Source organism: Rissa tridactyla, chromosome 6 (genome assembly GCF_028500815.1).
Source record: "Rissa tridactyla isolate bRisTri1 chromosome 6, bRisTri1.patW.cur.20221130, whole genome shotgun sequence".
NCBI classification, from domain to species: Eukaryota; Metazoa; Chordata; class Aves; order Charadriiformes; family Laridae; genus Rissa; species Rissa tridactyla.
Window position 1 is genome coordinate 14679577 of NC_071471.1, and position 140400 is coordinate 14819976.

The 140400-nt window shown below is 49.6% G+C and overlaps 7 protein-coding genes across 7 annotated transcripts; all 7 read right to left on the reverse strand.

Moving 5' to 3' along the window:
- Positions 1 to 3642: 3642 nt before the first annotated feature.
- LOC128911072 (sentrin-specific protease 2-like) lies at positions 3643 to 23389 on the reverse strand. Its single transcript, XM_054205324.1, has 8 exons — positions 23381 to 23389; positions 15217 to 15234; positions 7076 to 7207; positions 6454 to 6657; positions 6252 to 6334; positions 5063 to 5147; positions 4269 to 4364; positions 3643 to 3705 (listed from the first exon to the last, which is right to left on the reverse strand). The coding sequence occupies exons 1-8, from the start codon at positions 23387 to 23389 to the stop codon at positions 3643 to 3645; spliced, it is 690 nt and encodes a 229-aa protein (XP_054061299.1).
- Positions 23390 to 25595: 2206 nt separating this feature from the next.
- On the reverse strand, positions 25596 to 28905 carry LOC128911222 (sentrin-specific protease 2-like). Its single transcript, XM_054205687.1, has 6 exons — positions 28777 to 28905; positions 28162 to 28365; positions 27963 to 28042; positions 27481 to 27565; positions 26682 to 26777; positions 25596 to 26240 (listed from the first exon to the last, which is right to left on the reverse strand). The coding sequence occupies exons 1-6, from the start codon at positions 28903 to 28905 to the stop codon at positions 26178 to 26180; spliced, it is 657 nt and encodes a 218-aa protein (XP_054061662.1). The 3' UTR covers positions 25596 to 26177.
- Positions 28906 to 42936: 14031 nt separating this feature from the next.
- Positions 42937 to 63643, reverse strand: LOC128911073 (sentrin-specific protease 2-like). The gene is made up of 8 exons (XM_054205325.1): positions 63632 to 63643; positions 55171 to 55188; positions 46254 to 46385; positions 45632 to 45835; positions 45433 to 45512; positions 44242 to 44326; positions 43441 to 43536; positions 42937 to 42999 (listed from the first exon to the last, which is right to left on the reverse strand). The coding sequence occupies exons 1-8, from the start codon at positions 63641 to 63643 to the stop codon at positions 42937 to 42939; spliced, it is 690 nt and encodes a 229-aa protein (XP_054061300.1).
- A 2719-nt stretch (positions 63644 to 66362) lies between these two features.
- On the reverse strand, positions 66363 to 79033 carry LOC128911074 (sentrin-specific protease 2-like). Its single transcript, XM_054205326.1, has 8 exons — positions 78992 to 79033; positions 77788 to 77805; positions 69795 to 69926; positions 69173 to 69376; positions 68974 to 69053; positions 67783 to 67867; positions 66989 to 67084; positions 66363 to 66425 (listed from the first exon to the last, which is right to left on the reverse strand). The coding sequence occupies exons 1-8, from the start codon at positions 79031 to 79033 to the stop codon at positions 66363 to 66365; spliced, it is 720 nt and encodes a 239-aa protein (XP_054061301.1).
- A 9946-nt stretch (positions 79034 to 88979) lies between these two features.
- On the reverse strand, positions 88980 to 105136 carry LOC128911075 (sentrin-specific protease 2-like). The gene is made up of 8 exons (XM_054205328.1): positions 105107 to 105136; positions 98517 to 98534; positions 92414 to 92545; positions 91792 to 91995; positions 91590 to 91672; positions 90400 to 90484; positions 89606 to 89701; positions 88980 to 89042 (listed from the first exon to the last, which is right to left on the reverse strand). The coding sequence occupies exons 1-8, from the start codon at positions 105134 to 105136 to the stop codon at positions 88980 to 88982; spliced, it is 711 nt and encodes a 236-aa protein (XP_054061303.1).
- Positions 105137 to 116604: 11468 nt separating this feature from the next.
- LOC128911221 (sentrin-specific protease 2-like) lies at positions 116605 to 119343 on the reverse strand. The gene is made up of 6 exons (XM_054205686.1): positions 119215 to 119343; positions 118600 to 118803; positions 118401 to 118480; positions 117923 to 118007; positions 117124 to 117219; positions 116605 to 116683 (listed from the first exon to the last, which is right to left on the reverse strand). Exons 1-6 carry the CDS (start codon positions 119341 to 119343, stop codon positions 116621 to 116623), a joined length of 657 nt encoding a protein of 218 aa, XP_054061661.1. The 3' UTR covers positions 116605 to 116620.
- Positions 119344 to 132632: 13289 nt separating this feature from the next.
- On the reverse strand, positions 132633 to 135375 carry LOC128911225 (sentrin-specific protease 2-like). The gene is made up of 6 exons (XM_054205690.1): positions 135247 to 135375; positions 134632 to 134835; positions 134433 to 134512; positions 133951 to 134035; positions 133152 to 133247; positions 132633 to 132711 (listed from the first exon to the last, which is right to left on the reverse strand). The coding sequence occupies exons 1-6, from the start codon at positions 135373 to 135375 to the stop codon at positions 132649 to 132651; spliced, it is 657 nt and encodes a 218-aa protein (XP_054061665.1). The 3' UTR covers positions 132633 to 132648.
- Between the last annotated feature and the right edge of the window lie 5025 nt (positions 135376 to 140400).

The window sequence follows — 140400 nt, forward strand, 5'->3', positions numbered from 1 at the left end:
AAAGGGAAGAACAGGGAAGCAGGAAGAATGGGAAAGTACAGACTAGGAAGTAGGTGGGATAGCAATTGCTGTCCTATCACACCCTGCACAGTTACCTTTCCAAAAGACTTTGCTCGAAAGGTCTTCGTGTTTCCACTCCTTCTGATTGGAAATACAGCGCAGGTTATCCTGCCAAACTTTTACTAAAGGTCGGCTGCCGTCTTAAACTGCTTTTCAGTGGACTCGCACAACAGCAATTCAATCAACCTTTTATAAAAAAAACTAACCCACAGAAATCCACCTTGAGCAAGTCAGAACTAAGAGTTCCTCCCCAACAACACAGCAGTTGTAAGAACGACGTGAAGACACCAACGGAGAGGGAAGACCGGGGGCGGCACGAGCCTATTCTCTAATCCCTGTCTTTCAGCATTCATTCCCATGCAGCATTTTTAACCTCCCGCAGACCAAGTTCTCCTAACCTCAGCTCCATGGAAGGACAAACACTTGCACTATTAAAGCTTCTTACAGGGAATCTGAAAGAGAAAAGGCCCTACCCAAAGCAAGACACTCCAATTTCCTGCTCAGAATTGTTACCTTCTCTTCAAAATGGATTTTTTGCCACCTCCAGTGAAGGCTAAAACTTCAAACTACTCATCACCTCCACAACTCCTGCTGAGGCTGCGAGAAGTTCAAAAAGTACAGGCTGATGAGGGAAAAAAGCACCCAAACCACAGCGCTGACCCCGGCACTGCACTTCTCTCTAAAAACTAAACACCTCGAAGGAAAACAAGACTCATTTCCCAAAGGAAAAACACCCCGAGCCCGACGCCGCCGCCGGGGCCACGGCGGGCCCTTCCCGCGGCGGCTCCTCCCCTCGGGCCGCGGCGCCGCCCGGAGAGGGGCGGCGGAGGGAGGGATGGAGGGGAGTGCGGGCTGTCCCGGCCGGGCAGCGCACTCAGGCTCCGTGTATTACCCGCTCGCCGTAGTTCTGCTCCCCGCTGTCGCTCATCGTCCCGCCGCTCCCCGCCACCGGCACCGCCGACCCGACCCGACCCGACCCGACCGTCCCCGGCGCCAGCGCCCTCCGCAGAGGAAGTGACGCCGCCCCGCCGGCGCGCGGGCCCCCGCGCCAGGCCCCGCCTCCCCCGCCGCCGGCCCTGAGGGGAGGCCCCGCCCCGCGGCGGCCCTGGCGGGAGGCCGTGGCGGCTGGCGGCGGGCGCCGGGGGTGGCCCCCTCCTGCCCGGGCTCGGGAGCTGCTGGGGGCCGGGGGGGCGGAACCCGACGAGCGGCCCCTTCAGAGACAGCTCCGGTGCCCGGTGGAGCTGGTCCTGCCCGCCCGAGCGGGGCCAAGGCCAGGATCCTGTCTTTCATGGAAGCAGAGAAGGGTTTGGCTTGGAAGGGACCTTCAAGCCCACCCAGTGCCACCCCCTGCCCTGGGCAGGGACACCTCCCACCAGCCCAGGCTGCTCCCAGCCCCGTCCAACCTGGCCTTGAACCCCTCCAGGGATGGGGCAGCCACAGCTTCTCTGGGCAGCCTGGGCCAGCGTCCCACCACCCTCACAGCCAAGAATTGCTTCCTCACATCTCATCTAAATCTCCCCTCTTCCAGTGAAAAACCGTTCCCCCTCATCCCATGGCTCGTCCCCTCCAAAAGGCCATTTCCTAAGGAGAAGCGAGGCCCAGCTCCCACCCAACTGCTCGTGCAGAGCACAGTGTTAACAGGCTGTTGCTCCCCAGGGGCTGCTCTCAGAGAACCTCCTTGGGGCACAAGGACACGAGCCCCGGCTGAAGGGCCAGAGCCCAGGAGGTGACCCTGTAGACAGAGGGGACGGTGGCTGCTACGCCTACCATTTCCCACCACCTCAGACGCAGAGGCTTTCAGCAGCCACCAGCGCTGCCAAGCGACCAGCAGCAGGGATCCCCTGACGGAGGACGGGGGACAAAATCCTGCTTTTGTACTCAGCAGAGCACAGGGTCAGCCTCAAAACTGCAGCCCCCAGACAGCGAGAACCCAAGGGAAGGGGAAAGGACACTTCAAGCATTCAGCTACTGCGTCCTAGCGGTAATAAACAGCTAAAATCTTCCACGTCCTCTGGGATCCCAGGAAGATGAAGTATCTCATGGAGGGACAAACCACGACACATTGCCTTTGAAATAGTTCTTCCTTTGGAGAACCTCCTCTGATTTGGGGACAGATTAAGCTCATCACTTTGAAAGCAGAGAGCGATGTGGCTGCTGACCCGCACCACAGCCAAACCACCGCGTCAGCCGGCCCAGGAGAGCAGACCTTCAGGCGAGGAGCAGCCCGGGAAGGCTGATCCCACCCACGGCGACAGAGGGCATGGCCCCAAAATCACCAGCTTTCCCCCCGAAGACGAGGAGAGGAGAGACCGCATCACCGGGCAGGAATCACCTCACATGATGGTAACTGCCATTACAGAAACAACACCACACGGTCATTTGTACAAACGTTCCAACACGGGGCTTCCAAACCACCTCTTGGGCAATTTTTCCCCTGCGATGGTCAAGGAAAGACCTGAAATCCCACTCCAGCTCCGGAGTGTAAGCTAGAGGGGGGAAAAAATGAAAGAAAGGGGGAAACACCATGTTTAAACTGATCTAGCTGGGTCTGAGCGTAACAGAGCGAGGATCGACACAAGCTCTTCATTGGGCAGACGCCTGGAGGCATCGCCTGCGGCAGAGCAGCAATAATCTCCTACTTGGCTGTTACTGGGATTCTCGCTGCTGAACAACGTCCTGGTTGTCCCTTCAGCATTTTGGGACAATCGCTTGGAGGTTCTGGTGCTCTGATACCCAGCCTGGCCAGAGTCGTCTTCCTCCATAGACTGTCAGTGAGCTAAAACCCACATTGATATGTCAACCTTATTTTCAATGACAAAAAAAAAAAAAATCACTCTCATTACCAGATCAAGTTTCATTCCAGTAAGGCTCTTTAAATAATTTAAATATTTATTTTAATAAAAATAAATAAATACTTCTCTTTTCACATTACAGAACTCCCTGGAGACAGAAATAAAACAAACCAACCCCAACCACAGGGGTTTCTCTCGCAAATCAAAAGATGGTAAATGCTTTCTTCTGATGGTCATCACAAATCCACTTGTAGGCATCAAGTAGATGGTAGATTATTCCAGAAACAGAAGAAAACTCTCTTTGAGGAAACAGTAGTTCAGCACCTTGTTGTTGGGAAGAGAAGTTCAGCTCACACAACTGTTGCCACCACCAGATGAGTCCCATTTGTCCATAACGTGACCACGTGTGCTGTGAGAGAAGTTCCACTCGTGCAATGTCACCACCACCAGAGGAGTCCCATTCGTCCAGAACGCGGCCACGTGCGCTGCGAGGTGTGAGCAGCCCTCTCTGCGATGGAAGTTCACAGCATTTGTTGTTAACCATTTCCTTGCCCAGGTGACGCCAACCTTTCCAGCTTGTGCTTAAGGTGTGTTAGCTAATTTCAAGGAGAGTTACTGTCTCCAAAATAGGGGCAGGCGGGGGGGAAATAACAATCTTAACCACTACTACTTAACCTAAAGAGAAAAACTTGTGTGCCTGCTGCTATTTCAAATGAGGTAGTAGAAAAGTAACTAAAAGAAGAGGTAGTCACCCAAAGGTGATGACAGTGTTACTCTGGTAGCGCATGCCTCACAGCAGCTCTTGATGGAGTATTTCCCAGACCATCCTCTCGCGGAAATAAGGCATGTGGATCTGAAAAGAAAAGAAAAATCCATTAAATACACATCATGGCAGAAAGAGACACAAAATACGCAGAAACGCCCAGTTACTTCCTTAATATACACTTCCTTTTAAGAACTGCCAACGCTTGCCCTTCCGGTACAACCTGGCTTTCACCCACACAGCTCCTAAGAGGGTGACATGCCACCAAAACCAGATCTCCTTGACCACACAACAGCTCACAAGCACTTTCACAGAAGAGCACTGCCTTGGAAAAGAACCAGTGTCTTCACTGGTCAAAGGCTGAGACCCATTTCTCCCAAAGATCCCAAGGCCAGATCTCACAAACCCCCTGGCTCCAGTACCTCGCCCAAGAGGAATCTCACTGGGAGCAGATACCGGACGCCAGGATGGAGAACACAGCTCTGCCCTGCTGAGGCCACTTGGAAGTTCCAGCCCAGCCACTATCTCCCAAGAACGGAGAGAGGTACAAAACCTCAGCCGCTGCACCAGATGCAATTAACAGCCGCTGCGTAACTTCCCTGGCTCTTGTCTCTGTGCGAAAGGGGCTGGAGCTGTTTAGAACCTTCACTCACCTGTGTAAAGGTCAGCGGTTTCTCTCTCGAGATGTAATCTGCGTATTTGCAGGTGAAAACGCCACAGTCGCTTCCATTCGATTGCTGAGGGATTTCCTAACGAATGCAAAGAAGATGGAGAATTTGCCTCTATCTTCAAGGAAAAGCAACTTGGAAGCAGCACCCATTACCAAAAATACCCTAACCAGACACTCCTGAACTTGCACCATCCCCAGTAACCGCTCCCCAACACAAGGAACAGACCCCAGGAACTGCACATCATCCCTCCCCTCGGCTTCCTACGCTCGGATGTTACAAGCCAAATTCCTGGCAGGCTGATAAGGGACAGCAGGCTTCCTCCCTGCAAGGTGTCTGGAGCTTTCTACAGTGTCTTTCTGAAGTGACATCCCTTAAATCGAGGCTTTCGGTGCTGCTTTTCACTATTGCTGAGAAACATCAGCCCAACCCTTTGCTTTGTCACGTACCAGGATCTGGGCTGCAAACAAGCAGCCCACGTTCTCTGACAACTGCTAAAGAGACTTGAAATTTGACTTGTGAAATGGGGGCAAAGCCAAATTCACCTTCACGTGGCAGAGGAATTAAAAAAAACCCAACAAAGTATTCGGCCAGCAAGGAGAGGCACTGCTCAAAGATTTCATCCCAGCATGGTTTCCTGGTCCACTTGCAGCCCCATGTGGTACCAGAAGAAGATGCTTATGGCTGTTCTCTGAAGTCCTGGCCTGATGAGAAAGCGTTAAGAGCTTTGTGACAAGGAGTTCTAGTTCACATTTCAAGTGCAAGCAGTGCTCACTCACATGTGGCTCCATGCTGTGAACAGTCCACTCCGAAACATTCAGCTTCACGTGTCTTTTTTCACGGCTCTCCTCTTGCAGGTATTTGCTGTTGAAAACAAAAGAAAAACCACTCTTCATCGCTGTAATTTAGGCCGAGAAAAAAAGAGCTGCTGAAAGATCACAGGAAGATGAATGGCAGGAGAGTAAACATGTCAGAGGATCCTCACAGCAGCTGATTTCAGGCATTTGGAGGAAAAATCCAAATCTTAAATTTACAAACGCTGCGAGAGGCTGTGAGCTAACCATCAGGAATGAGACCGACAATTCCGACAATTCCAAATAAGGTCATTGCTTAGCAGAGGTCAAAAAACCCCAAATCCCATGTTATCAGAGGAAGAACAGAAAAACCAAGCAAGGAACCCTAATGTCGTCAGCCCACCACGTGCCTGAATCCCACAGACTGCGTGCGCCTCCGGAAGGACAAATACAAAAGCTTTTGGGCCAGCACCTCTGGCTGAGGAAGTTTCCAGGCCACCAGTTGCTGGAAAAAAGGACTGGATGCAGACCTGTTCTTATAGCCTTTCCCAGGCACCTGCTCTTAACTGTTCAGGACAGCACCGGACTAAACCAACGCTTGGTTTGTCTCTGCGGGGCCGCTCTCCTTGCTCTTGGGCTACAAAGCTGCTGGATTAAGGGGTTTTACTACCTCTGCATCAGTGGCAGAGACTTCTAAGGACGCCTGCTTGCACAACCGAAAACCTGTCCCCGTTACGTTGGAGAGGTGTGCGTGCCAGCTGACACAGCTGCAAAAGCTGGCTACACGGTATCTGTCTTGAACGAGAATGTCAGAATTACAAAGAGCACCCAGCGGTATCCTCAAACACTTCTGCCCTCAAATTCTTCCCTTTCGTCAATAGCCCCATTTTATTGATCACTAACAAGGTTGGTGCCCGTGTGCCACGGGGCTACCATGTCTTTGTCTGTGCTCTAGGGGGAAGGTGGCAGAACCCAGGCACCCAAGACGCTGGGTGGAGGGGACGACGTGACACTAGGGAAGGAGTCACTGTCAGACAACTCGCAGCAAGCGAATCCAAGATTTCTGGTTTGTTATCTACAAGACATGTGGAAACTTGCCGTCGTGTCACAGGGGCAAAACCCAAAACGTTCTCCTCATTCACAACACAAAAGCACTGACTGAGCAGTTACTTACAGCAAAGTCTCACAAATCTTGTCCCCTCCTTCTTGTCCTCGGGAGTCAAAGTATTTGACGGTCTTCTTTCTGGTGTCTATGACCTGTTATTCAAAGGTGACTGTTAGACAAAGCACCACCTTGTGCTGCACAAACCTCCATGACTTTTCTTGCTAGCTTTTTCTCCCCAGCCAGTTCTAAATAACAAGCCCGTTTGACTCACCGCTAGTGCCCAGTGCAAGCTCAAGTTAATGGGCACGAAGATGATGTCCTTGTGGAAGACATCCACGCGTCTGGTCAATCTTCTTACTGTCCTGTAGCCCCCAGAAGCTAGTTTTTCATAAAACAAGGAACTAAAAGCGTGGACTGATGGATATCCTGCCTTCTTACTTCTCTCCATCACAAGACCCATGTAGAAATTAATGACCTGTACCACAAAGAGTAAACTGGAGATGTAAAATCAGACGCTAGCTTACCAAATGAAAAATACAGCCACATCTCTTTTCTGGCCACCCTGAAGTACGCAGCTGAGAGAACTCCAGCCTCAGCTGTCAGCTTTTGTTGAGAGAACCTCGCACATGGTTACAGTTGTTTATCAAACTGCACTTTGGTAAAAACACCTGCCACCCACTCCAAGAACCTGGACTAACTCCTGGAAGCACATAACACAACAAGTAAAGGAACTGCCAGGAACACTGGACCCTCAAGTACCTAAAATAAGAACTGCACAGAGATTTCTAGCCTCTGCAGTGCAGGTCATCAAATAACTTTGAAAAGTACACGGTGAAGGGGTATTTTTAAAGAAATGCTCAATTAGAAGATCCCTGTGCTGCAGCTAGTTTTACCTCATCATTTAGCCAGCAACCGTTCCTTAGGGTGTGGATGTCCTCACGAGTCACCTTTAGGTTGAAGGCACTGCTCATGATCTCCTCTGGCTCACCTTTGCCTAATGCGGCAACGACCTCTCTCTCCATGGCCTGAAATGGACAATTAAATGGGGAAGGACTTGTGAAACAGAGCATCGAGCATGCCAACCTGTGGGCACCTTTCAGCTCAAACACGGCCTGGAAATGAAGCTCAGGTGACAGAGCAACTGCCTTTGCCGGCTTTCGGCTAGGTTAGCAGTTGCACTTTTTGGTTGGTTGGTTGGTTTCAGCATCCTGACTTGGAACTTCAGGGTCCAGGTTTGCCTCAATTTGTTTTCACCAAGGAAGCTGAGACAAAACGCAGGGACGAGCAAACACACAGCAAACGCCTTTCCCATGCGATGCTGCAGCCCTCGCAACGCTGAGGTTTAAGGCAACCGCAGCAGGCATTCTCCATGCCAAGGCAGCTACGTCAGGAGCCTGAAAGAATGGGAAGGTGGGGGAACTTCAAGGGAGCTGAAGTACCAGCAAAGGGGGAAACCGAGGCAGCTACACTGCAGTCAGGCAATCGGGAGTCCAGGCTGTGCATGCAACTGGTTGTCACTTGGACGTTTCCATCTAAGTCTGCTTAGGGAATGCAAAGCAACCACTGGGTCTGTTAGTATAAAATACTCTGAACTGCAAGAGCATCTTCTTCTCGGTTGAACGTGGGCTAGCAGGATAAGAACACCCCTGGTTTTCCTTGTACTGAGCATCACCCCGCAGACGTTGTAAACTCTGGACTTGCTAGCCCTTTCCAAGTCAATCCTCAAGAGGCAAAAAAGGGGGCGCTCGATCAGACTGCAACTCCCAAGAATAAGAGCAGCCAAAATTCAGACAAGCAGGGGAGGCTGTTGTTAAACGTGGACTCCTTTTTGTCCGAGTAACAGAAGCCCCACCAACCCTTAGGTTAGCACAACCGAAGGAGTGCGTGGAGCATCAAATGCTTAAATCCTTTCAATCCTTCAAACCAGCTTTAGTGCTGACCTTTGCACTGGGAAGTCACAGCTGCAGACACTCCCTAACAGCTTAAATGCAAGTTCTTCAGATTTCAAAAAGCCTGAAGAACCACCTGTAACAAATGGAGTTCCTTGCAGCTGTTTCACAGCCTTCTCTTTTGTCAAACAGCCTGTCAGCTACGGTACCTCTGTGAGTGGAGTAAAGTCTTTTCCTATTCTTCTCAGCCTTATGACTTTCTTTCCTTTCACGGCAAGGGCGGGTGACTTTTTGGCCTGGGCGGGTGCCAGAGGTACTTGGCATAACACACCTTCTGCGATCTGAGCTCCACGCTGTTCCTGTGAGACAAAAGGACGTTAAGCTACCAATCCAGCACAGATTTTTTTGCTAGGGGATAGCACAGAAAATCTTGCTCATGTCTAAAACTGGAAGGGCTTTTGTACACGCATCTAACCAGCCGACTCCAAAGTTACTTTTTGTCGAGGACTGCATTCCAACTGCGCACCCATGTAGTGCTGCACTCAAAACTAAACGGAGGCAAGAGAGGCAGGAAGTTAGTTTGGCTTGGAGTAGCGTTAAGAACCCCAGAAAAGCCTCCGCAGGTAGGTATCAGGTTGAGATGGAGATTAATAGCTCTGATTTCCAGGACTAAAATTTAATTTTGATCTCAATCCTGACCAGAGACGAAAGTCAAAGAGATGTACTTCCTATCTCACAAAACAAGACACCACTAAAGATACCACAGTCCAGCTCTGCAGGTCAACCAAGCCTGTGCAGTAAAGACTCTGAGGCTGTACCCAACACATCAAAGGGGAAGAAGAAAAATAGTATAGGGTAGTGCGCTCATCATAGTCCAGAAACAAAATGAACGGCAGCGGGAAACCCTTTGTGATCGTGCTACTCAACAAATCATGCTCCCGCTTCCCTTGGGAAAAACGACCTGGACGAATACAGATATTGTTGAGGAAGTAATGAAAGGGAGGAGCGCAAAAATTTCTGATCACAACCAGATACATTTTCCTAAAAAATGAAATCATGAATAACACAAGCTTACCCCTGCAACTGCAACAGCTTGTTTCACCGCTCCGTCCTCTTCCAGACATTCTTCTGCTGGTGGGGAGCCCCTGCGAGGAGCGGGAGAGAGAAAGAGAGAGAGCAGTGAGCTGTGGACCTGTACTGTCCCACGGAATTCTCAAGAATTCACCTTCTGGACAAGAAATGCTTTTTCAAGGCTGATGCTGACTACAGCCTCGGTTGCACACGTGTGACAACATCGTCTCCGCTTCCAGCACGATTCTTTTGGAGCAGCAAGACTGGCATAGAAGGAAGCGCTGGGAGCTTTGTACATTTTTTCCCATCTCCCTGTGCAAGATTCCTTTGATTGCTCTTAATCAGTTTCATTATTTGGAAAACAGGGAAGCAACCAGCACTTCCTCTGTCAAGTGCTCTGGGATCTACTGGGAATAAATGCTGCGTGCTAGGGCTTATACTGCAAGGTATAACATGAACAACCGCAACTCTACCTGCAGCCACATACAGTTAGCTTACGGGAACTAAGACCAGCACAGGGAACTAAAAATGGGACACCTACAGGATATTTACTTGCCTCCTATAGGCTAGTCAAGAGAGTGACTGTCCCCATTTGGAGCGGATTACCAGTAAAACCACGCAGACTCTTAAGAGCAAACAAATACACAGACAGAACGTTGTCTGTCTATACGTGCCTTCCTCAAAACCGATAATTTGCCTTGTCACCAAAGACCCCCTTGTTCAGGAGGGAGACCTACAGCAGACTCTCACAGTATTCTCCACTTTCAGTCCAGCAGGGGAAGAGCAGGTATTCACAAGCTTCATCAAATGACTTGACTGAGTAGTTAAATCCACAAAAAAAGGCAAGAAAATGTTCCTTTCACTTCAACCCGTCATACTCTATCCGTTCCTTTATTTCCTTCTCTCCCCTCACGCTCAGGTGAACCACTGACAATTTAAGCACACAACAGTGCCGCACGGCTAAAGAGAGCGCTAGTGTTTAAAGCGGGGAGAAGAACAGGGACGGAAAGAGACACGCGCACAGAGCCAAAAGAAACAAGAACCGTGATGAAAAGAGACTCTACCTGGTCACAACATCTCCCTGAGACAGCTCTGGGCAGCAAACACCTACCAATTTGATACCTGCACAGAAAAGCAGTAGTATTAAAAAAATAAGTCAACTTTCGATTGCCATCAGATGTACGTAGCTCTCCATTTCTGAGGAATAAATAAAAAAAATACATTTAAATGACGACTGTACGGTTAGGAAGTTTGAACTCTGGCAAGCAGTGTGAACTTTGAATATCATGTGGGAGTGTATAGGAAATGCCCTATTTTCATTTGAAGTCTACCTACAAACTGGAAGGGATTTGAATCATGGGGATACTCACCAGTCCTTAGCGTTGGATATGGATAAACATCTCCTCCTTTTGTTTCTTCCGGGTCAGTCATCACAGGTTCCTTGGAATAGGCTTCAACCCTTTGGTGCAGCAAAAACAACAGAGGAGAATCACTATTTTTATACCTAGGGCATTTCTTGTCAGTACATACCAATTCACTAGGACAGATCCAGTTCAGACGGACGCAACTGTCTATGTTAGAGTTGGAAGTCATGGGTAAAGCAACAGGTATACGTAACGTAAAATTAAGCTGTTTAATCCCTTGGCAGAAACATCCTGTCTCCTGCACTAGTTTCCGGACAAAATGCAAAGGGATTTCCATGGGGAGTTTACGTTCAGAAACTCGGCCACTTTCAACTCGGGCACACTGAAGATACACGAGTCCAATTTTCTGTCTCTTCAGAATTTCAAGAGAGATCAATCAATCGTGGTATTTGTTCCCTTTACCTTTTCACCAGTCAATCAGTGGCTTTTTTGGTTTGTCTTTAAAAAGAAAGAAACATTCTTTGCACATCCTACAAATAGCTGGATTAACCTGAGGAGGCCACCGAGGAGGACATTTTACTTCAGACCTGCTCTACCCTGACCTCAGAGACTACATGCTCATTAGCAGTCGGAGTGCATTAGGCACGTGCCCTGGGAACACGCTCTGGTTTAGCTTCACCTGAAAGGAATCTGCTTCACATGCTCCAGCTCTGCTCTGAGATATGAGCCCAACAGATCATTCAGGGACTATTCGTGCTTCATTGCAGGGAGCTGAAGCGGGGGGGTCGGTCTTTTAAAAATTACTTTGCCCCAACACTTGCCCTGGGACACTGCCCAGAACCCCCACAGTAGGACACAGTCATCCCCTCCGCTTCCATGTACAACACCTACAAAGTTACCACCAAGAAGTTAAAGGTAATTTTGCCTATAATTACTTGCGGAACCTTGTCGGCTCTGGATTAGGACGGCTTCCAGCATCTTCTTCCTTTACTGGTTCCAAAGGCTTTTGATGTTTCACCTTTTCTCCTCGCTGAACATCCTAGCAAAATGGAGGGAAAAACAAACAGCTTAGAACCACTGCATGTGAAGCAAACGTTTGTCATCCGGATATAGCGTGGACTGCACAGGCTGCTCCCAAAATACTGGCACGTTATTCACATTTACTTTAGCAGGAATTCCCACCTTCCTTTTGTGTTAGCCCTGCTCTAGGAGCTCGTGTCCCACCAGAACGCTCAAAATTCCTTCTGCAACTGTTTCCTCAATTGGGGGCCTCTGCTCTTCAGCTATCGTCTGCACCCCTTGCCTAATAATTCAGGCTAATAGGCATTCCTGCCAATAGACATCATGATTGGCTGCTATGAGTCCCCGGGCGTATCCTAATCATGCTCCACAGCTTGCCATGGCCTGCTTCTCCAGCACTTTGCCCTACATTCTTCTCCCATGTAAGCTCATCAGGAATTTTCCAATGGTTCCTTCAGGTATTGGAAGGAAAGGACAGGGAAAGACCTCTCAGATAGCCCTGTAAGGAAGGAGTAGCAGCAACTCAGTGGGTTTTTTCCCTCCGCCATCCTTTTAGACTTGCTACCTAAAGAGCAGAGTTGAGCTAGGTTAAGGACAACATAGTGAAACAACTCTGCAACAAATACATACTTAGTGACAAGGCAGTACAGCTCCACTGACAAGGGAAACTGGCTGCAGGGTCCTCCCCCACTACACCAGGTCCATGAAAATGGTTTAAAATTCAATCCTTTGGCAACAAACCACTGCTCTGTTCCAAGACTTGATGCACGTAAAGGCAAATGAAATGCTATATGCTGATTTCCCAGAAGCATCCCTTCAACTTCTTTCACTACACCCACTGTGCTGTTACAAACTGCTCCTTCAGCCTTTACACGCCGTTTTGCTATCAGTGCTAAGTTCTTTCCATTCAAAAGACACATTTCGCACTCAGGTTACCTCTTCAGCAGTACAGAAAAGCCTCCCCATTTTGCTGGCTTCCAAAGTGCTGCGTTCTGGCGCAGCGCGCTCCTTAATGGGTGGCCTCGGTGTCAAGACGCTGCCTGAGGCAGGTTTGATGTCCTGCTTGCCCCTCTGGCTTGTGCTAAAAACATCAAGGGCAAAAGAAATAGTATCAAGAGAAGGTTCAAATATGCAGCTCCCGATGCTAGCTTCACCAACAGCTGTTGTGTTAAAGCACGTACGCTGATGATGATGGAGACAGACGCGAGATGTTTACAACCTTTAGATGAAGACCTGCTGTCTTCAACTAGCTCATGGGAAAGTACAGAGAAGTCAAAGCGAAAATCAGAACAACTGCCTTGAAGATACACTGCTGTTTGTCACCTCAGCCTCTTCTCAAGTTCTACACTTCCTCTTACCACAGACCTTTAATCTTTATCTAATCTCCTGTGGCTATGAAGTATCTGGATTTAAAGAAAAAGCTTAAAATCAGTCGGGGGAGAAAAAACCAAAAAAGCAGCTGGAGACCTCCCTTAGTACAGCAGCCTGAGGGAGTTCCAGGCTACCTTGGAGGAATATTGCTCTGTGGACACAAATACAAATGTTAGGCAATACGGAGGAAGTTCAACAACAAAAGAGAAAGGCAATAAACCTTTCGGAGAAGAACTCCAAGAAAACGGAAGGATTTTTACCTCAGACGCGGAATTGTCTTGTCACAAAGGGACAGTGAGCGTAAGGCATCGATAACTACAAAAAGAAATTGAAGGGTTTTATGAGTTTACAGTCAAGAGCTTCACAAAAGAAAGCTTGTCATTTTCTCTCCTACATCATAATATTATTTGTGTTATGTCACTTGAGGAGAGTTTCAGAGTTTCATACTGGCAACTACAGAAAGTTGTGCACACAAGGGATTGCCAGCCAAAACCCGAAATAAAAAAGGGTTATCAGGACCTGCTACCCATAATCAGCTTTTCAAACTACTGACTTCTGGCAAGCCAACAGTGGACATATCAGAACTGAAGGACTGCATCCAAGGCAGCTCGTCTACTGAGATGACAAGATCAACGCCTGGCTCCACTCCAGAGGCAATGCAAGGATGCAGGCAGGAATCAGAGCTCACACTCAAGTATTCCCAGATGCTGCCTAGTATTGTGCCTGCAATAAGCCCTACAGAACTCTAGGGGTCCAGCTGTACGGTGCGCAAGGGCGGGTGAAAAAGAAACGAGTTCATAACTCCATGTCAGCCTTACCAATCCGTAGCGTTCCTCCTTCTTCCATACACCATCTTGCCCTTTTAGCTGGAGGCTCAGAAAAGATGGACTGCAAACAAAAAAAAGGAAAACAACGAGAGTAAAATGTGAATTCCATGTGAATGCCAGCAAACATAAACTTCCTGAAATTTAGTCAACTCTGTTCTGACTTGGGGACCATGATTTGCCCGCTCAGACTGCGGAAGAATGCCAATCTTTGCAGGATCTCTGATGACTACACTTTAGGCTTTTAATACAGGCTCTCATATCTGCAGTGATTAAAACAATATAAACTTGTCACGCAGTTATCACTAGTCCAAAGTGTGGTAGTTTAGCCCTTCAGAAACATATTTTGAACAAATAAGAGAGAATAACTCTCTCACGAACTAATAGTCAGAGCATGACAGATTCTTATTCCTCTTATCCTATAGGGCAATAAGAAAAATAGCACTAGTACTTGAACCAAACTGGGAAGTCAAGCAGCTCATGACTCATTTTGACAGAGTCCAAGTCCTACAGGCATCCTCCCCCGGAATGGTGGATTATGAACCTATGAGAAGGAGGTTTATCCAGAGGAAGTACGCAGTTTTTCTTGCAAAGTAGTGTATTTTGATTCCTTAACTACAAGCTTGAGAGAGAGAGTAACAACAGTTTACAAACACAGGACAACCATAAACTGGGATGATGGGAAAGTATCTGGAAGGCAACAAACGCTTTGCTCCTTCCTCGGCTGCAAGTGCCAGAGCAGAGGACGCAGAGCTGAGGAAGGCGAACCCAGCACACAAGAGCTGCCTGCTAGAAATGGAAAAGAACCACCTACTGCTGCACAGGCTCAGAGCAGGCCCAACTTCAGGACGCTTCAGGGAGAGCCGCTTGCTCTTTCATCTTCCACAGATTCACCCTATTTTCCCAACCCTTGCTAACCTCTTCCCCAGACTCTCTGCTCACAGCATCGTCCCTGACTGACGCTCTCGGGCGTTTAGTTGCCTTGCGTTGCAACTTCACCACAGAGGAAACTTCTTCAGGTTTGTCTCCAGGCTCAGAGTTGTCAAAATCTAAAAAAGCAAAGACAGGCCATATAAGAACATGATAGGAAAGGAGATTAGGATTTCTATTGGCACCAAAGCCACAGCTAAAGTAGTGTAACCCATTCCATGTTACGCGCCCTTCTGCCAACAGCACTTGGTGGCAATTTTTGTATTAGTTGCCTCACTGAGCAGCCCCTCAGAGCCACAGCTCAAAGACTAACCCACCCGTGAGTCTGCCAGCCAGATCTGCAAAAAAACCCTGCTTTGGGGAACATTCCCTGTTTCCGGAGAAGCAGCACAGGGTGCAATTCATCCTCCTCCCCCCTCCACACATGCATGCAGTTTATTACGTGTACGTGTTTACCACAAAAGTAATAAACTAAAGTAGAGAAAGTAGGAAAGTCAAAAGAAGTACAAAAGCCAGAGTTTTCTAAGGCAGATGAAACCTAAGAAAAATCAGGCCTATTAAAGACTTCTGTAACGTCCAATACCTGTTCTTCTCTTTTTGGCTGGAGGCTCATCGGGATCCTCCACAGGTGTAGAAATCCTGAGGAAAGAAAACACAGAAGAGTGGTTTGAAACTTCCTGAAGCTTCTACCAGGCTGACTTCCCTTCACAGGACCCAAACTTCCAAAGTTACTTTTCATAGCCCAAAGGTTTCCTCCTCCGAGCACCCCTGCGATCATCTCAGGCACACACACCCAACCTGAGCACACCGCTGAGCATCCCCCATCAACCCCCCACAACCTCTCCCAGGCAACGGACCGCTCACACACAGCTCATTATCCCACTACACCCTATTAGGCCTCTTTTCCTCATTCTCTTAATGCTTCCTAATGTTTTACATCTGTTCCTATCACCAAAAACTTGCAGAAGTTACGATGCCAAGTTTTCCTCTTTCCTCAAGGAAAGCCACATACCAGCCACTACTAAGCCTTCCAAGTTCCTCAGTCACTACACGGAGTTGCAAAGAAAAGACTAAGTAGGACAGGAAACAAAAGGTGGGAAAGCAACTCATGCAGACACCCACTGCAATAACTTACTGCTAAAGCAGTGCTCGGGAACTCGTTCTTCAAAGGATTCTTAGCTGCACCCTTTCTTATTAAGCGTATGTCCAAATATTCTATCACTTGATAACAACGATAAAATCCAGTACACATTTTTACTTTGGGAATGGAGCACAAAGGTTGCTCCTAGTTGGTTTTTTCCTCTATTTGCCCCACAAAATGCCATGACAGACGCATTCATGTCCTTCTCCACGCTCTACAGGAGACAGCACCTATTTACCCCCAGCATTTGACTTGCCTCCTTAGCAAGGACAGGAAAGAAAGAAGGTATTAGGAAAACTCAACAACTCTGTAGGCTCCCACAGAAGCTCAGGCCCTCCTCTTTTCAAAACCTCCTGCCCACCGGTGTTGAGGACACTTGATTAAGATTTATAATTTGAATTTGTAAAAAATTCAAGTTTTCACTGGGTAACCCCCCATCCCAAAAAATCGCAGACTGCGCTTCAGCAGTGCAGTACGAGAGTAGCTAACGCTTATCTCCTTTGCCCACCACCTTCACCACTCACGCCCGTAATTGTTCATCCTTCTCTCACGGAAAAGCCTCAAGGGGCCGAGCCCAGCCCAGGAGCGTGGCGGGGACCCCGGGGCAGGACACCACACTGCGCCCCAGCCCGCAGAGCGGCTAACGGCTCAAGCCCCTCAGGCCGACGCCATGGGGCCGAGGCTCCTGTTACCCCCAAGCAGGCCCCGGGGGGTCCCACAAGGCCCCGCTTACCCAGCCCTGGCCTCACGGCCCAAGCGACGCTTTGTGCCTCTCCGCTGGGGAGCTGCAGGCGCTGCGTGCGGTTCCGCCATGGCTCCGCTGCAACTAGGGACGCGGACGCTGCGTTCGACCATTGTGACGAACCGTGATGTAGCGGCGGCCAAGGGCCCGCTGCAGGGAGCCCGGCTAAAGCGGCCGCTGTGGGGCTGGCGAGTGCTGAGCTGGCTCCTGGTGGCCTTGGCTGGCGCTCGGGGGCCATCCTCTGCCCTGCCCCGCTGTTAAGGGGTGGGGGGTTTAATAGGGTTCTTCCTAGTGGTTTATCAGGTGTTGCCTCTGGGGTGGAAATGTGCCCGTGCTGCTGCAGCCACGTCCTGGAGAGCCTTTTCCACATGAGGAATGAAAATGAATGGTTAAGTCCAAGAGGAGCAAAGGGGGCAGATGAAAGGGCTCAGGGCAGGAATGGCCCTTTGGGACAGCCCTTGTCACAGGAGGTCCCCCTAGCTTTTGACGCCTGCAGGGAGTCTTAAGTGGTGGTGGGCTGTGGTTTAATGACAACGACCTTCCTCATTACTTTAGGAACTTAATTGCCGCTCCACTTTATGCTTCAGGGCTCTGGCCCAGGAAGATGCCTGAGCGCTGGAGGCAGAAGTGGCCATGGCAGAGGCGTTGCAGGCAGGCTGCAGGCAGGGTGGGCGGTGGAAGCAGCCCGGCAGAGGGCAGGGCAGCCCCCCCCAGGGCCTGCGACTTGGAGATGCCTCTTCAGTCGGCTTCTGCCTCCCTCTCCTCTCCCCATCCCGCAGGTGTTAGCTGAATCCTGCAGCCGAGAGCTGGAGGGGGCGCAGGGCATTTGAGTTCCTGGGTGGGGAAAGATGCGAGGTTTTTCTCGGTTTCTCTCTGTGAAGCCAAAACTCACCTGCAACACTCCCGTTTCTGTCCACGGTGGAGAAAAGTGTGAAAGCAGCTTCACAGAACTGGATGCTGAAGCAGCATATTTCAAATTAGTGGCATAACAGTGGCCAGATTAGTGGCCATCACCACCTCTTTGTGGACCCAGAAGGACTAGGGGTGCCGGGCAGGGGTCCCTCAGCTTCCCGCCACCATTGCCATGGCAGGGGCTTGCATGGAGGTGGCACATCAGCTCAGCGAAGCCCCGCTGCAGCGTCTGCTCCACATCTGGTCTGGGCTGGGAGGATGGCTTTGGGGGAGGCGTGCGGAGACCCTGCTCTGTCCTCCCGGTGTCACCAGAGAGGTGCCCAGCACTCCTGGAGATGGGCTCTGCTCCCTCCCCTGCCGCGTGGTGCATATATATCCATATATACACACACCGGCACAAGTGACATTACATGTGCAGGCTTCACACTTCCAAACAAATCCTCATTTTCCACCGACCGAAACTGCAATTCTGTGTCACACGCTCAGACACTGTTCTCAAATAATACCCCCTCTACTCTGTTATTTACTTGCAATCTTCTTTGGTAATGACAGACCCTCATTAGCATTGGAGACTTTTTTTTAATCGGTATAAAACTTAACTTCAGTGCCATTGCCTAAACGCTTGGTTTGACCACACCAGAAGGTTTTCTTTCTTTCAAGAGATTAAAGAACATTTCAAGTTCAGCAGCAGCAGAATTCTATTTTTTCCTAAAACCAAACAGTTCTAAATTTTGTGTCAATTCTGATCAAGAACGCTCAGCCATGACACCGCAGTACCGGATTTTTTTCAAAAATCACCTGGTTTGTCTTTGTAGCATCTCTTAAACCTGAATATTCAGCCTAATGGGCATTCCAGATTAAGCATTCCGAAATTCATTTGCTAAACCAACATGGGATCGTGCTTAAACCACTTCCAAACAACTTCAAGTTGAACTATTTACAATTGCCTCCCATCCAACACTGTGGGGACGGGGTGGGACACAACTCGCAGGATGAAGCAGATTTTCAGTGAATTCCAGGAGCAAGAGAATCAAGGCCATATTCTTCTCCGTCAAAATATTGGAGGAGGTGTCCTAAACTATGGCCACCTCACATATTAACCCTGCAAAGGGCAGTGCAAATCCTGAGAACTAATTTAGGTTACAAACAACAAATTTAACCTCAACGCGTTATTCCCTTCCAAAGAAAACAATCCACAGACATGAGTTCTGAGTTAATGTATTAATAGCGCTGTAAGCAGCCTTCAACTCTTTGTAAAAGAGTTAGACAACGCCAGATTAAAGAAGGGCCAAACCCCAAACTAAGGCTGTTCTTCCTTTGGGGAAAAAGACTTCTGTTCATAAAACTTCACCCTCTTGGCGGGATCAGGCAAGACAGAAGGAACCTTGTCGAAATACGGGTGGTCTGATACCGAGAAGGACACCAGAAATGCACAACCGGAGGGAAGCAGCAGGGAGGATCTTGCCCACAGACATACCCCGTACCCCTTTCTAGTGTTTAGAAGTTAATAAGCTTTGAAGAAATCAGTAGAGAAATTCCATGAGCATAAGCAAATGACTGAAGTCTTCATCCCTTTGCTATATTTTTAGAACAATCTTTGCTCTGTCACGTTAAGATGGATGTGGAAGCGGGACACCTGTGATCTGAGAAGAAAGAGACGTGTATCTAAACCAGAAAATTAAACAGCTGGCTTAGATCCATTCCGCTCTTTTGGACTTTACAACGTTGTCCAGTTTTTAAACACCCACGTTTTTGTTTCCAGATCATCATTCTTTGAAACCTCCCTCTTCAATCTCCCCCATTTTACAGGATTATGCCACTTCTTTAGTACTTCCAGCCTCCAAGGAACTCCTGGCACCTCACCTGCTCCAGATATTCCTGAGACTGGTAATAACCCCTACAATGGCAAAGCTCTCACCCCCCACCAAGTCCCAGGAAATCCTCCCTGGCTAAAATGTCAAACACCAGGAGCCTGCATCCCTCCAAAAGCAGTTTACGCCCCAGCATCCTGACACATATTGAGGCTTCGTACAAGCCACTCCCACAGCTCACCCAAATTCCACAGTCTCTACTAGCTCATTCTGTTGTTCTTCAGGCATTTTCTCTTCCTAATCCTTGCTCTCTTGCCAAACCAGGCTCCTGGAATGAATGCGGAAGAAAAAAGAAGAAAAGCCAAACTTCTTTATCCTCCCTCTATTCAAACTCTGCTGGTAAGCAGATCAGGACTGGTGTTAGTATTAAATAACCATTTTGTTCTGACCTTGAATTTGTGACATGTGCATTTTAAAAATCTCCAGCTCCCTTGATGGTTACCAACAGTTCTTCCCCTTCCTTGGGCATTGCTGGCATCGAGGTGGAAGCCCTGAAGTCCAGGCTTGTGTGTTTCCAAATCATTCTCTCCATCCTTGAAGCATATTGAAAACAACGGGTAATGCTGTAGGGATGACATTTCGGAGCACGTTCATCAAGGTGCGTTACAGTCACCTGCTCCACAGGCAGGGAATGCCAGGGCAGCAGCATTATTTGGGGGGCAGCAGACAGAAAAGGGTTCCGTGGACAGAAGCAGCCGTAAGGTATGGAAGTGAGGACCGCGTGTTCTTTGCGCTTCCGAGATCCAGGTTTTCCTCACGGGGACCCAAGTTACAGGTTTCACTTCCTTAGTGGAAGATACCGGCAAATAAAGGGATTGAAGTATTTTTTAAATCCTAAATTCCTATACAATTATGTAGTTCCACTTGTTTTCTTAAGGAAAGCTGCAGCCCCACATTACACATCATCAAATCTACGATAACATTTACGCAAGGTGTAATTGCGCTCACTTCACACTCCTTCCACCCTCCTGCTACTCAATTTAGCAACCGATCCAACAGAGAAGGAACAGCTTTTGGCTCTCTCCCCCTGAAGCACACCAGCACCAGACCAGATCACTGCTGGGGGGGCTGGGAATCCACTGGGAGGGAAAGCAGAGCAGCCCCTTCCCATGACAGTTCCCACACTCCACCAAAAAGAAAAAAAAAAGCCAAAAAAAGACAAGAATGTGTTTTGAAAAATGAGACTATCAGACAAGAAGCACGGACGCCCAGCTTCCTCCCACCACCTCTGCCGCTTGCACTGGCCCTGGGGCTCACTCCGTGCCACCAAGCCGGCAGGAGACTAGTCCAGCAGCAAAAAGCAAAGGATTTTCTGACAGCTTCGGGTACCGACCAGCCCAACAAAAAGTCAGATCAAGGGCAGCTGATGAAGGAGGAACACAAAGAACGACCTGTCCTTTTGGTGGCATCAAGCTATCAGATTGTTTCGAACCTTCTCAAACTGCTTCCTTAGTTCTTATCCACAACTTCCAATTTTTTTTAAGTCCCATTACTTGCGAAAGCACCTGATATTTCTTCTCCATCCCCAATGCTGACATTAGGACTCGTGGCTCCACAATCCAGTCAAGCCTGCAAAGCAATGCAGCTGGAAACGCAATCGGGACAAAAAAAATAAATCAGCTGATTTAATTCCCAGATCCGACTGGCTGTCCAAACACTAGTATAAGGGAGAAAGCAGAACACATTTCCAGGAGCAAAATTCTTGTTGGCAGCATGGACTTGGAGCAGCTCAACAGACAGTCGGAAAGTCATATCCTAGATTCTTTATCCAAACGCTGCTGCTACTCTGCAGAGACTTGAGTGCTTCCCGCTTCAAAAAGTAGAAAAGCCATTGACTCGGTAAAATAGAAGCCTTAAGTAAGCCAAAAATGTCATAAATAACACCAGCAAGAGCATTAGAAAAGCCGCTCCCTGATCTAGTCTGAAATAGCAGGTTGTAGCTCTGTGCTTTTCTCTCTTAATTTTACAAACACATACGTTGCATACACCTTACCTAGTTATGACCCACAAAAGTTCAGCCATCACTCATTTGAAGCCTTGGGGAAGACTGCCCACACATGATTTTATTATTTTTTGTTTGAAATCAAAGTATAGGAAAGGGAAGAGTAGGGAAGCAGGAAGAACAGAAGAGCAGAGAGTAGGGAAGCAGGTGGGATAGCAATTGCTGTCCTGTCGTACCCTGCACAATTGTGTTTCAAAAAGACTTTGCTCGAAAGGTCTTCATGTTCCCACTCCTTCTGATTGGAAATACAGCGCAGGTTATCCTGGCAAACCTTTACTAAATTTCGGCTGCCGTCTTGAACTGGTTTTCAGTTGACTTGCACAACAGCAACTACATCAACTTGTTATAAAAAAACTAACACAGAGAATCACAGAATCATAGAATCGCTGAGGTTGGAAGGGACCTTTAAGATCATCAAGTCCAACCATTAACCTACCCTGACAAAAAAACCGCTTCTAAGCCATGTCCCTAAGTACCACATCTACCCTTTTTTTAAACACCTCCAGGGATGGTGAATCCACCACCTCCCTGGGCAGCCTATTCCAACGTTTAATAACCCTTTCAGTGAAAAAATGTTTCCTCATATCCAATGTAAACCTCCCCTGACATAACTTGCACCCGTTTCCTCTTGTCCTATCGCTTGTCACCAGGGAGAAGAGGTCAGCCCCCATCTCTCTACAACCTCCTTTCAGGTAGTTGTAGAGGGCAGTAAGGTCTCCCCTCAGCCTCCTCTTCTCCAGGCTAAACAACCCCAGCTCCCTCAGTCGTTCCTCATAAGGTTTGTCCTCCAGACCCCTCACCAGCTTTGGAGCCCTTCTCTGGACACGCTCCGACACCTCAATGTCCTTCTTGGAGTGTGACGCCCAAAACTGAACGCAGTACTCGAGGTGGGGCCTCACCAGTGCCGAGTACAGGGGGACGATCCCTTCCCTAGTCCGGCTCACCACGCTATTCCTGATACAGGCTAGGAGGCTGTTGGCCTTCTTGGCCACCTGGGCACGCTGCTGGCTCATATTCAGCCGGCTGTCCACCAACATCCCCAGGTCCTTTTCTGCCGGGCAGCTTTCGAGCCACTCCGCCCCAATCTTGTAGCGCTGCATGGGGTGGTTGTGACCCAAGTGCAGGACCCAGCCCTTGGCCTTGTTGAACCTCATACCACTGACCTCAGCCCATCGGTCCAGCCTGTCCAGATCCCTCTGCAGAGCCAACCTTCCCTCAAGCAGATCAACACACCGCCCAGTTTAGTGTCATCTGCGAACTTACTGAGGGTGCATTCGATCCCCTCCTCCAGGTCATTGTAAAGATATTAAAGAGAACCGTCCCCAGCACCGAGCCCTGGGGGACGCCACTTGTGACCAGACACCAACTGGATTTAACTCCATCTACCACCACTCTCCGGGCATGGCCATCCAGCCAGTTTTTTACCCAGCGAAGGGTTACACCTGTCCAGGCCATGAGCAGCCAGTTTCTCCAGGAGAATGCTGTGGGAAACGGTGTCAAAAGCTGTGCAAAAATCCAGGTAGAGAACATCCACAGCCTTTCCCTCATCCACTAAGTGGGTCACCTTCACAAACCCATGCTGACCGGGCCTGGTCACCCTGTTCTCCTGCACGTGCCGTGTAATGGCACTGAGGAGGATCTGTTCCATGACCTTCCCAGGCACCGAGGTCAGACTGACTGGCCTGTAGTTCCCCGGATCCCCCTTCCGGCCCTTCTTGTGGATGGCTGTCACATTTGCCAACCTCCAGTCAGCTGGGACCTCCCCGGTTGTCCAGGACTGCTCATAAATGATGCAAAGTGGCCTGGCGAGCACTTCCGCCAGCTCCTTCAGTACCTTTGGGTGGATCCCATCCAGCCCCACCGATTTGTGCACCTCCAGGCGCTGAAGCAGGTCCCTCACCATTTCCCTTTGGATTACAGGGGCTTCATTCTGCTCCCCATCCCTGTCTTCTAGCTCAGGGGTCTGGGTACTCAGGGCACAACTGGTCCTACTGCTGAAGACTGGGGCAAAGACGGCAGTAAGTACCTCAGCCTTTTCCTCATCCTCGGTCACTGTGTTACCGGCCCCATCTACTAGAGGACAGGGATTGTCCTTAGGCCTCTTTTTATTGCTAATATATTTATAGAAACTTTTTTTGTTGTCCTTGACAACAGAAGCCAGGCTTAGTTCCAGCTGGGCTTTGGCCCTCCTGATTTTTTCCCTACATAGCTTCACTACCTCTTTGTAGTCCTCGAGTGGCCTGCCCTTCCTTCCAAAGGCCATAGATCCTCTTTTTTTCCCTAAGTTGCAACACTAGCTCCCTGTTCAGCCAGACCGGTCTTTTTCCCCGACGGCTTGTCTTCCGGCACATGGGGACAGCCTGCTCCTGCGCCTCTAAGACTTCCTTCTTGAAAACCATCCAGGCTTCCTGGGCTCCTTTGCCCTGGAGGACTGCCTCCCAGGGGACTTTGTCAACCAGTCACTAACGAACCAGTCACTCCACGGCCTTCCTGTGAGCAAGGACCACCTCACGGGGCAGCCGGCAGCGTCACAACTGTGCGAAGAAGCCCCATGAGGAGTGTGTGTCCCCCCTGCCCCGCCGAGGGCAGCAGGGCATTACTCACACCGCACACGCGCTCGCCCATCAGCACGAAAAAGAGCAAGCTCGTCATCTCCAAAAGGCCATTTCCTAAGGAGAAGCGAGGCCCAGCTCCCACACAACTGCTCACCCAGAGCACAGTGTTAACAGGCTGTTGCTCCCCAGGGGCTGCTCTCCGGGAACCGCCTCGGGGCACAAGGACACGAGCCCCGGCTGAAGGGCCAGAGCCATGGATCAGAGGGGACAGCGGCTGCTACGCGTACAATTTCCCCACCGCCTCATACACAGAGGCTTTCAGCAGCCACAAGCGCTGCCAAGCGACCAGCAGCAGGTGTCCCCCGACGGGGTTTACTCCACACAAGTCCTTGGCGGGTCGCGGAGAGGACAGAGAAGGCACCAGGTAAGGTGTTCACAGCAGCATCACCCTGCTCCTTCCATCACACCCCCGAGCCCCCTCTGCTTAACGGGGGGGGCCCAGGAGGACCTGGGCAGTGTCCTTACCCCACTCGCCCCTCTGCAGGGCTTGTTTGCTGGTTCATTGGGGTTTTTTCCCCAAAAAAACCCCAGATTCTGCTTTTGTACTCAGCAGAGCACAGGGTCAGCCTCAAAACTGCATCCCCCAGGCAGCGAGAACCCAAGGGAAGGGGAAAGGACACTTCAAGCATTCAGCTACTGCGTCCTAGCGGTAATAAACAGCTAAAATCTTCCACGTCCTCCGGGATTCCGGGAAGATGAAGTATCTCATGGAGGGACAAACCACGACACATTGCCTTTGTAATAGTTCTTCCTTTGGAGAACCTCCTCTGATTTGGGGACAGATTAAGCTCATCACTTTGAAAGCAGAGAGCGATGCGGCTGCTGACCCGCACCACAGCCAAACCACCGCGTCAGCCGGCCCAGGAGAGCAGACCTTCAGGCGAGGAGCAGCACCGGGAAGGCTGATCCCACCCACGGCGACAGAGGGCATGGCCCCAAAATCACCAGCTTTCCCCCCGAAGACAAGGAGAGGAGAGACCGCATCACCGGGCAGGAATCACCTCACATGATGGTAACTGCCATTACAGAAACAACACCACACGGTCATTTGTACAAGCGTTCCAACACGGGGCTTCCAAACCACCTCTTGGGCAATTTTTCCTCTACGATGGTCAAGGAAAGACCTGAAATCCCACTCCAGCTCCAGAGTGTAAGCTAGAAGGGGGAAAAAAATGAAAGAAAGGGGGAAACACCATGTTTAAACTGATCTAGCTGGGTCTGAGCGTAACAGAGCGAGGATCGACACAAGCTCTTCACTGGGCAGACGCCTGGAGGCAGCGCCTGCGGCAGAGCAGCAATAATCTCCTACTTGGCTGTTACTGGGATTCTCGCTGCTGAACAACGTCCTGGTTGTCCCTTCAGCATTTTGGGACAATCGCTTGGAGGTTCTGGTGCTCTCATACCCAGCCTGGCCAGAGTCTTCTTCCTCCATACACTGTCAGTGAGCTAAAACCCACATTGATATGTCAACTTTATTTTCAAAGACAAAAAAACCCTAAATCACTCTCATTACCAGATCAAGTTTCATTCCAGTAAGGCTCTTTAAATAATTTAAATATTTATTTTAATAAAAATAAATAAATACTTCTCTTTTCACATTATAAAACTCCCTGGAGAAAGAAAAAAACCAAACCAACCCCAACCACAGGGGTTTCTCTCGCAAATCAAAAGATGGTAAATGCTTTCTTCTGATGGTCATCACAAATCCGCTTGTAGGCATCAAGTAGATGGTAGATTATTCCAGAAACAGAAGAAAACTCTCTTTGAGGAAACAGTAGTTCAGCACCTTCTTGTTGGGATGAGAAGTTCAGCTCACACAACTGTTGCCACCACCAGATGAGTCCCATTTGTCCATAACGTGACCACGTGTGCTGTGAGAGAAGTTCAGCTCATGCAACTCTTGCCACCACCAGATGAGTCCCATTCGTCCATAAGGTGGCCACGTGCGCTGCGAGGTGTGAGCAGCCCTCTCTGCGATGGAAGTTCACAGCATTTGTTCTTAACCTCTCCCTTGGCCAGGTGACACCAACCTTTCCAGCTTGCACTTAAGGTGTGTTAGCTAATTTCAAAGAGAGTTACTGTCTCCAAAATAGGGGCAGGCGGGGGGCGGGGGAAATAATCTTAACCACTACTTCTTAACCTACAGAGAAAAACTCTTTCCTTAACCTACGGAGAAAAACATCTAACAACAATAACGTATGAGAAAAATAACTAGAAGAACGGTTCCTCCTGTCGTGCAGGTCTCACAGCAGCTCCTGATGGAGTATTTCCCAGACCATCCTCTCGCGGAAATAAGGCATGTGGATCTGAAAAGAAAAGAAAAATCCATGAAATGCACCTCATGGCAGAAAGAGACACAAAATAGGCATAAACACCCACTTAATTCTTTACTATGAAGCTCCTTTTAAGAACTGTCAACACTTGCCCTTCGGGTACAGCCTGTCTTTCACCCACACAGCTCCTAAGAGGGTGACATGCCACCAAAACCAGATCTCCTTGACCACACAACAGCTCACAAGCACTTTCACAGAAGAGCACTGCCTTGGAAAAGAACCAGTGTCTGCATTGGTCAAAGGCTGAGACCCATTTCTCCCAAAGATCCAAAGGCCAGATCCCACAAACCCCCTGGCTCCAGTATGTCCCCCAAGAGGAATCTCACGGGGAGCAGACACCTCAGCCGCTGCGTAACTTCCCTGGCTCTTGTCTCTGTGCGAAAGGGGCTGGAGCTGTTTAGAACCTTCACTCACCTGTGTAAAGGTCATCGGTCTGTCTCTGCAGATGTAATCTGCGTATTTGCAGGTGAAAACGCCGCAGTCGCTTCCATTCGATTGCTGAGGGATTTCCTAAGGAATGCAAAGAAGATGGAGAATTTGCCTCTATCTTCAAGGAAAAGCAACTTGGAAGCAGCACCCATTACCAAAAATACCCTAACCAGACACTCCTGAACTTGCACCATCCCCAGTAACCGCTCCCCAACACAAGGAACAGACCCCAGGAACTGCACATCATCCCTCCCCTCGGCTTCCTACGCTCGGATGTTACAAGCCAAATTCCTGGCAGGCTGATAAGGGACAGCAGGCTTCCTCCCTGCAAGGTGTCTGGAGCTTTCTACAGTGTCTTTCTAAAGTGACATCCCTTAAATCGAGGCTTTCGGTGCTGCTTTTCACTATTAACTTGTCGAGAAACATCAGCCCAAGCCCTTGCTTTGTCACGTGCCAGGATCTGGGCTGCAAACAAGCAGCCCACGTTCTCTGACAACTGCTAAAGAGACTTGAAATTTGACTTGTGAAATGGGGGCAAAGCCAAATTCACCTTCACGTGGCAGAGGAATTAAAAAAAACCCAACAAAGTATTCGGCCAGCAAGGAGAGGCACTGCTCAAAGATTTCATCCCAGCATGGTTTCCTGGTCCACTTGCAGCCCCATGTGGGACCAGAAGAAGATGCTTATGGCTGTTCTCTGAAGTCCTGGCCTTATGAGAAAGCGTTAAGAGCTTCGTGACAAGGAGTTCTAGTTCACATTTCAAGTGCAAGCAGTGCTCACTCACATGTGGCTCCATGCTGTGAACAGTCCACTCCGAAACATTCAGCTCCATGTTTCTTTTTTCACGGCTCTCCTCTTGCAGGTATTTGCTGTTTAAAACAAAAGAAGAAAAAAAAAAAATCACTCTTCATCGCTGTAATTCAGGCCGAGAAAAAAAGAGCTGCTGAAAGATCACAGGAAGATGAATGGCAGGAGGGTTTTATTGATCACTAACAAGGTTGGTGCCCATGTGCCACGGGGCTACCATGTCTTTGTCTGTGCTATAGGGGGAAGGTGGCAGAACCCAGGCATCCAAGACGCTGGGTGGAGGGGACGACGTGAGACTAGGGAAGGAGTCACTGTCAGACAACTCGCAGCAAGCAAATCCAAGATTTCTGGTTTGTTATCTACAAGACATGTGGAAACTTGCCGTTGTGTCACAGGGGAAAAACCCAAAAACCTTCTCCTAATTCACAACACAAAAGCACTGACTGAGCAGTTACTTACAGCAAAGTCTCACAAATCTTGTTCCCTCCTTGTCCCAGGGAGTCAAAGTATTTGACGGTCTTCTTTCTGGTGTCTATGACCTGTTATTCAAAGGTGACTGTTAGACAAAGCACCACCTTGTGCTGCACAAACCTCCATGACTTTTCTTGCTAGCTTTTTCTCCCCACCCAACTCTAAATAACAAGCCCGTTTGACTCACCGCTAGTGTCCAGTGCAAACGCAAGTTAATGGGCACTAAGATGATGTCCTTGTTGAAGAGATCCACACGCCTGGTCCATCTTCCTACGGCTTTGTAGCCCCCAGAAGTAAGTTTTTCATAAAAGAACGAACTGAAAGCATGGACTGATGGATACCCCTCCTTCTTACTTCTTTCCATCACAAGACCCATGTAGAAATTGATGACCTGTACCATAAAGAGTAAGCTTGAGATGTAAAACAAGACACTAGCTTACCAAATGAAAAGCACAGCAACAGCTCTTTTCTGGCCACCCTGAAGTACGCAGCTGAGAGAACTCCAGCCTCAGCTGCCAGCTTTTGTTGTGAGAATTTCCCACTTGGTTACATCTGCAGTTTGGTAAAAACACCTGCCACCCACTCCAAGAACCTGGACTAACTCCTGGAAGCTGCACAATACAAGTAAAGGAACTGCCAGAAGCACCGGACCCTTCAGTACCTAAAATAAGAACTGCACAGAGATTTCTAGGCTCTGCAGTGCAGGTCATCAAATAACTTTGCAAAGACTTCTGTACACGCTGAAGGGGTATTTTGAAATTAACGCTCCATTAGAAGATCCCTGTGCTGCAGCTACTTTTACCTCATCGTTTAGCCAGCAAAGCTTCCTTAGGGTGTGGACGTCCTGGCGCGTGACCCTTAGTTTGAAGGCACTGCTCAGGATCTCCTCTGGCTCACCTTTGCCTAATGCGGCAACGACCTCTCTCTCCATGGCCTGAAATGGACAATTAAATGGGGAAGGACTTGTGAAACAGAGCATCGAGCATGCCAACCTGTGGGCACCTTTCAGCTCAAACACGGCCTGGAGACGAAGCTCAGGTGACAGAGCAACTGCCTTTGCCGGCTTTCGGCTAGGTTAGCAGTTGCACTTTTTGGTTGGTTGGTTGGTTTCAGCATCCTGACTTGGAACTTCAGGGCCCAGGTTTGCCTCAATTTGTTTTCACCAAGGAAGCTGAGACAAAACGCAGGGACGAGCAAACACACAGCAAACGCCTTTCCCATGCGATGCTGCAGCCCTCGCAACGCTGAGGTTTAAGGCAACCGCAGCAGGCATTCTCCATGCCAAGGCAGCTACGTCAGGAGCCTGAAAGAATGGGAAGGTGGGGGAACTTCAAGGGAGCTGAAGTACCAGCAAAGGGGGAAACCGAGGCAGCTACACTGCAGTCAGGCAATCGGGAGTCCAGGCTCTGCATGCAGCTGGTTGTCATTTGGACGTTTCCGTCTAAGTCCGCTTAAGGAACACAAATAAACCACTGGGTCTGTTAGTATAAAATACTCTGAACTGCCAGAGCATCTTCTTCTCAGTTGAACGTGGGCTAGCAGGATAAGAAAACCCCTGGTTTTCCTTGTACTGAGCATCACCCCGCAGACGTTGTAAACTCTGGACTTGCTAGCCCTTTCCAAGTCAATCCTCAAGCGGCAAAAAAGGGGGCGCTCAATTAGACGGCAACTCCCAAGAATAAGAGCAGCCAACATTCAGACAAGCAGGGGAACGTCAACTCCCACTCCCTGTTGCATAGCGTAACTAAGTGAACTCCTGTGACCACTGCTACACGCAGTGCAACCATGCCCAGAGCGCATCCGCGGCTCGGTGACATCCCGAGGACGTACGCAAGATGCTCAGGTCCCCCACAAGCAAGGCAACACCACGGAGCAGTAAAAGCTTCTATTTCAAGTTCTATCTTCATGCTAGGACAGGTTGAGAGGCAGATCCCATATAACTGTAGGAATCAGGTCAGCACTGCTCTGGGAGACTGCTGTTAAACCTGGACTCATTTTTGTCCGAGTAACAGAAGCCCCAGAAACCCTTAGGTTAGAGCACAACTCAAGGAGTGTGTGGAGCAAGATGCTTAAATCCTTTAAATCCTTCAAACCAGCTTTAGTGCTGACCTGTGCACTGGGAAGTCACAGCTGCAGACACTCCCTAACAGCTTAAAATGCAAGTTCTTCAGATTTCAAAAAGCCTGAAGAACCACCTGTAACAAATGGAGTTCCTTGCAGCTGTTTCACAGCCTTCTCTTTTGTCAAAGAGCCTGCCAGCTACGGTACCTCTGTGAGTGGAGTAAAGCCTTCTGCTCTTTTCTGCAGCCTTGGCGGTTTCTTTTCTTCCACCTCACAGGCAGGTGACTTTTTGGCCTCACCAGGTGCCAGGGGTACCGCTTGTTTCGCTGGTCCATGCTGTTGCGGAGTAGCTTCTGCTGGTGGGGAGCCCCTGCGAGGAGCGGGAGAGAGAAAGAGAGAGAGCAGTGAGCTGTGGACCTGTACTGTCCCACGGAATTCTCAAGAATTCACTTCTGGACAAGAAATGCTTTTTCAAGGCTCCTGCTGACTACAGCCTCGGTTGCACACGTGTGACAACATCGTCTCCGCTTCCAGCACAATTCTTTCGGAGCAGCGAGACTGGCATAGAAGGAAGCGCTGGGAGCTTTGTAAATTCCTTCCCACCTCCCTGTGCAAGACTCCTTTGGTTTCTCTTGATCAGTTTCGTTATTTGGAAAACAGGGAAGCAACCAGCACTTCCTCTGTCAAGTGCTCTGGGATCTACTGGGGATAAATGCTGCGTGCTAGGGCTTATACTGCAAGGTATAACATGAACGTCTGCAACTCTACCTGCAGCCACATACAGTTAGCTTACGGGAACTAAGACCAGCACAGGGAACTAAAAATGGGACACCTACAGGATATTTACTTGCCTCCTATAGGCTAGTCAAGAGAGTGACTGTCCCCATTTGGAGAGGATTACCAGTAAAACCACGCAGACTCTGAAGAGCAAACACACAGACAGTAAAGTTGTCCGTACACATGTGCCTTCTTCAAAACCAAGAATTTGCCTTGTCACCAAAGACAAGGGCAGGGAGACCTTTTCCAGGAGGGAGACCTACAACAGACTCTCACAGTATTCTCCCCTTTCAGTCCAGCGTGGTAAGAGTAAGCATCACAAGCTTCGTCAAATGACTTCCCTTGGTAGTTAAATCCACAAAAAAAGGCAAGAAAATGTTCCTTTCACTTGAACCCATCCTACCCTCTCAGTTCCTTTCTTTCCTTCTCTCCCCCGAGCTCAGGTGAACCACGGACAATTCCAGCACACAACAGTGCCGCACGGCTAAAGAGAGCGCTAGGCTTTAAAGCGGGGAGAAGAACAGGCACGGAAAGAGACACGCGCACAGAGCCAAAAGAAACAAGAACCGTGATGAAAAGAGACTCTACCTGGTCACAACATCGCCCTGAGACAGCTCTGGGCAGCAAACACCTACCAATTTGATACCTGCACAGAAAAGCAGCAGTATTAGAAAATACGTCAACTTGCAATTTTACTTTTCAAGTAAAAACAAGCACAGAAGCCAGAGTTCTCTAAGGCAGACGAAACCTCAGGAAAACCAGGCACATTCAAGACTTCTGTACCGTGCAATACCTGTCCTCCTCTTTTTTGCCTCAGACTCGGCACGATCGTCCGCAGGCGCACAAGTGCTGAGGAAAGAACACACAGAACCGCGGCTTGAAACTTCCTTCAGCTTCTACCAGGCTGACTTCCCTTCACAGGGCCCAAACTTCCAAAGGTACTTTCCAGAGCCCAAAGGTTTCCCCCTCCGGCGAAAGGCCCTCGGGCGGCGCGGGGCGGCGGGCGGCGGCGAGGAGGGCGCCGAGGGCCCCCAGCAGCCATCGGGACACACACCCCGCGCCGGAAATGCGCCCGGCCCGCGCGCCCGGCGCCGCCTCCCTATTGGCTGCCGGGGAGCGGCCCCCGCCCCTGCGACACGGAGGGGAGGGACGGGCAGGCGGCGGGGCGCGCGCATGCGCGGCGCCGCCTGAGGGAGGCGGGAACGGCCGCCCAGCCCTCCGCCGCCTCCTCCCCGCTGGGGCCGGGCCTGTGCCGGCCCGCCCCCGGCCAGGCGGGGAGCTTTCCCTCCCAGAAAGCCCCGAGCCGAGCCCTGGACGGCCGTGGGGGGCGACAGGCCCGTCTCCCTTTAGGGAGAGGCCCCGCAGGGGCCCAACCGAGGCCGGAGGGACCTCGCGGGGGACCCACAGAGGCCCGGGGGGCCCGTCGGAGGCCGCAGGGGCGCCCTGGAGGACCCAGAGGCTGGAGAAGCCGTTCCGCGTCCCGCAGGACGGGGGCGGGCCACAGCGCCCGGCGACGCTGGCTCTTGCGCGCCCGCTACTGCCTCCTGTGCTCTGCGGCGGTGAGGGAATGGCATTGCCGGGCTTACCCAGCCCTGGCCTCACGGCCCAAGCGACGCTTTGTGCCGCTCCGCTGGGGAGCTGCAGGCGCTGCGTGCGGTTCCGCCATGGCTCCGCTGCAACTAGGGACGCGGACGCTGCGTTCGACCATTGTGACCAACTGTGATGTAGCGGCGGCCAAGGGCCCGCTGCAGGGAGCCCGGCTAAAGCGGCCGCTGTGGGGCTGGCGAGTGCTGAGCTGGCTCCTGGTGGCCTGGGCTGGCTCTCGGGGGCAATGCCTTGCCCTGCCCCGCTGTCCAGGGGGGTTTTTTAATACGGTGCTTCCTAATGGTTTACCAGCTGTTGCCTCTGGGGTGGAAATGTGCATGTGTTGCTGCAGCCGCGTCCTGGAGAGATTTTTCTCTCCTGGAGAGACACATGAGGCGTGAAAACAAGTTTTTAAGTCTAAGAGGAGCAAAGGGGGCAGATGAAAGGGCTCAGGGCAGGAATGGCCCTTTGGGACAGCCCTTGTCACAGGAGGTCCCACTAGCCTTTTATGCCTGCAGGGAGTCTTCAAGTGATGGTGGTGTCTGGTTTAATGACAACGACCTTCCTCATTGCTTCAGGAACTTAATTGCCGCTCCACTTTATGCTTCAGGGCTCTGGCCCAGGAAGATGCCTGAGCGCTGGAGGCAGAAGTGGCCATGGCAGAGGCGTTGCAGGCAGGCTGCAGGCAGGGTGGGCGGTGGAAGCAGCCCGGCAGAGGGCAGGGCAGCCCCCCCAGGGCCTGCGACTTGGAGATGCCTCTTCAGTCGGCTTCTGCCTCCCTCTCCTCTCCCCATCCATTTGTTTGAGGTCCTGAATAAGGAAAGTTGCCAGGTTTTTCTCGGTTTAGCTCTGTGAAGCCAAAACTCACCTGCAGCACTCCTGTTTCTGTCCACAGCAGAGAGAAAGCCAGAGCGGTGAACCCACTGGACAATATTCTAGGAAAGGGGGAAGGATGGTCTTTTGGGGAAGGGCTCTTCCCTGCTCCCAAGGCAGATGTGGCCCACGTGAGACTCGTACAGCTGCCCTGTGCCACAGGGTGATGCTGAGGCTTCTCTCCTGCCTTGGGACCCCCTACCCTGGGCACAGGTGTGGAGCCAGCCCTGGGGCTGCAGGATTCCTCTGCCAGGCATGTCCCCCCAGCCGCAGTTTCTTCCACCCTGCAGCATAACCCACCGCAGGACAATGCTCAGAAAAAGATGAGAAATCTTCTCTGGGAACTGTGGTGGTTATTCTAAAGCAGCTCCTCTGTGCTTCCTGGTAACACCACTTCCTTGTCCTCACCAGGACAGGGGTTTTAATGCTGTTAAATGATTTGAAAACACCTGCGTGAATGGCTTTGTGTGTGCCAGAAAAGTACCTGACAGTGGCGACAGGGTCAGTGTGACTGCGGTGCCCGTCCAAAGGTTTTGTCCCAGTCGGATTCCTTTGTGCGTGGTGTTTGGTGTGGAGCCTGTTGTGATCTCTAGACGTCAATAACCAAACACATCAAGAAGTTACCATTTCATTAAATTAAAGCCACCAGACTGAGAGTCTTTCTTTTTGGAGGGGAGTCTCTTGTTGCACCTTACATTAAATGTTTTGGGTATTTTTCTCCTCTCTGTCCTGTATACGGCAAAAAATTCCCCTTTTTCTAAAAGCAAATACAACAGCTGGATGTGCCAGAGGCTGCCTGTTGTAATTCCTGGCACGTCTTTACAGTGCAGTTTTGCATCAGTTACATTTCTCAGTGCCTGTAATTGATGCAGCTGATGGTCATGACTTAATTCCTTACTGTGCCTTTGAGCTTCTTGCTCAGTACATTGATGCGTAAGGACTCAAAATTAGGCTCTTTGGTGCACGAAAATCCCGAATCCCGTTACCAGACGTTTACATCCACATGGATTACTGGAGTCCCATCTCCGATCCGATAGCGAATGCGGATCATTCCAGAATCTGAGCTCATTAATTGTGCGTTACCCAGAGTCTGTGCCTTTAGAGCAGCTTCAGTGTGAAAGCAGCTTCACACACCTGGATGCCGAAGCAGCATATTTCAAATTCGTGGCATAACAAACTGAACAATTAACCTTAGGGCTGGAGGAATGCTTGGTCATTTTAGCTATACCCCTACTTTTAGGTATGGGAAGCGTAATCTACTTAATCTGGCATTTCAATCTCTTTATTTCGCATGTGTTCGGGATGATGCCGGGTGGCACAGCGCTATCCCAGACTCCAAACCAGCACTGCGACTCCCCGCAGCGCGCCTTTGCTGGGGCTTTGGCTGGCTAATCTCGGCGGTTCTTTGCCTTGGGTACCATCCCCCTGGATATGAGTCAGTTTGTCACCACAGCTGCCTTATGGCTCGTGTGTGTTTAGCCGGTCGGCACCTAAAGGCACCTCGCAGCTCGTCCCTGCTTCCCACCCCAAAACGGGCACTCCGGGAGGCAGACTCCGTCTCGTGGCCAAGCACGGGTCTGGGCGGTCTTACTCGGGGTGTAAAATGGCAGAACGTGAACTCGGCTCCTGCCTGAGCTGAGCAGGGCACATCTGAATTCCTGCCCGTCTTCTCCCCTGCCCACCAACCCCTCCCAGACGTTCCTCCTCCTCCACGGGCTGTCGCGGTGGTGTTTGTCACTCAGCTCAGAAGGGACACCGCCATCACCACCACTTTGTGGACCCAGAAGGACTAGGAGTGCCGGGCAGGGGTCCCTCAGCTTCCCGCCACCATTGCCATGGCAGGGGCTTGCATGGAGGTGGCACATCAGCTCAGCGAAGCCCCGCTGCAGCGTCTGCTCCACATCTGGTCTGGGCTGGGAGGATGGCTTTGGGGGAGGCGTGCGGAGACCCTGCTCTGTCCTCCCGGTGTCACCAGAGAGGTGCCCAGCACTCCTGGAGATGGGCTCTGCTCCCTCCCCTGCTGCGTGGTACCTGGCAGGGAAGGGCGAGCGCCTTCAGGGCGGCCACAGGGGCTTCCTGGGAAAGCCCCGCTTGTTTGGGAAGGGCTCAGCAGTCGGCTGCGGGTGGCAACTTCTTCCTGTAACTGCTCCAACGTAACTCCCTCTTCTGCTCTGAGAAACCCGCAACAATTTATTGTCGTTTAGACAGGTATTCTCTCACCCGATGGCCCCTCCCCACCCAGGAAGGGGAACTGGGAAAAAACAAGGAAAGCCGAGGACTGAAATTCAAACAGGTTTAATAGAATAAGACTAGACAATTAACATTGAGAACACTAAAGAACCAGTATTGATCCCGATACCAATAGAAAATGCACAAGGACTATTCCCAGCCCATCCCATCAGCAGAAGCCGTGCTCTCCCAGCAGGGACAGCCAGTGTGGGACCCTGCGAGCGCTGCGGCGTCGGGAGGAAGGGAAGGGCTCAGGGCCCCAGCACCGGGGCAAGGAGTGCTCAGGATGGCAGCCAGCAAGGGGGAGAGAACTCTGCAGCAAACTTTCTCGTTTATACTGAATGGTTATAAATACAGAGAGACATCTATATACACACCTGCACAAGCGTCATTACGTATGCAGGCTTCACACTTCCAAACAAATCATAATTTGAAATACGGGTGGTCTGACACTGAGAAGGACACAAGAAATGCACAACTGGACGGAAGCAGCAGGGAGAATCTTGCCCACAAACATACCCCGTACCCCTTTCTAGTGTTTAGAAGTTAATAAGCTTTGAAGAAATCAGTAGAGAAATCATTTTAGCTTAAGCAAATGACTGAAGTCTTCATCCCTTTGACGTATTTTTACAACAACCTTTGCTACATTACGTTAAGATGGATGTGGAAGCGGGACACCTGTGATCTGAGAGGAAACAGATGTGTATCTAAACCAGAAAATTAAACAGCTGCCTTAGATTCATTCAGCCCTTTTGGATTTTACAACATTTTCCAGTTTTTAAACATCCACATTTTTGTTTCTAGATCATCATTCGTTGAAACCTCTCTCTTCAATCTCCCCCATTTTACAGGATTATGCCACTTCTTCAGTACTTCCAGCCTCAAAGGAATTCCTGGCACCTCACCTGCTCCGCCTATCGCTAAGACTGGCAATAACCCCTACAATGGCAAAGCTCTTACCCACCCCCAAGCCCCAGGAAATCCTCCCGACCTAAAATGTCAAACACCAGGAGCCTGCATCACTCCAAAAGCAGTTTATGCCCCATTATCCTGACACATACTGAGGGTTCCTACAAGCCACTCCCCGCAGCTCACTGAAATCGCAGAGTTTCTACTACCTCCTTTGGTTGTTCTTCAGACATTTTCTCTGCCTAATTTTTGCTCTTTTGCCAAACTAGGCTCCTGTAAGGAATATGCAATAACAAAAGAAGAAAAAACAGACTTCTTTACCCTCCCTATATTCAAACTCTGCCGGTAAGCAGATCACGACTGGTGTTTGCTATTAAATAACCATTTTATTCTAACCTTCAATTTGTGACGACGTGTACATTCCCAAAATCACCAGATCCCTTGATTTTTACCCACAGTTCTTCCCCTTCATTGGCCACTACTGGAATTGAGGTGGAAGCCCTGAAGTCCAGGCTTGTGGACTGGAACACCTGGAAGGAACAGCTTTTGCCTTTCTCCCCCTGAAGCACACCAGCACCAGACCAGATCACTGCTGGGGGGGCTGCGAATCCACTGGGAGGGAAAGCAGAGCAGCCCCTTCCCATGACAGTTCCCACACTCCACCAAAAAGAAAAAAAAAGCCAAAAAAAGACAAGAATGTGTTTTGAAAAATGAGACTATCAGACAAGAAGCACGGAAGCCCAGCTTCCTCCCACCACCTCTGCCGCTTGCACTGGCCCTGGGGCTCACTCCGTGCCACCAAGCCGGCAGGAGACTAGTCCAGCAGCAAAAAGCAAAGGATTTTCTGACAGCTTCGGGTACCAACCAGCCCAACAAAAAGTCAGATCAAGGGCAGCTGATGAAGGAGGAACACAAAGAACGACCTGTCCTTTTGGTGGCATCAAGCTATCAGATTGTTTCTGACCTTCTCAAACTGCTTCCTTAGTTCTTCTTCCAGAACTCCCAATTTTTTTCCCTTCTTTTTTGTTTTCCCCTCCCTTTTTAAACTGTGACATAAACACAAAATCACCAGATCCCTTGATCGTTACCAACAGTTCTTCCCCTTCTTTGGCCATTACATACAAGGCCAAATACTGGGTCCTGCACTTGGGTCACAACCACCCCACGCAGCGCTACAGGATTGGGGCAGAGTGGCTCGAAAGCAGCCCGGCAGAAAAGGACTTGGGAGTGTTGGTGGACAGCCGGCTGAATATGAGCCAGCAGCGTGCCCAGGTGGCCAAGAAGGCCAACAGCATCCTAGCCTGTATGAGGAACAGTGTGGTGAGCCGGACTAGGGAAGGGATCGTCCCCCTGTACTCGGCACTGGTGAGGCCCCACCTCGAGTACTGCGTTCAGTTTTGGGCCCCTCACTCCAAGAGGGACATTGAGGTGTTGGAGCGTGTCCAGAGAAGGGCTCCAAAGCTGGTGAGGGGTCTGGAGGACAAACCTTATGAGGAACGACTGAGGGAGCTGGGGTTGTTTAGCCTGGAGAAGAGGAGGCTGAGGGGAGACCTTATCACCCTCTACAACTACCTGAAAGGAGGTTGTAGAGAGATGGGGGCTGACCTCTTCTCCCTGGTGACAAGCGATAGGACAAGAGGAAACGGATTCAAGTTATGTCAGGGGAGGTTTAGATTAGATATTAGGAAACATTTTTTCACTGAAAGGGTTATTAAACATTGGAATAGGCTGCCCAGGGAGGAGGTGGATTCACCATCCCTGGAGGTGTTTAGAAAAACGGTAGATGGGGCACTTAGGGACATGGTTTAGAAGTGGCTCTTTTCAGGGTAGGCTAAAGGTTGGACTCGATGATCTTAAAGGTCCCTTCCAACCTCAGCGATTCTATGATTCTATGATTCTGTTACTGGAATTGAGGTGGAAGCCCTGAAGTCCAGGCTTGTGGACTGGAACACCTGGAAGGAACAGCTTTTGCCTCTCTCCCCCTGAAGCACACCAGCACCAGACCACATCACTGCTGGGGGGGCTGCGAATCCACTGGGAGGGAAAGCAGAGCAGCCCCTTCCCATGACAGTTCCCACACTCCACCAAAAAGAAAAAAAAAAAAAGCCAAAAAAAGACAAGAATGTGTTTTGAAAAATGAGACTATCAGACAAGAAGCACGGAAGCCCAGCTTCCTCCCACCACCTCTGCCGCTTGCACTGGCCCTGGGGCTCACTCCGTGCCACCAAGCTGGCAGGAGACTAGTCCAGCAGCAAAAAGCAAAGGATTTTCTGACAGCTTCGGGTACCAACCAGCCCAACAAAAAGTCAGATCAAGGGCAGCTGATGAAGGAGGAACACAAAGAACGACCTGTCCTTTTGGTGGCATCAAGCTATCAGATTGTTTCGAACCTTCTCAAACTGCTTCCTTAGTTCTTCTTCCACAACTTACTAATAAAAATCAGCATTTTTAAAAATAGATGCCTTAAGTATCTTGTAAGTACATCTATACCTTGAGCATTTCTACTATTCAAGTTACTCTGATTAAAAAAAACAACCAAACAAACAAAAGACCCGACTACCATATTAAGCAATTGCTGACCAGGCACATACCAAGTAATCACCACCACCATTAACTAATTCACACAAGGAGACTCACTACTTTTCCCTTTCACTAGTCTTCTTCCCAGCCCTCCCATGCCTGAATCACATGCACTCCAGTGAGCACAATTTCAATGAAGGAAAACACAATAAAAGCGACTTGGAAAAACGTGGCAATTATTACAGCATACCGATGGTATCTCAAGTGTGTTCCAGTATTCGAAGTATTAGTAGCACCTAATAACTTAGAGCCTCTTCAGTTAAAAAGAGCTTCCGGAGTTTAATCCCACTATGGACTACAAACTCTGAAAGAGAATTTGAGCGGGGATTTTCTTTCCCTTCTTTTTTTCACACCCCTCTCCCTTTTTAAACTGTGACATAAACCAGTTTCAGTTTGCTTTGCTGCTGAAATAGCAAGTCCCATTACTTGCGAAAGCACCTGGTATTTCTTCTCCATCCCCAATGCTGACATTAGGACTTGTGGCTCCACAATCCAGTCAAGCCTGCAAAGCAAGGCAGCTGGAAACGCAATCGGGGAAAAAAAAATAAATCAGCTGATTTAATTCCCAGATCCGACTGGCTGTCCAAACACTAGTATAAGGGAGAAAGCAGAACACGTTTTCAGGAGCACAATTCTTGTTGGCAGCATGGACTTGGAACAGCTCAACAGACAGTCGGAAAGTCATATCCTAGATTCTTTATCCAAACGCTGCTGCTACTCTGCAGAGACTTGAGCGCTTCCTGCTTCAAAAAGTAGAAAAGCCATTGACTCGGTAAAATAGAAGCCTTAAGTAAGCCAAAAATGTCATAAATAACACCAGCAAGAGCATTAGAAAAGCCGCTCCCTCATCTAGTCTGAAATAGCAGGTTGCAGATCTGTGCTCTTCTCTCTTAATTTTACAAACGCCTACATTGCGTACAACTTGCCTATTTATGACTCACAAAAGTTCAGACATCACTCATTTTAAGCCTTGCTGAAGACTGTCTGCACGGGATTTTATTTTTGTAAATAAAAGTATAGAAAAGGGAAGAACAGGGAAGCAGGAAGAATGGGAAAGTACAGACTAGGAAGTAGGTGGGATAGCAATTGCTGTCCTATCACACCCTGCACAGTTACCTTTCCAAAAGACTTTGCTCGAAAGGTCTTCGTGTTTCCACTCCTTCTGATTGGAAATACAGCGCAGGTTATCCTGCCAAACTTTTACTAAAGGTCGGCTGCCGTCTTGAACTGCTTTTCAGTGGACTCGCACAACAGCAATTCAATCAACCTTTTATAAAAAAAACTAACCCACAGAAATCCACCTTGAGCAAGTCAGAACTAAGAGTTCCTCCTCAACAACACAGCAGTTGTAAGAACGACGTGAAGACACCAACGGAGAGGGAAGACCGGGGGCGGCACGAGCCTATTCTCTAATCCCTGTCTTTCAGCATTCATTCCCATGCAGCATTTTTAACCTCCCGCAGACCAAGTTCTCCTAACCTCAGCTCCATGGAAGGACAAACACTTGCACTATTAAAGCTTCTTACAGGGAATCTGAAAGAGAAAAGGCCCTACCCAAAGCAAGACACTCCAATTTCCTGCTCAGAATTGTTACCTTCTCTTCAAAATGGATTTTTTGCCACCTCCAGTGAAGGCTAAAACTTCAAACTACTCATCACCTCCACAACTCCTGCTGAGGCTGCGAGAAGTTCAAAAAGTACAGGCTGATGAGGGAAAAAAGCACCCAAACCACAGCGCTGACCCCGGCACTGCACTCCTCTCTAAAAACTAAAGACCTCGAAGGAAAACAAGACTCATTTCCCAAAGGAAAAACACCCCGACCCCGACGCCGGGGCCACGGCGGGCCCTTCCCGCGGCGGCTCCTCCCCTCGGGCCGCGGCGCCGCCCGGAGAGGGGCGGCGGAGGGAGGGATGGAGGGGAGTGCGGGCTGTCCCGGCCGGGCAGCGCACTCAGGCTCCGTGTATTACCCGCTCGCCGTAGTTCTGCTCCCCGCTGTCGCTCATCGTCCCGCCGCTCCCCGCCACCGGCACCGCCGACCCGACCCGACCCGACCCGACCCGACCCGACCCGACCCGACCGTCCCCGGCGCCAGCGCCCTCCGCAGAGGAAGTGACGCCGCCCCGCCGGCGCGCGGGCCCCCGCGCCAGGCCCCGCCTCCCCCGCCGCCGGCCCTGAGGGGAGGCCCCGCCCCGCGGCGGCCCTGGCGGGAGGCCGTGGCGGCTGGCGGCGGGCGCCGGGGGTGGCCCCCTCCTGCCCGGGCTCGGGAGCTGCTGGGGGCCGGGGGGGCGGAACCCGACGAGCGGCCCCTTCAGAGACAGCTCCGGTGCCCGGTGGAGCTGGTCCTGCCCGCCCGAGCGGGGCCAAGGCCAGGATCCTGTCTTTCATGGAAGCAGAGAAGGGTTTGGCTTGGAAGGGACCTTCAAGCCCACCCAGTGCCACCCCCTGCCCTGGGCAGGGACACCTCCCACCAGCCCAGGCTGCTCCCAGCCCCGTCCAACCTGGCCTTGAACCCCTCCAGGGATGGGGCAGCCACAGCTTCTCTGGGCAGCCTGGGCCAGCGTCCCACCACCCTCACAGCCAAGAATTGCTTCCTCACATCTCATCTAAATCTCCCCTCTTCCAGTGAAAAACCGTTCCCCCTCATCCCATGGCTCGTCCCCTCCAAAAGGCCATTTCCTAAGGAGAAGCGAGGCCCAGCTCAGGTACACTGGGTACACTGCAATCTCTATCTCTTCTGTGAAGGGGTCTACGGACCCGCCGTATCACGCAACACTAAACCAGCTATTCGGCAATTTTTCCTCTGCGATGGTCAAGGAAAGACCTGAAATCCCACTCCAGCTCCGGAGTGTAAGCTAGAGGGGGGGAAAAAATGAAAGAAAGGGGGAAACGCCATGTTTAAACTGATCTAGCTGGGTCTGAGCGTAACAGAGCGAGGATCGACACAAGCTCTTCACTGGGCAGACGCCTGGAGGCAGCGCCTGCGGCAGAGCAGCAATAATCTCCTACTTGGCTGTTACTGGGATTCTCGCTGCTGAACAACGTCCTGGTTGTCCCTTCAGCATTTTGGGACAATCGCTTGGAGGTTCTGGTGCTCTCATACCCAGCCTGGCCAGAGTCGTCTTCCTCCATAGACTGTGAGTGAGCTAAAACCCACATTGATATGTCCACCTTTTCTTCAATGACAAAAAAACCCTAAATCACTCTCATTACCAGATCAAGTTTCATTCCAGTAAGGCTCTTTAAAGAATTTAAATATTTATTTTAATAAAAATAAATAAATACTTCTCTTTTCACATTATAGAAGTCCCTGGAGACAGAAATAAAACAAACCGACCCCAACCACAGGGGTTTCTCTCGCAAATCAAAAGATGGTAAATGCTTTCTTCTGATGGTCATCACAAATCCACTTGTAGGCATCAAGTAGATGGTAGATTACTCCAGAAACAGAAGAAAACTCTCTTTGAGGAAACAGTAGTTCAGCACCTTGTTGTTGGGAAGAGAAGTTCAGCTCACACAACTGTTGCCACCACCAGATGAGTCCCATTTGTCCATAACGTGACCACGTGTGCTGTGAGAGAAGTTCCACTCGTGCAATGTCACCACCACCAGATGAGTCCCATTCGTCCAGAACGCGGCCACGTGCTTTGCGAGGTGTGAGCAGCCCTCTCTGCGATGGAAGTTCACAGCATTTGTTGTTAACCATTTCCTTGCCCAGGTGACGCCAACCTTTCCAGCTTGTGCTTACGGTGTGTTAGGTAATTTCAAGGGGAGTTACTGTCTCCAAAATAGGGGCAGGCGGGGGGGAAATAACAATCTTAACCACTACTACTTAACCTAAAGCGAAAAACTTGTGTGCCTGCTGCTATTTCAAATGAGGTAGTAGAAAAGTAACTAAAAGAAGAGGTAGTCACCCAAAGGTGATGACAGTGTTACTCTGGTAGCGCATGCCTCACAGCAGCTCTTGATGGAGTATTTCCCAGACCATCCTCTCGCGGAAATAAGGCATGTGGATCTGAAAAGAAAAGAAAAATCCATGAAATGCACCTCATGGCAGAAAGAGACACAAAATACGCATAAACACCCACTTAATTCTTTACTATGAAGCTCCTTTTAAGAACTGTCAACACTTGCCCTTCGGGTACAGCCTGGCTTTCACCCGCACAGCTCCTAAGAGGGTGACATGCCACCAAAACCAGATCTCCTTGACCACACAACAGCTCACAAGCACTTTCACAGAAGAGCACTGCCTTGGAAAAGAACCAGTGTCTTCACTGGTCAAAGGCTGAGACCCATTTCTCCCAAAGATCCAAAGGCCAGATCCCACAAACCCCCTGGCTCCAGTACCTCGCCCAAGAGGAATCTCACTGGGAGCAGACACCTCAGCCGCTGCGTAACTTCCCTGGCTCTTGTCTCTGTGCGAAAGGGGCTGGAGCTGTTTAGAACCTTCACTCACCTGTGTAAAGGTCAGCGGTTTGCCTCTGCAGATGTAATCTGCGTATTTGCAGGTGAAAACGCCACAGTCGCTTCCATTCGATTGCTGAGGGATTTCCTAAGGAATGCAAAGAAGATGGAGAATTTGCCTCTATCTTCAAGGAAAAGCAACTTGGAAGCAGCACCCATTACCAAAAATACCCTAACCAGACACTCCTGAACTTGCACCATCCCCAGTAACCGCTCCCCAACACAAGGAACAGACCCCAGGAACTGCACATCATCCCTCCCCTCGGCTTCCTACGCTCGGATGTTACAAGCCAAATTCCTGGCAGGCTGATAAGGGACAGCAGGCTTCCTCCCTGCAAGGTGTCTGGAGGTTTCTACAGTGTCTTTCTGAAGTGACATCCCTTAAATCGAGGCTTTCGGTGCTGCTTTTCACTATTGCTGAGAAACATCAGCCCAAGCCCTTGCTTTGTCACGTGCCAGGATTTGGGCTGCAAACAAGCAGCCCACGTTCTCTGACAACTGCTAAAGAGACTTGAAATTTGACTTGTGAAATGGGGGCAAAGCCAAATTCACCTTCACGTGGCAGAGCAATTTTAAAAAAAAAAAAAAAAAAGAAAGTATTCAGCCAGCAAGGAGAGGCACTGCTCAAAGATTTCATCCCAGCACGGTTTCCTGGTCCACTTGCAGCCCCATGTGGTACCAGAAGAAGATGCTTATGGCTGTTCTCTAAAGTCCTGGCCTTATGAGAAAGCGTTAAGAGCTTTGTGACAAGGAGTTCTAGTTCACGTTTCAAGTGCAAGCAGTGCTCACTCACATGTGGCTCCATGCTGTGAACAGTCCACTCCGAAACACTCAGCTTCACGTGTCTTTTTTCACGGCTCTCCTCTTGCAGGTATTTGCTGTTGAAAACAAAAGAAAAACCACTCTTCATCGCTGTAATTTAGGCCGAGAAAAAAAGAGCTGCTGAAAGATCACAGGAAGATGAATGGCAGGAGAGTAAACATGTCAGAGGATCCTCACAGCAGCTGATTTCAGGCATTTGGAGGAAAAATCCAAATCTTAAATTTACAAACGCTGCGAGAGGCTGCGAGCTAACCATCAGGAATGAGACCGACAATTCCGACAATTCCAAATAAGGTCATTGCTTAGCAGAGGTCAAAAAACCCCAAATCCCATGTTATCAGAGGAAGAACAGAAAAACCAAGCAAGGAACCCTAATGTCGTCAGCCCACCACGTGCCTGAATCCCACAGACTGCGTGCGCCTCCGGAAGGACAAATACAAAAGCTTTTGGGCCAGCACCTCTGGCTGAGGAAGTTTCCAGGCCACCAGTTGCTGGAAAAAAGGACTGGATGCAGACCTGTTCTTATAGCCTTTCCCAGGCACCTGCTCTTAACTGTTCAGGACAGCACCGGACTAAACCAACGCTTGGTTTGTCTCTGCGGGGCCGCTCTCCTTGCTCTTGGGCTACAAAGCTGCTGGATTAAGGGGTTTTACTACCTCTGCATCAGTGGCAGAGACTTCTAAGGACGCCTGCTTGCACAACAGGAAAACCTGTCCCCGTTACGTTGGAGAGGTGTGCGTGCCAGCTGACACAGCTGCAAAAGCTGGCTACACGGTATCTGTCTTGAACGAGAATGTCAGAATTACAAAGAGCACCCAGCGGTATCCTCAAACACTTCTGCCCTCAAATTCTTCCCTTTCGTCAATAGCCCCATTTTATTGATCACTAACAAGGTTGGTGCCCGTGTGCCACGGGGCTACCATGTCTTTGTCTGTGCTCTAGGGGGAAGGTGGCAGAACCCAGGCATCCAAGACGCTGGGTGGAGGGGACGACGTGACACTAGGGAAGGAGTCACTGTCAGACAACTCGCAGCAAGCGAATCCAAGATTTCTGGTTTGTTATCTACAAGACATGTGGAAACTTGCCGTCGTGTCACAGGGGCAAAACCCAAAACCCTTCTCCTCATTCACAACACAAAAGCACTGACTGAGCAGTTACTTACAGCAAAGTCTCACAAATCTTGTCCCCTCCTTGTCCCAGGGAGTCGTAGTATTTGACGGTCTTCTTTCTCATATCTATGACCTGTTATTCAAAGGTGACTGTTAGACAAAGCACCACCTTGTGCTGCACAAACCTCCATGACTTTTCTTGCTAGCTTTTTCTCCCCACCCAACTCTAAATAACAAGCCCGTTTGACTCACCGCTAGTGCCCAGTGCAAGCTCAAGTTAATGGGCACAAAGATGATGTCCTTCTGGAAGACATCCACGCGTCTGGTCAATCTTCTTATTGTCCTGTAGCCCCCAGAAGCTAGTTTTTCATAAAACAAGGAACTAAAAGCGTGGACTGATGGATATCCTGCCTTCTTACTTCTCTCCATCACAAGACCCATGTAGAAATTAATGACCTGTACCACAAAGAGTAAACTGGAGATGTAAAATCAGACGCTAGCTTACCAAACGAAAAATACAGCCACATCTCTTTTCTGGCCACCCTGAAGTACGCAGCTGAGAGAACTCCAGCCTCAGCTGTCAGCTTTTGTTGAGAGAACTTCGCACTTGGTTACAGTTGTTTATCAAACTGCACTTTGGTAAAAACACCTGCCACCCACTCCAAGAACCTGGACTAACTCCTGGAAGCACATAACACAACAAGTAAAGGAACTGCCAGGAACACTGGACCCTCAAGTACCTAAAATAAGAACTGCACAGAGATTTCTAGCCTCTGCAGTGCAGGTCATCAAATAACTTTGAAAAGTACACGGTGAAGGGGTATTTTTAAAGAAATGCTCAATTAGAAGATCCCTGTGCTGCAGCTAGTTTTACCTCATCATTTAGCCAGCAACCGTTCCTTAGGGTGTGGATGTCCTCACGAGTCACCTTTAGGTTGAAGGCACTGCTCATGATCTCCTCTGGCTCACCTTTGCCTAATGCGGCAACGACCTCTCTCTCCATGGCCTGAAATGAACAATTAAATGGGGAAGGACTTGTGAAACACAGCATCGAGCATGCCAACCTGCGGGCAGCTTTCAACTCAAACACGGCCTGGAAATGAAGCTCAGGTGACAGAGCAACTGCCTTTGCCGGCTTTCGGCTAGGTTAGCAATCGCCCTTTTTGGTTGGTTGGTTGGTTTCAGCATCCTGACTTGGAACTTCAGGGCCCAGGTTTGCCTCAATTTGTTTTCACCAAGGAAGCTGAGACAAAACGCAGGGACGAGCAAACACACAGCAAACGCCTTTCCCATGCGATGCTGCAGCCCTCGCAACGCTGAGGTTTAAGGCAACCGCAGCAGGCATTCTCCATGCCAAGGCAGCTACGTCAGGAGCCTGAAAGAATGGGAAGGTGGGGGGAACTTCAAGGGAGCTGAAGTACCAGCAAAGGGGGAAACCGAGGCAGCTACACTGCAGTCAGGCAATCGGGAGTCCAGGCTGTGCATGCAACTGGTTGTCATTTGCATGTTTCCATGCAAAGGAAATTCTGCTTAGGGAATGCAAAGCAACCACTGGGTCTGTTAGTATAAAATACTCTGAACTGCAAGAGCATCTTCTTCTCGGTTGAACGTGGGCTAGCAGGATAAGAAAACCCCTGGTTTTCCTTGTACTGAGCATCACCCCGCAGACGTTGTAAACTCTGGACTTGCTAGCCCTTTCCAAGGCAATCCTCAAGAGGCAAAAAAGGGGGCGCTCGATCAGACTGCAACTCCCAAGAATAAAAGCGGCCAACACTCAGACAAGCAGGGGAGGCTGTTGTTAAACGTGGACTCCTTTTTGTCCGAGTAACAGAAGCCCCACCAACCCTTAGGTTAGCACAACTGAAGGAGTGCGTGGAGCATCAAATGCTTAAATCCTTTCAATCCTTCAAACCAGCTTTAGTGCTGACCTTTGCACTGGGAAGTCACAGCTGCAGACACTCCCTAACAGCTTAAATGCAAGTTCTTCAGATTTCAAAAAGCCTGAAGAACCACCTGTAACAAATGGAGTTCCTTGCAGCTGTTTCACAGCCTTCTCTTTTGTCAAACAGCCCGTCAGCTACGGTACCTCTGTGAGCGGAGTAAAGTCTTTTCCTATTCTTCTCAGCCTTATGACTTTCTTTCCTTTCACGGCAAGGGCGGGTGACTTTTTGGCCTGGGCGGGTGCCAGAGGTACTTGGCATAACACACCTTCTGCGATCTGAGCTCCACGCTGTTCCTGTGAGACAAAAGGACGTCAAGCTACCAATCCAGCACAGATTTTTTTGCTAGGGGATAGCACAGAAAATCTTGCTCATGTCTAAAACTGGAAGGGCTTTTGTACACGCATCTAACCAGCCGACTCCAAAGTTACTTTTTGTCGAGGACTGCATCCCAACTGCGCACCCATGTAGTGCTGCACTCAAAACTAAACGGAGGCAAGAGAGGCAGGAAGTTAGTTTGGCTTGGAGTAGCGTTAAGAACCCCAGAAAAGCCTCCGCAGGTAGGTATCAGGTTGAGATGGAGATTAATAGCTCTGATTTCCAGGACTAAAATTTAATTTTGATCTCAATCCTGACCAGAGACGAAAGTCAAAGAGATGTACTTCCTATCTCGCAAAACAAGACACCACTAAAGATACCACAGTCCAGCTCTGCAGGTCAACCAAGCCTGTGCAGTAAAGACTCTGAGGCTGTACCCAACACATCAAAGGGGAAGAAGAAAAATAGTATAGGGTAGTGCGCTCATCATAGTCTAGAAACAAAATGAACGGCAGCGGGAAACCCTTTGTGATCGTGCTACTCAACAAATCATGCTCCCGCTTCCCTTGGGAAAAACGACCTGGATGAATACAGATATTGTTGAGGAAGTAATGAAAGGGAGGAGCGCAAAAATTTCTGATCACAACCAGATACATTTTCCTAAAAAATGAAATCATGAATAACACAAGCTTACCCCTGCAACTGCAACAGCTTGTTTCACCGCTCCGTCCTCTTCCAGACATTCTTCTGCTGGTGGGGAGCCCCTGCGAGGAGCGGGAGAGAGAAAGAGAGAGAGCAGTGAGCTGTGGACCTGTACTGTCCCACGGAATTCTCAAGAATTCACCTTCTGGACAAGAAATGCTTTGTCAAGGCTGATGCTGACTACAGCCTCGGTTGCACACGTGTGACAACATCGTCTCCGCTTCCAGCACGATTCTTTCGGAGCAGCGAGACTGGCATAGAAGGAAGCGCTGGAGCTTTGTAAATTCCTTCCCATCTCCCTGTGCAAGACTCCTTTGGTTTCTCTTGATCAGTTTCATTATTTGGAAAACAGGGAAGCAACCAGCACTTCCTCTGTCAAGTGCTCTGGGATCTACTGGGGATAAATGCTGCTTGCTAGGGCTTATACTGCAAGGTTTAACATGAACGTCTGCAACTCTACCTGCAGCCACATACAGTTAGCTTACGGAAACTAAGACCAGCACAGGGAACTAAAAATGGGACACCTACAGGATATTTACTTGCCTCCTATAGGCTAGTCAAGAGAGTGACTGTCCCCATTTGGAGAGGATTACCAGTAAAACCACACAGACTCTGAAGAGCAAACAAATACACAGACAGTAAAGATGTCTGTATATATGTGCCTTCCTCAAAACCAAGAATTTGCCTTGTCACCAAAGACCCCCTTGTTCAGGAGGGAGACCTACAACAGACTCTCACAGTATTCTCCACTTTCAGTCCAGCAGGGGAAGAGCAGGTATTCACAAGCTTCATCAAATGACTTCACTGAGTACTTAAATCCACAAAAAAAGGCAAGAAAATGTTCCTTTTACTTCAACCCGTCATACTCTATCCGTTCCTTTATTTCCTTCTCTCCCCTCACGCTCAGGTGAACCACTGACAATTCCAGCACACAACAGTGCCGCACGGCTAAAGAGAGCGCTAGGCTTTAAAGCGGGGAGAAGAACAGGCACGGAAAGAGACACGCGCACAGAGCCAAAAGAAACAAGAACCGTGATGAAAAGAGACTCTACCTGGTCACAACATCTCCCTGAGACAGCTCTGGGCAGCAAACACCTACCAATTTGATACCTGCACAGAAAAGCAGTAGTATTAAAAAAATAAGTCAACTTTCGATTGCCATCAGATGTACGTAGCTCTCCATTTCTGAGGAATAAATAAAAAAAGTACATTTAAATGACGACTGTACGGTTAGGAAGTTTGAACTCTGGCAAGCAGTGTGAACTTTGAATATCATGTGGGAGTGTATAGGAAATGCCCTATTTTCATTTGAAGTCTACCTACAAACTGGAAGGGATTTGAATCATGGGGATACTCACCAGTCCTTAGCGTTGCATATGGATAAACATCTCCTCCTCCTTTTGTTTCTTCCGGGTCACTCATCACAGGTTCCTTGGAATAGGCTTCAACCCTTTGGTGCAGCAAAAACAACAGAGGAGAATCACTATTTTTATACCTAGGGCATTTCTTGTCAGTACATACCAATTCACATTTAAAGATTTACAACCTTTAGATGAAGACCTGCTGTCTTCAACTAGCTCATGGGAAAGTACAGAGAAGTCAAAGCGAAAATCGGAACAACTGCCTTGAAGATACACTGCTGTTTGTCACCTCAGCCTCTTCTCAAGTTCTACACTTCCTCTTACCACAGACCTTTAATCTTTATCTAATCTCCTGTGCCTATGAAGTATCTGGATTTAAAGAAAAAGCTTAAAATCAGTCGGGGGAGAAAAAACCAAAAAAGCAGCTGGAGACCTCCCTTAGTACAGCAGCCTGAGGGAGTTCCAGGCTACCTTGGAGGAATATTGCTCTGTGGACACAAATACAAATGTTAGGCAATACGGAGGAAGTTCAACAGCGAAAGAGAAAGGCAATAAACCTTTCGGAGAAGAACTCCAAGAAAACGGAAGGATTTTTACCTCAGATGCGGAACTGTCTTGTCACAAAGGGACAGTGAGCGTAAGGCATCAGTAACTACAAAAACAAATTGAAGGGTTTTATGAGTTTACGGTAAAGAGCTTCACAAAAGAATACTTGTCATTTTCTCTCCTACATCATAATATTATTTGTGTTATGTCACTTGAGGAGAGTTTCAGAGTTTCATACTGGCAACTACAGAAAGTTGTGCACACAAGGGATTGCCAGCCAAAACCCGAAATAAAAAAGGGTTATCAGGACCTACTACCCAAAATCAGCTTTTCAAACAACTGACTTCTGGCAAGCCAACAGTGGACATATCAGAACTGAAGGACTGCATCCAAGGCAGCTCGTCTACTGAGATGACAGGATCAACGCCTGGCTCCACTCCAGAGGCAATGCAAGGATGCAGGCAGGAATCAGAGCTCACACTCAAGTATTCCCAGACGCTGCCTAGTATTGTACCTGCAATAAGCCCTACAGAACTCTAGGGGTCCAGCTGTACGGTGCACAAGGGCGGGTGAAAAAGAAACGAGTTCATAACTCCATGTCAGCCTTACCAATCCGTAGCGTTCCTCCTTCTTCCGTACACCATCTTGGTCTTTTAGCTGGAGGCTCCGAAAAGATGGACTGCAAACAAAAAAAAGGAAAACAACGAGAGTAAAATGTGAATTCCATGTGAATGCCAGCAAACATAAACTTCCTGAAATTTAGTCAACTCTGGTATGACTTGGGGACCATGATTTGCCAGCTCAGACTGCAGAAGAATGGCAATCTACAGGAATCCTCCCCTGGAATGGTGGATTATGAACCAATCAGAAGGAGGTTTATCCAGAGGAAGTACGCAGTTTTTCTTGCAAAGTTGTGTATTTTGATTCCTTAACTACAAGCTTGAGAGAGAGAGTAACAACAGTTTACAAACACAGGACAACCATAAACTGGGATGATGGGAAAGTATCTGGAAGGCCCAACTTCAGGACGCTTCAGGGAGAGACGCTTGCTCTTTCATCTTCCACTGATTCGCCCTATTTTCCCAACCCTTGCTAACCTCTTCCCCAGACTCTCTGCTCGTAGCATCGTCGCTCACTGATGCTCTTGGGCGTTTAGTTGCCTTGCGTTGCAACTTTCCCACAGTGGCAACTTCTCCAGGTTTCTGTCCATTCTCGGAGCCGTCAAAAACTAAAAAAGCAAAGACAGGCCATATAAGAACATGATAGGAAAGGAGATTAGGATTTCTATTGGCACCAAAGCCCCTCCTCTTAGTCCCAGCTAAAGCAGTGTAACCCATTCCATGTTACGCACCCTTCTGCCAACAGCACTTGGTGGCAATTTTTGTATTAGTTGCCTCACTGAGCAGCCCCTCAGAGCCACAGCTCAAAGACTAACCCACCCGTGAGTCTGCCAGCCAGATCTGCAAAAAAACCCTGCTTTGGGGAACATTCCCTGTTTCCGGAGAAGCAGCACAGGGTGCAATTTATCCTCCTCCCCCCTCCACACACGCATGTAGTTTGTCACATGTACGTGTTTATTACGTATACATCCACACACATGCAGTTTATTACCTACAGTAGTAGATAAGCTAATGCTTATCTCCTTTGCCCACCAGCTTCACCACTCATGCCCATCATTGTTCATCTTTCTATCACGGAAAAACCTCAAGGGGCAGCAATAACAACCACCCTGTGCTTTAGATTGCCTTCAAGAGACTCACACAAGGGAGCTTTGCTATTTTACTGCATATCTCGGAGAGCATTGTTAGAAAACTTATTTTCAGCAGGACAGCTTCTTAAGCCGTCTAACACACTTTCGCTTGACTTTCATCCTAATTGCTTCGCCTGTCACTCCCAGTGAACTCTTAGCAAAACTGGGTCTCCTGGTCAGGCCGTGACACGACAGCCTGCAGCGCCCACAAAGGCGCATTCTTCACTTTGGGATTGTGCTCTGCACAGCAGCTGTGAACTACTGCTTGTGCAACGAGTGGCTCCTTCCAGAAGACCTTCGCTCTTCCCATTCACCGGGGAACATGAGACGCTCAGCGGGGCCTCCTGGAGCAAGTTGCTCCCGGAGGGAGCAACCACACTCCCCAAAACGTGGCACGTGTTCCCAGATGTTCCCTCTCCTTGCAGAGACACATGCGACAGGCACGCAGATGGCTCAGCCATCTGTCACTGGGAGCTCTGGGGCACCTGCAATGCTTAACGTCTGGGAAGGCATCCCCCTGTCTTCCACTCCACATACCTGCCACATCCCCATGCCATGCCTCTCCTCCACCCAAGATATCCCTACATGTATACAGACTGTTCCCTGCTCCTTCAACACTCCTACTCCAAGTCTCCTCCCCTTTTCTTTCTTTTCAAACCCCTACACTGTGCAGAGGGAAAGCGAGTCGGGGGGAACGTCTGGAACCCACACTCATCTCAGCATCACGAGTGAACAACTCTGGCCGCGGGCACAGGGCGACCCGACAGCGGCGGGACCAATGGCCAGCCACACAAGGCAAGAGCCGGGCGGGGAGGAGGGGTGCCAGGGTGGGAGAGGGCGGCGCATGGCACCTGGGAGCCCACGCCGAGCCCTGCCGCCCCGCAGGGGGGGCTCTGGGCGGGCAGAGGGGCCGAGCCCAACCCAGGAGCGTGGCGGGGACCCCAGGGCAAGACACCACACTGCGCCCCAGCCCGCAGAGCGGCTAACGGCTCAAGCCCCTCGGGCCGAGGCTCCTGCCACCCCCAAGCAGGCCCCGGGGGGGTCCCGCAAAGCCCCAGAGCCGGGGCAGGCCACGGGGGATGGGGTCTGGCAATGGGACGGGGTGATGGGAGGGGGAGAGGACCACGGGTGGCCCGCAGGCGGCGGGGCGGCTCACTGACCTCGGGGGTGGCCTCTTGGAGGGCAACGAGGCCTTCGGGCGGCGCGGGGCGGTGGGCGACGGTGGCGAGGACGACGCCGAGGGCCCCCAGCAGCCGGTGGTACATAGGCCCCGCGCCAGCCTGCTGCGGAAGTAACAACAAAAAGAAATTGATGAGTTTTATGAGTTTACAATAAAGAGCTTCACAAAAGAAAACTTGTCATTTTCTCTCCTACATCATAATATTATTTGTGTTATGTCACTTGAGGAGAGTTTCAGAGTTTCATACTGGCAACTACAGAAACTTGTGCACACAAGGGATTGTCAGCCAAAACCCGAAATAAAAAAGGGTTATCAGGACCTACTACCCAAAATCAGCTTTTCAAACTACTGACTTCTGGCAAGCCAACAGTGGACATATCAGAACTGAAGGACTGCATCCAAGGCAGCTCGTCTACTGAGATGACAAGATCAACGCCTGGCTCCACTCCAGAGGCAATGCAAGGATGCAGGCAGGAATCAGAGCTCACACTCAAGTATTCCCAGACGCTGCCTAGTATTGTGCCTGCAATAAGCCCCACAGAACTCTAGGGGTCCAGCTGTACGGTGCACAAGGGCGGGTGAAAAAGAAACGAGTTCATAACTCCATGTCAGCCTTACCAATCCGTAGCGTTCCTCCTTCTTCCATACACCATCTTGCCCTTTTAGCTGGAGGCTCAGAAAAGATGGACTGCAAACAAAAAAAAGGAAAACAACGAGAGTAAAATGTGAATTCCATGTGAATGTCAGCAAACATAAACTTCCTGAAATTTAGTCAACTCTGTTCTGACTTGGGGACCATGATTTGCCCGCTCAGACTGCGGAAGAATGCCAATCTTTGCAGGATCTCTGACGAGTACACTTTAGGCTTTTAATACAGGCTCTCATACCTGCAGTGATTAAAACAATATGAGCTTGTCACGCAGTTATCACTAGTCCAAAGTGTGGTAGTTTAGCCCTTCAAAAACATATTTTGAACAAATAAGAGAGAATGACTCTCTCACGAACTAATAGTCAGAGCATGACAGATTCTTATTCCTCTTATCCTATAGGGCAATAAGAAAAATAGCACTACTACTTGAACCAAACTAGGAAGTCAAGCAGCTCATGACTCATTTTGACAGAGTCCCAGTCCTACAGGCATCCTCCCCCGGAATGGTGGATTATGAACCTATCAGAAGGAGGTTTATCCAGAGGAAGTACGCAGTTTTTCTTGCAAAGTAGTGTATTTTGATTCCTTAACTACAAGCTTGAGAAAGAGAGTAACAACAGTTTACAAACACAGGACAACCATAAACTGGGATGATGGGAAAGTATCTGGAAGGCCCAACTTCAGGACGCTTCAGGGAGAGACGCTTGCTCTTTCATCTTCCACAGATTTGCCCTATTTTCCCAACCCTTGCTAACCTCTTCCCCAGACTCTGTGCTCGCAGCATCGTTGCTCACTGATGCTCTCCGGCGTTTAGTTGCCTTGGTTTGCAACTTGCCCACAGTGGCAACTAGTTCAGGTTTCTCTCCATGCTCGGAGTCGTCAAAATCTAAAAAAGCAAAGACAGGCCATATAAGAACATGATAGGAAAGGAGATTAGGATTTCTATTGGCACCAAAGCCCCTCCTCTTAGTCCCAGCTAAAGCAATGTAACCCATTCCATGTTACGCGCCCTTCTGCCAACAGCACTTGGTGGCAATTTTTGTATTAGTTGCCTCACTGAGCAGCCCCTCAGAGCCACAGCTCAAAGACTAACCCACCCGTGAGTCTGCCAGCCAGATCTGCAAAAAAACCCTGCTTTGGGGAACATTCCCTGTTTCCGGAGAAGCAGCACAGGGTGCAATTCATCCTCCTCCCACCTCCACACACGCATGTAGTTTATTACGTGTACGTGGTTATTACAAAAGTAATAAACTAAAATAGAAAAAGTAGAAAAGTCAAAAGAAGTACCAAAGCCAGAGTTTTCTAAGGCAGATGAAACCTAAGAAAAATCAGGCCTATTAAAGACTTCTGTAACGTCCAATACCTGTTCTTCTCTTTTTGGCTGGAGGCTCATCGGGATCCTCCACAGGTGTACAAATGCTGAGGAAAGAACACACAGAAGAGTGGTTTGAAACTTCCTGAAGCTTCTACCAGGCTGACTTCCCTTCACAGGACCCACACTTCCAAAGTTACTTTTCATAGCCCAAAGGTCTCCTCCTCCGAGCACCCCTGCGGTCATCTCAGGCACACACACCCAACCTGAGCACACCGCTGAGCATCCCCCATCAACCCCCCACAACCTCTCCCAGGCAACGGACCGCTCACACACAGCTCATTATCCCACTACACCCTATTAGGCCTCTTTTCCTCATTCTCTTAATGCTTCCTAACGTTTTACATCTGTTCCTATCACCAAAAACTTGCAGAAGTTACGATGCCAAGTTTTCCTCTTTCCTCAAGGAAAGCCACATACCAGCCACTACTAAGCCTTCCAAGTTCCTCAGTCACTACACGGAGTTGCAAAGAAAAGACTAAGTAGGACAGGAAACAAAAGGTGGGAAAGCAACTCATGCAGACACCCACTGCAATAACTTACTGCTAAAGCAGTGCTCGGGAACTCGTTCTTCAAAGGATTCTTAGCTGCACCCTTTCTTATTAAGCGTATGTCCAAATATTCTATCACTTGATAACAACGATAAAATCCAGTACACATTTTTACTTTGGGAATGGAGCACAAAGGTTGCTCCTAGTTGGTTTTTTCCTCTATTTGCCCCACAAAATGCCATGACAGATGCCAAGGATTCTTTGAAGAATTCTTCCGTCTTTCTTACACAAAATCATTCCTTTCAAACTGTTAGGCCCCCAAAACCTGCTGCTATCACCACTCATGGACTATCTCATCTTCTCTCTGTATCAGGAGCACAAAAAGGAACCGATATCCTTAGCGGCACCTTTCATACAATACCAAGAATATTTGCTTTTACTATGCTGTTAAAGTCAGGCAGAAAATATCGGGGAGGGAGGTCTGAAAGGCAAATACACTATAATAAAAATGCAACCTTACTCAGCATATTTGACGTGGCAGAAGGTAAAACTAAGGAACCCAAAATATTGGTATCCTCCTGCTCGACTTCAGCAAGAGCTAGCTCATTCTGGGCTGCTTTTCAGTGAAAGCTTTCCAGCCTCATTCTTCTGCAGGGATCGGCACAATCCAACCTCCTCAAGGCTACTTCCTCAGAGAAGCACGGTTTAAACGCCTGACTGCGGTTCATAACCACAGTTTGTGAACACAAGTGCCTCTTTCTCCACCTTTACCAGAGCACCCAACACCTGTGACAGCCTTGTCTTCTCCTTTTTCACTTTAACAGACACTTGGAGGGCTAGAATTACTTGGATCACAAGAAAAGATGAATTCTCTCTTGCCAGTTCAGAAATAAACGTGGAAACCTTTGCTGTTCTGAAGCGGGCATGGCCAGGGAACGTGCATGGACAAAAGGGAAGGAAAAAATCAATCTAAGCCTAGCTACCTCTCTCTCCCATGGGAATACACAACCCCGGGAGGAGGTTAAACTGTGTCATTGCAACTGGGGTTTTGCCAAGGACCCGCCAGAAACAGGGAAGCGCACAGAGTGTTGAGTAGTATTTGAAACATGCCGAAAAAACGGGCCAGAACATAAAAGCAACTTGAGACCGCTCTCCAGGGAGAGACGCATTCATGTCCTTCTCCACGCTCTACAGGAGACAGCACCTATTTACGCCCAGCATTTGACTTGCCTCCTTAGCAAGGACAGGAAAGAAAGAAGGTATTAGGAAAACTCAGCAACTCTGTAGACTCCCACAGAAGCTCAGGCCCTCCTCTTTTCAAAACCTCCTCCCCCACCAGTGTTGAGGGCACTTCATTAAGATTTATAATTTGAATTTGTAAAAAATTCAAGTTTTCACAGGGTAACCCCCCATCCCAAAAAATCGCAGACTGCGCTTCAGCAGTGCAGTACGAGAGTAGCTAACGCTTATCTCCTTTGCCCACCACCTTCACCACTCACGCCCGTAATTGTTCATCCTTCTCTCACGGAAAAGCCTCAAGGGGCCGAGCCCAGCCCAGGAGCGTGGCGGGGACCCCGGGGCAGGACACCACACTGCGCCCCAGCCCGCAGAGCGGCTAACGGCTCAAGCCCCTCAGGCCGACGCCATGGGGCCGAGGCTCCTGTTACCCCCAAGCAGGCCCCGGGGGGTCCCACAAGGCCCCGCTTACCCAGCCCTGGCCTCACGGCCCAAGCGACGCTTTGTGCCTCTCCGCTGGGGAGCTGCAGGCGCTGCGTGCGGTTCCGCCATGGCTCCGCTGCAACTAGGGACGCGGACGCTGCGTTCGACCATTGTGACGAACCGTGATGTAGCGGCGGCCAAGGGCCCGCTGCAGGGAGCCCGGCTAAAGCGGCCGCTGTGGGGCTGGCGAGTGCTGAGCTGGCTCCTGGTGGCCTTGGCTGGCGCTCGGGGGCCATCCTCTGCCCTGCCCCGCTGTTAAGGGGTGGGGGGTTTAATAGGGTTCTTCCTAGTGGTTTATCAGGTGTTGCCTCTGGGGTGGAAATGTGCCCGTGCTGCTGCAGCCACGTCCTGGAGAGCCTTTTCCACATGAGGAATGAAAATGAATGGTTAAGTCCAAGAGGAGCAAAGGGGGCAGATGAAAGGGCTCAGGGCAGGAATGGCCCTTTGGGACAGCCCTTGTCACAGGAGGTCCCCCTAGCTTTTGACGCCTGCAGGGAGTCTTAAGTGGTGGTGGGCTGTGGTTTAATGACAACGACCTTCCTCATTGCTTTAGGAACTTAATTGCCGCTCCACTTTATGCTTCAGGGCTCTGGCCCAGGAAGATGCCTGAGCGCTGGAGGCAGAAGTGGCCATGGCAGAGGCGTTGCAGGCAGGCTGCAGGCAGGGTGGGCGGTGGAAGCAGCCCGGCAGAGGGCAGGGCAGCCCCCCGCAGGGCCTGCGACTTGGAGATGCCTCTTCAGTCGGCTTCTGCCTCCCTCTCCTCTCCCCATCCCGCAGGTGTTAGCTGAATCCTGCAGCCGAGAGCTGGAGGGGGCGCAGGGCATTTGAGTTCCTGGGTAAAGAAAGATGCGAGGTTTTTCTCGGTTTCTCTCTGTGAAGCCAAAACTCACCTGCAACACTCCCGTTTCTGTCCACGGTGGAGAAAAGTGTGAAAGCAGCTTCACAGAACTGGATGCTGAAGCAGCATATTTCAACTTAGTGGCATAACAGTGGCCAGATTAGTGGCCATCACCACCTCTTTGTGGACCCAGAAGGACTAGGAGTGCCGGGCAGGGGTCCCTCAGCTTCCCGCCACCATTGCCATGGCAGGGGCTTGCATGGAGGTGGCACATCAGCTCAGCGAAGCCCCGCTGCAGCGTCTGCTCCACATCTGGTCTGGGCTGGGAGGATGGCTTTGGGGGAGGCGTGCGGAGACCCTGCTCTGTCCTCCCGGTGTCACCAGAGAGGTGCCCAGCACTCCTGGAGATGGGCTCTGCTCCCTCCCCTGCCGCGTGGTGCATATATACCCATATATACACACACCGGCACAAGTGTCATTACATGTGCAGGCTTCACACTTCCAAACAAATCCTCATTTTCCACCGACCGAAAATGCAATCCTGTGTCACACGCTCAGACACTGTTCTCAAATAATACCCCCTCTACTCTGTTATTTACTTGCAATCTTCTTTGGTAATGACAGAACCTCATTAGCATTGGAGACTTTTTTTTAATCGGTATAAAACTTAACTTCAGTGCCATTGCCTAAACGCTTGGTTTGACCACACCAGAAGGTTTTCTTTCTTTCAAGAGATTAAAGAACATTTCAAGTTCAGCAGCAGCAGAATTCTATTTTTTCCTAAAACCAAACAGTTCTAAATTTTGTGTCAATTCTGATCAAGAACGCTCAGCCATGACACCGCAGTACCGGATTTTTTTCAAAAATCACCTGGTTTGTCTTTGTAGCATCTCTTAAGCCTGAATATTCAGCCTAATGGGCATTCCAGATTAAGCGTTCTGAAATTCATTTGCTAAACCAACATGGGATCGTGCTTAAACCACTTCCAAACAACTTCAAGTTGAACTATTTACAATTGCCTCCCATCCAACACTGTGGGGACGGGGTGGGACACAACTCGCAGGATGAAGCAGATTTTCAGTGAATTCCAGGAGCAAGAGAATCAAGGCCATATTCTTCTCCATCAAAATATTGGAGGAGGTGTCCTAAACTATGGCCACCTCACATATTAACCCTGCAAAGGGCAGTGCAAATCCTGAGAACTAATTTAGGTTACAAACAACAAATTTAACCTCAACGTGTTATTCCCTTCCAAAGGAAACAATCCACAGACATGAGTTCTGAGTTAATGTATTAATAGCGCTGTAAGCAGCCTTCAACTCTTTGTAAAAGAGTTAGACAACGCCAGATTAAAGAAGGGCCAAACCCCAAACTAAGGCTGTTCTTCCTTTGGGGAAAAAGACTTCTGTTCATAAAACTTCACCCTCTTGGCGGGATCAGGCAAGACAGAAGGAACCTTGTCGAAATACGGGTGGTCTGATACCGAGAAGGACACCAGAAATGCACAACCGGAGGGAAGCAGCAGGGAGGATCTTGCCCACAGACATACCCCGTACCCCTTTCTAGTGTTTAGAAGTTAATAAGCTTTGAAGAAATCAGTAGAGAAATTCCATGAGCATAAGCAAATGACTGAAGTCTTCATCCCTTTGCTATATTTTTAGAACAATCTTTGCTCTGTCACGTTAAGATGGATGTGGAAGCGGGACACCTGTGATCTGAGAAGAAAGAGACGTGTATCTAAACCAGAAAATTAAACAGCTGGCTTAGATCCATTCCGCTCTTTTGGACTTTACAACGTTGTCCAGTTTTTAAACACCCACGTTTTTGTTTCCAGATCATCATTCTTTGAAACCTCCCTCTTCAATCTCCCCCATTTTACAGGATTATGCCACTTCTTTAGTACTTCCAGCCTCCAAGGAACTCCTGGCACCTCACCTGCTCCAGATATTCCTGAGACTGGTAATAACCCCTACAATGGCAAAGCTCTCACCCCCCACCAAGTCCCAGGAAATCCTCCCTGGCTAAAATGTCAAACACCAGGAGCCTGCATCCCTCCAAAAGCAGTTTACGCCCCAGCATCCTGACACATATTGAGGCTTCGTACAAGCCACTCCCACAGCTCACCCAAATTCCACAGTCTCTACTAGCTCATTCTGTTGTTCTTCAGGCATTTTCTCTTCCTAATCCTTGCTCTCTTGCCAAACCAGGCTCCTGGAATGAATGCGGAAGAAAAAAGAAGAAAAGCCAAACTTCTTTATCCTCCCTCTATTCAAACTCTGCTGGTAAGCAGATCAGGACTGGGGTTGGTATTAAATAACCATTTTGTTCTGACCTTGAATTTGTGACGTGTCCATTTTACAAACCACCAGCTCCCTTGATGGTTACCAACAGTTCTTCCCCTTCATTGGGCATTGCTGGCATCGAGGTGGAAGCCCTGAAGTCCAGGCTTGTGTGTTTCCAAATCATTCTCTCCATCCTTGAAGCATATTGAAAACAACGGGTAATGCTGTAGGGATGACATTTCGGAGCACGTTCATCAAGATGCGTTACAGTCCTCTGCTCCACAGGCAGGGAATGCCAGGGCAGCAGCATTATTTGGGGGGCAGCAGACAGAAAAGGGTTCCGTGGACAGAAGCAGCCGTAAGGTATGGAAGTGAGGACCACGTGTTCTTTGCGCTTCCGAGATCCAGGTTTTCCTCACGGGGACCCAAGTTACAGGTTTCACTTCCTTAGTGGAAGATACCGGCAAATAAAGGGATTGAGGTATTTTTTAAATCCTAAATTCCTATACAATTATGTAGTTCCACTTTTTTTCTTAAGGAAAGCTGCAGCCCCACATTACACAGCATCAAATCTACGATAACATTTACGCAAGGTGTAATTACGCTCACTTCACACTCCTTCCACCCCCCTGCTACTCAATTTAGCAACCGATCCAACAGAGAAGGAACAGCTTTTGCCTCTCTCCCCCTGAAGCACACCATCACCAGACCAGATCACTGCTGGGGGGGCTGGGAATCCACTGGGAGGGAAAGCAGAGCAGTCCCTTCCCATGACAGTTCCCACACTCCACCAAAAAGAAAAAAAAAAAAAGTGAAAAAAGACAAGAATGTGTTTTGAAAAATGAGACTATCAGACAAGAAGCACGGAAGCCCAGCTTCCTCCCACCACCTCTGCCGCTTGCACTGGCCCTGGGGCTCACTCCGTGCCACCAAGCCGGCAGGAGACTAGTCCAGCAGCAAAAAGCAAAGGATTTTCTGACAGCTTCGGGTACCGACCAGCCCAACAAAAAGTCAGATCAAGGGCAGCTGATGAAGGAGGAACACAAAGAACGACCTGTCCTTTTGGTGGCATCCAGCTATCAGATTGTTTCGAACCTTCTCAAACTGCTTCCTTAGTTCTTCTTCCACAACTTCCAATTTTTTTCCCTTCTTTTTTTTTTTCCCCTCCCTTTTTAAACTGTGACATAAACCAGTTTCAGTTTGCTTTGCTGCTGAAATAGCAAGTCCCATTACTTGCGAAAGCACCTGGTATTTCTTCTCCATCCCCAATGCTGACACTAGGACTCGTGGCTCCACAATCCAGTCAAGCCTGCAAAGCAACGCAGCTGGAAACGGAATCAGGGAAAAAAATCAGCTGATTTAATTCCCAGATCCGACTGGCTGTCCAAACACTAGTATAAGGGAGAAAGCAGAACACGTTTTCAGGAGCACAATTCTTGTTGGCAGCGTGGACTTGGAGCAGCTCAACAGACAGTCGGAAAGTCATATCCTAGATTCTTTATCCAAACGCTGCTGCTACTCTGCAGAGACTTGAGCGCTTCCCGCTTCAAAAAGTAGAAAAGCCATTGACTCGGTAAAATAGAAGCCTTAAGTAAGCCAAAAATGTCATAAATAACACTAGCAAGAGCATTAGAAAAGCCGCTCCCTGATCTAGTCTGAAATAGCAGGTTGTAGCTCTGTGCTCTTCTCTCTTAATTTTACAAACACGTACATTGCATACACCTTACCTAGTTATGACTCACAAAAGTTCAGCCATCACTCATTTGAAGCCTTGGGGAAGACTGCCCGCACGTGATTTTATTATTTTTTGTTTGAAATCAAAGTATAGGAAAGGGAAGAGTAGGGAAGCAGGAAGAACAGAAGAGCAGAGACTAGGGAAGCAGGTGGGATAGCAGTTGCTGTCCTGTCGTACCCTGCACAATTGTGTTTCAAAAAGACTTTGCTCGAAAGGTCTTCAGGTTCCCACTCCTTCTGATTGGAAATACAGCGCAGGTTATCCTGGCAAACCTTTACTAAAGTTCGGCTGCCGTCTTGAACTGGTTTTCAGTTGACTTGCACAACAGCAACTACATCAACTTGTTATAAAAAAACTAACACACAGAAATCCACCTCGAGCAAGTCAGAAGTAATAGTACCTCCCTAAAAACATAACAGTTGTAGGAAGGACATGAAGACATCAACAGAGAGGTGATACCGGGGGCGGGACGAGTCTATTCTCTCATCCCTGTCTTTCAGCATTCATTCCCATGTAGCATTTTTAACCTCCTGGGAACCAAATTTTCCTAACCTCATCTCCACTGAAGTAGAAACACTTGTACTATTAAAGCTTCTCACAGTGACTCTGAAAGAGAAAAGGCCATATTCCAAGCCAGACACTGCAGTTTCCTGCTCAGAATTATTACGTTCTCTTAAATTTTTTTTTTTTTTCCACCTCCAGGGAAGGTTAAAAATTTAAACTCCTTATCACCTCCACAACTCCTCCTGATGCTGCAATAAGTTGAAAAATTACAGGCTGATGAGGAAAAAAAGGTGGTCCTGCCCAGCCGAGCGGGGCCAAGGCCAGGATCCTGTCTTTCGTGGAATCAGAGAAGCAGAGAGTGGCTTGGGTTGGAAGGGACCTTAAAGATCATCTGAGAGATCCCATGGGCAGGGACACCTGCCACCAGACCAGCTTGCTCCAAGCCCCCTCCAACCTGGCCTTGAACACCTCCAGGGATGGGGCAGCCACAGCTTCTCTGGGCAACCTGGGCCAGGGGCTCACCACCCTCACAGCAAAGAATTTCTGCCCGAGATCTCATCTAAATCTCCCCTCCGTCCCTTTGAAACCAGCACCCCTTGTTCTGTCGCTCCCCTCCCTGATCCAGAGTCCCTCCCCAGCTCTCCTGGAGCCCCTTTAGGGACTGGAAGGGGCTCGAAGGTCTCCCTGGAGCCTTCTCTTCTCCAGGCTGAACCCCCCCAGCTCTCTCAGCCTGTCCTCCCAGCAGAGGGGCTCCAGCCCTCCCAGCATCTCTGGGGCCTCCTCTGGCCCCGCTCCAACAGCTCCGTGTCCTTCTGCTCTTGGTGGCACCAGAGCTGGATACAGTGCTCCAAACGCGGGCTCTCACGGGAACCCCCATGGTCCCTAGAGCTGTGCTCTTTCCCTCCCACCCATCGGGCACCAGGGACACAGTGCCACGGAGAGGTGGCCCCCGAGGGGGGAAGGCTCCGGTGCCGCTCCTGTAACACTTCAAAGCACCAAATCAGGGCACTCGTCACGCCCACGTGTTTTGGAAACAAAATAAATCACCTCCCTGCCTCTAGCATGAGCAATCACAAAGAGAGCATCAGTTTTCACCTTTGCTGTCCCCCCGCCATCCCCAGCCAAGGATGACTCTGCTCCTGGTAGACCTGTGGTCACTGGCCATGTGAGGCCAGGTCTGAGCCAGCCTTGGGGGCTGAGCCCCCTCCACGGCCTTCCTGTGAGCAAGGACCACCTCACGGGGCAGCCGGCAGCGTCACAACTGTGCGAAGAAGCCCCATGGGGAGTGTGTGTCCCCCCTGCCCCGCCGAGGGCGGCAGGGCATTACTCACACCGCACACGCGCTCGCCCATCAGCATGAAAAAGAGCAAGCTCGTCATCTCCAAAAGGCCATTTCCTAAGGAGAAGCGAGGCCCAGCTCCCACCCAACTGCTCACCCAGAGCACAGTGTTAACAGGCTGTTGCTCCCCAGGGGCTGCTCTCCGGGAACCGCCTCGGGGCACAAGGACACGAGCCCCGGCTGAAGGGCCAGAGCCATGGATCAGAGGGGACGGCGGCTGCTACGCGTACAATTTCCCCACCGCCTCATACACAGAGGCTTTCAGCAGCCACAAGCGCTGCCAAGCGACCAGCAGCAGGTGTCCCCCGACGGGGTTTACTCCACACAAGTCCTTGGCGGGTCGCGGAGAGGACAGAGAAGGCACCAGGTAAGGTGTTCACAGCAGCATCACCCTGCTCCTTCCATCACACCCCCGAGCCCCCTCTGCTTAACGGGGGGGGCCCAGGAGGACCTGGGCAGTGTCCTTACCCCACTCGCCCCTCTGCAGGGCTTGTTTGCTGGTTCATTGGGGTTTTTTCCCACAAAAAACCCACAAATTCTGCTTTTGTACTCAGCAGAGCACAGGGTCAGCCTCAAAACTGCATCCCCCAGACAGCGAGAACCCAAGGGAAGGGGAAAGGACACTTCGAGCATTCAGCTACTGCGTCCTAGCGGTAATAAACAGCTAAAATCTTCCACGTCCTCCGGGAGCCCGGGAAGATGAAGTATCTCATGGAGGGACAAACCACGACACATTTCCTTTGTAATAGTTCTTCCTTTGGAGAATCTCCTCTGATTTGGGGACAGATTAAGCTCATCACTTTGAAAGCAGAGAGCGATGCGGCTGCTGACCCGCACCACAGCCAAACCACCGCGTCAGCCGGCCCAGGAGAGCAGACCTTCAGGCGAGGAGCAGCACCGGGAAGGCTGATCCCACCCACGGCGACAGAGGGCATGGCCCCAAAATCACCAGCTTTCCCCCCGAAGACGAGGAGAGGAGAGACCGCATCACCGGGCAGGAATCACCTCACATGATGGTAACTGCCATTACAGAAACAACACCACATGGTCATTTGTACAAGCGTTCCAACACGGGGCTTCCAAACCACCTCTTGGGCAATTTTTCCTCTACGATGGTCAAGGAAAGACCTGAAATCCCACTCCAGCTCTGGAGTGCAAGCTAGAGGGGGGAAAAAAATGAAAGAAAGGGGGAAACGCCATGTTTAAACTGATCTAGCTGGGTCTGAGCGTAACAGAGCGAGGATCGACACAAGCTCTTCATTGGGCAGACGCCTGGAGGCAGCGCCTGCGGCAGAGCAGCAATAATCTCCTACTTGGCTGTTACTGGGATTCTCGCTGCTGAACAACGTCCTGGTTGTCCCTTCAGCATTTTGGGACAATCGCTTGGAGGTTCTGGTGCTCTCATACCCAGCCTGGCCAGAGTCTTCTTCCTCCATAGACTGTGAGTGAGCTAAAACCCACATTGATATGTCAACCTTATTTTCAAAGACAAAAAAACCCTAAATCACTCTCATTACCAGATCAAGTTTCATTCCAGTAAGACTCTTTAAATAATTTAAATATTTATTTTAATAAAAATAAATAAATACTTCTCTTTTCACATTATAAAACTCCCTGGAGACAGAAATAAAACAAACCAACCCCAACCACAGGGGTTTCTCTCGCAAATCAAAAGATGGTAAATGCTTTCTTCTGATGGTCATCATAAATCCACTTGTAGGCATCAAGTAGATGGTAGATTATTCCAGAAACAGAAGAAAACTCTCTTTGAGGAAACAGTAGTTCAGCACCTTGTTGTTGGGAAGAGAAGTTCAGCTCACACAACTGTTGCCACCAGCAGATGAGTCCCATTTGTCCATAACGTGACCACGTGTGCTGTGAGAGAAGTTCCACTCGTGCAATGTCACCACCACCAGATGAGTCCCATTCGTCCAGAACGCGGCCACGTGCGCTGCGAGGTGTGAGCAGCCCTCTCTGCGATGGAAGTTCACAGCATTCGTTCTTAACCATTTCCTTGCCCAGGTGACGCCAACCTTTCCACCTTGTGCTTAAGGTGTGTTAGCTAATTTCAAGGAGAGTTACTGTCTCCAAAATAGGGGCAGGCAGGGGGGGAAATAACAATCTTAACCACTACTACTTAACCTAAAGAGAAAAACTTGTGTGCCTGCTGCTATTTCAAATGAGGTAGTAGAAAAGTAACTAAAAGAAGAGGTAGTCACCCAAAGGTGATGACAGTGTTACTCTGGTAGAGCATGCCTCACAGCAGCTCTTGATGGAGTATTTCGCACACCATCCTCTCGCGGAAATAAGGCATGTGGATCTGAAAAGAAAAGAAAAATCCATTAAATACACATCATGGCAGAAAGAGACACAAAATACGCAGAAACGCCCAGTTACTTCCTTATTATACACTTCCTTTTAAGAACCGCCAACGCTTGCCCTTCCGGTACAACCTGGCTTTCACCCGCACAGCTCCTAAGAGGGTGACATGCCACCAAAACCAGATCTCCTTGACCACACAACAGCTCACAAGCACTTTCACAGAAGAGCACTGCCTTGGAAAAGAACCAGTGTCTTCACTGGTCAAAGGCTGAGACCCATTTCTCCCAAAGATCCCAAGGCCAGATCTCACAAACCCCCTGGCTCCAGTACCTCGCCCAAGAGGAATCTCACTGGGAGCAGATACCGGACGCCAGGATGGAGAACACAGCTCTGCCCTGCTGAGGCCACTTGGAAGTTCCAGCCCAGCCACTATCTCCCAAGAACGGAGAGAGGTACAAAACCTCAGCCGCTGCACCAGATGCAATTAACAGCCGCTGCGTAACTTCCCTGGCTCTTGTCTCTGTGCGAAAGGGGCTGGAGCTGTTTAGAACCTTCACTCACCTGTGTAAAGGTCAGCGGTTTCTCTCTCGAGATGTAATCTGCGTATTTGCAGGTGAAAACGCCACAGTCGCTTCCATTCGATTGCTGAGGGATTTCCTAACGAATGCAAAGAAGATGGAGAATTTGCCTCTATCTTCAAGGAAAAGCAACTTGGAAGCAGCACCCATTACCAAAAATACCCTAACCAGACACTCCTGAACTTGCACCATCCCCAGTAACCGCTCCCCAACACAAGGAACAGACCCCAGGAACTGCACATCATCCCTCCCCTCGGCTTCCTACGCTCGGATGTTACAAGCCAAATTCCTGGCAGGCTGATAAGGGACAGCAGGCTTCCTCCCTGCAAGGTGTCTGGAGGTTTCTACAGTGTCTTTCTGAAGTGACATCCCTTAAATCGAGGCTTTCGGTGCTGCTTTTCGCTATTGCTGAGAAACATCAGCCCAAGCCCTTGCTTTGTCACGTGCCAGGATTTGGGCTGCAAACAAGCAGCCCACGTTCTCTGACGACTGCTAAAGAGACTTGAAATTTGACTTGTGAAATGGGGGCAAAGCCAAATTCACCTTCACGTGGCAGAGGAATTAAAAAAAAACCAACAAAGTATTCGGCCAGCAAGGAGAGGCACTGCTCAAAGATTTCATCCCAGCACGGTTTCCTGGTCCACTTGCAGCCCCATGTGGGACCAGAAGAAGATGCTTATGGCTGTTCTCTGAAGTCCTGGCCTTATGAGAAAGCGTTAAGAGCTTTGTGACAAGGAGTTCTAGTTCACATTTCAAGTGCAAGCAGTGCTCACTCACATGTGGCTCCATGCTGTGAACAGTCCACTCTGAAACATTCAGCTTCACGTGTCTTTTTTCACGGCTCTCCTCTTGCAGGTATTTGCTGTTGAAAACAAAAGAAAAACCACTCTTCATCGCTGTAATTTAGGCCGAGAAAAAAAGAGCTGCTGAAAGATCACAGGAAGATGAATGGCAGGAGAGTAAACATGTCAGAGGATCCTCACAGCAGCTGATTTCAGGCATTTGGAGGAAAAATCCAAATCTTAAATTTACAAACGCTGCGAGAGGCTGCGAGCTAACCATCAGGAATGAGACCGACAATTCCGACAATTCCAAATAAGGTCATTGCTTAGCAGAGGTCAAAAAACCCCAAATCCCATGTTATCAGAGGAAGAACAGAAAAACCAAGCAAGGAACCCTAATGTCGTCAGCCCACCACGTGCCTGAATCCCACAGACTGCGTGCGCCTCCGGAAGGACAAATACAAAAGCTTTTGGGCCAGCACCTCTGGCTGAGGAAGTTTCCAGGCCAGCAGTTGCTGGAAAAAAGGACTGGATGCAGACCTGTTCTTATAGCCTTTCCCAGGCACCTGCTCTTAACTGTTCAGGACAGCACCGGACTAAACCAACGCTTGGTTTGTCTCTGCGGGGCCACTCTCCTTGCTCTTGGGCTACAAAGCTGCTGGATTAAGGGGTTTTACTACCTCTGCATCAGTGGCAGAGACTTCTAAGGACGCCTGCTTGCACAACAGGAAAACCTGTCCCCGTTACGTTGGAGAGGTGTGCGTGCCAGCTGACACAGCTGCAAAAGCTGGCTACACGGTATCTGTCTTGAACGAGAATGTCAGAATTACAAAGAGCACCCAGCGGTATCCTCAAACACTTCTGCCCTCAAATTCTTCCCTTTCGTCAATAGCCCCATTTTATTGATCACTAACAAAGTTGGTGCCCGTGTGCCACGGGGCTACCATGTCTTTGTCTGTGCTCTAGGGGGAAGGTGGCAGAACCCAGGCATCCAAGACGCTGGGTGGAGGGGACGACGTGAGACTAGGGAAGGAGTCACTGTCAGACAACTCGCAGCAAGCGAATCCAAGATTTCTGGTTTGTTATCTACAAGACATGTGGAAACTTGCCGTCGTGTCACAGGGGCAAAACCCAAAACCCTTCTCCTAATTCACAACACAAAAGCACTGACTGAGCAGTTACTTACAGCAAAGTCTCACAAATCTTGTCCCCTCCTTGTCCCAGGGAGTCGTAGTATTTGACGGTCTTCTTTCTGGTGTCTATGACCTGTTATTCAAAGGTGACTGTTAGACAAAGCACCACCTTGTGCTGCACAAACCTCCATGACTTTTCTTGCTAGCTTTTTCTCCCCACCCAACTCTAAATAACAAGCCCGTTTGACTCACCGCTAGTGCCCAGTGCAAGCTCAAATTAATGGGCACTAAGATGACGTCCTTGTGGAAGACATCCACGCGTCTGGTCAATCTTCTTACTGTCCTGTAGCCCCCAGAAGCTAGTTTTTCATAAAACAAGGAACTAAAAGCGTGGACTGATGGATATCCTGCCTTCTTACTTCTCTCCATCACAAGACCCATGTAGAAATTAATGACCTGTACCACAAAGAGTAAACTGGAGATGTAAAATCAGACGCTAGCTTACCAAACGAAAAATACAGCCACATCTCTCTTCTGGCCACCCTGAAGTACGCAGCTGAGAGAACTCCAGCCTCAGCTGTCAGCTTTTGTTGAGAGAACTTCGCACTTGGTTACAGTTGTTTATCAAACTGCACTTTGGTAAAAACACCTGCCACCCACTCCAAGAACCTGGACTAACTCCTGGAAGCACATAACACAACAAGTAAAGGAACTGCCAGGAACACTGGACCCTCAAGTACCTAAAATAAGAAATGCACAGAGATTTCTAGCCTCTGCAGTGCAGGTCATCAAATAACTTTGAAAAGTACACGGTGAAGGGGTATTTTTAAAGAAATGCTCAATTAGAAGATCCCTGTGCTGCAGCTAGTTTTACCTCATCATTTAGCCAGCAACCGTTCCTTAAGGTGTGGATGTCCTCACGAGTCACCTTTAGGTTGAAGGCACTGCTCATGATCTCCTCTGGCTCACCTTTGCCTAATGCGGCAACGACCTCTCTCTCCATGGCCTGAAATGGACAATTAAATGGGGAAGGACTTGTGAAACAGAGCATCGAGCATGCCAACCTGTGGGCACCTTTCAGCTCAAACACGGCCTGGAGACGAAGCTCAGGTGACAGAGCAACTGCCTTTGCCGGCTTTCGGCTAGGTTAGCAATCGCCCTTTTTGTTGGTTGGTTGGTTTCAGCATCCTGACTTGCAACTTCAGGGCCCAGGTTTGCTTCAATTTGTTTTCACCAAGGAAGCTGAGATAAAACGCAGGGACGAGCAAACACACAGCAAACGCCTTTCCCATGCGATGCTGCAGCCCTCGCAACGCTGAGGTTTAAGGCAACCGCAGCAGGCATTCTCCGTGCCAAGGCAGCTACGTCAGGAGCCTGAAAGAATGGGAAGGTGGGGGAACTTCAAGGGAGCTGAAGTACCAGCAAAGGGAGAAACCGAGGCAGCTACACTGCAGTCAGGCAATCGGGAGTCCAGGCTGTGCATGCAGCTGATTGTCATTTGCAGGTTTCCATGCAAAGGAAATTCTGCTTAGGGAATGCAAAGCAACCACTGGGTCTGTTAGTATAAAATACTCTGAACTGCCAGAGCATCTTCTTCTCGGTTGAACGTGGGCTAGCAGGATAAGAAAAACCCCTGGTTTTCCTTGTACTGAGCATCACCCCGCAGACGTTGTAAACTCTGGACTTGCTAGCCCTTTCCAAGTCAATCCTCAAGAGGCAAAAAAGGGGGCGCTCGATCAGACTGCAACTCCCAAGAATAAAAGCGGCCAACACTCAGACAAGCAGGGGAGGCTGTTGTTAAACGTGGACTCCTTTTTGTCCGAGTAACAGAAGCCCCACCAACCCTTAGGTTGGAGCACAACTGAAGGAGTGCGTGGAGCATCAAATGCTTAAATCCTTTCAATCCTTCAAACCAGCTTTAGTGCTGACCTTTGCACTGGGAAGTCACAGCTGCAGACACTCCCTAACAGCTTAAATGCAAGTTCTTCAGATTTCAAAAAGCCTGAAGAACCACCTGTAACAAATGGAGCTCCTTGCAGCTGTTTCACAGCCTTCTCTTTTGTCAAACAGCCTGCCAGCTACGGTACCTCTGTGAGTGGAGTAAAGTCTTTTCCTATTCTTCTCAGCCTTATGACTTTCTTTCCTTTCACGGCAAGGGCGGGTGACTTTTTGGCCTGGGCGGGTGCCAGAGGTACTTGGCATAACACACCTTCTGCGATCTGAGCTTCACGCTGTTCCTGTGAGACAAAAGGATGTCAAGCTACCAATCCAGCACAGATTTTTTTGCTAGGGGATAGCACAGAAAATCTTGCTCATGTCTAAAACTGGAAGGGTTTTTGTACACGCATCTAACCAGCCGACTCCAAAGTTACTTTTTGTCGAGGACTGCATCCCAACTGCGCACCCATGTAGTGCTGCACTCAAAACTAAACGGAGGCAAGAGAGGCAGGAAGTTAGTTTGGCTTGGAGTAGCGTTAAGAACCCCAGAAAAGCCTCCGCAGGTAGGTATCAGGTTGAGATGGAGATTAATAGCTCTGATTTCCAGGACTAAAATTTAATTTTGATCTCAATCCTGACCAGAGACGAAAGTCAAAGAGATGTACTTCCTATCTCACAAAACAAGACACCACTAAAGATACCACAGTCCAGCTCTGCAGGTCAACCAAGCCTGTGCAGTAAAGACTCTGAGGCTGTACCCAACACATCAAAGGGGAAGAAGAAAAATAGTATAGGGTAGTGCGCTCATCATAGTCTAGAAACAAAATGAACGGCAGCGGGAAACCCTTTGTGATCGTGCTACTCAACAAATCATGCTCCCGCTTCCCTTGGGAAAAACGACCTGGATGAATACAGATATTGTTGAGGAAGTAATGAAAGGGAGGAGCGCAAAAATTTCTGATCACAACCAGATACATTTTCCTAAAAAATGAAATCATGAATAACACAAGCTTACCCCTGCAACTGCAACAGCTTGTTTCACCGCTCCGTCCTCTTCCAGACATTCTTCTGCTGGTGGGGAGCCCCTGCGAGGAGAGGGAGAGAGAAAGAGAGAGAGCAGTGAGCTGTGGACCTGTACTGTCCCACGGAATTCTCAAGAATTCACCTTCTGGACAAGAAATGCTTTTTCAAGGCTGATGCTGACTACAGCCTCGGTTGCACACGTGTGACAACATCGTCTCCGCTTCCAGCACGATTCTTTCGGAGCAGCGAGACTGGCATAGAAGGAAGCGCTGGAGGCTTTGTAAATTCCTTCCCATCTCCCTGTGCAAGACTCCTTTGGTTTCTCTTGATCAGTTTCATTATTTGGAAAACAGGGAAGCAACCAGCACTTCCTCTGTCAAGTGCTCTGGGATCTACTGGGGATAAATGCTGCGTGCTAGGGCTTATACTGCAAGGTATAACAGGAACACCCGCAACTCTACCTGCAGCCACATACAGTTAGCTTACGGGAACTAAGACCAGCACAGGGAATGAAAAATGGGACACCTACAGGATATTTACTTGCCTTCTGTAGGCTAGTCAAGAGAGTGACTGTCCCCATTTGGAGAGGATTACCAGTAAAACCACACAGACTCTGAAGAGCAAACAAATACACAGACAGTAAAGATGTCTGTCTATACGTGCCTTCCTCAAAACCAAGAATTTGCCTTGTCACCAAAGACCCCCTTTTTCAGGAGGGAGACCTACAACAGACTCTCACAGTATTCTCCCCTTTCAGTCCAGCGTGGTAAGAGTAGCTATCACAAGCTTTGTCAAATGACTTCCCTTGGTAGTTAAATCCACAAAAAAAGGCAAGAAAATGTTCCTTTCACTTCAACCCGTCATACTCTATCCGTTCCTTTATTTCCTTCTCTCCCCTCACGCTCAGGTGAACCACTGACAATTTAAGCACACAACAGTGCCGCACGGCTAAAGAGAGCGCTAGTGTTTAAAGCGGGGAGAAGAACAGGCACGGAAAGAGACACGCGCACAGAGCCAAAAGAAACAAGAACCGTGATGAAAAGAGACTCTACCTGGTCACAACATCTCCCTGAGACAGCTCTGGGCAGCAAACACCTACCAATTTGATACCTGCACAGAAAAGCAGTAGTATTAAAAAAATAAGTCAACTTTCAATTGCCATCAGATGTACGTAGCTCTCCGTTTCTGAGGAATAAATAAATAAAAAAAAAATATTTAAATTAGGAAGTTTGAACTCTGGCAAGCAGTGTGAACTTTGAATATCATGTGGGAGTGTATAGGAAATGCCCTATTTTCATTTGAAGTCTACCTACAAACTGGAAGGGATTTGAATCATGGGGATACTCACCAGTCCTTAGCGTTGGATATGGATAAACATCTCCTCCTTTTGTTTCTTCCGGGTCACTCATCACAGGTTCCTTGGAATAGGCTTCAACCCTTTGGTGCAGCAAAAACAACAGAGGAGAATCACTATTTTTATACCTAGGGCATTTCTTGTCAGTACATACCAATTCACTAGGACAGATCCAGTTCAGACGTACGCAACTGTCTACGTTAGAGTTGGAAGTCACGGGTAAAGCAACAGGTATACGTAACGTAAAATTAAGCTGTTTAATCCCTTGGCAGAAACATCCTGTCTCCTGCACTAGTTTCCAGACAAAATGCAAAGGGATTTCCATGGGGAGTTTACGTTCAGAAACTCGGCCACTTTCAACTCGGGCACACTGAAGATACACGAGTCCAATTTTCTGTCTCTTCAGAATTTCAAGAGAGATCAATCAATCGTGGTATTTGTTCCCTTTACCAGTCAATCAGTGGCTTTTTTGGTTTGTCTTTAAAAAGAAAGAAACATTCTTTGCACATCCTACAAATAGCTGGATTAACCTGAGGAGGCCACCGAGGAGGACATTTTACTTCAGACCTGCTCTACCCTGACCTCAGAGACTACATGCTCATTAGCAGTCGGAGTGCATTAGGCACGTGCCCTGGGAACACGCTCTGGTTTAGCTTCACCTGAAAGGAATCTGCTTCACATGCTCCAGCTCTGCTCTGAGATATGAGCCCAACAGATCATTCAGGGACTATTCGTGCTTCATTGCAGGGAGCTGAAGCGGGGGGGTCGGTCTTTTAAAAATTACTTTGCCCCAACACTTGCCCTGGGACACTGCCCAGAACCCCCACAGTAGGACACAGTCATCCCCTCCGCTTCCATGTACAACACCTACAAAGTTACCACCAAGAAGTTAAAGGTAATTTTGCCTATAATTACTTGCGGAACCTTGTCGGCTCTGGATTAGGACGGCTTCCAGCATCTTCTTCCTTTACTGGTTCCAAAGGCTTTTGATGTTTCACCTTTTCTCCTCGCTGAACATCCTAGCAAAATGGAGGGAAAAACAAACAGCTTAGAACCACTGCATGTGAAGCAAACGTTTGTCATCCGGATATAGCGTGGACTGCACAGGCTGCTCCCAAAATACTGGCACGTTATTCACATTTACTTTAGCAGGAATTCCCACCTTCCTTTTGTGTTAGCCCTGCTCTAGGAGCTCGTGTCCCACCAGAACGCTCAAAATTCCTTCTGCAACTGTTTCCTCAATTGGGGGCCTCTGCTCTTCAGCTATGGTCTGCACCCCTTGCCTAATAATTCAGGCTAATAGGCATTCCTGCCAATAGACATCATGATTGGGTGCTATGAGTCCCCGGGCGTATCCTAATCATGCTCCACAGCTTGCCATGGCCTGCTTCTCCAGCACTTTGCCCTACATTCTTCTCCCATGTAAGCTCATCAGGAATTTTCCAATGGTTCCTTCAGGTATTGGAAGGAAAGGACAGGGAAAGACCTCTCAGATAGCCCTGTAAGGAAGGAGTAGCAGCAACTCAGTGGGTTTTTTCCCTCCGCCATCCTTTTAGACTTGCTACCTAAAGAGCAGAGTTGAGCTAGGTTAAGGACAACATAGTGAAACAACTCTGCAACAAATACATACTTAGTGACAAGGCAGTACAGCTCCACTGACAAGGGAAACTGGCTGCAGGGTCCTCCCCCACTACACCAGGTCCATGAAAATGGTTTAAAATTCAATCCTTTGGCAACAAACCACTGCTCTGTTCCAAGACTTGATGCACGTAAAGGCAAATGAAATGCTATATGCTGATTTCCCAGAAGCATCCCTTCAACTTCTTTCACTACACCCACTGTGCTGTTACAAACTGCTCCTTCAGCCTTTACACACCGTTTTGCTATCAGTGCTAAGTTCTTTCCATTCAAAAGACACATTTCGCGCTCAGGTTACCTCTTCAGCAGTACAGAAAAGCCTCCCCATTTTGCTGGCTTCCAAAGTGCTGCGTTCTGGCGCAGCGCGCTCCTTAATGGGTGGCCTCGGTGTCAAGACGCTGCCTGAGGCAGGTTTGATGTCCTGCTTGCCCCTCTGGCTTGTGCTAAAAACATCAAGGGCAAAAGAAATAGTATCAAGAGAAGGTTCAAATATGCAGCTCCCGATGCTAGCTTCACCAACAGCTGTTGTGTTAAAGCACGTACGCTGATGATGATGGAGACAGACGCGAGATGTTTACAACCTTTAGATGAAGACCTGCTGTCTTCAACTAGCTCATGGGAAAGTACAGAGAAGTCAAAGCGAAAATCGGAACAACTGCCTTGAAGATACACTGCTGTTTGTCACCTCAGCCTCTTCTCAAGTTCTACACTTCCTCTTACCACAGACCTTTAATCTTTATCTAATCTCCTGTGGCTATGAAGTATCTGGATTTAAAGAAAAAGCTTAAAATCAGTGGGGGGAGAAAAAACCAAAAAAGCAGCTGGAGACCTCCCTTAGTACAGCAGCCTGAGGGAGTTCCAGGCTACCTTGGAGGAATATTGCTCTGTGGACACAAATACAAATGTTAGGCAATACGGAGGAAGTTCAACAACGAAAGAGAAAGGCAATAAACCTTTCGGAGAAGAACTCCAAGAAAACGGAAGGATTTTTACCTCAGACGCGGAATTGTCTTGTCACAAAGGGACAGTGAGCGTAAGGCATCGATAACTACAAAAAGAAATTGAAGGGTTTTATGAGTTTACAGTCAAGAGCTTCACAAAAGAAAGCTTGTCATTTTCTCTCCTACATCATAATATTATTTGTGTTATGTCACTTGAGGAGAGTTTCAGAGTTTCATACTGGCAACTACAGAAAGTTGTGCACACAAGGGATTGCCAGCCAAAACCCGAAATAAAAAAGGGTTATCAGGACCTACTACCCAAAATCAGCTTTTCAAACTACTGACTTCTGGCAAGCCAACAGTGGACATATCAGAACTGAAGGACTGCATCCAAGGCAGCTCGTCTACTGAGATGACAAGATCAACGCCTGGCTCCACTCCAGAGGCAATGCAAGGATGCAGGCAGGAATCAGAGCTCACACTCAAGTATTCCCAGACGCTGCCTAGTATTGTGCCTGCAATAAGCCCTACAGAACTCTAGGGGTCCAGCTGTATGGTGCACAAGGGCGGGTGAAAAAGAAACGAGTTCATAACTCCATGTCAGCCTTACCAATCCGTAGTGTTCCTCCTTCTTCCATACACCATCTTGGTCTTTTAGCTGGAGGCTCAGAAAAGGTGGACTGCAAACAAAAAAAAGGAAAACAACGAGAGTAAAACGTGAATTCCATGTGAATGTCAGCAAACATAAACGTCCTGAAATTTAGTCAACTCTGTTCTGACTTGGGGACCATGATTTGCCCGCTCAGACTGCGGAAGAATGCCAATCTTTGCAGGATCTCTGACGAGTACACTTTAGGCTTTTAATACAGGCTCTCATATCTGCAGTGATTAAAACAATATAAGCTTGTCACGCAGTTATCACTAGTCCAAAGTGTGGTAGTTTAGCCCTTCAAAAACATATTTTGAACAAATAAGAGTGAATGACTCTCTCACGAACTAATAGTCAGAGCATGACAGATTCTTATTCCTCTTATCCTATAGGGCAATAAGAAAAATAGCACTACTACTTGAACCAAACTGGGAAGTCAAGCAGCTCATGACTCATTTTAACCGAGTCCGAGTCCTACAGCCATCCTCCCCCGGAACGGTGGATTATGAACCTATCAGAAGGAGGTTTATCCAGAGGAAGTACGCAGTTTTTCTTGCAAAGTAGTGTATTTTGATTCCTTAACTACAAGCTTGAGAAAGAGAGTAACAACAGTTTACAAACACAGGACAACCATAAACTGGGATGATGGGAAAGTATCTGGAAGGCCCAACTTCAGGACGCTTCAGGGAGAGACGCTTGCTCTTTCATCTTCCACAGATTCGCCCTATTTTCCCAACCCTTGCTAACCCCTTCCCCAGACTCTGTGCTCACAGCATCGTCCCTGACTGACGCTCTCCGACGTTTAGTTGCCTTGCGTTGCAACTTCACCACAGAGGAAACTTCTTCAGGTTTGTCTCCAGGCTCAGAGTTGTCAAAATCTAAAAAAGCAAAGACAGGCCATATAAGAACATGATAGGAAAGGAGATTAGGATTTCTATTGGCACCAAAGCCACAGCTAAAGCAGAGTAACCCATTTCAAGTTTCACACCCTTCTGCCAACAGCACTTGGTGGCAATTTTTGTATTAGTTGCTTCACTGAGCAGCCCCTCAGAGCCACAGCTCAAAGACTAACCCACCCGTGAGTCTGCCAGCCAGATCTGCAAAAAAACCCTGCTTTGGGGAACATTCCCTGTTTCCGGAGAAGCAGCACAGGGTGCAATTCATCCTCCTCCCACCTCCACACACGCATGTAGTTTATTACATGTACGTGGTTATTACAAAAGTAATAAACTAAAATAGAAAAAGTAGAAAAGTAAAAAGAAGTACAAAAGCCAGAGTTTTCTAAGGCAGATGAAACCTAAGAAAAATCAGGCCTATTAAAGACTTCTGTAACGTCCAATACCTGTTCTTCTCTTTTTGGCTGGAGGCTCATCGGGATCCTCCACAGGTGTACAAATGCTGAGGAAAGAACACACAGAAGAGTGGTTTGAAACTTCCTGAAGCTTCTACCAGGCTGACTTCCCTTCACAGGGCCCAAACTTCCAAAGTTACTTTTCATAGCCCAAAGGTCTCCTCCTCCGAGCACCCCTGCGATCATCTCAGGCACACACACCCAACCTGAGCACACCGCTGAGCATCCCCCATCAACCCCCCACAACCTCTCCCAGGCAACGGACCGCTCACACACAGCTCATTATCCCACTACACCCTATTAGGCCTCTTTTCCTCATTCTCTTAATGCTTCCTAACGTTTTACATCTGTTCCTATCACCAAAAACTTGCAGAAGTTACGATGCCAAGTTTTCCTCTTTCCTCAAGGAAAGCCACATACCAGCCATTACTAAGCCTTCCAAGTTCCTCAGTCACTACACGGAGTTGCAAAGAAAAGACTAAGTAGGACAGGAAACAAAAGGTGGGAAAGCAACTCATGCAGACACCCACTGCAATAACTTACTGCTAAAGCAGTGCTCGGGAACTCGTTCTTCAAAGGATTCTTAGCTGCACCCTTTCTTATTAAGCGTATGTCCAAATATTCTATCACTTGATAACAACGATAAAATCCAGTACACATTTTTACTTTGGGAATGGAGCACAAAGGTTGCTCCTAGTTGGTTTTTTCCTCTATTTGCCCCACAAAATGCCATGACAGACGCCAAGGATTCTTTGAAGAATTCTTCCGTCTTTCTTACACAAAATCATTCCTTTTAAACTGTTAGGCCCCCAAAACCTGCTGCTATCACCACTCATGGACTATCTCATCTTCTCTCTGTATCAGGAGCACAAAAAGGAACCGATATCCTTAGCGGCACCTTTCATACAATACCAAGAATATTTGCTTTTACTATGCTGTTAAAGTCAGGCAGAAAATATCGGGGAGGGAGGTCTGAAAGGCAAATACACTATAATAAAAATGCAACCTTACTCAGCATATTTGACGTGGCAGAAGGTAAAACTAAGGAACCCAAAATATTGGTATCCTCCTGCTCGACTTCAGCAAGAGCTAGCTCATTCTGGGCTGCTTTTCAGTGAAAGCTTTCCAGCCTCATTCTTCTGCAGGGATCGGCACAATCCAACCTCCTCAAGGCTACTTCCTCAGAGAAGCACGGTTTAAACGCCTGACTGCGCTTCATAACCACAGTTTGTGAACACAAGTGCCTCTTTCTCCACCTTTCCCAGAGCACCCAACACCTGTGACAGCCTTGTCTTCTCCTTTTTCACTTTAACAGACACTTGGAGGGCTAGAATTACTTGGATCACAAGAAAAGATGAATTCTCTCTTGCCAGTTCAGAAATAAACGTGGAAACCTTTGCTGTTCTGAAGTGGGCATGGCCAGGGAACGTGCATGGACAAAAGGGAAGGAAAAAATCAATCTAAGCCTAGCTACCTCTCTCTCCCATGGGAATACACAACCCCGGGAGGAGGTTAAACTGTGTCATTGCAACTGGGGTTTTGCCAAGGACCCGCCAGAAACAGGGAAGCGCACAGAGTGTTGAGTAGTATTTGAAACATGCCGAAAAAACGGGCCAGAACATAAAAGCAACTTGAGACCGCTCTCCAGGGAGAGACGCATTCATGTCCTTCTCCACGCTCTACAGGAGACAGCACCTATTTACGCCCAGCATTTGACTTGCCTCCTTAGCAAGGACAGGAAAGAAAGAAGGTATTAGGAAAACTCAGCAACTCTGTAGGCTCCCACAGAAGCTCAGGCCCTCCTCTTTTCAAAACCTCCTCCCCCACCAGTGTTGAGGACACTTCATTAAGATTTATAATTTGAATTTGTAAAAAATTCAAGTTTTCACAGGGTAACCCCCCATCCCAAAAAATCGCAGACTGCGCTTCAGCAGTGCAGTACGAGAGTAGCTAACGCTTATCTCCTTTGCCCACCACCTTCACCACTCACGCCCGTAATTGTTCATCCTTCTCTCACGGAAAAGCCTCAAGGGGCCGAGCCCAGCCCAGGAGCGTGGCGGGGACCCCGGGGCAGGACACCACACTGCGCCCCAGCCCGCAGAGCGGCTAACGGCTCAAGCCCCTCAGGCCGACGCCATGGGGCCGAGGCTCCTGTTACCCCCAAGCAGGCCCCGGGGGGTCCCACAAGGCCCCGCTTACCCAGCCCTGGCCTCACGGCCCAAGCGACGCTTTGTGCCTCTCCGCTGGGGAGCTGCAGGCGCTGCGTGCGGTTCCGCCATGGCTCCGCTGCAACTAGGGACGCGGACGCTGCGTTCGACCATTGTGACGAACCGTGATGTAGCGGCGGCCAAGGGCCCGCTGCAGGGAGCCCGGCTAAAGCGGCCGCTGTGGGGCTGGCGAGTGCTGAGCTGGCTCCTGGTGGCCTTGGCTGGCGCTCGGGGGCCATCCTCTGCCCTGCCCCGCTGTTAAGGGGTGGGGGGTTTAATAGGGTTCTTCCTAGTGGTTTATCAGGTGTTGCCTCTGGGGTGGAAATGTGCCCGTGCTGCTGCAGCCACGTCCTGGAGAGCCTTTTCCACATGAGGAATGAAAATGAATGGTTAAGTCCAAGAGGAGCAAAGGGGGCAGATGAAAGGGCTCAGGGCAGGAATGGCCCTTTGGGACAGCCCTTGTCACAGGAGGTCCCCCTAGCTTTTGACGCCTGCAGGGAGTCTTAAGTGGTGGTGGGCTGTGGTTTAATGACAACGACCTTCCTCATTACTTTAGGAACTTAATTGCCGCTCCACTTTATGCTTCAGGGCTCTGGCCCAGGAAGATGCCTGAGCGCTGGAGGCAGAAGTGGCCATGGCAGAGGCGTTGCAGGCAGGCTGCAGGCAGGGTGGGCGGTGGAAGCAGCCCGGCAGAGGGCAGGGCAGCCCCCCGCAGGGCCTGCGACTTGGAGATGCCTCTTCAGTCGGCTTCTGCCTCCCTCTCCTCTCCCCATCCCGCAGGTGTTAGCTGAATCCTGCAGCCGAGAGCTGGAGGGGGCGCAGGGCATTTGAGTTCCTGGGTAAAGAAAGATGCGAGGTTTTTCTCGGTTTCTCTCTGTGAAGCCAAAACTCACCTGCAACACTCCCGTTTCTGTCCACGGTGGAGAAAAGTGTGAAAGCAGCTTCATAGAACTGGATGCTGAAGCAGCATATTTCAACTTAGTGGCATAACAGTGGCCAGATTAGTGGCCATCACCACCTCTTTGTGGACCCAGAAGGACTAGGGGTGCCGGGCAGGGGTCCCTCAGCTTCCCGCCACCATTGCCATGGCAGGGGCTTGCATGGAGGTGGCACATCAGCTCAGCGAAGCCCCACTGCAGCGTCTGCTCCACATCTGGTCTGGGCTGGGAGGATGGCTTTGGGGGAGGCGTGCGGAGACCCTGCTCTGTCCTCCCGGTGTCACCAGAGAGGTGCCCAGCACTCCTGGAGATGGGCTCTGCTCCCTCCCCTGCCGCGTGGTGCATATATATCCATATATACACACACCGGCACAAGTGTCATTACATGTGCAGGCTTCACACTTCCAAACAAATCCTCATTTTCCACCGACCGAAAATGCAATTCTGTGTCACACGCTCAGACACTGTTCTCAAATAATACCCCCTCTACTCTGTTATTTACTTGCAATCTTCTTTGGTAATGACAGACCCTCATTAGCATTGGAGACTTTTTTTTAATCGGTATAAAACTTAACTTCAGTGCCATTGCCTAAACGCTTGGTTTGACCACACCAGAAGGTTTTCTTTCTTTCAAGAGATTAAAGAACATTTCAAGTTCAGCAGCAGCAGAATTCTATTTTTTCCTAAAACCAAACAGTTCTAAATTTTGTGTCAATTCTGATCAAGAACGCTCAGCCATGACACCGCAGTACCGGATTTTTTTCAAAAATCACCTGGTTTGTCTTTGTAGCATCTCTTAAACCTGAATATTCAGCCTAATGGGCATTCCAGATTAAGCGTTCTGAAATTCATTTGCTAAACCAACATGGGATCGTGCTTAAACCACTTCCAAACAACTTCAAGTTGAACTATTTACAATTGCCTCCCATCCAACACTGTGGGGACGGGGTGGGACACAACTCGCAGGATGAAGCAGATTTTCAGTGAATTCCAGGAGCAAGAGAATCAAGGCCATATTCTTCTCCATCAAAATATTGGAGGAAGTGTCCTAAACTATGGCCACCTCACATATTAACCCTGCAAAGGGCAGTGCAAATCCTGAGAACTAATTTAGGTTACAAACAACAAATTTAACCTCAACGCGTTATTCCCTTCCAAAGGAAACAATCCACAGACATGAGTTCTGAGTTAATGTATTAATAGCGCTGTAAGCAGCCTTCAACTCTTTGTAAAAGAGTTAGACAACGCCAGATTAAAGAAGGGCCAAACCCCAAACTAAGGCTGTTCTTCCTTTGGGGAAAAAGACTTCTGTTCATAAAACTTCACCCTCTTGGCGGGATCAGGCAAGACAGAAGGAACCTTGTCGAAATACGGGTGGTCTGATACCGAGAAGGACACCAGAAATGCACAACCGGAGGGAAGCAGCAGGGAGGATCTTGCCCACAGACATACCCCGTACCCCTTTCTAGTGTTTAGAAGTTAATAAGCTTTGAAGAAATCAGTAGAGAAATTCCATGAGCATAAGCAAATGACTGAAGTCTTCATCCCTTTGCTATATTTTTAGAACAATCTTTGCTCTGTCACGTTAAGATGGATGTGGAAGCGGGACACCTGTGATCTGAGAAGAAAGAGACGTGTATCTAAACCAGAAAATTAAACAGCTGGCTTAGATCCATTCCGCTCTTTTGGACTTTACAACGTTGTCCAGTTTTTAAACACCCACGTTTTTGTTTCCAGATCATCATTCTTTGAAACCTCCCTCTTCAATCTCCCCCATTTTACAGGATTATGCCACTTCTTTAGTACTTCCAGCCTCCAAGGAACTCCTGGCACCTCACCTGCTCCAGATATTCCTGAGACTGGTAATAACCCCTACAATGGCAAAGCTCTCACCCCCCACCAAGTCCCAGGAAATCCTCCCTGGCTAAAATGTCAAACACCAGGAGCCTGCATCCCTCCAAAAGCAGTTTACGCCCCAGCATCCTGACACATATTGAGGCTTCGTACAAGCCACTTCCACAGCTCACCCAAATTCCACAGTCTCTACTAGCTCATTCTGTTGTTCTTCAGGCATTTTCTCTTCCTAATCCTTGCTCTCTTGCCAAACCAGGCTCCTGGAATGAATGCGGAAGAAAAAAGAAGAAAAGCCAAACTTCTTTATCCTCCCTCTATTCAAACTCTGCTGGTAAGCAGATCAGGACTGGTGTTGGTATTAAATAACCATTTTGTTCTGACCTTGAATTTGTGACGTGTCCATTTTACAAACCACCAGCTCCCTTGATGGTTACCAACAGTTCTTCCCCTTCATTGGGCATTGCTGGCATCGAGGTGGAAGCCCTGAAGTCCAGGCTTGTGTGTTTCCAAATCATTCTCTCCATCCTTGAAGCATATTGAAAACAACGGGTAATGCTGTAGGGATGACATTTCGGAGCACGTTCATCAAGATGCGTTACAGTCCTCTGCTCCACAGGCAGGGAATGCCAGGGCAGCAGCATTATTTGGGGGGCAGCAGACAGAAAAGGGTTCCGTGGACAGAAGCAGCCGTAAGGTATGGAAGTGAGGACCACGTGTTCTTTGCGCTTCCGAGATCCAGGTTTTCCTCACGGGGACCCAAGTTACAGGTTTCACTTCCTTAGTGGAAGATACCGGCAAATAAAGGGATTGAGGTATTTTTTAAATCCTAAATTCCTATACAATTATGTAGTTCCACTTTTTTTCTTAAGGAAAGCTGCAGCCCCACATTACACAGCATCAAATCTACGATAACATTTACGCAAGGTGTAATTACGCTCACTTCACACTCCTTCCACCCCCCTGCTACTCAATTTAGCAACCGATCCAACAGAGAAGGAACAGCTTTTGCCTCTCTCCCCCTGAAGCACACCATCACCAGACCAGATCACTGCTGGGGGGGCTGGGAATCCACTGGGAGGGAAAGCAGAGCAGTCCCTTCCCATGACAGTTCCCACACTCCACCAAAAAGAAAAAAAAAAAAAAGTGAAAAAAGACAAGAATGTGTTTTGAAAAATGAGACTATCAGACAAGAAGCACGGACGCCCAGCTTCCTCCCACCACCTCTGCCGCTTGCACTGGCCCTGGGGCTCACTCCGTGCCACCAAGCCGGCAGGAGACTAGTCCAGCAGCAAAAAGCAAATGGTTTTCTGACAGCTTTGGGTACCGACCAGCCCAACAAAAAGTCAGATCAAGGGCAGCTGATGAAGGAGGAACACAAAGAACGACCTGTCCTTTTGGTGGCATCCAGCTATCAGATTGTTTCGAACCTTCTCAAACTGCTTCCTTAGTTCTTCTTCCACAACTTCCAATTTTTTTCCCTTCTTTTTTTTTTTCCCCTCCCTTTTTAAACTGTGACATAAACCAGTTTCAGTTTGCTTTGCTGCTGAAATAGCAAGTCCCATTACTTGCGAAAGCACCTGGTATTTCTTCTCCATCCCCAATGCTGACACTAGGACTCGTGGCTCCACAATCCAGTCAAGCCTGCAAAGCAACGCAGCTGGAAACGGAATCAGGGAAAAAAATCAGCTGATTTAATTCCCAGATCCGACTGGCTGTCCAAACACTAGTATAAGGGAGAAAGCAGAACACGTTTTCAGGAGCACAATTCTTGTTGGCAGCGTGGACTTGGAGCAGCTCAACAGACAGTCGGAAAGTCATATCCTAGATTCTTTATCCAAACGCTGCTGCTACTCTGCAGAGACTTGAGCGCTTCCCGCTTCAAAAAGTAGAAAAGCCATTGACTCGGTAAAATAGAAGCCTTAAGTAAGCCAAAAATGTCATAAATAACACCAGCAAGAGCATTAGAAAAGCCGCTCCCTGATCTAGTCTGAAATAGCAGGTTGTAGCTCTGTGCTCTTCTCTCTTAATTTTACAAACACGTACATTGCATACACCTTACCTAGTTATGACTCACAAAAGTTCAGCCATCGCTCATTTGAAGCCTTGGGGAAGACTGCCCGCACGTGATTTTATTATTTTTTGTTTGAAATCAAAGTATAGGAAAGGGAAGAGTAGGGAAGCAGGAAGAACAGAAGAGCAGAGACTAGGGAAGCAGGTGGGATAGCAATTGCTGTCCTGTCGTACCCTGCACAATTGTGTTTCAAAAAGACTTTGCTCGAAAGGTCTTCATGTTCCCACTCCTTCTGATTGGAAATACAGCGCAGGTTATCCTGGCAAACCTTTACTAAAGTTCGGCTGCCGTCTTGAACTGGTTTTCAGTTGACTTGCACAACAGCAACTACATCAACTTGTTATAAAAAAACTAACACACAGAAATCCACCTCGAGCAAGTCAGAAGTAATAGTACCTCCCTAAAAACATAACAGTTGTAGGAAGGACATGAAGACATCAACGGAGAGGTGATACCGGGGGCGGGACGAGTCTATTCTCTCATCCCTGTCTTTCAGCATTCATTCCCATGTAGCATTTTTAACCTCCTGGGAACCAAATTTTCCTAACCTCATCTCCACTGAAGTAGAAACACTTGTACTATTAAAGCTTCTCACAGTGACTCTGAAAGAGAAAAGGCCATATTCCAAGCCAGACACTGCAGTTTCCTGCTCAGAATTATTACGTTCTCTTAAATTATTTTTTTTTTTCCACCTCCAGGGAAGGTTAAAAATTTGAACTCCTTATCACCTCCACAACTCCTCCTGATGCTGCAATAAGTTAAAAAATTACAGGCTGATGAGGAAAAAAAGGTGGTCCTGCCCAGCCGAGCGGGGCCAAGGCCAGGATCCTGTCTTTCGTGGAATCAGAGAAGCAGAGAATGGCTTGGGTTGGAAGGGACCTTAAAGATCATCTGAGAGATCCCATGGGCAGGGACACCTCCCACCAGACCAGCTTGCTCCAAGCCCCCTCCAACCTGGCCTTGGACACCTCCAGGGATGGGGCAGCCACAGCTTCTCTGGGCAACCTGAGCCAGGGGCTCACCACCCTCACAGCAAAGAATTTCTGCCCGAGATCTTATCTAAATCTCCCCTCCGTCCCTTTGAAACCAGCACCCCTTGTTCTGTCGCTCCCCTCCCTGATCCAGAGTCCCTCCCCAGCTCTCCTGGAGCCCCTTTAGGGACTGGAAGGGGCTCGAAGGTCTCCCTGGAGCCTTCTCTTCTCCAGGCTGAACCCCCCCAGCTCTCTCAGCCTGTCCTCCCAGCAGAGGGGCTCCAGCCCTCCCAGCATCTCCGGGGCCTCCTCTGGCCCCGCTCCAACAGCTCCGTGTCCTTCTGCTCTTGGTGGCACCAGAGCTGGATACAGTGCTCCAAACGCGGGCTCTCACAGGAACCCCCACGGTCCCTAGAGCTGTGCTCTTTCCCTCCCACCCATCGGGCACCAGGGACACAGTGCCACGGAGAGGTGGCCCCCGAGGGGGGAAGGCTCCGGTGCCGCTCCTGTAACACTTCAAAGCAGCAAATCAGGGCACTCGTCACGCCCACGTGTTTTGGAAACAAAATAAATCACCTCCCTGCCTCTAGCATGAGCAATCACAAAGAGAGCATCAGTTTTCACCTTTGCTGTCCCCCCGCCATCCCCAGCCGAGGATGACTCTGCTCCTGGTAGACCTGTGGTCACTGGCCATGTGAGGCCAGGTCTGAGCCAGCCTTGGGGGCTGAGCCCCCTCCACGGCCTTCCTGTGAGCAAGGACCACCTCACGGGGCAGCCGGCAACGTCACAACTGTGCGAAGAAGCCCCATGAGGAGCGTGTGTCCTCCCTGCCCCACCGAGGGCGGCAGGGCATTACTCACACCGCACACGCGCTCGCCCATCAGCACGAAAAAGAGCAAGCTCGTCATCTCCAAAAGGCCATTTCCTAAGGAGAAGCGAGGCCCAGCTCCCACACAACTGCTCACCCAGAGCACAGTGTTAACAGGCTGTTGCTCCCCAGGGGCTGCTCTCCGGGAACCGCCTCGGGGCACAAGGACACGAGCCCCGGCTGAAGGGCCAGAGCCATGGATCAGAGGGGACGGCGGCTGCTACGCGTACAATTTCCCCACCGCCTCATACACAGAGGCTTTCAGCAGCCACAAGCGCTGCCAAGCGACCAGCAGCAGGTGTCCCCCGACGGGGTTTACTCCACACAAGTCCTTGGCGGGTCGCGGAGAGGACAGAGAAGGCACCAGGTAAGGTGTTCACAGCAGCATCACCCTGCTCCTTCCATCACACCCCCGAGCCCCCTCTGCTTAACGGGGGGGGCCCAGGAGGACCTGGGCAGTGTCCTTACCCCACTCGCCCCTCTGCAGGGCTTGTTTTCTGGTTCATTGGGGTTTTTTCCCCAATAAAAACCCCAGATTCTGCTTTTGTACTCAGCAGAGCACAGGGTCAGCCTCAAAACTGCATCCCCCAGACAGCGAGAACCCAAGGGAAGGGGAAAGGACACTTCGAGCATTCAGCTACTGCGTCCTAGCGGTAATAAACAGCTAAAATCTTCCACGTCCTCCGGGAGCCCGGGAAGATGAAGTATCTCATGGAGGGACAAACCACGACACATTGCCTTTGTAATAGTTCTTCCTTTGGAGAACCACCTCTGATTTGGGGACGGATTAAGCTCATCACTTTGAAAGCAGAGAGCGATGTGGCTGCTGACCCGCACCACAGCCAAACCACCGCGTCAGCCGGCCCAGGAGAGCAGACCTTCAGGCGAGGAGCAGCCTGGGAAGGCTGATCCCACCCACGGCGACAGAGGGCATGGCCCCAAAATCACCAGCTTTCCCCCAAAGCTGAGGAGAGGAGAGACCGCATCACCGGGCAGGAATCACCTCACATGATGGTAACTGCCATTACAGAAACAACACCACACGGTCATTTGTACAAGCGTTCCAACACGGGGCTTCCAAACCACCTCTTGGGCAATTTTTCCTCTGCGATGGTCAAGGAAAGACCTGAAATCCCACTCCAGCTCTGGAGCATAAACTAGAGGGGGCGTGGGAAAATGAAAGAAAGGGGGAAACGCCATGTTTAAACTGATCTAGCTGGGTCTGAGCGTAACAGAGCGAGGATCGACACAAGCTCTTCATTGGGCAGACGCCTGGAGGCAGCGCCTGCGGCAGAGCAGCAATAATCTCCTACTTGGCTGTTACTGGGATTCTTGCTGCTGAACAATGTCCTGGTTGTCCCTTCAGCATTTTGGGACAATCGCTTGGAGGTTCTGGTGCTCTCATACCCAGCCTGGCCAGAGTCTTCTTCCTCCATAGACTGTGAGTGAGCTAAAACCCACATTGATATGGCAACCTTATTTTCAAAGACAAAAAAACCCTAAATCACTCTCATTACCAGATCAAGTTTCATTCCAGTAAGGCTCTTTAAATAATTTAAATATTTATTTTAATAAAAATAAATAAATACTTCTCTTTTCACATTACAGAACTCCCTGGAGAAAGAAAAAAACCAAACCAACCCCAACCACAGGGGTTTCTCTCGCAAATCAAAAGATGGTAAATGCTTTCTTCTGATGGTCATCATAAATCCACTTGTAGGCATCAAGTAGATGGTAGATTATTCCAGAAACAGAAGAAAACTCTCTTTGAGGAAACAGTAGTTCAGCACCTTCTTGTTGGGAAGAGAAGTTCAGCTCACACAACTGTTGCCACCACCAGATGAGTCCCATTTGTCCATAACGTGACCACGTGTGCTGTGAGAGAAGTTCCACTCGTGCAATGTCACCACCACCAGCTGAGTCCCATTCGTCCAGAACGCGGCCACGTGCTTTGCGAGGTGTGAGCAGCCCTCTCTTCGATGGAAGTTCACAGCATTTGTTGTTAACCATTTCCTTGCCCAGGTGACGCCAACCTTTCCACCTTGTGCTTAAGGTGTGTTAGCTAATTTCAAGGAGAGTTACTGTCTCCAAAATAGGGGCAGGCGGGGGGGAAATAACAATCTTAACCACTACTACTTAACCTAAAGAGAAAAACTTGTGTGCCTGCTGCTATTTCAAATGAGGTAGTAGAAAAGTAACTAAAAGAAGAGGTAGTCACCCAAAGATGATGACAGTGTTACTCTGGTAGAGCATGCCTCACAGCAGCTCTTGATGGAGTATTTCCCACACCATCCTCTCGCGGAAATAAGGCATGTGGATCTGAAAAGAAAAGAAAAATCCATTAAATACACATCATGGCAGAAAGAGACACAAAATACGCAGAAACGCCCAGTTACTTCCTTATTATACACTTCCTTTTAAGAACCGCCAACGCTTGCCCTTCCGGTACAACCTGGCTTTCACCCGCACAGCTCCTAAGAGGGTGACATGCCACCAAAACCAGATCTCCTTGACCACACAACAGCTCACAAGCACTTTCACAGAAGAGCACTGCCTTGGAAAAGAACCAGTGTCTTCACTGGTCAAAGGCTGAGACCCATTTCTCCCAAAGATCCCAAGGCCAGATCTCACAAACCCCCTGGCTCCAGTACCTCGCCCAAGAGGAATCTCACTGGGAGCAGATACCGGACGCCAGGATGGAGAACACAGCTCTGCCCTGCTGAGGCCACTTGGAAGTTCCAGCCCAGCCACTATCTCCCAAGAACGGAGAGAGGTACAAAACCTCAGCCGCTGCACCAGATGCAATTAACAGCCGCTGCGTAACTTCCCTGGCTCTTGTCTCTGTGCGAAAGGGGCTGGAGCTGTTTAGAACCTTCACTCACCTGTGTAAAGGTCAGCGGTTTCTCTCTCGAGATGTAATCTGCGTATTTGCAGGTGAAAACGCCACAGTCGCTTCCATTCGATTGCTGAGGGATTTCCTAACGAATGCAAAGAAGATGGAGAATTTGCCTCTATCTTCAAGGAAAAGCAACTTGGAAGCAGCACCCATTACCAAAAATACCCTAACCAGACACTCCTGAACTTGCACCATCCCCAGTAACCGCTCCCCAACACAAGGAACAGACCCCAGGAACTGCACATCATCCCTGCCCTCGGCTTCCTACGCTCGGATGTTACAAGCCAAATTCCTGGCAGGCTGATAAGGGACAGCAGGCTTCCTCCCTGCAAGGTGTCTGGAGCTTTCTACAGTGTCTTTCTGAAGTGACATCCCTTAAATCGAGGCTTTCGGTGCTGCTTTTCACTATTGCTGAGAAACATCAGCCCAAGCCCTTGCTTTGTCACGTGCCAGGATTTGGGCTGCAAACAAGCAGCCCACGTTCTCTGACAACTGCTAAAGAGACTTGGAATTTGACTTGTGAAATGGGGGCAAAGCCAAATTCACCTTCACGTGGCAGAGGAATTAAAAAAAACCCAACAAAGTATTCGGCCAGCAAGGAGAGGCACTGCTCAAAGATTTCATCCCAGCACGGTTTCCTGGTCCACTTGCAGCCCCATGTGGTACCAGAAGAAGATGCTTATGGCTGTTCTCTGAAGTCCTGGCCTGATGAGAAAGCGTTAAGAGCTTTGTGACAAGGAGTTCTAGTTCACATTTCAAGTGCAAGCAGTGCTCACTCACATGTGGCTCCATGCTGTGAACAGTCCACTCTGAAACATTCAGCTTCACGTGTGTTTTTTCACGGCTCTCCTCTTGCAGGTATTTGCTGTTGAAAACAAAAGAAAAGCCACTCTTCATCGCTGTAATTTAGGCCGAGGAAAAAAGAGCTGCTGAAAGATCACAGGAAGATGAATGGCAGGAGAGTAAACATGTCAGAGGATCCTCACAGCAGCTGATTTCAGGCATTTGGAGGAAAAATCCAAATCTTAAATTTACAAACGCTGCGAGAGGCTGCGAGCTAACCATCAGGAATGAGACCGAGAATTCCGACAATTCCAAATAAGGTCATTGCTTAGCAGAGGTCAAAAAACCCCAAATCCCATGTTATCAGAGGAAGAACAGAAAAACCAAGCAAGGAACCCTAATGTCGTCAGCCCACCACGTGCCTGAATCCCACAGACTGCGTGCGCCTCCGGAAGGACAAATACAAAAGCTTTTGGGCCAGCACCTCTGGCTGAGGAAGTTTCCAGGCCACCAGTTGCTGGAAAAAAGGACTGGATGCAGACCTGTTCTTATAGCCTTTCGCAGGCACCTGCTCTTAACTGTTCAGGACAGCACCGGACTAAACCAACGCTTGGTTTGTCTCTGCGGGGCCGCTCTCCTTGCTCTTGGGCTACAAAGCTGCTGGATTAAGGGGTTTTACTACCTCTGCATCAGTGGCAGAGACTTCTAAGGACGCCTGCTTGCACAACAGGAAAACCTGTCCCCGTTACGTTGGAGAGGTGTGCGTGCCAGCTGACACAGCTGCAAAAGCTGGCTACACGGTATCTGTCTTGAACGAGAATGTCAGAATTACAAAGAGCACCCAGCGGTATCCTCAAACACTTCTGCCCTCAAATTCTTCCCTTTCGTCAATAGCCCCATTTTATTGATCACTAACAAGGTTGGTGCCCGTGTGCCACGGGGCTACCATGTCTTTGTCTGTGCTCTAGGGGGAAGGTGGCAGAACCCAGGCATCCAAGACGCTGGGTGGAGGGGACGACGTGACACTAGGGAAGGAGTCACTGTCAGACAACTCGCAGCAAGCGAATCCAAGATTTCTGGTTTGTTATCTACAAGACATGTGGAAACTTGCCGTCGTGTCACAGGGGCAAAACCCAAAACGTTCTCCTCATTCACAACACAAAAGCACTGACTGAGCAGTTACTTACAGCAAAGTCTCACAAATCTTGTCCCCTCCTTCTTGTCCCCGGGAGTCAAAGTATTTGACGGTCTTCTTTCTCATATCTATGACCTGTTATTCAAAGGTGACTGTTAGACAAAGCACCACCTTGTGCTGCACAAACCTCCATGACTTTTCTTGCTAGCTTTTTCTCCCCACCCAACTCTAAATAACAAGCCCGTTTGACTCACCGCTAGTGCCCAGTGCAAGCTCAAGTTAATGGGCACGAAGATGATGTCCTTGTGGAAGACATCCACGCGTCTGGTCAATCTTCTTACTGTCCTGTAGCCCCCAGAAGCTAGTTTTTCATAAAACAAGGAACTAAAAGCGTGGACGGATGGATATCCTGCCTTCTTACTTCTCTCCATCACAAGACCCATGTAGAAATTAATGACCTGTACCACAAAGAGTAAACTGGAGATGTAAAATCAGACGCTAGCTTACCAAACGAAAAATACAGCCACATCTCTCTTCTGGCCACCCTGAAGTACGCAGCTGAGAGAACTCCAGCCTCAGCTGTCAGCTTTTGTTGAGAGAACTTCGCACTTGGTTACAGTTGGTTATCAAACTGCAGTTTGATAAAAACACCTGCCACCCACTCCAAGAACCTGGACTAACTCCTGGAAGCACATAACAGAACAAGTAAAGGAACTGCCAGGAACACTGGACCCTCAAGTACCTAAAATAAGAACTGCACAGAGATTTCTAGCCTCTGCAGTGCAGGTCATCAAATAACTTTGAAAAGTACACGGTGAAGGGGTATTTTTAAAGAAATGCTCAATTAGAAGATCCCTGTGCTGCAGCTAGTTTTACCTCATCATTTAGCCAGCAACCGTTCCTTAGGGTGTGGATGTCCTCACGAGTCACCTTTAGGTTGAAGGCACTGCTCATGATCTCCTCTGGCTCACCTTTGCCTAATGCGGCAACGACCTCTCTCTCCATGGCCTGAAATGGACAATTAAATGGGGAAGGACTTGTGCAACAGAGCGTTGAGTATGCCAACCTGCGGGCAGCTTTCAACTCAAACACGGCCTGGAAATGAAGCTCAGGTGACAGAGCAACTGCCTTTGCCGGCTTTCGGCTAGGTTAGCAATCGCCCTTTTTGGTTGGTTGGTTGGTTTCAGCATCCCAACTTGGAACTTCAGGGCCCAGGTTTGCCTCAATTTGTTTTCACCAAGGAAGCTGAGATAAAACACAGGGACGAGCAAACACACAGCAAACGCCTTTCCCATGCGATGCTGCAGCCCTCGCAACGCTGAGGTTTAAGGCAACCGCAGCAGGCATTCTCCATGCCAAGGCAGCTACGTCAGGAGCCTGAAAGAATGGGAAGGTGGGGGAACTTCAAGGGAGCTGAAGTACCAGCAAAGGGGGAAACCGAGGCAGCTACACTGCAGTCAGGCAATCGGGAGTCCAGGCTGTGCATGCAACTGGTTGTCATTTGCATGTTTCCATGCAAAGGAAATTCTGCTTAGGGAATGCAAAGCAACCACTGGGTCTGTTAGTATAAAATACTCTGAACTGCCAGAGCATCTTCTTCTCGGTTGAACGTGGGCTAGCAGGATAAGAAAACCCCTGGTTTTCCTTGTACTGAGCATCACCCCGCAGACGTTGTAAACTCTGGACTTGCTAGCCCTTTCCAAATCAATCCTCAAGAGGCAAAAAAGGGGGCACTCGATCAGACTGCAACTCCCAAGAATAAAAGCGGCCAACACTCAGACAAGCAGGGGAGGCTGTTGTTAAACGTGGACTCATTTTTGTCCGAGTAACAGAAGCCCCACCAACCCTTAGGTTAGCACAACTGAAGGAGTGCGTGGAGCATAAGATGCTTAAATCCTTTCAATCCTTCAAACCAGCTTTAGTGCTGACCTTTGCACTGGGAAGTCACAGCTGCAGACACTCCCTAACAGCTTAAATGCAAGTTCTTCAGATTTCAAAAAGCCTGAAGAACCACCTGTAACAAATGGAGTTCCTTGCAGCTGTTTCACAGCCTTCTCTTTTGTCAAACAGCCTGTCAGCTACGGTACCTCTGTGAGTGGAGTAAAGTCTTTTCCTATTCTCCTCAGCCTTATGACTTTCTTTCCTTTCACGGCAAGGGCGGGTGACTTTTTGGCCTGGGCGGGTGCCAGAGGTACTTGGCATAACACACCTTCTGCGATCTGAGCTCCACGCTGTTCCTGTGAGACAAAAGGACGTTAAGCTACCAATCCAGCACAGATTTTTTTGCTAGGGGATAGCACAGAAAATCTTGCTCATGACTAAAACTGGAAGGGCTTTTGTACACGCATCTAACCAGCCGACTCCAAAGTTACTTTTTGTCGAGGACTGCATCCCAACTGCGCACCCATGTAGTGCTGCACTCAAAACTAAACGGAGGCAAGAGAGGCAGGAAGTTAGTTTGGCTTGGAGTAGCGTTAAGAACCCCAGAAAAGCCTCCGCAGGTAGGTATCAGGTTGAGATGGAGATTAATAGCTCTGATTTCCAGGACTAAAATTTAATTTTGATCTCAATCCTGACCAGAGACGAAAGTCAAAGAGATGTACTTCCTATCTCACAAAACAAGACACCACTAAAGATACCACAGTCCAGCTCTGCAGGTCAACCAAGCCTGTGCAGTAAAGACTCTGAGGCTGTACCCAACACATCAAAGGGGAAGAAGAAAAATAGTATAGGGTAGTGCGCTCATCATAGTCCAGAAACAAAATGAACGGCAGCGGGAAACCCTCTGTGATCGTGCTACTCAACAAATCATGCTCCCGCTTCCCTTGGGAAAAACGACCTGGACGAATACAGATATTGTTGAGGAAGTAATGAAAGGGAGGAGCGCAAAAATTTCTGATCACAACCAGATACATTTTCCTAAAAAATGAAATCATGAATAACACAAGCTTACCCCTGCAACTGCAACAGCTTGTTTCACCGCTCCGTCCTCTTCCAGACATTCTTCTGCTGGTGGGGAGCCCCTGCGAGGAGCGGGAGAGAGAAAGAGAGAGAGCAGTGAGCTGTGGACCTGTACTGTCCCACGGAATTCTCAAGAATTCACCTTCTGGACAAGAAATGCTTTTTCAAGGCTGATGCTGACTACAGCCTCGGTTGCACACGTGTGACAACATCGTCTCCGCTTCCAGCACGGTTCTTTCGGAGCAGCAAGACTGGCATAGAAGGAAGCGCTGGGAGCTTTGTACATTTCTTCCCATCTCCCTGTGCAAGACTCCTTTGGTTTCTCTTGATCAGTTTCATTATTTGGAAAACAGGGAAGCAACCAGCACTTCCTCTGTCAAGTGCTCTGGGATCTACTGGGGATAAATGCTGCGTGCTAGGGCTTATACTGCAAGGTATAACAGGAACACCCGCAACTCTACCTGCAGCCACATACGGTTAGCTTACGGAAACTAAGACCAGCACAGGGAACTAAAAATGGGACACCTACAGGATATTTACTTGCCTCCTATAGGCTAGTCAAGAGAGTGACTGTCCCCATTTGGAGCGGATTACCAGTAAAACCACGCAGACTCTGAAGAGCAAACAAATACACAGACAGTAAAGATGTCTGTATATATCTGCCTTCCTCAAAACCGATAATTTGCCTTGTCACCAAAGACCCCCTTTTTCAGGAGGGAGACCTACAGCAGACTCTCATGGTATTCTCCACTTTCAGTCCAGCAGGGGAAGAGCAGGTATTCACAAGCTTCATCAAATGACTTCACTGAGTAGTTAAATCCACAAAAAAAGGCAAGAAAATGTTCCTTTCACTTCAACCCGTCATACTCTATCCGTTCCTTTATTTCCTTCTCTCCCCTCACGCTCAGGTGAACCACTGACAATTTAAGCACACAACAGTGCCGCACGGCTAAAGAGAGCACTAGTGTTTAAAGCGGGGAGAAGAACAGGCACGGAAAGAGACACGCGCACAGAGCCAAAAGAAACAAGAACCACGACTAAAAGAGACTCTACCTGGTCACAACATCTCCCTGAGACAGCTCTGGGCAGCAAACACCTACCAATTTGATACCTGCACAGAAAAGCAGTAGTATTAAAAAAATAAGTCAACTTTCGATTGCCATCAGATGTACGTAGCTCTCCATTTCTGAGGAATAAATAAAAAAAATACATTTAAATGACGACTGTACGGTTAGGAAGTTTGAACTCTGGCAAGCAGTGTGAACGTTGAATATCATGTGGGAGTGTATAGGAAATGCCCTATTTTCATTTGAAGTCTACCTACAAACTGGAAGGGATTTGAATCATGGGGATACTCACCAGTCCTTAGCGTTGGATATGGATAAACATCTCCTCCTCCTTTTGTTTCTTCCGGGTCACTCATCACAGGTTCCTTGGAATAGGCTTCAACACTTTGGTGCAGCAAAAACAACAGAGGAGAATCACAATTTTTATACACAGGGCGTTTGTTATCAGTACATACCAATTCACATTTAAAGGTTTACAACCTTTAGATGAAGACCTGCTGTCTTCAACTAGCTCATGGGAAAGTACAGAGAAGTCAAAGCGAAAATCAGAACAACTGCCTTGAAGATACACTGTTGTTTGTCACCTCAGCCTCTTCTCAAGTTCTACACTTCCCCTTACCACAGACCTTTAATCTTTATCTAATCTCCTGTGTCTATGAAGTATCTGGATTTAAAGAAAAAGCTTAAAATCAGTCGGGGGAGAAAAAACCAAAAAAGCAGCTGGAGACCTCCCTTAGTACAGCAGCCTGAGGGAGTTCCAGGCTACCTTGGAGGAATATTGCTCTGTGGACACAAATACAAATGTTAGGCAATACGGAGGAAGTTCAACAACGAAAGAGAAAGGCAATAAACCTTTCGGAGAAGAACTCCAAGAAAACGGAAGGATTTTTACCTCAGACGCGGAATTATCTTGTCACAAAGGGACAGTGAGCGTAAGGCATCGATAACTACAAAAAGAAATTGAAGGGTTTTATGAGTTTACGGTAAAGAGCTTCACAAAAGAAAACTTGTCATTTTCTCTCCTACATCATAATTTTATTTGTGTTATGTCACTTGAGGAGAGTTTCAGAGTTTCATACTGGCAACTACAGAAAGTTGTGCACACAAGGGATTGCCAGCCAAAACCCGAAATAAAAAAGGGTTATCAGGACCTACTACCCAAAATCAGCTTTTCAAACAACTGACTTCTGGCAAGCCAACAGTGGACATATCAGAACTGAAGGACTGCATCCAAGGCAGCTCGTCTACTGAGATGACAAGATCAACGCCTGGCTCCACTCCAGAGGCAATGCAAGGATGCAGGCAGGAATCAGAGCTCACACTCAAGTATTCCCAGACGCTGCCTAGTATTGTGCCTGCAATAAGCCCCACAGAACTCTAGGGGTCCAGCTCTACGGTGCACAAGGGCGGGTGAAAAAGAAACGAGTTCATAACTCCATGTCAGCCTTACCAATCCGTAGCGTTCCTCCTTCTTCCATACACCATCTTGGTCTTTTAGCTGGAGGCTCAGAAAAGATGGACTGCAAACAAGAAAAAGGAAAACAACGAGAGTAAAACGTGAATTCCATGTGAATGCCAGCAAACATAAACTTCCTGAAATTTAGTCAACTCTGTTCTGACTTGGGGACCATGATTTGCCCGCTCAGACTGCGGAAGAATGCCAATCTTTGCAGGATCTCTGACGAGTACACTTTAGGCTTTTAATACAGGCTCTCATACCTGCAGTGATTAAAACAATATAAGCTTGTCACGCAGTTATCACTAGTCCAAAGTGTGGTAGTTTAGCCCTTCAAAAAGATATTTTGAACAAATAAGAGAGAATGACTCTCTCACGAACAAATAATTACAGCACGACGGCTTCTTATTCCTCTTATCCTATAGGGCAATAAGAAAAATAGCACTACTACTTGAACCAAACTGGGAAGTCAAGCAGCTCATGACTCGTTTTAACCGAGTCCGAGTCCTACAGCCATCCTCCCCCGGAACGGTGGATTATGAACCTATCAGAAGGAGGTTTATCCAGAGGAAGTACGCAGTTTTTCTTGCAAAGTAGTGTATTTTGATTCCTTAACTACAAGCTTGAGAGAGAGAGTAACAACAGTTTACAAGCACAGGACAACCATAAACTGGGATGACGGGAAAGTATCTGGAAAGCAACAAACGCTTTGCTCCTTCCTCGGCTGCAAGTGCCAGAGCAGAGGACGCAGAGCTGAGGAAGGCAAACCCAGCACACAAGAGCTGCCTGCTAGAAATGGAAAAGAACCACCTACTGCTGCACAGGCTCAGAGCAGGCCCAACTTCAGGACGCTTCAGGGAGAGACGCTTGCTCTTTCATCTTCCCCAGATTCGCCCTATTTTCCCAACCCTTGCTAACCTCTTCCCCAGACTCTGTGCTCGCAGCATCGTTGCTCACTGATACTCTCCGTCGTTTAGTTGCCTTGGTTTGCAACTTGCCCACAGTGGCAACTTGTTCAGGTTTCTCTCCATGCTCGGAGTCGTCAAAATCTAAAAAAGCAAAGACAGGCCATATAAGAACATGATAGGAAAGGAGATTAGGATTTCTATTGGCACCAAAGCCACAGCTAAAGTAGTGTAACCCATTTCAAGTTTCACACCCTTCTGCCAACAGCACTTGGTGGCAATTTTTGTATTAGTTGCCTCACTGAGCAGCCCCTCAGAGCCACAGCTCAAAGACTAACCCACCCGTGAGTCTGCCAGCCAGATCTGCAAAAAAACCCTGCTTTGGGGAACATTCCCTGTTTCCGGAGAAGCAGCACAGGGTGCAATTTATCCTCCTCCCCCCTCCACACATGCATGCAGTTTATTACGTGTACGTGTTTACCACAAAAGTAATAAACTAAAGTAGAAAAAGTAGAAAAGTCAAAAGAAGTACAAAAGCCAGAGTTTTCTAAGGCAGATGAAACCTAAGAAAAATCAGGCCTATTAAAGACTTCTGTAACGTCCAATACCTGTTCTTCTCTTTTTGGCTGGAGGCTCATCGGGATCCTCCACAGGTGTAGAAATCCTGAGGAAAGAAAACACAGAAGAGTGGTTTGAAACTTCCTGAAGCTTCTACCAGGCTGACTTCCCTTCACAGGACCCAAACTTCCAAAGTTACTTTTCATAGCCCAAAGGTCTCCTCCTCCGAGCACCCCTGCGATCATCTCAGGCACACACACCCAACCTGAGCACACCGCTGAGCATCCCCCATCAACCCCCCACAACCTCTCCCAGGCAACGGACCGCTCACACACAGCTCATTATCCCACTACACCCTATTAGGCCTCTTTTCCTCATTCTCTTAATGCTTCCTAACGTTTTACATCTGTTCCTATCACCAAAAACTTGCAGAAGTTACGATGCCAAGTTTTCCTCTTTCCTCAAGGAAAGCCACATACCAGCCATTACTAAGCCTTCCAAGTTCCTCAGTCACTACACGGAGTTGCAAAGAAAAGACTAAGTAGGACAGGAAACAAAAGGTGGGAAAGCAACTCATGCAGACACCCACTGCAATAACTTACTGCTAAAGCAGTGCTCGGGAACTCGTTCTTCAAAGGATTCTTAGCTGCACCCTTTCTTATTAAGCGTATGTCCAAATATTCTATCACTTGATAACAACGATAAAATCCAGTACACATTTTTACTTTGGGAATGGAGCACAAAGGTTGCTCCTAGTTGGTTTTTTCCTCTATTTGCCCCACAAAATGCCATGACAGACGCCAAGGATTCTTTGAAGAATTCTTCCGTCTTTCTTACACAAAATCATTCCTTTCAAACTGTTAGGCCCCCAAAACCTGCTGCTATCACCACTCATGGACTATCTCATCTTCTCTCTGTATCAGGAGCACAAAAAGGAACCGATATCCTTAGCGGCACCTTTCATACAATACCAAGAATATTTGCTTTTACTATGCTGTTAAAGTCAGGCAGAAAATATCGGGGAGGGAGGTCTGAAAGGCAAATACACTATAATAAAAATGCAACCTTACTCAGCATATTTGACGTGGCAGAAGGTAAAACTAAGGAACCCAAAATATTGGTATCCTCCTGCTCGACTTCAGCAAGAGCTAGCTCATTCTGGGCTGCTTTTCAGTGAAAGCTTTCCAGCCTCATTCTTCTGCAGGGATCGGCACAATCCAACCTCCTCAAGGCTACTTCCTCAGAGAAGCACGGTTTAAACGCCTGACTGCGCTTCATAACCACAGTTTGTGAACACAAGTGCCTCTTTCTCCACCTTTACCAGAGCACCCAACACCTGTGACAGCCTTGTCTTCTCCTTTTTCACTTTAACAGACACTTGGAGGGCTAGAATTACTTGGATCACAAGAAAAGATGAATTCTCTCTTGCCAGTTCAGAAATAAACGTGGAAACCTTTGCTGTTCTGAAGTGGGCATGGCCAGGGAACGTGCATGGACAAAAGGGAAGGAAAAAATCAATCTAAGCCTAGCTACCTCTCTCTCCCATGGGAATACACAACCCCGGGAGGAGGTTAAACTGTGTCATTGCAACTGGGGTTTTGCCAAGGACCCGCCAGAAACAGGGAAGCGCACAGAGTGTTGAGTAGTATTTGAAACATGCCGAAAAAACAGGCCAGAACATAAAAGCAACTTGAGACCGCTCTCCAGGGAGAGACGCATTCATGTCCTTCTCCACGCTCTACAGGAGACAGCACCTATTTACGCCCAGCATTTGACTTGCCTCCTTAGCAAGGACAGGAAAGAAAGAAGGTATTAGGAAAACTCAGCAACTCTGTAGGCTCCCACAGAAGCTCAGGCCCTCCTCTTTTCAAAACCTCCTCCCCCACCAGTGTTGAGGGCACTTCATTAAGATTTATAATTTGAATTTGTAAAAAATTCAAGTTTTCACAGGGTAACCCCCCATCCCAAAAAATCGCAGACTGCGCTTCAGCAGTGCAGTACGAGAGTAGCTAACGCTTATCTCCTTTGCCCACCACCTTCACCACTCACGCCCGTAATTGTTCATCCTTCTCTCACGGAAAAGCCTCAAGGGGCCGAGCCCAGCCCAGGAGCGTGGCGGGGACCCCGGGGCAGGACACCACACTGCGCCCCAGCCCGCAGAGCGGCTAACGGCTCAAGCCCCTCAGGCCGACGCCATGGGGCCGAGGCTCCTGTTACCCCCAAGCAGGCCCCGGGGGGTCCCACAAGGCCCCGCTTACCCAGCCCTGGCCTCACGGCCCAAGCGACGCTTTTTGCCTCTCCGCTGGGGAGCTGCAGGCGCTGCGTGCGGTTCCGCCATGGCTCCGCTGCAACTAGGGACGCGGACGCTGCGTTCGACCATTGTGACGAACCGTGATGTAGCAGCGGCCAAGGGCCCGCTGCAGGGAGCCCGGCTAAAGCGGCCGCTGTGGGGCTGGCGAGTGCTGAGCTGGCTCCTGGTGGCCTTGGCTGGCGCTCGGGGGCCATCCTCTGCCCTGCCCCGCTGTTAAGGGGTGGGGGGTTTAATAGGGTTCTTCCTAGTGGTTTATCAGGTGTTGCCTCTGGGGTGGAAATGTGCCCGTGCTGCTGCAGCCACGTCCTGGAGAGCCTTTTCCACATGAGGAATGAAAATGAATGGTTAAGTCCAAGAGGAGCAAAGGGGGCAGATGAAAGGGCTCAGGGCAGGAATGGCCCTTTGGGACAGCCCTTGTCACAGGAGGTCCCCCTAGCTTTTGACGCCTGCAGGGAGTCTTAAGTGGTGGTGGGCTGTGGTTTAATGACAACGACCTTCCTCATTACTTTAGGAACTTAATTGCCGCTCCACTTTATGCTTCAGGGCTCTGGCCCAGGAAGATGCCTGAGCGCTGGAGGCAGAAGTGGCCATGGCAGAGGCGTTGCAGGCAGGCTGCAGGCAGGGTGGGCGGTGGAAGCAGCCCGGCAGAGGGCAGGGCAGCCCCCCCCAGGGCCTGCGACTTGGAGATGCCTCTTCAGTCGGCTTCTGCCTCCCTCTCCTCTCCCCATCCCGCAGGTGTTAGCTGAATCCTGCAGCCGAGAGCTGGAGGGGGCGCAGGGCATTTGAGTTCCTGGGTAAAGAAAGATGCGAGGTTTTTCTCGGTTTCTCTCTGTGAAGCCAAAACTCACCTGCAACACTCCCGTTTCTGTCCACGGTGGAGAAAAGTGTGAAAGCAGCTTCACAGAACTGGATGCTGAAGCAGCATATTTCAAATTAGTGGCATAACAGTGGCCAGATTAGTGGCCATCACCACCTCTTTGTGGACCCAGAAGGACTAGGGGTGCCGGGCAGGGGTCCCTCAGCTTCCCGCCACCATTGCCATGGCAGGGGCTTGCATGGAGGTGGCACATCAGCTCAGCGAAGCCCCGCTGCAGCGTCTGCTCCACATCTGGTCTGGGCTGGGAGGATGGCTTTGGGGGAGGCGTGCGGAGACCCTGCTCTGTCCTCCCGGTGTCACCAGAGAGGTGCCCAGCACTCCTGGAGATGGGCTCTGCTCCCTCCCCTGCCGCGTGGTGCATATATATCCATATATACACACAACGGCACAAGTGTCATTACATGTGCAGGCTTCACACTTCCAAACAAATCCTCATTTTCCACCGACCGAAACTGCAATCCTGTGTCACACGCTCAGACACTGTTCTCAAATAATACCCCCTCTACTCTGTTATTTACTTGCAATCTTCTTTGGTAATGACAGACCCTCATTAGCATTGGAGACTTTTTTTTAATCGGTATAAAGCTTAACTTCAGTCCCGTTGCCTAAACGCTTGGTTTGACCACACCAGAAGGTTTTCTTTCTTTCAAGAGATTAAAGAACATTTCAAGTTCAGCAGCAGCAGAATTCTATTTTTTCCTAAAACCAAACAGTTCTAAATTTTGTGTCAATTCTGATCAAGAACGCTCAGCCATGACACCGCAGTACCGGATTTTTTTCAAAAATCACCTGGTTTGTCTTTGTAGCATCTCTTAAACCTGAATATTCAGCCTAATGGGCATTCCAGATTAAGCGTTCTGAAATTCATTTGCTAAACCAACATGGGATCGTGCTTAAACCACTTCCAAACAACTTCAAGTTGAACTATTTACAATTGCCTCCCATCCAACACTGTGGGGACGGGGTGGGACACAACTCGCAGGATGAAGCAGATTTTCAGTGAATTCCAGGAGCAAGAGAATCAAGGCCATATTCTTCTCCGTCAAAATATTGGAGGAAGTGTCCTAAACTATGGCCACCTCACATATTAACCCTGCAAAGGGCAGTGCAAATCCTGAGAACTAATTTAGGTTACAAACAACAAATTTAACCTCAACGTGTTATTCCCTTCCAAAGGAAACAATCCACAGACATGAGTTCTGAGTTAATGTATTAATAGCGCTGTAAGCAGCCTTCAACTCTTTGTAAAAGAGTTAGACAACGCCAGATTAAAGAAGGGCCAAACCCCAAACTAAGGCTGTTCTTCCTTTGGGGAAAAAGACTTCTGTTCATAAAACTTCACCCTCTTGGCGGGATCAGGCAAGACAGAAGGAACCTTGTCGAAATACGGGTGGTCTGATACCGAGAAGGACACCAGAAATGCACAACCGGAGGGAAGCAGCAGGGAGGATCTTGCCCACAGACATACCCCGTACCCCTTTCTAGTGTTTAGAAGTTAATAAGCTTTGAAGAAATCAGTAGAGAAATTCCATGAGCATAAGCAAATGACTGAAGTCTTCATCCCTTTGCTATATTTTTAGAACAATCTTTGCTCTGTCACGTTAAGATGGATGTGGAAGCGGGACACCTGTGATCTGAGAAGAAAGAGACGTGTATCTAAACCAGAAAATTAAACAGCTGGCTTAGATCCATTCCGCTCTTTTGGACTTTACAACGTTGTCCAGTTTTTAAACACCCACGTTTTTGTTTCCAGATCATCATTCTTTGAAACCTCCCTCTTCAATCTCCCCCATTTGACAGGATTATGCCACTTCTTTAGTACTTCCAGCCTCCAAGGAACTCCTGGCACCTCACCTGCTCCAGATATTCCTGAGACTGGTAATAACCCCTACAATGGCAAAGCTCTCACCCCCCACCAAGTCCCAGGAAATCCTCCCTGGCTAAAATGTCAAACACCAGGAGCCTGCATCCCTCCAAAAGCAGTTTACGCCCCAGCATCCTGACACATATTGAGGCTTCGTACAAGCCACTCCCACAGCTCACCCAAATTCCACAGTCTCTACTAGCTCATTCTGTTGTTCTTCAGGCATTTTCTCTTCCTAATCCTTGCTCTCTTGCCAAACCAGGCTCCTGGAATGAATGCGGAAGAAAAAAGAAGAAAAGCCAAACTTCTTTATCCTCCCTCTATTCAAACTCTGCTGGTAAGCAGATCAGGACTGGGGTTGGTATTAAATAACCATTTTGTTCTGACCTTGAATTTGTGACGTGTCCATTTTACAAACCACCAGCTCCCTTGATGGTTACCAACAGTTCTTCCCCTTCCTTGGGCATTGCTGGCATCGAGGTGGAAGCCCTGAAGTCCAGGCTTGTGTGTTTCCAAATCATTCTCTCCATCCTTGAAGCATATTGAAAACAACGGGTAATGCTGTAGGGATGACATTTCGGAGCACGTTCATCAAGATGCGTTACAGTCACCTGCTCCACAGGCAGAGAATGCCAGGGCAGCAGCATTATTTGGGGGGCAGCAGACAGAAAAGGGTTCCGTGGACAGAAGCAGCCGTAAGGTATGGAAGTGAGGACCGCGTGTTCTTTGCGCTTCCGAGATCCAGGTTTTCCTCACGGGGACCCAAGTTACAGGTTTCACTTCCTTAGTGGAAGATACCGGCAAATAAAGGGATTGAGGTATTTTTTAAATCCTAAATTCCTATACAATTATGTAGTTCCACTTGTTTTCTTAAGGAAAGCTGCAGCCCCACATTACACAGCATCAAATCTACGATAACATTTACGCAAGGTGTAATTGCGCTCACCTCACACTCCTTCCACCCCCCTGCTACTCAATTTAGCAACCGATCCAACAGAGAAGGAACAGCTTTTGGCTCTCTCCCCCTGAAGCACACCATCACCAGACCAGATCACTGCTGGGGGGGCTGGGAATCCACTGGGAGGGAAAGCAGAGCAGCCCCTTCCCATGACAGTTCCCACACTCCACCAAAAAGAAAAAAAAAAGCCAAAAAAAGACAAGAATGTGTTTTGAAAAATGAGAGTATCAGACAAGAAGCACGGACGCCCAGCTTCCTCCCACCACCTCTGCCGCTTGCACTGGCCCTGGGGCTCACTCCGTGCCACCAAGCTGGCAGGAGACTAGTCCAGCAGCAAAAAGCAAAGGATTTTCTGACAGCTTCGGGTACCGACCAGCCCAACAAAAAGTCAGATCAGGGGCAGCTGATGAAGGAGGAACACAAAGAACGACCTGTCCTTTTGGTGGCATCCAGCTATCAGATTGTTTCGAACCTTCTCAAACTGCTTCCTTAGTTCTTCTTCCACAACTTCCAATTTTTTTTCCCTTCTTTTTTTTTTTTTCCCTCCCTGTTTAAACCGTGACATAAACCAGTTTCAGTTTGCTTTGCTGCTGAAATAGCAAGTCCCGTTACTTGTGAAAGCACCTGGTATTTCTTCTCCATCCCCAATGCTGACACTAGGACTCGTGGCTGCACAATCCAGTCAAGCCTGCAAAGCAACGCAGCTGGAAACGGAATCAGGGAAAAAAATCAGCTGATTTAATTCCCAGATCCGACTGGCTGTCCAAACACTAGTATAAGGGAGAAAGCAGAACACGTTTTCAGGAGCACAATTCTTGTTGGCAGCATGGACTTGGAGCAGCTCAACAGACAGTCGGAAAGTCATATCCTAGATTCTTTATCCAAACGCTGCTGCTCCTCTGCAGAGACTTGAGCGCTTCCCGCTTCAAAAAGTAGAAAAGCCATTGACTCGGTAAAATAGAAGCCTTAAGTAAGCCAAAAATGTCATAAATAACACCAGCAAGAGCATTAGAAAAGCCGCTCCCTGATCTAGTCTGAAATAGCAGGTTGTAGCTCTGTGCTTTTCTCTCTTAATTTTACAAACACGTACATTGCATACTGTCACGGGCGGAGTGAATAACTTCACTTGTAAGAGAGTAGTGAAACGTTTGTTAACATAAAACAGCGATGTAACAAAGTTAGTAGTGAATGCGACAGTGTTTTACGCGATGCGATGCCAGGGTACACTGGGTTAGTCACTGCACAGAGGCCAGGGTCAGACAAGCTCTCAGGGAGACCCTCCCGTTGAGTCACGAGGTTCAGAAAGGACCCCCTTGCTTTCTAAACTCCTTCTCAGAGAGGAGTCGAGGTGCGGCTGGATCCAATCCTAGTCCCAGACCTGCTCAACGGTTTATGTCTAAAGGATTCTGTATGCGCAATCGATCCTTAGATCACTTAGCTAAGATTGCAAAGTTTAGCATGCTGTCAGTCACTTACCGAGAATCTGTTGCGGCAAGGAATCGCTCAGCCTCGAGGAGAAGAGCCTTAAGCGAGCGTCCCCACTCAAGGGGAGATCCTGTCGTGCAGCCCGCTGCCGTGCAGGAGAGCTCAAAAGGCTCTTGGGCTGTCCACTCTTTCTGGAGTAAGATAATGGACCTATAGTCATATGCTCATGGGAACAGGGTACCTAGGGTCCCACTCCAGACAGTGCTTTGGTTGTGTCGCCAGCCATCTCCCACAGTTCAAGTGCAACTCATAACAACTCCCGCTGATGGCCATGGCTTGAGCAGGAGCCGGGGGGGGAAAAGGGGAGAGCACACCGCCACACTCCACCCCGTGACTATAGTCAATTCATCTTACCTTCACAGCGTGGTGGTGCGGTCACCTCTTGCCTCTGTGCCATAAATAGTATGCTAATAGGTTTTGCGCTTAGAGATTCATGGGAAGTAGACAGTGAAGCTCTGCTATTTGTTATTTGTTAATTTGTATGTTTTGGGTGGTTGAAGTTGGGTTATTTGTTTGGTCAAGTACCAAACTTTTATATACAACATAACTATAAGCAACAAACGTATTAAAATTAGAACTAGCAAGATCACAACTGGGTGAAGCCTGCGATTAAACAGTCCCGTTGCTGTTGGTGACCGTCCAAGGAGAATTTCCCACCAATGGCGTTCTCCATCCTTTTTCACTCTTTCAAAGACACGGTGTATCTCTTCTGTATCATGCTGAACAGTGATTAAAGTTTTGTGTCCATTATTTCGAATTCGTTCTAGCAGCTGACACGGGTCATCATGCTGTAGTAGTTTCTTCACCAATGTAAGATTAATGCCGATAGGTGTAGGCAACAAATCTTGAATCAATGTATAATTAGATCGTAGCAATTGATAAGACGTAACAGGAGCTAAATAATGGAAATCACATCCCATAATTTCAGTGAAATTACAAATACAAACAGTTGAATGATTACTTGTATCTACAGTAACATCTACGAATATAGTATTACAAAGGGTTCTCATACAAACACATCCTTTTCCAACGTATATAAGTACAGTTTCAGGATTTTCATCAAGATGCGTCTCAAAATGGCAAACGTTCTGTTCAGTGTCAAGACAAACATCTTGGGCTTTGATGGTGTTACTCTCCCAAATAAATCCTTGTTGTTCTCGTACAACGCAGGCATGAACATCAACGGTCTGCCATTCGTTCCCATTCCATTGGGCCCACACTCTATGTTCTAATGGAGAGAGTATAGTTCCACTGTGATTTAAGCCTGGTGCAATGACGGGGTATGTACCATACCACAGGTTAAAAGCAGCATGGCTGAGGTTTGGAATATTAACACAAACACAGCACTTCCTTTTGCCATCCTGCAGGCTGCTGTAAGAGAAAACAAGGACTTGTTTCGGTGGGGAGAGTCCGAACAGGTTACCCCATTAACAAGAAGGAAAAATCCATCGTGCACTGATTCTGTATTTTGAAGTTTTCCCTTCGTTGATAGGTAGAGGTGGTGCTTTAGCAGGATGGTCTGCCTGCAATCTCGGTCTACGCTGGGGACATTCTGTAAGAACAGTTTCACAAGGTTTACGGCTTATAGGCCAGCCTTTACTCTGTGCAGCAAAGTAAAGTGCTGCCTCACCTGTGTGGCCTAAGTTTTGACGTAAGCACTCTCCCAGTCGATACCACTGCGAATCTAAGGTGATTTTCCTAATTTTGGTTAGCTCACCCACCTTTTGATTCCACTTCGTAGCAGGTTGGTTATCCTTAGCATGAGCTTTAACCCATCCCATCCTAAAAGGTGTTTTTCTGGCTATACCCAGCCATAGTTGCCAGTCTGTCTTTCTCCAAACTGGGGATCCGTTTACTTCCCAGTTCAAGGTTTCCCATTTCTCTGTGTGGCACCGGCCCATACAGCACCAGAGTCTACGTATATAATTTTTGCTCCATTCTGTGCCGCCAAAACAACTGCTCTTATTTCTCCTACTTGTGCACTGCCTTCACCTGCCTCTACTACTTGTTTGCCAGAGGTAATATCTAATGCAACAGCTTTATGTTGCCATTTACCATTTACTCTTTTCGCAGAAGCATCTGTAAACCCAATGTTTTCCGTCGGAGTAGTCTCAGTGAGGGGTGGTGCATCCAGAATGGGTGAAGGTTGAAAAGGTTGCTGTAACGCTAAAGGACCTGTGTTTACTGGCATCTGCAATTTGGAAGCCTTGGTGTGTCCCTCAGTTAATTGCATATTTTCTGCTACTCCTGTTAGGTAGGCATACCATTTTCTGATAGCGGGTGTCTGTGCGACGCCTTCTGGGGGAGCAGTCCCCTGGAGGATCGCTTCTAGTAAATTCAAAGGTCCTCTAGTTTGCACAGGTGGTCCCTGATGTATTTTCTCAACTTGTTTAACTGCTCGGACTAAAGATAAAAGTCCCTTTTCCCATTCAGAGTACCGTTGTTGTGTTTCCTTAACTGCAGTTGAGCTAAACAATAGAGGTCTTCTTGGTCCACCGGGGCCAGTTGGGAACAGGTTACAATAAGTAGCATGTTCTGCGAAACCCCATTGGGCTGTGATAGGGTGGCGGGGGTGTACCGGTCCCAGTGACTGGTGTGTTTTTGATTCCTCGATTAGAGTGTTTGCTGCCTCGTTATGTTCTGATCTCCACTCCCAGGATTTGCCTTTCCGTAAAAGTGAGTATAATGGATGGGAAATTATAGAAAGTCCAGGCACAGGCTTCCTGCAATATCCTGAAGTTCCCATTAATTGCTGTAACTCCTTCCTTGATTGGGGCATTTGCAGCGCCTCAATTTTTCTTAAGGTATCCGGAGGAATCACGGCACTGCCTGCTATCCAGCAAGTACCTAAAAATGTTACTTCTTCACTTGGTCCCTGACATTTTCCAGGTGGAACCTCCATTTCTGCTTTATTTAGTGCTTGCCACACTGCTGCTGCCGCTTCCCCCACTGTCTTAGGAGAAGTTCCTCCAACCAGAATATCATCTACATATTGGTGCAGTTTTACACCTTGGGGGAGCGAGACTGTCTGCAAAAGTTCGGCAAGCGCGGCGTGAGCAACTGGGGGCAAATGTTTCTGCCCCTGTGGGAGTCTGTTAAAGGTGTATTGTATTCCCTCCCAAGCGACAGCAAACTTCTTTTTATCCTCCTCCTTCAAGGGAACCATAACGAACATAGCCTTTACATCCAATGCCGCCATCCCTGGGCGGGCAGCTGCTCGCAGAGTAGCTGTTAAAGCTGCAATGTGTAGGAATGTGTCTGAGAGAAAATGGTCACGTGAGCCAGCCTCCCTACTATGAGAGATTCGATTAAGAGCAAAACAGGTGGTAGAAGATGGCGTTAGTACATGGGAAAAATGAGAACTGAGAAGGTAGAAAACATGTTGTGCTCATGACTAAGCAATTTCCTATGTGAATTCTTGTAACCAATCCGATCTGTGAATGAACTGCATGGACAGCGCGTGGACAGTGTAACGAGCTAATCAGAAATAAGCAAGTGGCGTGTACGGCTACAACACAGGGTATAAAAGATGATGATCTGTGCTTAATAAACGGCTTCTGTTGATTCACATTGGATCCTCTGGAGTCCAGTTATTTCTCCTCAGCAATGTTTGGTACAGCGGCCGTTGGCGGGGCTGTATCAGCATTTAGACGGCGGTAATCGACTGTGAAACGCCACCTGCCATCAGGTGTCCGACCCGGCCAGACGGGTGAGTTACACGGGGAGCGGGTTCTGAAAATAACTTGTCTTTTCTCTAAATCAGCGATGCCTTCAGCAATGCCCTTTCGTGCCTCAGCAGAGATCGGGTACTGCGGTACGTTTGTCATCTTTGACTCGGGGAGCGCAGGGGCTGAGCGGAGCCCCCGCACTGCGGCTTCCCGGTTTCCGCACGGGGTAAGGTCAGCGCTGGAGCCGAAAGACCACACGCTGCCGTCGGCAGACGCCAGGTTCGGCCGTTTAAACTCTCAAAACCTAAAATATTTTCATGATGAGCTTTAATTGCAAAGCGAGTAGGCGATACGCGCCTCTCGCCCGGGAGCCATAAACTAGCCTTAGCAGTTTGACATACACCAGTTCCCCCGTTCACGCCTGTAATTCTCACTCTTTGCCGGCCGGATCGCACGCCCAGCTTCTCGGCATCTGGTTGCGTTAGTATCGAAATTTGTGCCCCCGTATCTATTAAAAACTTTACTAATTGTCTTCGAGGACCAACTGGAATTAAGATGTATGGGCCATCGTCACTTATCCACTGAGAAGCCTCCCCTTTCCGGACAGGCAGGCCCAATTGCCTTCCGGACATTACTCGCTTTTTGACTTGGTGTCCTGCAATTCCTCCTTCAGAGGGGGAAAGGGATTATCCTCCTTTAAAGAAGTTGAAATACAGTCTCTGTTTCCACCGCTCTCTGGTTTCAGGAATGCTTCAATCAGACCCAAGATAACGCCAGTAGGCTGACCTTGAGTCGCGGCTCTGGGAATGCCTAGTGCTAACGCTTTCCTCCACAATTCGTTCCTCTTTTCTCGAGACTCTGTTGGCAAGTTTTTATTTCCCTTTGATTTAATTCCTGTTCCCTGTTTCACGGGTCTTGCTTTGTGATCTCCTCCCCGGCATTTCTGGCTTTGTTTTTCAACTGCTGCACCGTCGCCCCAGCCCCTTTCACGGCAGTAGATAACAACGCTGTGCATCAATTCTGCCCAGGCAGGGCTTTGCCTGGGAGGACGACTGCCCTGTGTCTGAAATTCGGCATCTCTTCTAATCTCATCCCGTTTTGCGACTAGGTGAGGTTTAAGAACTGCTGGGGCTCCTCTGACCAGTGGCTTTAATATTGCAAAATCTACTGCAGCAGGCGGTGGGACAGCGTGGCGTCCTCGTTCGTGCCTGGCTTGTGTGCAAGCGGCTTTTGGGACGGCTGTGGATAACTCGCTGAGAGATTTGATGGGGATCAGAGAGGGCTCACCCCGTTCCATGGTGTCGATTCCTCCCGCCCAATAAGCTACTCGGCTGGTGCTAGAATGGGGGGTATCTGCCGGATCAGGTCCTAAATTTAAGAAAGCTCCCAGACCCCAGTAACCACTGGCTTCATGCCGGCTTAACAGGATTCGGTCGCCGCCGGTTAAGCATACTCGCCCCAAGGATTCGGTTTCAGTTTCACCGGGGTTTCTGCTGTATCTCTCTTGCAAATTTGTCAGTTGCAAGGGATCCCAGGGGCTGGTTCGCGTAGTGTGCCCTGGATTTGTACCCTGAGGTCCCGCAGTTCCTTCTGTTTTAACAATGGCTCTGGCTTCGTATTCGGGAGGATTTGTGGGGAACAAAGGAACGTCTTCTTCTGACTCGCTATCATCGGGATCACCCAAATGTTTCCGTCCCAGTCTTCAGGGGATACTATCAGTTTCCGAATCTGTACAATGTCAGGGGGGTGGGGAGCCTGCATAAGCATCATTTCGAGCTTTTCTCCCAATTTCCGCCTTTTCTCCTTCTCTTCCTGCAATCGTTTTTGCAGCTGTTCATTTTCAAAAGATATCAGTAACTCACCTGCCTTCCTGCTCTCTGTTTCCTTCTCTAGTTCCTGCTCTCTCCTGTTTCTATTCTCCCTGTCTTGGTACGCGGCTTCTAAACAAGGGCCCAACATTTTACAGATTACTCCCTTATCTTTTCCATCCTTTGTAGGGCCCCTAATCGCTTTCAAGTACTCTTCAACGACTTCCCAATTGTACCAATTACCAGGAGCCCATTCCTCTGAGAATCTGGGGCTCGGGTTCACTCCAGGCCTCCCTAAACAATCAGTGATAACTCCTGACCTCCTGCCGACTACGCCAGGTGTCGCGGGCGGAGTGAATAACTTCACTTGTAAGAGAGTAGTGAAACGTTTGTTAACATAAAACAGTGATGTAACAAAGTTAGTAGTGAATGCGACAGTGTTTTACGTGATGCGATGCCAGGGTACACTGGGTTAGTCCCTGCATAGAGGCCAGGGTCAGACAAGCTCTCAGGGAGACCCTCCCGTTGAGTCACGAGGTTCAGAAAGGACCCCCTTGCTTTCTAAACTCCTTCTCAGAGAGGAGTCGAGGTGCGGCTGGATCCAATCCTAGTCCCAGACCTGCTCAACGGTTTATGTCTAAAGGATTATGTATGCGCAATCGATCCTTCGATCACTTAGCTAAGATTGCAAAGTTTAGCATGCTGTCAGTCACTTACCGAGAATCTGTTGCGGCAAGGAATCGCTCAAGCGCGAGGAGAAGAACCTTAAGCGAGCGTCCCCACTCAAGGGGAGATCCTGTCGTGCAGCCCGCTGCCGTGCAGGAGAGCTCAAAGGGCTCTTGGGCTGTCCACTCTTTCTGGAGTAAGATAATGGACCTATAGTCATATGCTCATGGGAACAGGGTACCTAGGGTCCCACTCCAGACAGTGCTTTGGTTGTGTCGCCAGCCATCTCCCACAGTTCAAGTGCAACTCATAACAACTCCCGCTGATGGCCATGGCTTGAGCAGGAGCCGGGGGGGGAAAAGGGGAGAGCACACCGCCACACATACACCTTACCTAGTTATGACTCACAAAAGTTCAGCCATCGCTCATTTGAAGCCTTGGGGAAGACTGCCCGCACGTGGTTTTATTATTTTTTGTTTGAAATCAAAGTATAGGAAAGGGAAGAATAGGGAAGCAGGAAGAACAGAAGAGCAGAGACTAGGGAAGCAGGTGGGATAGCAATTGCTGTCCTGTCGTACCCTGCACAATTGTGTTTCAAAAAGACTTTGCTCGAAAGGTCTTCAGGTTCCCACTCCTTCTGATTGGAAATACAGCGCAGGTTATCCTGGCAAACCTTTACTAAAGTTCGGCTGCCGTCTTGAACTGGTTTTCAGTTGACTTGCACAACAGCAACTACATCAACTTGTTATAAAAAAACTAACACACAGAAATCCACCTTGAGCAAGTCACAAGTAATAGTACCTCCCTAAAAACATAACAGTTGTAGGAAGGACATGAAGACATCAACGGAGAGGTGATACTGGGGGCGGGACGAGTCTATTCTCTCATCCCTGTCTTTCAGCATTCATTCCCATGTAGCATTTTTAACCTCCTGGGAACCAAATTTTCCTAACCTCATCTCCACTGAAGTAGAAACACTTGTACTATTAAAGCTTCTCACAGTGACTCTGAAAGAGAAAAGGCCATATTCCAAGCCAGACACTGCAGTTTCCTGCTCAGAATTATTACGTTCTCTTAAATTATTATTTTTTTTCCACCTCCAGGGAAGGTTAAAAATTTGAACTCCTTATCACCTCCACAACTCCTCCTGATGCTGCAATAAGTTAAAAAATTACAGGCTGATGAGGAAAAAAAGGTGGTCCTGCCCAGCCGAGCGGGGCCAAGGCCAGGATCCTGTCTTTCGTGGAATCAGAGAAGCAGAGAGTGGCTTGGGTTGGAAGGGACCTTAAAGATCATCTGAGAGATCCCATGGGCAGGGACACCTGCCACCAGACCAGCTTGCTCCAAGCCCCCTCCAACCTGGCCTTGGACACCTCCAGGGATGGGGCAGCCACAGCTTCTCTGGGCAACCTGGGCCAGGGGCTCACCACCCTCACAGCAAAGAATTTCTGCCCGAGATCTCATCTAAATCTCCCCTCCGTCCCTTTGAAACCAGCACCCCTTGTTCTGTCGCTCCCCTCCCTGATCCAGAGTCCCTCCCCAGCTTTCCTGGAGCCCCTTTAGGGACTGGAAGGGGCTCTAAGGTCTCCCCGGAGCCTTCTCTTCTCCAGGCTGGACACCCCCAACTCCCTCAGCCTGTCCTCCCAGCAGAGGGGCTCCAGCCCTCCCAGCATCTCCGGGGCCTCCTCTGGCCCCACTCCAACAGCTCCGTGTCCTTCTGCTCTTGGTGGCACCAGAGCTGGATACAGTGCTCCAAACGCGGGCTCTCACGGGAACCGCCACGGTCCCTAGAGCTGTGCTCTTTCCCTCCCACCCATCGGGCACCAGGGACACAGTGCCACGGAGAGGTGGCCCCCGAGGGGGGAAGGCCCCGGTGCCGCTCCTGTAACACTTCAAAGCACCAAATCAGGGCACTCGTCACGCCCACGTGTTTTGGAAACAAAATAAATCCCCTCCCTGCCTCTAGCATGAGCAATCACAAAGAGAGCATCAGTTTTCACCTTTGCTGTCCCCCCGCCATCCCCAGCCGAGGATGACTCTGCTCCTGGTAGACCTGTGGTCACTGGCCATGTGAGGCCAGGTCTGAGCCAGCCTTGGGGGCTGAGCCCCCTCCACGGCCTTCCTGTGAGCAAGGACCACCTCACGGGGCAGCCGGCAGCGTCACAACTGTGCGAAGAAGCCCCATGAGGAGTGTGTGTCCCCCCTGCCCCGCCGAGGGCGGCAGGGCATTACTCACACCGCACACGCGCTCGCCCATCAGCACGAAAAAGAGCAAGCTCGTCATCTCCAAAAGGCCATTTCCTAAGGAGAAGCGAGGCCCAGCTCCCACACAACTGCTCACCCAGAGCACAGTGTTAACAGGCTGTTGCTCCCCAGGGGCTGCTCTCCGGGAACCGCCTCGGGGCACAAGGACACGAGCCCCGGCTGAAGGGCCAGAGCCATGGATCAGAGGGGACGGCGGCTGCTACGCGTACAATTTCCCCACCGCCTCATACACAGAGGCTTTCAGCAGCCACAAGCGCTGCCAAGCGACCAGCAGCAGGTGTCCCCCGACGGGGTTTACTCCACACAAGTCCTTGGCGGGTCGCGGAGAGGACAGAGAAGGCACCAGGTAAGGTGTTCACAGCAGCATCACCCTGCTCCTTCCATCACACCCCCGAGCCCCCTCTGCTTAGCGGGGGGGGCCCAGGAGGACCTGGGCAGTGTCCTTACCCCACTCGCCCCTCTGCAGGGCTTGTTTGCTGGTTCATTGGGGTTTTTTCCCCAAAAAAACCCCAGATTCTCCTTTTGTACTCAGCAGAGCACAGGGTCAGCCTCAAAACTGCAGCCCCCAGACAGCGAGAACCCAAGGGAAGGGGAAAGGACACTTCAAGCATTCAGCTACTGCGTCCTAGCGGTAATAAACAGCTAAAATCTTCCACGTCCTCCGGGATTCCGGGAAGATGAAGTATCTCATGGAGGGACAAACCACGACACATTGCCTTTCTAATAGTTCTTCCTTTGGAGAACCTCCTCTGATTTGGGGACGGATTAAGCTCATCACTTTGAAAGCAGAGAGCGATGTGGCTGCTGACCCGCACCACAGCCAAACCACCGCGTCAGCCGGCCCAGGAGAGCAGACCTTCAGGCGAGGAGCAGCCCGGGAAGGCTGATCCCACCCACAGCGACAGAGGGCATGGCCCCAAAATCACCAGCTTTCCCCCAAAGCTGAGGAGAGGAGAGACCGCATCACGGGGCAGGAATCACCTCACATGATGGTAACTGCCATTACAGAAACAACACCACACGGTCATTTGTACAAGCGTTCCAACACGGGGCTTCCAAACCACCTCTTGGGCAATTTTTCCTCTGCGATGGTCAAGGAAAGACCTGAAATCCCACTCCAGCTCCGGAGCATAAACTAGAGGGGGCGTGGGAAAATGAAAGAAAGGGGGAAACACCATGTTTAAACTGATCTAGCTGGGTCTGAGCGTAACAGAGCGAGGATCGACACAAGCTCTTCATTGGGCAGACGCCTGGAGGCAGCGCCTGCGGCAGAGCAGCAATAATCTCCTACTTGGCTGTTACTGGGATTCTCGCTGCTGAACAACGTCCTGGTTGTCCCTTCAGCATTTTGGGACAATCGCTTGGAGGTTCTGGTGCTCTGATACCCAGCCTGGCCAGAGTCGTCTTCCTCCATACACTGTCAGTGAGCTAAAACCCACATTGATATGTCAACCTTATTTTCAAAGACAAAAAAAAAAAAAAAAAAAAAATCACTCTCATTACCAGATCAAGTTTCATTCCAGTAAGGCTCTTTAAAGAATTTAAATATTTATTTTAATAAAAATAAATAAATACTTCTCTTGTCACATTATAAAACTCCCTGGAGAAAGAAAAAAAAACCAAACCAACCCCAACCACAGGGGTTTCTCTCGCAAATCAAAAGATGGTAAATGCTTTCTTCTGATGGTCATCACAAATCCACTTGTAGGCATCAAGTAGATGGTAGATTATTCCAGAAACAGAAGAAAACTCTCTTTGAGGAAACAGTAGTTCAGCACCTTCTTGTTGGGAAGAGAAGTTCAGCTCACACAACTGTTGCCACCACCAGATGAGTCCCATTTGTCCATAACGTGACCACGTGTGCTGTGAGAGAAGTTCCACTCGTGCAATGTCACCACCACCAGATGAGTCCCATTCGTCCAGAACGCGGCCACGTGCGCTGCGAGGTGTGAGCAGCCCTCTCTGCGATGGAAGTTCACAGCATTTGTTGTTAACCATTTCCTTGCCCAGGTGACGCCAACCTTTCCAGCTTGCACTTAAGGTGTGTTAGCTAATTTCAAAGAGAGTTACTGTCTCCAAAATAGGGGCAGGCGGGGGGCGGGGGAAATAATCTTAACCACTACTTCTTAACCTACAGAGAAAAACTCTTTCCTTAACCTACAGAGAAAAACATCTAACAACAATAACGTATGAGAAAAATAACTAGAAGAACGGTTCCTCCTGTCGTGCAGGTCTCACAGCAGCTCCTGATGGAGTATTTCCCACACCATCTTCTTACGGAAGTAAGGCATGTGGGTCTGAAAAGAAAAGAAAATCCATGAAATGCACCTCATGGCAGAAAGAGACACAAAATACGCAGAAACACCCACTTAATTCTTTACTATGAAGTTCCTTTTAAGAACTGTCAACACTTGCCCTTCTGGTACAGCCTGGCTTTCACCCACACAGCTCCTAAGAGGGTGACATGACACCAAAACCAGATCTCCTTGACCACACAACAGCTCACAAGCACTTTCACAGAAGAGCACTGCCTTGGAAAAGAACCAGTGTCTGCATTGGTCAAAGGCTGAGACCCATTTCTCCCAAAGATCCAAAGGCCAGATCCCACAAACCCCCTGGCTCCAGTATGTCCCCCAAGAGGAATCTCACTGGGAGCAGACACCTCAGACGCTGCGTAACTTCCCTGGCTCTTGTCTCTGTGCGAAAGGGGCTGGAGCTGTTTAGAACCTTCACTCACCTGTGTAAAGGTCATCGGTTTGTCTCTGCAGATGTAATCTGCGTATTTGCAGGTGAAAACGCCGCAGTCGCTTCCGTTTGATTGCTGAGGGATTTCCTAACGAATGCAAAGAAGATGGAGAATTTGCCTCTATCTTCAAGGAAAAGCAACTTGGAAGCAGCACCCATTACCAAAAATACCCTAACCAGACACTCCTGAACTTGCACCATCCCCAGTAACCGCCCCCCAACACAAGGAACAGACCCCAGGAACTGCACATCATCCCTCCCCTCGGCTTCCTACGCTCGGATGTTACAAGCCAAATTCCTGGCAGGCTGATAAGGGACAGCAGGCTTCCTCCCTGCAAGGTGTCTGGAGGTTTCTACAGTGTCTTTCTGAAGTGACATCCCTTAAATCGAGGCTTTCGGTGCTGCTTTTCACTATTAACTTGTCGAGAAACATCAGCCCAAGCCCTTGCTTTGTCACGTGCCAGGATCTGGGCTGCAAACAAGCAGCCCACGTTCTCTGACAACTGCTAAAGAGACTTGAAATTTGACTTGTGAAATGGGGGCAAAGCCAAATTCACCTTCACGTGGCAGAGGAATTAAAAAAAACCCAACAAAGTATTCGGCCAGCAAGGAGAGGCACTGCTCAAAGATTTCATCCCAGCATGGTTTCCTGGTCCACTTGCAGCCCCATGTGGGACCAGAAGAAGATGCTTATGGCTGTTCTCTGAAGTCCTGGCCTTATGAGAAAGCGTTAAGAGCTTCGTGACAAGGAGTTCTAGTTCACATTTCAAGTGCAAGTAGTGTTCGCTTACGTGTGGCTCCATGCTGTGAACAGTCCACTCCGAAACATTCAGCTCCATGTTTCTTTTTTCACGGCTCTCCTCTTGCAGGTATTTGCTGTTTAAAACAAAAGAAGAAAAAAAAATCACTCTTCATCGCTGTAATTCAGGCCTAGAAAAAAGAGCTGCTGAAAGATCACAGGAAGATGAATGGCAGGAGGGTTTTATTGATCACTAACAAGGTTGGTGCCCGTGTGCCACAGGGCTACCATGTCTTTGTCTGTGCTATAGGGGGAAGGTGGCAGAACCCAGGCATCCAAGACGCCGGGTGGAGGGGACGACGTGAGACTAGGGAAGGAGTCACTGTCAGACAACTCGCAGCAAGCGAATCCAAGATTTCTGGTTTGTTATCTACAAGACATGTGGAAACTTGCCGTCGTGTCACAGAGGCAAAACCCAAAACCCTTCTCCTCATTCACAACACAAAAGCACTGACTGAGCAGTTACTTACAGCAAAGTCTCACAAATCTTGTCCCCTCCTTGTCCCAAGGAGTCGTAGTATTTGACGGTCTTCTTTCTGGTGTCTATGACCTGTTATTCAAAGGTGACTGTTAGACAAAGCGCAACCTTGTGCTGCACAAACCTCCATGACTTTTCTTGCTAGCTTTTTCTCCCCACCCAACTCTAAATAACAAGCCCGTTTGACTCACCGCTAGTGCCCAGTGCAAACGCAAGTTAATGGGCACTAAGATGATGTCCTTGTCGAAGAGATCCACACGCCTGGTCCATCTTCCTACGGCTTTGTAGCCCCCAGAAGTAAGTTTTTCATAAAAGAACGAACTGAAAGCGTGGACTGATGGATACCCCTCCTTCTTACTTCTTTCCATCACAAGACCCATGTAGAAATTAATGACCTGTACCATAAAGAGTAAACTGGAGATGTAAAACAAGACACTAGCTTACCAAATGAAAAGCACAGCGACATCTCTTTTCTGGCCACCCTGAAGTACGCAGCTGAGAGAACTCCAGCCTCAGCTGCCAGCTTTTGTTGTGAGAATTTCCCACTTGGTTACATCTGCAGCTTGATAAAAACACCTGCCACCCACTCCAAGAACCTACACTAACTCCTGGAAGCTGCACAATACAAGTAAAGGAACTGCCAGAAGCACCGGACCCTTCAGTACCTAAAATAAGAACTGCACAGAGATTTCTAGGCTCTGCAGTGCAGGTCATCAAATAACTTTGCAAAGACTTGTGTACACGCTGAAGGGGTATTTTGAAATAAACGCTCCGTTAGAAGATCCCTGTGCTGCAGCTACTTTTACCTCATCATTTAGCCAGCAAAGCTTCCTTAGGGTGTGGACGTCCTGGCGCGTGACCCTTAGTTTGAAGGCACTGCTCAGGATCTCATCCGGCTCACCTTTGCCTAATGCGGCAACAACCTCTCTCTCCATGGCCTGAAATGGACAATTAAATGGGGAAGGACTTGTGAAACAGAGCATCGAGCATGCCAACCTGTGGGCAGCTTTCAGCTCAAACACGGCCTGGAAATGAAGCTCAGGTGACAGAGCAACTGCCTTTGCCGGCTTTCGGCTAGGTTAGCAATCGCCCTTTTTGGTTGGTTGGTTGGTTTCAGCATCCTGACTTGGAACTTCAGGGCCCAGGTTTGCTTCAATTTGTTTTCACCAAGGAAGCTGAGACAAAACGCAGGGACGAGCAAACACACAGCAAACGCCTTTCCCATGCGATGCTGCAGCCCTCGCAACGCTGAGGTTTAAGGCAACCACAGCAGGCATTCTCCATGCCAAGGCAGCTACGTCAGGAGCCTGAAAGAATGGGAAGGTGGGGGAACTTCAAGGGAGCTGAAGTACCAGCAAAAGGGGGAAACCGAGGCAGCTACACTGCAGTCAGGCAATCGGGAGTCCAGGCTGTGCATGCAACTGGTTGTCACTTGGACGTTTCCATCTAAGTCTGCTTAAGGAACGCAAATAAACCACTGGGTCTGTTAGAATAAAATACTCTGAACTGCCAGAGCATCTTCTTCTCGGTTGAACGTGGGCTAGCAGGATAAGAACACCCCTGGTTTTCCTTGTACTGAGCATCACCCCGCAGACGTTGTAAACTCTGGACTTGCTAGCCCTTTCCAAGTCAATCCTCAAGAGGCAAAAAAGGGGGCACTCGATCAGACTGCAACTCCCAAGAATAAGAGCAGCCAACATTCAGACAAGCAGGGGAACCTCAACTCCCACTCCCTGTTGCATAGCGTAACTAAGTGAACTCCTGTGACCACTGCTACACGCAGTGCAACCGTGCCCAGAGCGCATCCATGGCTCGGTGACATCCCGAGGACGTACGCAAGATGCTCAGGTCCCCCACAAGCACGGCAACACCACGGAGCAGTAAAAGCTTCTATTTCAAGTTCTATCTTCATGCTAGGACAGGTTGAGAGGCAGATCCCATATAACTGTAGGAATCAGGTCAGCACTATTCTGGGAGACTGCTGTTAAACCTGGACTCATTTTTGTCCGAGTAACAGAAGCCCCACCAACCCTTAGGTTGGAGCACAACTCAAGGAGTGTGTGGAGCATCAAATGCTTAAATCCTTGAAATCCTTCAAACCAGCTTTAGTGCTGACCTTTGCACTGGGAAGTCACAGCTGCAGACACTCCCTAACAGCTTAAAATGCAAGTTCTTCAGATTTCAAAAAGCCTGAAGAACCACCTATAACAAATGGGGTTCCTTGCAGCTGTTTCACAGCCTTCAGTTTTGTCAAAGAGCCTGTCAGCTACGGTACCTCTGTGAGTGGAGTAAAGCCTTCTGCTCTTTTCTGCAGCCTTGGCGGTTTCTTTTCTTCCACCTCACAGGCAGGTGACTTTTTGGCCTCACCAGGTGCCAGGGGTACCGCTTGTTTCGCTGGTCCATGCTGTTGCGGAGTAGCTTCTGCTGGTGGGGAGCCCCTGCGAGGAGAGGGAGAGAGAAAGAGAGAGAGCAGTGAGCTGTGGACCTGTACTGTCCCACGGAATTCTCAAGAATTCACCTTCTGGACAAGAAATGCTTTTTCAAGGCTGATGCTGACTACAGCCTCGGTTGCACACGTGTGACAACATCGTCTCCGCTTCCAGCACGGTTCTTTCGGAGCAGTGAGACTGGCATAGAAGGAAGCGCTGGAGGCTTTGTAAATTCCTTCCCATCTCCCTGTGCAAGACTCCTTTGGTTTCTCTTGATCAGTTTCGTTATTTGGAAAACAGGGAAGCAACCAGCACTTCCTCTGTCAAGTGCTCTGGGATCTACTGGGGATAAATGCTGCGTGCTAGGGCTTATACTGCAAGGTATAACATGAACGTCTGCAACTCTACCTGCAGCCACATACAGTTAGCTTACGGAAACTAAGACCAGCACAGGGAACTAAAAATGGGACACCTACAGGATATTTACTTGCCTCCTATAGGCTAGTCAAGAGAGTGACTGTCCCCATTTGGAGAGGATTACCAGTAAAACCACACAGACTCTGAAGAGCAAACACATACACAGACAGTAAAGTTGTCCGTACACATGTGCCTTCTTCAAAACCAAGAATTTGCCTTGTCACCAAAGACAAGGGCAGGGAGACCTTTTCCAGGAGGGAGACCTACAACAGACTCTCACAGTATTCTCCCCTTTCAGTCCAGCGTGGTAAGAGTAAGCATCACAAGCTTCGTCAAATGACTTCCCTTGGTAGTTAAATCCACAAAAAAAGGCAAGAAAATGTTCCTTTCACTTGAACCCATCCTACCCTCTCAGTTCCTTTCTTTCCTTCTCTCCCCCGAGCTCAGGTGAACCACGGACAATTCCAGCACACAACAGTGCCGCACGGCTAAAGAGAGCGCTAGGCTTTAAAGCGGGGAGAAGAACAGGCACGGAAAGAGACACGCGCACAGAGCCAAAAGAAACAAGAACCGTGATGAAAAGAGACTCTACCTGGTCACAACATCGCCCTGAGACGGCTCTGGGCAGCAAACATCCACCCATGTGATACCTGCACAGAAAAGCAGCAGTATTAGAAAATACGTCAACTTGCAATTTTACTTTTCAAGTAAAAACAAGCACAGAAGCCAGAGTTCTCTAAGGCAGACGAAACCTCAGGAAAACCAGGCACATTCAAGACTTCTGTACCGTGCAATACCTGTCCTCCTCTTTTTTGCCTCAGACTCGGCACGATCGTCCGCAGGCGCACAAGTGCTGAGGAAAGAACACACAGAACCGCGGCTTGAAACTTCCTTCAGCTTCTACCAGGCTGACTTCCCTTCACAGGGCCCAAACTTCCAAAGGTACTTTCCAGAGCCCAAAGGTTTCCCCCTCCGGCGAAAGGCCCTCGGGCGGCGCGGGGCGGCGGGCGGCGGCGAGGAGGGCGCCGAGGGCCCCCAGCAGCCATCGGGACACACACCCCGCGCCGGAAATGCGCCCGGCCCGCGCGCCCGGCGCCGCCTCCCTATTGGCTGCCGGGGAGCGCCCCCCGCCCCTGCGAAAGGGAGGGGAGGGACGGGCAGGCGGCGGGGCGCGCGCATGCGCGGCGCCGCCTGAGGGAGGCGGGAACGGCCGCCCAGCCCTCCGCCGCCTCCTCCCCGCTGGGGCCGGGCCTGTGCCGGCCCGCCCCCGGCCAGGCGGGGAGCTTTCCCTCCCAGAAAGCCCCGAGCCGAGCCCTGGACGGCCGTGGAGGGCGACAGGCCCGTCTCCCTTTAGGGAGAGGCCCCGCAGAGGGCGGAGGGGCGGCCGCAGGGGCCCAACCGAGGCCGGAGGGACCTCGCGGGGGACCCACAGAGGCCCGGGGGGCCCGTCGGAGGCCGCAGGGGCGCCCTGGAGGACCCAGAGGCTGGAGAAGCCGTTCCGCGTCCCGCAGGACGGGGGCGGGCCACAGCGCCCGGCGACGCTGGCTCTTGCGCGCCCGCTACTGCCTCCTGTGCTCTGCGGCGGTGAGGGAATGGCATTGCCGGGCTTACCCAGCCCTGGCCTCACGGCCCAAGCGACGCTTTGTGCCGCTCCGCTGGGGAGCTGCAGGCGCTGCGTGCGGTTCCGCCATGGCTCCGCTGCAACTAGGGACGCGGACGCTGCGTTCGACCATTGTGACGAACCGTGATGTAGCGGCGGCCAAGGGCCCGCTGCAGGGAGCCCGGCTAAAGCGGCCGCTGTAGGGCTGGCGAGTGCTGAGCTGGCTCCTGGTGGCCTGGGCTAGCTCTCGGGGGCAATGCCTTGCCCTGCCCCGCTGTCCAGGGGGGGTTTTTAATACGGTGCTTCCTAGTGGTTTACCAGCTGTTGCCTCTGGGGTGGAAATGTGCATGTGTTGCTGCAGCCGCGTCCTGGAGAGATTTTTCTCTCCTGGAGAGACACATGAGGCGTGAAAACAAGTTTTTAAGTCTAAGAGGAGCAAAGGGGGCAGATGGAAGGGCCCAGGGCAGGAATGGCCCTTTGGAGCAGCCCTTGTCACAGGAGGTCCCCCTAGCCTTTTATGCCTGCAGGGAGTCTTAAGTGATGGTGGTGTCTGGTTTAATGACAACGACCTTCCTCATTGCTTTAGGAACTTAATTGCCGCTTCACTTCTGCTTCAGGGCTCTGACCCAGGAAGATGCCTGAGCGCTGGAGGCAGAAGTGGCCATGGCAGAGGCGTTGCAGGCAGGCTGCAGGCAGGGTGGGTGGTGGAAGCAGCCCGGCAGAGGGCAGGGCAGCCCCCCGCAGGGCCTGCGACTTGGAGATGCCTCTTCAGTCGGCTTCTGCCTCCCTCTCCTCTCCCCATCCATTTGTTTGAGGTCCTGAATAAGGAAAGTTGCCAGGTTTTTCTCGGTTTAGCTCTGTGAAGCCAAAACTCACCTGCAGCACTCCTGTTTCTGTCCACAGCAGAGAGAAAGCCAGAGCGGTGAACCCACTGGACAATATTCTAGGAAAGGGGGAAGGATGGTCTTTTGGGGAAGGGCTCTTCCCTGCTCCCAAGACAGATGTGGCCCACGTGAGACTCGTACAGCTGCCCTGTGCCACAGGGTGATGCTGAGGCTTCTCTCCTGCCTTGGGACCCCCTACCCTGGGCACAGGTGTGGAGCCAGCCCTGGGGCTGCAGGATTCCTCTGCCAGGCATGTCCCCCCAGCCGCAGTTTCTTCCACCCTGCAGCATAACCCACCGCAGGACAATGCTCAGAAAAAGATGAGAAATCTTCTCCGGGAACTGTGGTGGTTATTCTAAAGCAGCTCCTCTGTGCTTCCTGGTAACACCACTTCCTTGTCCTCACCAGGACAGGGGTTTTAATGCTGTTAAATGATTTGAAAACACCTGCGTGAATGGCTTTGTGTGTGCCAGAAAAGTACCTGACAGTGGCGACAGGGTCAGTGTGACTGCGGTGCCCGTCCAAAGGTTTTGTCCCAGTCGGATTCCTTTGTGCGTGGTGTTTGGTGTGGAGCCTGTTGTGATCTCTAAACGTCAGTAACCAAACACATCAAGAAGTTACCATTTCATTAAATTAATGCCACCAGACTGAGAGTCTTTCTTTTTGGAGGGGAGTCTCTTGTTGCACCTTACATTAAATGTTTTGGGTTTTTTCCTCCTCTCTGTCCTGCATATGGCAAAAAATTCCCCTTTTTCTAAAGGCAAATACAACAGCTGGATGTGCCAGAGGCTGCCTGTTGTAATTCCTGGCACGTCTTTACAGTGCAGTTTTACATCAGTTACATTTCTCAGTGCCTGTAATTGATGCAGCTGATGGTCATGACTTAATTCCTTACTGTGCCTTTGAGCTTCTTGCTCAGTACATTGATGCGTAAGGACTCAAAATTAGGCTCTTTGGTGCACGAAAATCCCGAATCCCGTTACCAGACGTTTACATCCACATGGATTACTGGAGTCCCATCTCCGATCCGATAGTGAACGCGGATCATTCCAGAATCTGAGCTCATTAATTGTGCGTTACCCAGAGTCTGTGCCTTTAGAGCAGCTTCAGTGTGAAAGCAGCTTCACACACCTGGATGCCGAAGCAGCATATTTCAAATTCGTGGCATAACAAACTGAACAATTAACCTTAGGGCTGGAGGAATGCTTGGTCATTTTAGCTATACCCCTACTTTTAGGTATGGAAAGCGTAATATGCTTAATCTGGCATTTCAATCTCTTTATTTCGCATGTGTTCGGGATGATGCCGGGTGGCACAGCGCTATCCCAGACTCCAAACCAGCACTGCGACTCCCCGCAGCGCGCCTTTGCTGGGGCTTTGGCTGGCTAATCTCGGCGGTTCTTTGCCTTGGGTACCATCCCCCTGGATATGAGTCAGTTTGTCACCACAGCTGCCTTATGGCTCGTGTGTGTTTAGCCGGTCGGCACCTAAAGGCACCTCGCAGCTCGTCCCTGCTTCCCACCCCAAAACGGGCACTCCGGGAGGCAGACTCCGTCTCGTGGCCAAGCACGGGTCTGGGCGGTCTTACTCGGGGTGTAAAATGGCAGAACGTGAACTCGGCTCCTGCCTGAGCTGAGCAGGGCACATCTGAATTCCTGCCCGTCTTCTCCCCTGCCCACCAACCCCTCCCAGACGTTCCTCCTCCTCCACGGGCTGTCGCGGTGGTGTTTGTCACTCAGCTCAGAAGGGACACCGCCATCACCACCACTTTGTGGACCCAGAAGGACTAGGAGTGCCGGGCAGGGGTCCCTCAGCTTCCCGCCACCATTGCCATGGCAGGGGCTTGCATGGAGGTGGCACATCAGCTCAGCGAAGCCCCGCTGCAGCGTCTGCTCCACATCTGGTCTGGGCTGGGAGGATGGCTTTGGGGGAGGCGTGCGGAGACCCTGCTCTGTCCTCCCGGTGTCACCAGAGAGGTGCCCAGCACTCCTGGAGATGGGCTCTGCTCCCTCCCCTGCTGCGTGGTACCTGGCAGGGAAGGGCGAGCGCCTTCAGGGCGGCCACAGGGGCTTCCTGGGAAAGCCCCGCTTGTTTGGGAAGGGCTCAGCAGTCGGCTGCGGGTGGCAACTTCTTCCTGTAACTGCTCCAACGTAACTCCCTCTTCTGCTCTGAGAAACCCGCAACAATTTATTGTCGTTTAGACAGGTATTCTCTCACCCGATGGCCCCTCCCCACCCAGGAAGGGGAACTGGGAAAAAACAAGGAAAGCCGAGGACTGAAATTCAAACAGGTTTAATAGAATAAGACTAGACAATTAACATTGAGAACACTAAAGAACCAGTATTGATCCCGATACCAATAGAAAATGCACAAGGACTATTCCCAGCCCATCCCATCAGCAGAAGCCGTGCTCTCCCAGCAGGGACAGCCAATGTGGGACCCTGCGAGCGCTGCGGCGTCGGGAGGAAGGGAAGGGCTCAGGGCCCCAGCACCGGGGCAAGGAGTGCTCAGGATGGCAGCCAGCAAGGGGGAGAGAACTCTGCAGCAAACTTTCTCGTTTATACTGAATGGTTATAAATACAGAGAGACATCTATATACACACCTGCACAAGCGTCATTACGTATGCAGGCTTCACACTTCCAAACAAATCATAATTTGAAATACGGGTGGTCTGACACTGAGAAGGACACAAGAAATGCACAACTGGACGGAAGCAGCAGCGAGAATCTTGCCCACAAACATACCCCGTACCCCTTTCTAGTGTTTAGAAGTTAATAAGCTTTGAAGAAATCAGTAGAGAAATCATTTTAGCTTAAGCAAATGACTGAAGTCTTCATCCCTTTGACATATTTTTACAACAACCTTTGCTACATTACGTTAAGATGGATGTGGAAGCGGGACACCTGTGATCTGAGAGGAAACAGATGTGTATCTAAACCAGAAAATTAAACAGCTGCCTTAGATTCATTCAGCCCTTTTGGATTTTACAACATTTTCCAGTTTTTAAACATCCACATTTTTGTTTCCAGATCACCATTCGTTGAAACCTCTCTCTTCAATCTACCACATTTTACAGGATTATGCCACTTCTTCAGTACTTCCAGCCTCCAAGGAATTCCTGGCACCTCACCTGCTCCGCCTATCGCTAAGACTGGCAATAACCCCTAAAATGTCAAAGCTCTTACCCGCCCCCCAAGCCCCAGGAAATCCTCCCTGGCTAAAATGTCAAACACCAGGAGCCTGCATCACTCCAAAAGCAGTTTATGCCCCATTATCCTGACACATACTGAGGGTTCCTACAAGCCACTCCCCGCAGCTCACTGAAATTGCAGAGTTTCTACTACCTCCTTTGGTTGTTCTTCAGACATTTTCTCTGCCTAATTTTTGCTCTTTTGCCAAACTAGGCTCCTGTAAGGAATATGCAATAACAAAAGAAGAAAAAACAGACTTCTTTACCCTCCCTATATTCAAACTCTGCCGGTAAGCAGATCACGACTGGTGTTTGCTATTAAATAACCATTTTATTCTAACCTTCAATTTGTGACGACGTGTACATTCCCAAAATCACCAGATCCCTTGATCGTTACCCACAGTTCTTCCCCTTCATTGGCCACTACTGGAATTGAGGTGGAAGCCCTGAAGTCCAGGCTTGTGGACTGGAACACCTGGAAGGAACAGCTTTTGCCTCTCTCCCCCTGAAGCACACCAGCACCAGACCAGATCACTGCTGGGAGGGCTGGGAATCCACTGGGAGGGAAAGCAGAGCAGCGCCTTCCCATGACAGTTCCCACACTCCACCAAAAAGAAAAAAAATAAAAAAAAGCCAAAAAAAGACAAGAATGTGTTTTGAAAAATGAGACTATCAGACAAGAAGCACGGAAGCCCAGCTTCCTCCCACCACCTCTGCCGCTTGCACTGGCCCTGGGGCTCACTCCGTGCCACCAAGCCGGCAGGAGACTAGTCCAGCAGCAAAAAGCAAAGGATTTTCTGACAGCTTCGGGTACCAACCAGCCCAACAAAAAGTCAGATCAAGGGCAGCTGATGAAGGAGGAACACAAAGAACGACCTGTCCTTTTGGTGGCATCAAGCTATCAGATTGTTTCGAACCTTCTCAAACTGCTTCCTTAGTTCTTCTTCCACAACTTACTAATAAAAATCAGCATTTTTAAAAAGAGATGCCTTAAGTATCTTGTAAGTACATCCATACCTTGAGCATTTCTACTATTCAAGTTACTCTGATTAAAAAAAACAAAACAACCAACCAACAGACCTGACTACCATATTAAGCAATTGCTGACCAGGCACATAGCAAGTAATCACCACCACCATTAACTAATTCACACAAGGAGACTCACTACTTTTCCCTTTAACTAGTCTTCTTCCCAGCCCTCCCATGCCTGAATCACATGCACTCCAGTGAGCACAATTTCAATGAAGGAAAACACAATACAAGCGACTTGGAAAAACGTGGCAATTATTACAGCATACCGATGGTATCTCAAGTGTGTTCCAGTATTCGAAGTATTAGTAGCACCTAATAACTTAGAGCCTCTTCAGTTAAAAAGAGCTTCCGGAGTTTAATCCCACTATGGACTATAAACTCTGAAAGAGAATTTGAGCGGGGATTTTCTTTCCCTTCTTTTTTTCACACCCCTCTCCCTTTTTAAACTGTGACATAAACCAGTTTCAGTTTGCTTTGCTGCTGAAATAGCAAGTCCCATTACTTGCGAAAGCACCTGGTATTTCTTCTCCATCCCCAATGCTGACACTAGGACTCGTGGCTCCACAATCCAGTCAAGCCTGCAAAGCAATGCAGCTGGAAACGCAATCAGGACAAAAAAAATAAATCAGCTGATCTAATTCCCAGATCCGACTGGCTGTCCAAACACTAGTATAAGGGAGAAAGCAGAACACGTTTTCAGGAGCACAATTCTTGTTGGCAGCGTGGACTTGGAGCAGCTCAACAGACAGTCGGAAAGTCATATCCTAGATTCTTTATCCAAACGCTGCTGCTCCTCTGCAGAGACTTGAGCGCTTCCCGCTTGAAAAAGTAGAAAAGCCATTGACTCGGTAAAATAGAAGCCTTAAGTAAGCCAAAAATGTCATAAATAACACTAGCAAGAGCATTAGAAAAGCCGCTCCCTCATCTAGTCTGAAATAGCAGGTTGTAGCTCTGTGCTCTTCTCTCTTAATTTTACAAATGCCTACATTGCGTACAACTTGCCTATTTATGACTCACAAAAGTTCAGCCATAACTCATTGTAAGCCTTGCTGAAGACTGTCTGCACGGGATTTTATTTTTGTAAATAAAAGTATAGAAAAGGGAAGAACAGGGAAGCAGGAAGAATGGGAAAGTACAGACTAGGAAGTAGGTGGGATAGCAATTGCTGTCCTATCACACCCTGCACAGTTACCTTTCCAAAAGACTTTGCTCGAAAGGTCTTCGTGTTTCCACTCCTTCTGATTGGAAATACAGCGCAGGTTATCCTGCCAAACTTTTACTAAAGGTCGGCTGCCGTCTTGAACTGCTTTTCAGTGGACTCGCACAACAGCAATTCAATCAACCTTTTATAAAAAAAACTAACCCACAGAAATCCACCTTGAGCAAGTCAGAACTAAGAGCTCCTCCCCAACAACACAGCAGTTGTAAGAACGACGTGAAGACACCAACGGAGAGGGAAGACCGGGGGCGGCACGAGCCTATTCTCTAATCCCTGTCTTTCAGCATTCATTCCCATGCAGCATTTTTAACCTCCCGCAGACCAAGTTCTCCTAACCTCAGCTCCATGGAAGGACAAACACTTGCACTATTAAAGCTTCTTACAGGGAATCTGAAAGAGAAAAGGCCCTACCCAAAGCAAGACACTCCAATTTCCTGCTCAGAATTGTTACCTTCTCTTCAAAATGGATTTTTTGCCACCTCCAGTGAAGGCTAAAACTTCAAACTACTCATCACCTCCACAACTCCTGCTGAGGCTGCGAGAAGTTCAAAAAGTACAGGCTGATGAGGGAAAAAAGCACCCAAACCACAGCGCTGACCCCGGCACTGCACTTCTCTCTAAAAACTAAACACCTCGAAGGAAAACAAGACTCATTTCCCAAAGGAAAAACACCCCGACCCCGACGCCGCCGCCGGGGCCACGGCGGGCCCTTCCCGCGGCGGCTCCTCCCCTCGGGCCGCGGCGGAGGGAGGGATGGAGGGGAGTGCGGGCTGTCCCGGCCGGGCAGCGCACTCAGGCTCCGTGTATTACCCGCTCGCCGTAGTTCTGCTCCCCGCTGTCGCTCATCGTCCCGCCGCTCCCCGCCACCGGCACCGCCGACCCGACCCGACCCGACCCGACCGTCCCCGGCGCCAGCGCCCTCCGCAGAGGAAGTGACGCCGCCCCGCCGGCGCGCGGGCCCCCGCGCCAGGCCCCGCCTCCCCCGCCGCCGGCCCTGAGGGGAGGCCCCGCCCCGCGGCGGCCCTGGCGGGAGGCCGTGGCGGCTGGCGGCGGGCGCCGGGGGTGGCCCCCTCCTGCCCGGGCTCGGGAGCTGCTGGGGGCCGGGGGGGCGGAACCCGACGAGCGGCCCCTTCAGAGACAGCTCCGGTGCCCGGTGGAGCTGGTCCTGCCCGCTCGAGCGGGGCCAAGGCCAGGATCCTGTCTTTCATGGAAGCAGAGAAGGGTTTGGCTTGGAAGGGACCTTCAAGCCCACCCAGTGCCACCCCCTGCCCTGGGCAGGGACACCTCCCACCAGCCCAGGCTGCTCCCAGCCCCGTCCAACCTGGCCTTGAACCCCTCCAGGGATGGGGCAGCCACAGCTTCTCTGGGCAGCCTGGGCCAGCGTCCCACCACCCTCACAGCCAAGAATTGCTTCCTCACATCTCATCTAAATCTCCCCTCTTCCAGTGAAAAACCGTTCCCCCTCATCCCATGGCTCGTCCCCTCCAAAAGGCCATTTCCTAAGGAGAAGCGAGGCCCAGCTCCCACCCAACTGCTCGTGCAGAGCACAGTGTTAACAGGCTGTTGCTCCCCAGGGGCTGCTCTCAGAGAACCTCCTTGGGGCACAAGGACACGAGCCCCGGCTGAAGGGCCAGAGCCCAGGAGGTGACCCTGTAGACAGAGGGGACGGTGGCTGCTACGCCTACCATTTCCCACCACCTCAGACGCAGAGGCTTTCAGCAGCCACCAGCGCTGCCAAGCGACCAGCAGCAGGTGTCCCCTGACGGAGGACGGGGGACAAAATCCTGCTTTTGTACTCAGCAGAGCACAGGGTCAGCCTCAAAACTGCAGCCCCCAGATGGCGAGAACCGAAGGGAAGGGGAAAGGACACTTCAAGCGTTCAGCTACTGCGTCCTAGCGGTAATAAACAGCTAAAATCTTCCACGTCCTCCGGGAGCCCCGGAAGATGTAGTATCTCATGGAGGGACAAACCACGACAAATGGCCTTTGCAATAGTTCTTCCTTTGGAGAACCACCTCTGATTTGGGGACGGATTAAGCTCATCACTTTGAAAGCAGAGAGCGATGTGGCTGCTGACCCGCACCACAGCCAAACCACCGCGTCAGCCGGCCCAGGAGAGCAGACCTTCAGGCGAGGAGCAGCCTGGGAAGGCTGATCCCACCCACGGCGACAGAGGGCATGGCCCCAAAATCACCAGCTTTCCCCCCGAAGACGAGGAGAGGAGAGACCGCATCACCGGGCAGGAATCACCTCACATGATGGTAACTGCCATTACAGAAACAACACCACACGGTCATTTGTACAAGCGTTCCAACACGGGGCTTCCAAACCACCTCTTGGGCAATTTTTCCTCTGCGATGGTCAAGGAAAGACCTGAAATCCCACTCCAGCTCCGGAGTGTAAGCTAGAGGGGGCGTGGGAAAATGAAAGAAAGGGGGAAACGCCATGTTTAAACTGATCTAGCTGGGTCTGAGCGTAACAGAGCGAGGATCGACACAAGCTCTTCATTGGGCAGACGCCTGGAGGCAGCGCCTGCGGCAGAGCAGCAATAATCTCCTACTTGGCTGTTACTGGGATTCTCGCTGCTGAACAACGTCCTGGTTGTCCCTTCAGCATTTTGGGACAATCGCTTGGAGGTTCTGGTGCTCTGATACCCAGCCTGGCCAGAGTCGTCTTCCTCCATACACTGTCAGTGAGCTAAAACCCACATTGATATGTCAACCTTATTTTCAAAGACAAAAAAACCCTAAATCACTCTCATTACCAGATCAAGTTTCATTCCAGTAAGGCTCTTTAAATAATTTAAATATTTATTTTAATAAAAATAAATAAATACTTCTCTTTTCACATTATAAAACTCCCTGGAGACAGAAAAAAACCAAACCAACCCCAACCACAGGGGTTTCTCTCGCAAATCAAAAGATGGTAAATGCTTTCTTCTGATGGTCATCACAAATCCACTTGTAGGCATCAAGTAGATGGTAGATTATTCCAGAAACAGAAGAAAACTCTCTTTGAGGAAACAGTAGTTCAGCACCTTCTTGTTGGGAAGAGAAGTTCAGCTCACACAACTGTTGCCACCACCAGATGAGTCCCATTTGTCCATAACGTGACCACGTGTGCTGTGAGAGAAGTTCAGCTCATGCAACTCTTGCCACCACCAGATGAGTCCCATTCGTCCATAAGGTGGCCACGTGTGCTGCGAGGTGTGAGCAGCCCTCTCTGCGATGGAAGTTCACAGCATTTGTTCTTAACCTTTCCCTTGGCCAGGTGACACCAACCTTTCCAGCTTGCACTTAAGGTGTGTTAGCTAATTTCAAAGAGAGTTACTGTCTCCAAAATAGGGGCAGGCGGGGGGCGGGGGAAATAATCTTAACCACTACTTCTTAACCTACAGAGAAAAACATCTAACAACAATAACGTATGAGAAAAATAACTAGAAGAACGGTTCCTCCTGTCGTGCAGGTCTCACAGCAGCTCCTGATGGAGTATTTCCCAGACCATCTTCTTACGGAAGTAAGGCATGTGGGTCTGAAAAGAAAAGAAAATCCATGAAATGCACCTCATGGCAGAAAGAGACACAAAATACGCAGAAACACCCACTTAATTCTTTACTATGAAGTTCCTTTTAAGAACTGTCAACACTTGCCCTTCGGGTACAGCCTGGCTTTCACCCACACAGCTCCTAAGAGGGTGACATGACACCAAAACCAGATCTCCTTGACCACACAACAGCTCACAAGCACTTTCACAGAAGAGCACTGCCTTGGAAAAGAACCAGCGTCTTCACTGGTCAAAGGCTGAGACCCATTTCTCCCAAAGATCCAAAGGCCAGATCCCACAAACCCCCTGGCTCCAGTATCTCCCCCAAGAGGAATCTCACGGGGAGCAGACACCTCAGCCGCTGCGTAACTTCCCTGGCTCTTGTCTCTGTGCGAAAGGGGCTGGAGCTGTTTAGAACCTTCACTCACCTGTGTAAAGGTCATCGGTCTGTCTCTGCAGATGTAATCTGCGTATTTGCAGGTGAAAACGCCGCAGTCGCTTCCGTTTGATTGCTGAGGGATTTCCTAACGAATGCAAAGAAGATGGAGAATTTGCCTCTATCTTCAAGGAAAAGCAACTTGGAAGCAGCACCCATTACCAAAAATACCCTAACCAGACACTCCTGAACTTGCACCATCCCCAGTAACCGCTCCCCAACACAAGGAACAGACCCCAGGAACTGCACATCATCCCTCCCCTCGGCTTCCTACGCTCGGATGTTACAAGCCAAATTCCTGGCAGGCTGATAAGGGACAGCAGGCTTCCTCCCTGCAAGGTGTCTGGAGGTTTCTACAGTGTCTTTCTAAAGTGACATCCCTTAAATCGAGGCTTTCGGTGCTGCTTTTCACTATTAACTTGGCAAGAAACATCAGCCCAAGCCCTTGCTTTGTCACGTGCCAGGATTTGGGCTGCAAACAAGCAGCCCACGTTCTCTGACAACTGCTAAAGAGACTTGAAATTTGACTTGTGAAATGGGGGCAAAGCCAAATTCACCTTCACGTGGCAGAGGAATTAAAAAAAACCCAACAAAGTATTCGGCCAGCAAGGAGAGGCACTGCTCAAAGATTTCATCCCAGCATGGTTTCCTGGTCCACTTGCAGCCCCATGTGGGACCAGAAGAAGATGCTTATGGCTGTTCTCTAAAGTCCTGGCCTTATGAGAAAGCGTTAAGAGCTTCGTGACAAGGAGTTCTAGTTCACGTTTCAAGTGCAAGCAGTGCTCACTCACATGTGGCTCCATGCTGTGGACAGTCCACTCCGAAACATTCAGCTCCATGTTTCTTTTTTCACGGCTCTCCTCTTGCAGGTATTTGCTGTTTAAAACAAAAGAAGAAAAAAAAAAAATCACTCTTCATTGCTGTAATTCAGGCCGAGAAAAAAAGAGCTGCTGAAAGATCACAGGAAGATGAATGGCAGGAGGGTTTTATTGATCACTAACAAGGTTGGTGCCCGTGTGCCACGGGGCTACCATGTCTTTGTCTGTGCTATAGGGGGAAGGTGGCAGAACCCAGGCATCCAGGACGCTGGGTGGAGGGGACGATGTGACACTAGGGAAGGAGTCACTGTCAGACAACTCGCAGCAAGCGAAGCCAAGATTTCTGGTTTGTTATCTACAAGACATGTGGAAACTTGCCGTCGTGTCACAGGGGCAAAACCCAAAACCCTTCTCCTCATTCACAACACAAAAGCACTGACTGAGCAGTTACTTACAGCAAAGTCTCACAAATCTTGTTCCCTCCTTGTCCCAGGGAGTCGTAGTATTTGACGGTCTTCTTTCTGGTGTCTATGACCTGTTATTCAAAGGTGACTGTTAGACAAAGCGCAACCTTGTGCTGCACAAACCTCCATGACTTTTCTTGCTAGCTTTTTCTCCCCACCCAACTCTAAATAACAAGCCTGTTTGACTCACCGCTAGTGTCCAGTGCAAACGCAAGTTAATGGGCACTAAGATGATGTCCTTGTTGAAGAGATCCACACGCCTGGTCCATCTTCCTACAGCTTTGTAGCCCCCAGAAGCAAGTTTTTCATAAAAGAACGAACTAAAAGCATGGACTGATGGATATCCTTCCCTCTTACTTCTTTCCATCACAAGACCCATGTAGAAATTGATGACCTGTACCATAAAGAGTAAGCTTGAGATGTAAAACAAGACACTAGCTTACCAAATGAAAAGCACAGCAACAGCTCTTTTCTGGCCACCCTGAAGTACGCAGCTGAGAGAACTCCAGCCTCAGCTGCCAGCTTTTGTTGTGAGAATTTCCCACTTGGTTACATCTGCAGCTTGATAAAAACACCTGCCACCCACTCCAAGAACCTACACTAACTCCTGGAAGCTGCACAATACAAGTAAAGGAACTGCCAGAAGCACCGGACCCTTCAGTACCTAAAATAAGAACTGCACAGAGATTTCTAGGCTCTGCAGTGCAGGTCATCAAATAACTTTGCAAAGACTTCTGTACACGCTGAAGGGGTATTTTGAAATTAACGCTCCATTAGAAGATCCCTGTGCTGCAGCTACTTTTACCTCATCATTTAGCCAGCAAAGCTTCCTTAGGGTGTGGACGTCCTGGCGCGTGACCCTTAGTTTGAAGGCACTGCTCAGGATCTCATCCGGCTCACCTTTGCCTAATGCGGCAACGACCTCTCTCTCCATGGCCTGAAATGGACAATTAAATGGGGAAGGACTTGTGCAACAGAGCATCGAGCATGCCAACCTGCGGGCAGCTTTCAACTCAAACACGGCCTGGAGACGAAGCTCAGGTGACAGAGCAACTGCCTTTGCCGGCTTTCGGCTAGGTTAGCAATCGCCCTTTTTGGTTGGTTGGTTCGTTTCAGCATCCTGACTTGGAACTTCAGGGCCCAGGTTTGCCTCAATTTGTTTTCACCAAGGAAGCTGAGATAAAATGCAGGGACGAGCAAACACACAGCAAACGCCTTTCCCATGCGATGCTGCAGCCCTCGCAACGCTGAGGTTTAAGGCAACCACAGCAGGCATTCTCCATGCCAAGGCAGCTACGTCAGGAGCCTGAAAGAATGTGAGGGTGGGGGGAACTTCAAGGGAGCTGAAGTACCAGCAAAGGGGGAAACCGAGGCAGCTACACTGCAGTCAGGCAATCGGGAGTCCAGGCTGTGCATGCAGCTGGTTGTCATTTGGACGTTTCCGTCTAAGTCCGCTTAAGGAACGCAAAGCAACCACTGGGTCTGTTAGTATAAAATACTCTGAACTGCCAGAGCATCTTCTTCTCGGTTGAACGTGGGCTAGCAGGATAAGAAAACCCCTGGTTTTCCTTGTACTGAGCATCACCCCGCAGACGTAAACTCTGGACTTGCTAGCCCTTTCCACGTCAATCCTCAAGAGGCAAAAAAGGGGCCCTCAATTAGACGGCAACTCCCAAGAATAAGAGCAGCCAAAATTCAGACAAGCAGGGGAACCTCAACTCCCACTCCCTGTTGCATAGCGTAACTAAGTGAACTCCTGTGACCACTGCTACACGCAGTGCAACCATGCCCAGAGCGCATCCGCGGCTCGGTGACATCCCGAGGACGTACGCAAGATGCTCAGGTCCCCCACAAGCAAGGCAACACCACGGAGCAGTAAAAGCTTCTATTTCAAGTTCTATCTTCATGCTAGGACAGGTTGAGAGGCAGATCCCATATAACTGTAGGAATCAGGTCAGCACTGCTCTGGGAGACTGCTGTTAAACCTGGACTCATTTTTGTCTGAGTAACAGAAGCCCCAGAAACCCTTAGGTTAGAGCACAACTCAAGGAGTGTGTGGAGCAAGATGCTTAAATCCTTGAAATCCTTCAAACCAGCTTTAGTGCTGACCTTTGCACTGGGAAGTCACAGCTGCAGACACTCCCTAACAGCTTAAATGCAAGTTCTTCAGATTTCAAAAAGCCTGAAGAACCACCTATAACAAATGGAGTTCCTTGCAGCTGTTTCACAGCCTTCTCTTTTGTCAAACAGCCTGTCAGCTACGGTACCTCTGTGAGTGGAGTAAAGCCTTCTGCTCTTTTCTGCAGCCTTGGTGGTTTCTTTTCTTCCACCTCACAGGCAGGTGACTTTTTGGCCTCACCAGGTCCATCCTGTTCCAGAGGTTGTTCTGCTGGTGGGGAGCCCCTGCGAGGAGCGGGAGAGAGAAAGAGAGAGAGCAGTGAGCTGTGGACCTGTACTGTCCCACGGAATTCTCAAGAATTCACCTTCTGGACAAGAAATGCTTTTTCAAGGCTCCTGCTGACTACAGCCTCGGTTGCACCCCTGTGACAACATCGTCTCCGCTTCCAGCACGGTTCTTTCGGAGCAGCCAGACTGGCATAGAAGGAAGCGCTGGAGGCTTTGTAAATTCCTTCCCACCTCCCTGTGCAAGACTCCTTTGGTTTCTCTTGATCAGTTTCGTTATTTGGAAAACAGGGAAGCAACCAGCACTTCCTCTGTCAAGTGCTCTGGGATCTACTGGGGATAAATGCTGCGTGCTAGGGCTTATACTGCAAGGTATAACATGAACGTCTGCAACTCTACCTGCAGCCACACACAGTTAGCTTACGGGAACAAAGACCAGCACAGGGAATGAAAAATGGGACACCTACAGGATATTTACTTGCCTTCTGTAGGCTAGTCAAGAGAGTGACTGTCCCCATTTGGAGAGGATTACCAGTAAAACCACTCAGACTCTGAAGAGCAAACACACAGACAGTAAAGTTGTCCGTACACATGTGCCTTCTTCAAAACCAAGAATTTGCCTTGTCACCAAAGACAAGGGCAGGGAGACCTTTTCCAGGAGGGAGACCTACAACAGACTCTCACAGTATTCTCCCCTTTCAGTCCAGCGTGGTAAGAGTAAGCATCACAAGCTTCGTCAAATGACTTCCCTTGGTAGTTAAATCCACAAAAAAAGGCAAGAAAATGTTCCTTTCACTTGAACCCATCCTACCCTCTCAGTTCCTTTCTTTCCTTCTCTCCCCCGAGCTCAGGTGAACCACGGACAATTCCAGCACACAACAGTGCCGCACGGCTAAAGAGAGCGCTAGGCTTTAAAGCGGGGAGAAGAACAGGCACGGAAAGAGACACGCGCACAGAGCCAAAAGAAACAAGAACCGTGATGAAAAGAGACTCTACCTGGTCACAACATCGCCCTGAGACGGCTCTGGGCAGCAAACATCCACCCATGTGATACCTGCACAGAAAAGCAGCAGTATTAGAAAAATACGTCAACTTGCAATTTTACTTTTCAAGTAAAAACAAGCACAGAAGCCAGAGTTCTCTAAGGCAGACGAAACCTCAGGAAAACCAGGCACATTCAAGACTTCTGTACCGTGCAATACCTGTCCTCCTCTTTTTTGCCTCAGACTCGGCACGATCGTCCGCAGGCGCACAAGTGCTGAGGAAAGAACACACAGAACCGCGGCTTGAAACTTCCTTCAGCTTCTACCAGGCTGACTTCCCTTCACAGGGCCCAAACTTCCAAAGGTACTTTCCAGAGCCCAAAGGTTTCCCCCTCCGGCGAAAGGCCCTCGGGCGGCGCGGGGCGGCGGGCGGCGGCGAGGAGGGCGCCGAGGGCCCCCAGCAGCCATCGGGACACACACCCCGCGCCGGAAATGCGCCCGGCCCGCGCGCCCGGCGCCGCCTCCCTATTGGCTGCCGGGGAGCGGCCCCCGCCCCTGCGACACGGAGGGGAGGGACGGGCAGGCGGCGGGGCGCGCGCATGCGCGGCGCCGCCTGAGGGAGGCGGGAACGGCCGCCCAGCCCTCCGCCGCCTCCTCCCCGCTGGGGCCGGGCCTGTGCCGGCCCGCCCCCGGCCAGGCGGGGAGCTTTCCCTCCCAGAAAGCCCCGAGCCGAGCCCTGGACGGCCGTGGAGGGCGACAGGCCCGTCTCCCTTTAGGTTAGAGGCCCCGCAGAGGGCGGAGGGGCGGCCGCAGGGGCCCAACCGAGGCCGGAGGGACCTCGCGGGGGACCCACAGAGGCCCGGGGGGCCCGTCGGAGGCCGCAGGGGCGCCCTGGAGGACCCAGAGGCTGGAGAAGCCGTTCCGCGTCCCGCAGGACGGGGGCGGGCCACAGCGCCCGGCGACGCTGGCTCTTGCGCGCCCGCTACTGCCTCCTGTGCTCTGCGGCGGTGAGGGAATGGCATTGCCGGGCTTACCCAGCCCTGGCCTCACGGCCCAAGCGACGCTTTGTGCCGCTCCGCTGGGGAGCTGCAGGCGCTGCGTGCGGTTCCGCCATGGCTCCGCTGCAACTAGGGACGCGGACGCTGCGTTCGACCCTGGTGACCAACTGTGATGTAGCGGCGGCCAAGGGCCCGCTGCAGGGAGCCCGGCTAAAGCGGCCGCTGTGGGGCTGGCGAGTGCTGAGCTGGCTCCTGGTGGCCTGGGCTGGCTCTCGGGGGCAATGCCTTGCCCTGCCCCGCTGTCCAGGGGGGTTTTTTAATACGGTGCTTCCTAATGGTTTACCAGCTGTTGCCTCTGGGGTGGAAATGTGCATGTGTTGCTGCAGCCGCGTCCTGGAGAGATTTTTCTCTCCTGGAGAGACACATGAGGCGTGAAAACAAGTTTTTAAGTCTAAGAGGAGCAAAGGGGGCAGATGAAAGGGCTCAGGGCAGGAATGGCCCTTTGGAGCAGCCCTTGTCACAGGAGGTCCCCCTAGCCTTTTATGCCTGCAGGGAGTCTTAAGTGATGGTGGTGTCTGGTTTAATGACAACGACCTTCCTCATTACTTTAGGAACTTAATTGCCGCTCCACTTTATGCTTCAGGGCTCTGGCCCAGGAAGATGCCTGAGCGCTGGAGGCAGAAGTGGCCATGGCAGAGGCGTTGCAGGCAGGCTGCAGGCAGGGTGGGTGGTGGAAGCAGCCCGGCAGAGGGCAGGGCAGCCCCACGCATGGCCTGCGACTTGGAGATGCCTCTTCAGTCGGCTTCTGCCTCCCTCTCCTCTCCCCATCCATTTGTTTGAGGTCCTGAATAAGGAAAGTTGCCAGGTTTTTCTCGGTTTAGCTCTGTGAAGCCAAAACTCACCTGCAGCACTCCTGTTTCTGTCCACAGCAGAGAGAAAGCCAGAGCGGTGAACCCACTGGACAATATTCTAGGAAAGGGGGAAGGATGTTCTTTTGGGGAAGGGCTCTTCCCTGCTCCCAAGGCAGATGTGGCCCACGTGAGACTCGTACAGCTGCCCTGTGCCACAGGGTGATGCTGAGGCTTCTCTCCTGCCTTGGGACCCCCTACCCTGGGCACAGGTGTGGAGCCAGCCCTGGGGCTGCAGGATTCCTCTGCCAGGCATGTCCCCCCAGCCGCAGTTTCTTCCACCCTGCAGCATAACCCACCGCAGGACAATGCTCAGAAAAAGATGAGAAATCTTCTCTGGGAACTGTGGTGGTTATTCTAAAGCAGCTCCTCTGTGCTTCCTGGTAACACCACTTCCTTGTCCTCACCAGGACAGGGGTTTTAATGCTGTTAAATGATTTGAAAACACCTGCGTGAATGGCTTTGTGTGTGCCAGAAAAGTACCTGACAGTGGCGACAGGGTCAGTGTGACTGCGGTGCCCGTCCAAAGGTTTTGTCCCAGTCGGATTCCTTTGTGCGTGGTGTTTGGTGTGGAGACTCTTGTGATCTCTAGACGTCAGTAACCAAACACATGACAAAGTTACCATTTCATTAAATTAATGCCACCAGACTGAGAGTCTTTCTTTTT

Bases quoted from the DNA above. Each gene is read 5' to 3' on its own strand.
- LOC128911074 (XM_054205326.1), bottom strand. From the start codon at position 79,033: ATGAAGCGCAGTCAGGCGTTTAAACCGTGCTTCTCTGAGGAA. The intron at 69,377-69,794 runs GTAAAACTAGCT...TTTGTGGTACAG, and splicing joins GTTGCTGGCTAAATGATGAG to GTCATTAATTTCTACATGGG. The intron at 67,868-68,973 runs GTAAGTAACTGC...TGTTTTCAACAG, and splicing joins AAGATTTGTGAGACTTTGCT to CAAATACCTGCAAGAGGAGA.
- LOC128911221 (XM_054205686.1), bottom strand. From the start codon at position 119,343: ATGGAGAGAGAGGTTGTTGCCGCATTAGGCAAAGGTGAGCCGGATGAG. The intron at 118,008-118,400 runs GTAAGTAACTGC...TGTTTTAAACAG, and splicing joins AAGATTTGTGAGACTTTGCT to CAAATACCTGCAAGAGGAGA. The intron at 117,220-117,922 runs GTAAGCGAACAC...TGCATTCGTTAG, and splicing joins TTCACAGCATGGAGCCACAC to GAAATCCCTCAGCAATCAAA.
- LOC128911072 (XM_054205324.1), bottom strand. The intron at 6,658-7,075 runs GTAAAACTAGCT...TTTGTGGTACAG, and splicing joins GTTGCTGGCTAAATGATGAG to GTCATTAATTTCTACATGGG. The intron at 4,365-5,062 runs GTGAGTGAGCAC...TGCATTCGTTAG, and splicing joins TTCACAGCATGGAGCCACAT to GAAATCCCTCAGCAATCGAA.
- LOC128911073 (XM_054205325.1), bottom strand. The intron at 45,513-45,631 runs GTGAGTCAAACG...TTTGAATAACAG, and splicing joins GCTTGCACTGGGCACTAGCG to GTCATAGATATGAGAAAGAA. The intron at 43,000-43,440 runs GTGAGTGAAGGT...TTTTCTTTTCAG, and splicing joins AACCGCTGACCTTTACACAG to ATCCACATGCCTTATTTCCG.
- LOC128911075 (XM_054205328.1), bottom strand. From the start codon at position 105,136: ATGGAGAAGAAATACCAGGTGCTTTCACAA. The intron at 91,996-92,413 runs GTAAAACTAGCT...TTTGTGGTACAG, and splicing joins GTTGCTGGCTAAATGATGAG to GTCATTAATTTCTACATGGG. The intron at 91,673-91,791 runs GTGAGTCAAACG...TTTGAATAACAG, and splicing joins GCTTGCACTGGGCACTAGCG to GTCATAGATATGAGAAAGAA.
- LOC128911222 (XM_054205687.1), bottom strand. From the start codon at position 28,905: ATGGAGAGAGAGGTCGTTGCCGCATTAGGCAAAGGTGAGCCAGAGGAG. The intron at 27,566-27,962 runs GTAAGTAACTGC...TGTTTTAAACAG, and splicing joins AAGATTTGTGAGACTTTGCT to CAAATACCTGCAAGAGGAGA. The intron at 26,241-26,681 runs GTGAGTGAAGGT...TTTTCTTTTCAG, and splicing joins GACCGATGACCTTTACACAG to ATCCACATGCCTTATTTCCG.
- LOC128911225 (XM_054205690.1), bottom strand. From the start codon at position 135,375: ATGGAGAGAGAGGTCGTTGCCGCATTAGGCAAAGGTGAGCCGGATGAG. The intron at 134,036-134,432 runs GTAAGTAACTGC...TGTTTTAAACAG, and splicing joins AAGATTTGTGAGACTTTGCT to CAAATACCTGCAAGAGGAGA. The intron at 132,712-133,151 runs GTGAGTGAAGGT...TTTTCTTTTCAG, and splicing joins GACCGATGACCTTTACACAG to ACCCACATGCCTTACTTCCG.